Below are 144,179 nucleotides of genomic sequence, written 5' to 3'. Positions count from 1 at the left end.
ATGGAATGTGACACTACATGCCTGATTCCATTAAATGCAAGAACACCTGATAATTATCATTGTGGATTGGTGGTTGGGAGTTGTGTCCAAGAAATCTGAGCACATCAACCATTACTTGAATGTGTCTTGGGTCTATGCATTGTATGTCATTTCAATTTCTCCAATAGCCATTTGTTGATTCTTAAGAGGAACCCATTTACATGGTTTGAAAGGTACCTAAGATGTTCACATCCACCCCATCCCTCAATGACAATACGATTGGGAGCAATTCAGGCCTTTTTGAAAGGGATTAAAGTCACTTGATAAACCCTGGAGATTTTCTTCCAGATTGAGACAAAATTGTGAACCCATATTTGCTGTATAAAACGCCATTTCTGAAACAAGCTATGCGCAAACAAACACTTGATTGAAAATCAAGCAAGTTTTTGCAAGAATAAAGGTAAAGAAGCTCTCATCTGCAGCTTGATACAAAAATGCTCTCCCCTGTAGGCTGGCGACCCAGCCTCACACCTTGCTCAGTTTGATGCCATGGAAACCAAGACCTTCAAAAGCATTGGAATCTCCCGTGATGAAGCTAAGTCTATGGGTCTATCACTTTGCCATTGCAGACAGGTCAGTGGTCTCTGTCTTCTTCCACTTCCTTTTCTAGTCTTGTACCCTTTGCTCTCTCCATGCTGCACCCCATGCTTCTGCAGGGTGCACGTGGTCCACCAGTCCAACCCCCTTCTCGTGAAACACCAAAACTTCAGAATCGCTGCTCACCTCCACTCATTTGTTCCTATTTTTTTCCCGCCTGTGGAACCAACTTCCCCATCGTCTTCAATATCTTTCTTCCCTGCAGGTCTTCAAGACAGCTGTTCACCACTGCCTGAGGTCACCCCCAATCCAAAACCATGATATTTTCTACACCTGCTAAACTACTTCCCCCCCACTTTCACAATTTTGCTTCTGTATAATATCCTAATTAACATGGGCCATCAACATTTAACATTAATTAATTAACAACAATTGATTAACAATTGATTAACATGGGACAAGGTCTTATCCACAACCAACATGAGGAAAAGATCAAGATCCCCCACTCCCAAATTTTGCTTCTGTTTCTATCTTATCGACTCCCTGCATTCTCCCCTGCCCCTCATTCTTGCCTGCACATCCCTTGTTTTCTGTCTGTTTATTTATTTTGTGGGCTGAGCCCCTGTTTTGTTTACTTTTGTGACCCACCTTGCATATCTACCTGCATTTATAAGATGTTTTGTAAAAATATTACAGAATTCATATCTGAAACTCGTCAAGCACAAAACTTGCACATATTTTCAAAATGTGGAAAAAACACCCAAAATGTTAACTATCTTTTAAAATAAATATTGTCCAATCACAGCACTTGTAACATAGGCCACGCACAGCCATGAGCGCTAATCAGCCAATCGCGCACTTTGTTTCAGACTGTGCAGTGTACATAAGGTACTGGCGCAGCTGTCATGGCGACTTACATGTCGTCAGATGCAGCTACGGAAGGCGACTTTAAATGACAATAAAAACTTTTCATGCCAAAGTATCTGCCTTTGAATTACTTTTTTTTTTTGTGTGTGTACAAGATCGAGGCTCGTGTAAAACATCAATCACAAAAAAGAAAGAAAACGGACACACAAAACGTACAATAAAGGGAGCAGGAGACAAGATGGGGAGAGAGGGAAGCACACAAGTACAACAGCAGAGAACAGTGACAACGGAAGATTCGTGGGAGGGAGAGGGCTTGGGGGGAGGAGGCATGGGAAGGTGGGGGGAGGGAGGGTGGGAAGGATAAAAAGACACATGGACACTGCTAGAACTTCCAGGAAAGAAAGAAAGAAGTCGGGATTTAAAAAAAAAGTGGATCTGGGGTGAATTAACGGGAGTAGAAGAGATCAAGGTTTTGGATGGGGAAAGACAAGAGATGGTGGTGAACAGCTGTTTTAAAGACCTGGAGGGGGGTGTGGGATTGAAGAGAGTGAGGGAATTTGTTCCCGAGGCGGGAGAAAAGAGGAATGAAAGAGTGAAGGTGAATAGAGAGTTGATTATTGGCAATTTCACCAGAAGAGGGTTACTGGCAGATCTTGTGTGACCTGTAGGAATATTTGGGGGACAGAGCACAGATAGAGCTGGGGGAGTTAGGCCAGATAGGAGTCTGTAGAAGACAGAAAGACCACCAACCTGCCTGCGGTGAGTGAGTGAAAGGCCCTCGGAGTGGTGTGTGTGTGTCCTCAATCACCCACACTCCTGGGCAGTTTCCCCATCTCCACATAGACTACATACTTTATATTTAGAATTCCCATTCACTTATACACAGCTATATAGTAAAGGACACAAGATGGCGCTATATTTATTTTAATTTGCATAACTAATTAATGTGAAACTTTTTGCCCTGACGAGTTATGAATTCTTTGTAAGTGATTTTTAAACTAAATATATGCAAAATTTCAGCTCGCTAATATACCAGAGGTGAGTCATGAAAGTATAAAACAATTCGACACATTTTGCTTGTTCGGCCCACGGTCTACGTCCCTCAGCCCTGCTGTTGGCATTTCTCCATTCTCCTTCTGCTGTTCCTGTTATGTTGCATCCTGATTTGTTCTGTATTCCAGCTCTTCCACAAGCCTTGACCTGACAAAAAAGGCTCTCCATAAATCTCAAGATGCCGATTCATATGTTCAATTTTGTGGAATGGTGCTTGGCAGTTCAAACGGAAGACCCTCCAGACCCAATTCTCATGATCGAGTTATCATTGTGATGCTGATGGAACCAAATCCTCTTTCCTCCATCTAGGTTGTACGGATAAAGCGACGGCACATTGCTCCTGAGCCTGAGGCACCAAATCCTAACAAGCATCGTCGGGCATGGAATGAAAATCGGCATGAAAGTGACATGGAGATCGATTCAGGTGAGAAGTCTTGAGATGCTGAATGGTTGTTTATTTTCATTTTTATTACTGTTATTATTATTAACATTATTATTATTATTATATTATCAAGTTGGTATTTTGTGTCTGTGTGGGCGAGCACGCTAATATTTTAACACTGGTGAGGTTCCCGTGCTATGCATGGGTGGGAAGCCAAAAGCAAACGACCAATGCGGAAATGATGAATGCTAAACTATGGAACGAATAAATTCCACATTCTTGACACCTTGAGTCGAACGTCAGACATGGCCAGCCGGTTCGTGAATGACTTGGGTTAAAAAAAAATGGCGAGTGGTAAACTATGAAGTAATAAATTCCACATACCTGTACCAGTACCACCTCCAGTCGAACGTCAGACATGGACAGCTGGTTTGTGATGAACCACAGCCATGCAGGGTGCTTTCGCAACAAGTAATACAAACAAACAACAGGCATTTTAAGGCCATTTTCCCTGCTAGAGCGGGGGTTAACCTTGCGGGCCCCATGACAATCTTCTCCATTTTGCCCTATTTTCTACATCTCCCCTTGTTAACCCCCTTCTCCGAGTCTGATCCACCTTCTCCATTCAGCATGTCTCCTAGGTAGCAAAAGGTGTTCACACCTTCCAGCTTCACGCTGTCTCCAAGATATTTTGTATACTGAATCGAGGCTCGTGAAAGAGCTGACAACCGCGAGGGAAAGACAGCACAGGGGGACCACGAGGGAAAGACAGCACAGGGGAACCACGAGGGAAAGACAGCACAGGGGGACCGCGAGGGAAAGACAGCACAGGGGGACCGCGAGGGAAAGACAGCACAGGGGGACCGCGAGGGAAAGACAGCACAGGGGGACCGCGAGGGAAAGACAGCACAGGGGGACCGCGAGGGAAAGCCGGCACAGGGGGACCGCGAGAGAAAGACAGCACAGGGGGACCGCGAGGGAAAGACAGCACAGGGGGACCGCGAGGGAAAGACAGCACAGGGGGACCGCGAGGGAAAGCAGGCACAGGGGGACCGCGAGAGAAAGACAGCACAGGGGGACCGCGAGGGAAAGACAGCACAGGGGGACCGCGAGGGAAAGACAGCACAGGGGGACCGCGAGGGAAAGCAGGCACAGGGGGACCGCGAGGGAAAGACAGCACAGGGGGACCGCGAGGGAAAGACAGCACAGGGGGACCGGACCGCGAGGGAAAACAGCACAGGGGGGCCGCGAGGGAAAGACAGCACAGGGGGACCGCGAGGGAAAGACAGCACAGGGGGACCGCGAGGGAAAGACAGCACAGGGGGACCGCGAGGGAAAGACAGCACAGGGGGACCGCGAGGGAAAGACAGCACAGGGGGACCTTGAGGGAAAGACAGCACAGGGGGACCACGAGGGAAAGACAGTACAGGGGGGGACCACGAGGGAAAGACAGCACAGGGGGACCGCGAGGGAAAGACAGCACAGGGGGACCTCCATCTGCAGCTCCCTCTGTGCACACCTTACACTTGAATGTAGCTGCCACACTGGTTAATGACCCTCTCAGACTACTACATTTTTGATGAACCCACTCAGTGCACATTGTACATTGAATGGAGTTCACTCCAACACCCTTCCTGCACACAGCACACGGCCACTTCACAGTTCTTTCCACCTCACCCACATGCTTTACCACTTGCCATCACCTTCGTCTTTCACAAGTAATGCTGAACAGCTTTAATTGGCTAAATTTGATTTGGCTTGTGAACGGCTACATGACGCCTTCGTGCCTTGCCAATGAATCTTACCAATGCAGGTGGGATCTTTCCTGCCAAGACAGAGCAAGAAGGCATGTCAAGACAGAGTCACAAACTGGCAAGACAAATTAATAACAACCACAATAATAATCCTGTGATGAGGCAGTTGCTCTGAAACAACTTGCCTCTCTTCCCGGAAAACAAACCCGACCTAAGACAATCTCAGCTCATTCCACAAAGCACTCAACAAGTGTGTCCGCTCTCAGGAGAGCCAGAAAACAAACCTCAAGATTGAACTTTCAAAGTTGTATTCCTTCTCTAAAACCTGATGGCATCTTGTTAAGTCTCTCTCCGAAGTATACTACACCTCCATTCCTTCCCTCTCTTCAAAAGGCACCACAGCCAACTCAAGTGTGAATGCCTCAATTCTGTGATTGCTTCCAAATCTTGTCTCCATCGAACCCCTCACTCTCTGCACCCTGCCCTATCTCTGATCTACTGATCTCAAAAGAATGACAGGCTGAATCAACCCACCTGGTGTTAATTCAATAGCATGACAGGGGCTCGAACGCTGGACCCTTGGATCTCAAGCCAGCCACCTTAACTGTTAAGCCAACATCAGGCTTTTTCAATCGCCTAAAACCATCCCATGTAAACCCCAAGTACAACCACCAGTTTTCAACTCATTCGATCCAGCAATTCAGGAGTGCATAAAAGTCGCACAGAGATGTCTTGAATTATAGTATGATCACTCTAGAATTTATTGAAACATATTATCCATTTACGTTTATGTCTGACGTGTTGTTTTTGAGGTAGCACACTTATCTTTGGGCAGTCTTTTCTTGGTTTGTCTTTTCCCATTTATTAAACTGTGATGGATATTCCACAGGTTTGGTGTTGCGTCAATGAATGTGCCATCCATTGGATGAGACTGTGATTGCAATCCATCTGCTAGCATTGATTTTTCTGGTGATCATCAAGGATCACACGATACCTTTCATAAAGAGAAGGCGATTGTCACAGACACGCTGGCCAAATTCCACATTCCTTCTGATGTGCAGAGACATTGCGTCGGCAACATAGTTGCACCTCAGTAATTATGCAATCGGTGGGCCAAATTCTTAATGAATCCCAGTCCAATATGCATTCACTGACGACTAATTGATCGTTTTTGTCTGATCACAGGCACAGACACTTCTGACCAAACGCCACAGCATTTGCCAGAATATGATTTGCACTGGAAGCCACCTCTTCCACCACCTACCCAGAACCAAACCCCTCCACCTCTGCCCAGTGATACTCCTCCATCTAACTCCCCAGTTACTTCTAGGCCTGCCTACCTATTCAATCCCCCACTTCCTCCCACATCCACACCGCCACCATTGCCAAAGGAGACGCCGCCTCCTAGTCCTTTCAATTGTTCCCAAGGTAAGTGCAGTGCTGGACTGCAAGGATTTCTTATTGGGGGCATTCTACACATCTTTTTTTAAAAAATGAAAACTGCCTATTGGTATATTTATTGGTTTGCATCCCCTCACCACATTGTGATCTAATCGGTGCAGGGTCTTCTCCAGTTCAACCTCCAGACGTGCCAGTTGTGGATGAGCAGATGGACACTGAGAGTCTCACCCTGGAAGACCTGGAGGAGCATGAACGCATTATTCGTGCCGCATTGCTCCAGTCTGAAGGCAGTGATGGTTCGTCTAGTCCTGCACCATTGTCTGTGTCCTCACAGCTTGAGAGTGGCAGCAACAGTGTAAGCCTAATGGGTGCATCTGAAACATGCGAAAACTTCCCATGTGAGGACGACAAAATACGTGGAGGAGATTTGGAGCCTCTCACAGCAACAAATGAGGATGTTGATGAAAAGAGCCAGGAAACTGGTTTGGATGAAAAGAGCCAAGAAACTGGTTTGGATGAAAAGAGCCAGGAAACTGGTTTGGATGAAAAGAGCCAGGAAACTGGTTTGGATGAAAAGAGCCAGGAAACTGGTTTGGATGAAAAGAGCCAGGAAACTGGTTTGGATGAAAAGAGCCAGGAAACTGGTTTGGATGAAAAGAGCCAGGAAACTGGTTTGGATGAAAAGAGCCAGGAAACTGGTTTGGATGAAAAGAGCCAGGAAACTGGTTTGGATGAAAAGAGCCAGGAAACTGGTTTGGATGAAAAGAGCCAGGAAACTGGTTTGGATGAAAAGAGCCAGGAAACTGGTTTGGATGAAAAGAGCCAGGAAACTGGTTTGAATGAAAATAGCCAGGAAACTGGTTTGGTTGAAGTCAAAGTGATGGATGAAAACAGCTTGCTGGAAAACGTTGGACACAGTGAGCAAGGTGAATTGGAGAAGCATCGTCCCGAGAATGAACAGAGCTGTCGGTCTGTTGCGAATCACACCTCCGAGGACCAATTACCTCAATCAAAACTCTCGGGTGAATTGGAATCTCCAGCTTCACCGACAAACCCGTACGACCGTGGTCTTGCTTTTACAACAAAATCTGGGAGTGGACCTCAAATTGAAGCCGTCGACCAAACCCCCGAGAATGCAGATTCCCCAGCTGCTTCAAGTCCATCATCTGCCTCGAGGCTGCCACATTGGAGCCGGTTTGCAGAGGGCGTTATGCCCTTTCAGTCGACACCCACGGCAGCACCGACCGGTGTATATCAGCGCTTGCGCAGTGTCCTTCTTCGCTCATCTCGACATCGTGGAAAGCGGCTTTAACACCTCTGCCCAACCTTTTCTTGTCGTTACTTGTTTTCGTTGTCTGCCTCAAGTTCGAACAACTTGTCCGCATTTCTCGAGAACATTTCGGATCAATTTCGTTTGTTCCTCATGTACTGCATGTGCTCCATTTATTCCCCTCATTCTTCAATATCATCTTATATTTTTCTTCTCTTTCTGCCCTCGCACACTTGATTTACACAAGTGAGTGCACTGTATAGAATGTCAGGATTCATAAGCAGGTGAACTATGACACTGTGAGTATCACAAATTGACCAAGCACCATGACATCACCAAAACTGATTATTTGATCTTTCTTCACCAAGCTGGCTGTAGTTCTCGTGCTTGACCATCGCTGGCTGCCCCCTTCATGTCCAGCAGTCTGTGGCTGCTTTGCAAATTCCATGTTTCTGAAAACAAGATTTGTGTGTCTATTTTAACTCTATTCCATCGGAATATGTTGTGGTGATTCCTCCTCATCTTGCTTTTTTGGGGAGTTTCTCCCGCCTCCCTCTTTTTTTTGGATTCTCAGCCTGTTCTGCTTTTACGTTTTCTTCCACATTCATCAAGAAGTCAGTGTTTTATACAACCGTTCATCTGATTTCCATATCGTTTTAATGATTGAGACGTTTTATAAATATATATTTGCCACCATGGCAATACGTACCAGCAATAAAGCATGGTCAATTTTGGCCATTGTGCTTCCAGGTGTGTGCACAGCTTTAATAAAGGCTTGGCTAAGGTGTGTGTGTGTGTGTGTGTGTGTGTGTGTGTGTGTGTGTGTGTGTGTGTGTGTGTGTGTGTGTGTGTGTGTGTGTGTGTGTGTGTGTGTGTGTGTGTGTGTGTGTGTGTGTGTGTGTGTGCACACTCTGTTTTAATTAAGGTGTGTGTGCCGCTTTTATTCGAGATCTCGCTAAAATGTGTACCAATTTAATGGACATCCAGGTATCGGTGTGGTCCAACATGATCGTGCAGAGGTAGCACACATACTTTTGATCTGTTTTTTTGGCCTGACTATCAACTGTTGGAATGATGCTTCGCATACAGGAAGTTAAAACACAGTGTGCCGTCCCCTCGAACGGAAGTTAGTCTATCAAGCTTAATCTTTTGCAATAAATCATTTTGCAATAAATGTTCGTTTCCCATGAATCGTAAACTTTCTAAAATCCAAACTCACCCCTCCCCTCCAAATCTTCCCCATCACCCCTCCCCTCCAAAACTTCCGCATCACTCATCTCTTTGAAATCTTCCCCCTTGCCCCTCCCCTCCAAATCTTCCCCATCACCCATCCCTTTCAAATCTTCCCCCTTGCCCCTCCCCTCCAAATCCTTCCCATCACCCATCCCTTTCAAATCTCCCCCTTTCCCCTTCCCTCCTAAACTCCCCCCACACCCATCCCCTCCTAGACTCTCCCTCGCCCCTCCCCTCCTATACTCCCCCCTCACCCCTCCCCTCCAAATCTCCCCCATCTCCCATCCCTTTCAAATCCCCCCCCCTTGTCCCTTCCCTCCTAAACTCGCCCCTAACCCCTCCCCTCATAAACCTCCCCCTCGCCCCTCCCCTTCAAATCTCCCCACCCTCATTTCTTCTCCATTTCCCCCCTCTCACCCCTCCTCTTCAAAGCGTCCTCCCCGCTTCTTCCCCCTTCCAACTCTCACCTCCATCTCCCCCAACCTTCTGCCTCGCTCTTCCCCCTCCTCAAATAACAACTCACTGTGCCTCACCCAATCACCATCAAACCTTTTGTCCGCCCCATACTTTCACACACACACCCTTTCTCCAAGCTATTCTGAAATCTCTGATACACCTTCAACAGCTCTCCCTACCTCTTCCTCCTCTTCCACATCTTACCCTACCCCCCCCCCCCCCCTGTTCTGTATCCGATGCTCCCTTTTCCTTTTCATTAACGGAATGGACCTCAAACATCCGGGGCCTTCGCTCAAACTTGACTGATCTCTCCATACAGGTTGCTTCTGACAAACCAGACGTGATCTGCTCAACAGAAACTTTCCTCCTTCATGATGTCTCTGAATCCTTAGTATCTCTCCCGGGTTACTCCCTCCTCCGGTATGATAGACCTGAGCCTCGTCCTGGAGGTGGGGTTGCTATCTTTATCAAAAACTCCCTTCCTCACTCGCCCTGCACTGCCCTCTCTCCACCTCACCCCCAGGAATACCTCTGGCTACGGCTCCCCCTTCGCTCCCACCTTTTGTTCATATGTGTGTTGTACCATCCACCAAACAGTGATGACTCCATCTACATCTCGCTGTCTGAAAATATGGACCAACTTCTATCTACTCATCCCAACTCTCTCTTCCTCATATGTGGTGATTTAAATTGTCACCATGCCAGTTGGCTGGGTGTGGGTACCTCTCTCACCAGCCATGGCTCCTCAGCAAAGGACTTCTGCGACTCACTGGGACTGACACAATCTGTCAATTTCCCGACCTGGATCTCAGTCAACGGAGCATCTTCTCTTCTGGACTTGGTTATGACTAACTTCCCTGAAAATGTCTGCTGCTCTTCTGCTCCAATCGGCTCATCTGATCATGTGCTTGTTAAAGTGGACATCTCTCTGACCATTCTCAGAGAGCCTCCTCAGCGTCGGCGAGTCTGGAATTTCACTCAGGCCAACTGGCACGGTCTTCAAGCAGCCATCAATCATCTGGACTGGTCTCCCATCTCTACCACCTCTGACGTCAACTCATCTTGGGAATTCTTCCAAAGTAAATTGCTCTCTCTCATGCACACATTTATCCCATCTCGTCTTCAGTTGTCATACCCTTCCTCCCGTCCATGGTACACGGAATCTTGTGGTGAGGCTGTTGCCCAGAAACAACTTGCCTTCGTCTCCTGGAAAGCAAATCCAACGGAAGGAAATCTCATTTCCTTTCACAAAGCCCGAAACAAGTGTGTGTCCACCCTCAGGAGAGCCAAGAAACAATATCTCTCGGTTCTCAAGACAGAACTCTCGTATCTGTCTCCCTCTTCCAAATCCTGGTGGCGTCTGGTCAAATCTGTTTCTGGTGTTTGTTCCCCCTCCATCCCCCCCCTTACCTCAGACCAATCAGCCTTCTCCCAATTATCAGCAAAGTCATGGAATCCATCATTGCTTCGGACATGAAATCTTTCCTCTTATCCAATGGCTTGATCTCTGATCATCAATTTGGTTTCAGACCAGGTCACTCTACTCTGGACATGCTGCTTCTGCTGTCTCAACAATAAATGGAGGTCCTCAATGCCAAACAGGAAATTAGAGCTGTTTCCCTTGACATATCACGTGCCTTCGATGTGGTCTGGCACCCCGCTCTGCTCACCAAACTCTCCTCCTTTGGTATCCATGGAAATCTCCGCGCATGGCTGGCAGACTTCCTCTCTGGTCGTAGTCAACGTGTGGTCCTGAATGGGTTTCTCTCATCTCCTCTTCCTGTTCAGGCTGGAGTTCCCCAAGGCAGTGTTCTGGGCCCTGTGCTTTTTCTGGTCTTCATCAATGATCTCTCTGACTCTCTTGAAAATCCTCTCTATCTCTTTGCTGATGACTCCACTCTCTGCCGCTCCATTCCTCATCCCTCACATCGGCAGTCTGCAGCCTCCTCACTCTCTGCAGACCTGGACAAAATCACAGACTGGGCAAACAAGTGGAACATGCCTTTCAATCCTGACAAATCTCACACTCTTACGATGTCTCTCCGAAAAGACCGACTGGACAACCCTCCCATCCACTTTCTGTTTAATCCTCTCCAAGAAGTTCTGTCACTCAAGCTTTTGGGTCTCACTATCTGCCATGATCTTTCCTGGGAAAACCACATTTCAAATCTGGCCTCCAAAGCCAGTTGCCGACTGGGCATCCTCCGTCATGCGAAGTCCTTCCTTGGCACACCTGAGCTCCTCAGCACATACAAGGCTTTCATCTGCAGCTCAATGGAATACTGCTCTCCCCTCTGGGCTGGTGCTCCTGCCTCACACCTCGCTCGTCTTCACGCTGTTGAAACCAAAGCGTTCAGAATCATTGGAATCTTCCGCGATACAGCTATCTCCGAGGGCCTTTCACTTACCCACCGCAGACAGGTTGGTGGTCTTTCCGTCTTCTATCGACTCCTCTCCGGCCTTGCTCCCCAAACTCTCTGGGCTCTGTCCCCAAAATATTCCTACAGATCGCACAAGATCTGCCTGCAACCCTCTTATGGTTAAACTGCCAAAATCAAGACTCTCTGCTCACCTTCACTCCTTCATTCCTCTTTTCTCCTGCCTCTGGAACAAACTCCCTCACTCTCTTCAATCCTACTCCTCCCTCCAGGTCTTTAAAACAGCTGTTCACCACCATCTCTTATCTTCCCCCATCCAAAACCTTGATCTTTTCTACCCCCGCTAATTTCACCCCAAATCCACTTTTTTGAAATACCAACTTCTTTCCTTGACATATCACGTGTTTTTTTTTTTGTTTGTTTTTGTTTTTTTTGTATACATGATCGAGGCTCGTGAAAGAGCGAACATTAATCACACAGAAAGACAAACAGACACATAAAACAAATAACATCGGGAGCGGTAGACAAGATGGGGAGAGAGGGGGAAGGACACAAACACAACATTTGAGAGCAGGGACCGGGAGACATCGAGAGATCTGTGGGAGGGAGAGGGCTTTGAGGGGGAGGCATGTGAAGGGGGGTGGGAGTGGGAGAGGTATAAACATATGGACACTGCCAGGACTTCCAGGAAAGAAGTTGGAATTTCAAACAAGGTGGATCTGGGGTGAATTAGTGGGGGTAGAAAAGATCAAGGCTTTGGATGGGGGAAGATAAGAGATGGTGGTGAACAGCTGTTTTAAAGACCTGGAGGGAGGAGTGGGATTGAAGGGAGTGTGGGAGTTTGTTCCAGAGGCGGGAGAAAAGAGGAATGAAGGAGTGAAGGTGAGCAGAGAGTCTTGATTTTGACAGTTTACTTCTCCCACCCCCCCCCCCCTTCCGGCAGTGGTAGTCCTTGGTGTCCTTGTGTTTTATATTTCTCCCCCCCCCCCTTCCCACGCCTCCTCCCCCCAAGCCCTCCCCTCCCACACATCTCTCGATGTCCCTGCTCTCAAATGTTGTGTTTGTGTGCTTCCCCTTCTCTCCCCATCTTGTCTACCGCTCCCTCTTTTTATATATTTTGTTTGTCTGTTTGATTTGTTTGTGTGATAAATGTTAGCTCTTTCACGAGCCTCGATTCTGTATACAAAAAAAATAAAAAAAAAAATCTTGTGAACCTTGAACATCCCTCGGTGTCATTCACAAACAGTAGGCATGTTATTGTGATTAACCTCAACAAATCCCAAATTATTCCCCAAATGGGGCCTGGCGAGCCGCTTCGTGAAAGCCTGGGAAATTTTTGGGGGTGCTAAGAAGTTGTAAGGTGCATGTGGTGCTTTTATTAATGATTTGTATGAAGTGCAAGATGGTTTAATACCTGTTGTAAAAACCAGAGTTACAACATTGTCTCAGATTGTGAGTTTAATTCTGAATCGATCTCTCGCAATACCTGTAAGAAAACCGACAAGCAACCTATCGATATTCAGCATTCATCGGAATCAGTAATGGATTCGCAAACTAGAACAAGCAAGCCTGGAACAAAGGCAATACGCACCATCTAAGTATGCACAACATTACACACGATAAATGTCACAGGAATGATCGTAGCGCTGTCTGTCTGAGTTATTATAACTGCCGCGCAGTGGACAGAAGCCGCATAACACCTGGGTTCAAACCGGCACAATTTCACTACAATACCTATGTTGGTGTGTGGAGTTTTGAAAGGCAGTGCACACCTTGGTAATGTTGCTGAAGTCACTTTTTTCAGTACATTGTGTGAATTGCGACACTTTATTGAAGAAGTAGTATGATGTAGGAGTTTGGAAGAAGACCAGCTGTTTTTCATCGACATATGGGTTGTGGAGTTGGTGGGAGGGAGTGAGGTGTCATGGGAACGTTGAAAAGGAATCATATTTGCAGTTGGAGCCATGAAAGTGAATTAACCCTCATTGAATGTGAAGGTGCCATTTATCACTCCAAATACTTTGTTCAAAGTATTCTGATTTTGTAACGCTATTTGCTGAAGGGTGCACCACACACCACCTTAAAATCTTCTCCATAGAATAATCCATGGTTAAAAAAAATAAAATAATGACAAGTCAGGAGACTACGATGGTTCACGAGCGAGCGGTATTCAATGACAAAGGTCAAAACCGACATTGAAAATGTATAAATAGGAATGTATCATCTGTTATGAGACTAGTTGGCTGCACAATACCGAACATTCGGTTTGATTCCTACAACTTTGAAAATTTGACCTTTGTGACCTTGAAATGTCAAAACGAAGGTTACTGACCTTGAAATGATAGAAAATTATGTATAATCAGTTATGAGGTTAGTTAGCTACACAATACCGAAAATTCGGTTCGATTCCAACAACTTTGAAAATTTGACCTTTGTGACCTTCAAAGGTCAAAGATTCTGAAATTTGTTGGAAAACTTGTATTTCATGATGTATGTGATAATATAAGATCATTTACGACATTTCACCCTATCAGGAAGCAAACAATGTAATAAAACCATCAAAAAATGACTTCCAAATTTCGTGACCTTGTGACCTTGACCTTGGGGCGAAAATGAAAAATCGAGCTCCGTGGGGCTAGATACATGACATTGGCCTAACCAAATACCGAAACCTCGGTCAGATTCCACCAAACCCCTCGGAGAAGATGTAGCTTGAAATCGATTACCCCCGAAAAAGACATTTTTCGGGCGTGGCTGCGCCCACAATGGGCGCAATACGCCCACTCTCGGCAGGACACAACGAGATCATGATATCAACCTCCCACCCAAGTTTCATCAAGATCGGATGATATCATCGGGTAGTGATGCTGCCGACACACACACACACACACACACACACACACACACATGACGAATATAGTGGTCACTCTGTTTGATAACTCGTGAACCAATACCCCATTCTTGGGATTTGTATTTTTGCCAATCACAAAGTGCCCAAAAAAACAAAGTTTCGATTTTGCCAGTGATGTTACACTCAGGACCCACCTTGATCCTAATGGCGGTTTACATAGAGAAACAGTGTATGTCGAGCTCGGATTCCGATATTGATTCCACCGTCATTAGCAACTCTGAAGGTCTGTGAGCAGGATATCCCAAAAAGTTAAGGACGGGTTTGGATGAAATTTGGTGGACAGGTTGGGTGTGTGACAAGGTCGAACTGATTAGATTTTGGTAAATATCCGGTTTGGTTTCCAATTAAAATTTTAAACTGATTCTTCAGCATTTAATGAGAGATAGAGCCAAAAACAATATAGCATGATATTTCAAAAAGTTGTGGACGGATTATGACAAAACTTGGTAGATGGAGTTAGGCGACAACAAGCCAATTAGATTTTGGAGGTCTGGATCCAGTTCCGGTCTATCAGTGGTAATCTGTTCAGCCTGGCAGAGGTATGCGCTCGACCGAGTGCCATTCCAGTTTCACCTTTATTACAAGTCAGAACAAAAGCCAGTTTCTGGTTCATACATGTGAGAAACGTCATGATGTTTGGTATATTATTTTATACGTGGAATATTTAATGTGCCACCTCTGCCATACAAAAACATTTACTGGGAAAAACCTGACTGCATCAGTGCTGTAAAATAGGACCTCAAAACGGCTAAGAATGCACTATAAGGTATCTAAAACCAAGGGCTTTCAGGGCCAACCTTAGGGTCCTGAACCTCGTTTGTTAAAAGCTGCAGCGCTTGTGTGTTTGCCCATCTCTTCTGTATAGCACAAACAAATGTCATGATGTTTTCCCTTGACATGTTGGCAAGTCTGATTCCCTCCTGCTTGTATAAATACTGTTACGGCCCGGGGTTTGGGGTCTACTACGAGGGGGTTAGTTTCCGTTCCCTCCCGAACTTACCAGACCTGAGGCTGCCGTGCACGAATAGCTTCGTACTTCGGCAGGTTGCGAACCAGCAATTACGAACGCCAATTGGTCCAATTGGACCATCGTGTGATAGCAGGGTCCAATCGTCTGACCCGTTATCTGTACCACTTGACGGTTTCAATCGGGGAATGTACCCTCTGGCAGTGTACCACTTTATTTTGTTCCTGGATGGAAATTTAGACAGCTGAGCAACCGTTGGTACACGCCGGACTGATGCTAATTTTGTTGTGGCTGATTGCTCCTCTGGGTGCGAGAAATGGCGGACCAATGGAAGAAAGATAAAGAAAGACAACCCCTCACTGTGCCTCATCCCATCACCATCAAACCTTTCCTCCTCCTCATCCTTCCCTTTCTTGTAACTCTTCTGTAATCTCTGACACACTATCAACTGCTCTTCCTACCTCCCCTTCTCACCATTCATCTGACCCTACCCCTCCCCTCCTCTGTCCTGCACCCGATGCTCCCCCTCTCTCCTCATTAACGGTATGGACCTCAATCATCCGGGGCCTTCGCTCAAACCTGATTGATCTCTCCATTCAGGTTGCTTCTGACAATCCAGACTTGATCTGCTTAACAGAAACTTTCCTCCTTCAAGATGTCTCTGATTCCTTAATATCTCTTCCTGGCTACTCCCTCCTCCGGTACGATAGACCTGAGCCTCGTCCTGGTGGTGGGGTGGCTATCTTTATCAAAAACTCTCTTCCTCACTCTCCCTGCACTGCCCTCTCTCCACCCCACCCCCAGGAGTACCTCTGGCTACGGCTTCCTCTCCGTTCCCACCTTTTGTTCATATGTGTTCTGTACCGTCCTCCAAACAGTGATGACTCCATTTACATTTCGCTGTCGGACAACATGGACCAACTTCTATCAACTCTTCCAAACTCTCTCTTCCTCATATGTGGCGACTTCAACTGCCATCATGCCAGCCAGCTGGCTGGGTGTGGGTTCATCTCTCACCAGCCATGGCACCTCAGCAAAGGACTTCTGCGACTCATTGGGACTGACACAATGTCAATTTCCGGACCCGGATCTCAGTCAATGGAGTATCTTCTCTTCTGGACTTGGTTATGACTAACTTTTTTTTTTTTTTTTTTTTGTATACAAGATCGAGGCTCGTGAAAGAGCGAACATTAATCACACAGAAAGACAAACCGACACATAAAACATATAACATCGGGAGTGGTAGACAAGATGGGGAGAGAGGGGGAAGGACACAAACACAACATTTGAGAGCAGGGACCGAGAGACATGGAGACATCGAGAGATCTGAGAGAGGGCGAGGGCTTTGGGGGGGGGGGCATGGGAAGGGGGCGGTGGGAGAGGTATAAAACATATGGACACTGCCAGGACTTCCAGGAAAGAAGTTGGAATTTCAAACAAGGTGGATCTGGGGTGAATTAGCGGGGGTAGAAAAGATCAAGGTTTTGGATGGGGGAAGATAAGAGATGGTGGTGAACAGCTGTTTTAAAGACCTGGAGGGAGGAGTGGGATTGAAGGGAGTGAGGGAGTTTGTTCCAGAGGCGGGAGAAAAGAGGAATGAAAGAGTGAAGGTGAGCAGAGAGCCGAGATTTCGGCAGTTTAACCATCAGAGGGTTGCTGGCAGATCTTGTGCGACCTGTAGGAATATTTGGGGGACAGAGCACAGAGAGAGCTGGGGGTGCAAGGCCGGAGAGGAGTCGGTAGAAGACAGAAAGACCACCTACCTGCCTGCGGTGAGTGAGTGAAAGGCCCTCAGAGATAGCTTCATCGCGGGAGATTCCAATAATTCTGAAAGCTTTGGTTTCAACAGCGTGAAGCCGAGCTAGGTGTGAGGCAGGAGCACCGGCCCATAGGGGAGAACAGTGCCCATAGGGGAGCACCGGCCCATAGGGGAGAACTTCCCTGCAAATGTCTGCTGCTCTTCTTCTGCTCCAATCGGTTCTTCTGATCATGTGCTTGTTAAAGTGGACATCTCTCTGGCCATTCTCAGAGAGCCTCCTCAGCGCCAACGAGTCTGGCATTTCACTCAGGCTGACTGGCATGGTCTGCAAGCAGGCATCAATCATCTGGACTGGTCTCCCATCTCTACTGCCTCTGACATCAATTCTTCCTGGGAATTCTTCCAAAGCAAACTGCTCTCTCTCATGCACAGATTTATCCCATCTCGTCTTCAGTTGTCTTACCCTTCCTCCCGTGCATGGTACACTGAATCTTGTGGTGAGGCAGTTGCCCTGAAACAACTTGCCTTTGCCTCTTGGAAGGCAAATCCAACTGAAGGCAATCATTCCTTCCACCAAGCTCGAAACAAGTGTGTGTCTACCCTCAGGAGTGCCAGGAAGCACTATCTCTCCACACTCAAGATTGAACTCTCAAACCTGTCTCCTTCCTCCAAATCCTGGTGGCGTCTGGTCAAATCCGTTTCTGGTGTTTGTTCCCCCTCCATCCCCTCCCTTACCTCAAATGGCTACACAGTTGACACCGCACGTGACAAAGCCGAATGCCTCAACTCTGTGTTTGCCTCAAAATCTAGTGTCCCAAACCCATCTCTCTCTGTTCCCACCTTTCCCAGTCAAACCCAACTGCTCCTGGACTCTGTGTCCTTCTCTCCTGACAAGGGGGAGAAGTTTTTATCAAACCTCGACTCTGATTCTGCAACTGGACCAGACGGCATCAGCCCACGGGTCCTAAAATCCTGCTCCGCCGCTCTATCTCACCCTCTCTCTGTTCTTTTCACCCTCTCTTTTGCTCAAGGTCATCTGCCAGCATCTTGGAAATCAGCAAACATTACCGCTTTACACAAAAAGGTGCAAAAACAGATCCTTGTAACTACAGACCAATCAGCCTGCTTCCAATTTATCAGCAAAGTCATGGAATCCATCATTGCTTTGGATATCAAATCCTTCCTCTTCTCCAATGGCTTGATCTCTGATCATCAATTTGGATTCAGACCAGGTCATTCTACTCTGGACATGTTGCTTCTGCTGTCTCAACAATGGATGGAGGTCCTCAATGCCAAACAGGAAATCAGAGCTGTCTCCCTTGACATATCACGTGCCTTCGATACGGTCTGGCACCCAGCTCTGCTCACCAAACTCTCCTCCTATGGTATCCATGGAAATCTCCACTCATGGCTTGCGGACTTCCTCTCTGGTCGTAGGCAACGTGTGGCCCTGAATGGATTTCTCTCATCTCCCCTTCCTGTTCTGGCTGGAGTTCCCCAAGGTAGTGTTCTGGGCCCTGTGCTATTTCTGGTCTTCATCAATGATCTCTCTGACTCTCTGGAAAATCCTCTCTATCTCTTTGCTGATGACTCCACTATCTGCTGCTCCATTCCTCATCCCTCAGATCGGCAGTCTGCAGCCTCCTCACTCTCTGCAGAACTGGACAAAATCACAGACTAGTCAAACAAGTGGAACATGTCTTTCAATCCTGACAAATCTCACACTCTTACAATGTCTCTCCGAAAGGACCGACTGGAAAACCCTCCCATCTACTTTCTCAACAATCCTCTCCAAGAAGTTCTGTCACTCAAGCTTTTGGGTCTCACTATCTGCCATGACCTTTCTTGGGAAAACCACATTTCCAAGCTGGCCTCCAAAGCCAGTCGCCAACTGGGCATCCTCCGTCGTGTGAAGTCCTTCCTTGGCACACCTGAGCTCCTCACCACATACAAGGCTTTCATCCGTAGCTCAATGGAATACTGTTCCCCCCTCTGGGCTGGTGCTCCTGCCTCACACCTAGCTCGGCTTCACGCTGTTGAGGCCAAAGCTTTCAGAATCATTGGAATCTCCTGCGATGAAATTAACTCCGAGGGCCTTTCACTCACTCACCGCAGGCAGGTTGGTGGTCTTTCTGTCTTCTACCGACTCCTCTCTGGCCTTGCTCCCCCAGCTGTGCAGGTCTGTGCTCTCCTCCCAATATTCCTTAAGGTCGCACAAGATCTGCCTGCAACCCTCTTATGGTTAAACTGCCGAAATCAAGACTCTCTGCTCACCTTCACTCTTTCATTCCTTTTAAACCTTTCATTTCCGAGGGGTTTGTGTCACTGGATGGGGACTTAACTAACCAGAGACTTGTTAGGGTATTGAGGGACACGGGAGCATATCAATCTTTGATCCATGAGGGCATTTTGACATTGTCTGAAAAAACTGCAACTGGGGTTAGTGTCCTCTTTCAGGAGGTTGGTGGCTTTGTTGAAGCTCCTCTTCATGTGATGCATTTAAAGTCTGAGTTGGTGTCAGAACCAGTCACCGTAGGTTTACAAGCTACTCTTCCTGTGGAGGGAATTAATTTTCTTATTGGGAACGATTTTGCTGGTGGTCGAGTTTCAGGTAATTCAATGTTGGTTGAAAAGCCCAGTATGGAAAATAACAGCACAGTTAGAGCAGGAGATGACGGGAATCTTTCCATCATGTGCAGTGACTCGTGCTATGGGTAGGAAGCGCTGTCAAGAGAATGAGAAGGAAGGTGATGTGGATTTGGGTTCCATAGAGATTTTGGAGGAAAGGTCTGGGAGACACGGTAGTAAAGGGAGTTACACCAAGGAACCTAATGATAAGGTTTCATCTGGACCAAAAGATAAAATGGAGTGTCCATCGGAGACATCAGGGAACGAGGCTGAACAAACGGTGCTTGCACGAAAGAGATTTGTTGAAGAGTGTTACGTGCTCGTCCCCGCCCCGACCCCCTGGTCACGGTGTACCTCCGAGCCCCGAGAGGAGTCATGGCAGAAAAGTGTTATCCTGTGTCAAAAATCAATGGTGAAACCACAGCAATTGTTATCAACAAACAAATATTGTATTAAAAAGCACACAAGAATAACATTACAACAATAATAGCAATCAAAAGTACAATCAATGTATATCTTATGATGGTATCCTCAGCTAGTATAAGGTAACTCACTGTGCTCCAAGTGAGTGAAAAAATAACATTCCCCAATGTCTCTATATTCCCGTCTTCAAGCTCAAAGTTGATCCCCTCCAGCGATCGTCAGAGCAATGTCGAATCGAAACCAGAATCCCGTTCAGATGACGGGCCCAGTCACGCCGCCAAAACTGCACAAAGGCGTACGCGGCCAAAGCAGCGCAAAGAGTCACGCGGCCCAAAGCTGCGTAAAAGCGGTCAAGGCGACTGGGAAATCACTCCCTCTGGTATGGATGTTTTACAGCTCCAAATCGGCGAACCTCAGGTTTGCTTTCAAAATCCGCGTTGCACACACACATCCCAGATAGACGTCTGAATGGTGAAAACGGCTGACGCGAAGCAAAGACCTTTCGCGATGAGCAAAGCGCGTGAGTCAAAATGGCCGACGGCTCGTTCTCGAGACGCAACGACCCGAGGATGATTCCTCGGAATCCAACGCCAAACCTGACACACAGGTTGATCAGTCACAGCGATAACAACTCAATCGCAGGAATCCCTTTTCCCAGGAAACGCAAAGTTCACTCGTGACTCTAGCTCGACAACGTTCGATCCAGACCGCAAAGCAACCAGCTTCTTGTCCGACTTTTCTTTGCTCCGCCCTCTTTTCTCTCCTCTTCTTCTTCGTCTTCCGGTTCCCGATCCGGTTTCCTGTTTCTTTTAACATTAACATTTTTTACCTTTTAAAAGCAGTTCATGGACAATAAACCTTTTGAAAACAATAATAGTACATGGAATCAGAAATATTTACAGTGGATGCAAAACCACAACAACGGAAGTGACGAATCCGTAACATTTCCCCCCCCTGAAGAAAGAAAGTTTGAACATAGTGAAAACTTTCTTTGTTGGCAAAACTCTTCCAACAAACAAAAGTAAACTCACACCCAAATCATCAATTCCCGTGAGCAACGATAATCAATATTTCCCAAAAATAAAGCAACAAACCTTCAAACAACCTACAGATATTTCCAAAGTTAGTTCACTCTGGACAAAGCATCCGCAACGACATTGTCCCTGCCCTTTACACGGTCAATTTCCAAGTTGAACTCCTGTAAAGCCAAACTCCATCTCATCATCCTCTGATTTTTATTTTTCAGTTTTTTTTAATGAAGGTTAAGGGGTTGTGATCAGTCAAGACTTTTATAGGAAAGGTAGTAGTTCCTAAATACACCTCATAATGCTGAAGCGCTAGCAGGAGAGCAAGGGTCTTTTTTCACGGTGGCATAATTTGCCTGGTGTTTGTTGAACTTTTTGGAATAGTAGCACACCGGGTGATCCACTCCATCCTCATCTTCCTGTAATAAAACTGCCCCAGCCCCCACATCACTTGCATCAATGGCCAACTTGAAAGGTGCTTGAAAATCCGGGGTGGCTAGGACAGGAGAGCTCATTAATATTGCTTTGACGTGGGCAATGGCAGCCTGACATTTGTCATCCCAAACAAATTTGGTCTCTTTCCTCAGCAAATTCGTTAAAGGGGCTACCACATCAGAAAAATTCCTGCAGAACCGCCGGTACCAACCAGCCATACCCAAGAATCTCATAAGCTCCTTCTTCCCTTTTGGAACTTGGAAGCGATCAATGGCTTCTATCTTGGCTGTCACCGGTTGCACCTGACCCTGACCTACTATATGGCCTAGGAACACTACCTGTGCCTTTACAAACTCACTCTTAGATAAGTTGATGGTCAACCCTGCCTCGGTCAGTTTCTTGAAAAATGCATGGATTTGTTTAATGTGGTCTTCCATCGTCATGGTGTGGATGATGACATAATAATAATAATAATAATTCATTTATTTTGTATAGCGCTTTTCCAGAAGCCCAAAGGCGCTTTGACAGAGTGGCAAACATAATGCATAACAATACATGAAAACAACAATTGCAAAAAGACAAGAATCAATAGGGAAATATTTAAAGCAAAAGGAGGGAGAAGGAGAAGAGATAGTCAGGGGTTAAATGCTGTGGGTTGAATGTTGAATGCAGTGTTGAACAGGTGGGTCTTTAGTGATGTTTTGAATGTGGTGAGTGAGGAGGAGTCTCTGATGGTGTGAGGTAGTGAGTTCCAGAGGGTGGGAGCAGCGATGGAGAAGGCCCTGTCCCCCCAGGATCTGAATTTGGTCCGGATGGAGGGGGTCAGGAGGTTGGTACCAGCAGAGCGGAGGTTGCGGGTGGGAGTGTGTCTGGAGAGGAGGTCAGCCAGGTAGGATGGGGCCAGGTTATGGAGGGCTTTGTATGTCAAGAGGAGGATTTTGTACTGGATTCTCTGGGGGATGGGGAGCCAGTGAAGCTTGTAAAGGACGGGGGTGATGTGGTCACGGGTCCGGGAATGGGTGAGTAGACGGGCAGCGGAGTTCTGAATGTATTGGAGTTTATTGGTGATTTTTGAGGGTGAACCATAGAGGAGGCTATTGCAGTAGTCCAGACGGGAGGTGATGAAGGCGTGGATGAGGGTTTCTGCAGCCGTGGAGGAGAGGGATGAGCGGAGACGGGCAATGTTTTTCAGGTGAAAGAAGGCTGACTTTGTGATCTGTTTAGTGTATTTGTCGAAGGAAAGGGTTTGGTCAAAGATGACGCCAAGATTCCGGATGTGAGGGGAGGTGGATACTGGGATACCGTCGATGTTGAGGGCAAAGTTATGGGTGGATTTTGTGAGCGTTTTTGGGCCAATGATGATTATTTCAGATTTATCACAGTTAAGCTTGAGGAAGTTGATTTGAAGCCAGGATTTTATTTCAGTGATGCAGTTTGTCAGGATAGAGTGGGTGTCGGTGGAGACGGACTTGGTGGAGATGAAAAGCTGGATGTCATCGGCGAAGCAGTGGAATTGGAGACCATGACGGCGGATTAAGTGACCGAGCGGGGACAGGTAAAGGATGAAGAGGAGGGGGCCAAGAACTGAACCTTGGGGGACACCTTGGGGGAGGGGAGCAGTGGGGGATTTGCAGTTATTGATGGAGATGAACTGGCATCTGTCAGAGAGGTATGATTTAATCCAAGAGAGGGCAGTGCCGGTAACGTTAAAGGTGGATTCAAGTCGGGTGAGGAGGATAGTGTGATCGATGGTGTCAAAGGCAGCGCTGAGGTCGAGGAGGACGAGAATGTTGAGGTTGCCAGCGTCAGAGGAGAGGAGAAGGTCGTTGGTGATTTTGAGGAGAGCAGTTTCAGTACTGTGGTTGGAGCGGAATCCGGATTGGAATGTTTCATACAGGTTATTGGCAGAGAGATGATGTTTGAGTTGAGTGGCTACAGCGCGTTCCAAAACTTTTGACAGAAAGGGTAGGTTGGAGATGGGTCTGAAGTTGTTTAGGGTGTCAGGGTTTAGACCAGGTTTTTTTAGAATGGGGGTAACAGCAGCAATTTTGAGGGAAGGTGGGACGATGCCTGTAGACAGGGAGGAGTTTATTGTTGCGATGATAAGTGGAGAGAGAGCAGGGAGGGAGGCTTTGACAAAGCTGGAGGGGATGGGGTCAAGAGTGCAGGTGGCAGTTTTCATTCCTATGAGGAGTTCAGAGAGGTCAGTAGGGGAGATTGGGGAGAACCGAGACAGGGGATGGCAGGACAAGGGGGGGGCAGGTGGTTGGAGGGGGAGCGGGTGCGGCGGTGGTCAAGCTGTTGTAGATGTTGTCAATTTTGCGTTGGAAGAAAGAGAGGAAGGAGATGCAGTTGTCTACTGTGAATGACTGGGTGGTGGTGTTCAGGGGGCGGAGGAGTTTGTTTATTGTCGAGAAGAGTGCTTTTGGGTTTCCGGAGCCAGAGTGGATAATTTGAGAGTAGTAGGCAGAGCGGGCGCGGGAGAGGGCATCTTTGTAGTGTTGTATGTGGTCCTTGTAGGCTTGGGAGTGAACTGTGAGACCCGTTTTATTGCGGAGTCTTTCAAGTTGGCGAGCACGAGTTTTCATCAGGTGGAGTTCAGGGGTAAACCAGGGAGCAGAATGGGTGAAAGAAACTGTTTTGGTTTTTACAGGTGCAAGCTGGTCAAGGCAGGAGGAGAGAGTGTGGTTGTAGTAGTCAGTGAGGTCGGAAGGGGTGTGGAGGTCAATGAAGGGAGAAGTGGACATTTTTTCAGAGAGGGTGGATGAGAATGAGGTAGGTGAAAGAGCGTTTAGCTTACGGAAGTTGATTGTGCGATAATGCCTTGGTGTTGGGGCGGGGATGTTGATGGTCAGAGTGATGGCTAAGTGGTCAGAGAGGGTGAGGTCGGAGCCATAGAGATGGTGCAAACTTAATCCAGTGGAGCAGACAAGGTCCAAAATGTGACCACGGATATGGGTAGGAAAGTCGACATGTTGAGTGAGGTTAAAGCAGGTGAGTAAATCAGTGAAGTCAGTGGTTATTGTGGAGTCAGTGGAGTCCATGTGGATATTGAAATCACCAAGGAGGAGGATTGAGGGGGAGAGGGAACATAGCTGGGTCAGAAAGTAGGAGAAGTCAGACAGGAATGATGGGTGTGGTTTGGGAGGGCGGTAGACGACAGCCATGACTGACTGCGTGTGACCAGAGAGTTTTAAAGCCAGGTGTTCAAATGATGGAGCAGATGAGATGGAGATGAGGTTGGTCTTGATGTCTTGACGGTGGATAACGGCAATTCCACCACCTCGGCCCTCCGAGCGTGGTTTATTGACGTAGGAATATCCATTGGGTGTGGTGAGGTTAAGTGTGTAGTAGTCCAGAGGTTGTTGCCAGGTTTCGGTGAGACAGAGAAAGTCCAGTTTGTTATCCAGGATGTATTCGTTCAGGATGAGGCATTTGTTGTTGAGGGACCGGGTGTTGAACAGGGTGAGCTTGATGTTGTTTTGAACAGCAGGGATGAATTCAGGTGATTTAGCCAGGGTTCGTAGGCAGGAGGTGCGATCGTGTGGGTTGCTGTGACCAGGTGCGCTGGGACGAAGAGTGAGAGTGCGCAGAGCCGACCAGAGGACGGGGATGGAGTGACCTGATTGCAAATAAACAAACTTACGACCGGAGCCACGGTGAATGTACCTGGGTCGTCGGAGGAGTCCATTTGATTTGATGGCAGAGATGCATGATGGGGTGGAGCGGGTATTGAGCAGAAGAAGCCTTGCGGCGGAGTACCTCAGAGCCATGCCAGGCAGGAGCGAAGGGACGAGTACGAGGCCAAGGTCGAGGAGGCAAAGCGGCAAACGCAGCGGCAAACGACTGCAGCCGCTAATCAAGACCACAGCGGCAAACAGCCACCGCCGCAAACAACGGCCACAAACAAAGGGAGCGGGCCTGAGGAAACAGTGGAGGAGCCGGGCAGGCGAAGCCAGGAGCAGAGCCGGGACCGAGCAGAGGGCAGACCCAACGGTCAAAAATCCGCCACGACCACCAGAAAAACAAACTATGTACAATGGCCCAGTCGGAGAAGCGGCGAACAAGTAACGCCAGCGTCCTCTCCAGACCGGACCGGAAGCCCGTCCTCTCCAGACATCATCCAGATAAGCCTCCACCCCCTCAAGGTCTGCAATAAGCTTATTAATCAGCCATTGAAATGTAGCAGGCCCGTTTTTCAATCCAAAGGGAAGAAACTTGTACTGATACAACCAATTTGGTGTGACTAAAGCCGAGATTTCCTTGGCTCTATCAGTAAGAGGAATCTGCCAATACCCTTTCAGCAAGTCAAACTTAGTTACAAATGTAGCTGGGCCTATTCTATCAATACAGTCATCAATCCTCGGGAGGGGATATGAGTCGGTCTTGGTCACTGCATTAACCCGTTTTAAATCCGTACAACAACGAAAACTGCCATCGGGTTTTGGAACCAACACACATGGTGAGCTCCATTCGCTGCTGCTTGGTTCGATGATGTCATTCTCCAACATACACTGAACTCCCTTCCGAAGATACTCCATCTTCACAGGGTTCATCCGATAGGGGTGTTGCTTCACCGGAGTGGCTTCCCCCACCTCGATATCATGATATACCAGGTCAGTACGACCAAGTACATCTGTGAACAAATGTGCAAGTTCAAAAATTAAGCTGGACAGTTGTCCTTGTTGTTCACTCGTCAAATGACCTAATTTCTCATCTAAATGACTCAACACTTCTGTGTTCGTCAATCTGGGACAAGCCTGGTCATCAAAGTTATCAAACTTCACACCGGCGTCAACCTCTGTATTCTCTTGCACCCCGGCTACAGGCACGACAGGTGAGACAGGAACCATTTCTTCCACAGGCTTCCTCTCCTGATATTTTTTCAGTCGGTTGACATGACACAGCTGCCGCTTTTTCTGTCGGTCGGGAGTTGTCACCACGTAATTTGTTTCATTAACCCTCCTTTCGATTGCATAGGGACCAAAATACCTAGCCTGTAGTGGCTGACCTGGAACAGGAAGCAACACTAACACCCGGTCCTCAGGACTGAAATTTCTTATCTGAGATTTCTTGTCATGTCTCACTTTCATTTTTTCCTGGGTCACTTTCAAGTTTTTCTCGCAACGTCACAAGCCTTTGCTAATCTGTGCCTAACCATTAACACATACTCCACCACTGTTGACTGTGACCCCTCCTGTAGCCACCGCTCTTTTACCAATTTCAATGGTCCTCGCACCGTGTGTCCAAACACAAGGAATGGATGAATCAAATGAATGGATGATGGATGAATGGATGATGAATCAAAAGGAATGAATCCCAATGATTCCTGAACAGATTCCCTTGTAGCAAACAACAATAAGGGTATTCCTTCATCCCAATCCTTGTCACATTCAAAACAATATGTTCTGATCATGTTCTTCAATGTCTGGTGAAACCTTTCCAAGGCCCCTTGGCTCTCGGGATGGTAAGTGCTTGATCTTACTTGTTCCACTCCCAACAGGTGTACCACTTGTTGAAAAAGCGTTGACATGAAATTGGAACCCTGATCAGATTGGATGACCTGAGGTAGGCCAACCAAAGTGAAAAATTTAATCAAGGCCTTTGCAATAACTGCCGCAGTAATTTTCCTAAGAGGCACTGCCTCTGGGAACCTTGTGGAAGTGCACATGATGGTCAGCAAATACTGATGTCCAGCCTTAGTTTTAGGTAAAGGGCCTACACAGTCAATAATGACTTGGCTGAATGGCTCTTCAAAAGCTGGAACTGGTTTTAAAGGTGCGGATGGGATTTTCTGATTAGGTTTTCCCACCAGCTGCCAAGAATGGAAAGATTTACAGAACTCCGCCACATCACGTCGTAATCCTGGCCAGAAAAAATGTACCAATATTCTGTCACAGGTCTTGTTCACTCCAAGGTGCCCGGCCAAAGGTGTCTCATGTGCCAAACTCAATATCTCCTTCCGGTACGGCGGCGGCACCACAATTTGGTAATGAACTTTCCACTCATCGTTTGCTGGCACCTCCGGTGGTCTCCATTTTCTCATGAGTATTTCGCCTTTCATGAAGTAACCAACAGGTATCTTCCTAGCCTCTTCCTCTGTAACGGCTTTACCCATTAAGCTCCGGATCTCCGAGTCTCCGTGTTGTTCTTCAACCAGTCTCTTTTGGACCAGCACTGTTTGCTCAACCTCGTTCCCAGATGTCTCCGACGGACACTCCATTTCCTCTTTGGTTCCAGATGCCACCTCTTCCTTAAGTTCCTTAATGTCACTCCCTTTCTTATTACCTCTTTCAGAAGTTTCCTCCAATATCTCTAAGGGACCCAAATCCCCCTCGCTTTCCTTCTCCTTCTCTTCAGAGCGCTTTCTACCCATAGCACGAGTCACTGCAGAGGATGGAAAGATACCCGGAATCTCCTGCTCTAACCGTGCGGTGTTATTTTCCATACTGGGCTTTTCAACCAACATTGAATTACCAGAAACTCGACCACCGGCCCAATCATTCCCGATAAAAGAGATTCCCTCTACAGGAAGAGTGGCTTGTAAACCTATGGTGACCGGTCCTGACACCAAATCAGACTTCAAATGGATGACATGAAGTGGAGCTTTAACATAGCCACCAACCCCCTGTAAAAGAACACACACCAGTTGCCGTCTTCTCTGACAATGGCAAAATGCCTTCAAGCATTAAAGATTGATGTGCTCCTGTGTCCGTCAATACCCTAACAGGTTTCTGATTAGTCAAGTCTCCATTCAGTGACACAAACCCCTCTGAAATAAAAGGTTTGTAACCCTCTTGAACAAGTTCATTCTGTGATGCCGTAACTTTGGTATGGGAACCTTCACCAGGCACTGTCCTCCAAGGACGATTTCTCGCATTTGCCAATGCATTCGGAGTTGTACTAGCCTGACTCCGCTCCTGATTTTTCCTTTTCAGGGCGTAACATTGGGACATCAAATGCCCAGGTTTCTTGCAAAAAGCGCAAGTAGGCCCGGAGGAAAATCTTGTGGTCTGCCTCAAGCCCCCCGGAAGATAAGTCTGTCTTGGAACTGTAGTCTTCTGATCCCTAAAAGTCGTGGTATCAGATTTGTACTCATAGTCATCTCTAGGTCGCCTCCATGAATTTTTGTTCTCCGCACCTGATTTACCATAACTCCCCTGGCTAACTCTAGGCGGGAAGTTAGGTTTGTGGAACCCCATCCTGTGTGTCAAAGCATAGTCATCTGCCACAGTTGCTGCCTCATACAACTTTGGTACTTTTCTCTCATCCAGATGCACTTTAATGTCCGCGTGGACACTGTTTGAATTCCTCCACCAAGATCAATTGTCGTAACAGGTTGAAGTCTTTCCCAACCTCCTTCAAGTCACACCACCGATCAAACATGGTTTCCTTCATTCGGGCAAACTCCACATGGGTCTCACTCTCCCTCTTCCTGGCATTCCGGAATTTTTGCCGGCAGGCTTCAGGGACCAATTCATAGGCTTTGAGAATTGTTTTCTTCACTATCTCATAATCTACACATTGGTCAATCGGTAAAGCCGAAAATATATCTTGAGCTTTACCCACCAGAACACTTTGCACGAACATAGTCCAGGACTCCACAGGCCATTTTAGCATTTGAGCCACTTTCTCAAAGTGTAAAAAAAACTTGGCTACCTCCTTTTCATTGAAGGGACCGGACCAGCCTTGACCATTGACCAGACCGGACCACCGGACCAGCCTCACATGCCTACCAACATCCCAAGTGTTCTGACTAGTTGTCGAACTAGCCGGCATGGATGCTACCTCTCCCCGTTCTCTAATTAATTCCAGTTCCTTGAGTTTAATTTCCCTCTGACACTCCATGTCACGTTCCTTTAACTCCCTTTCGGCTCTTTTTTCCTCTGCTCGTTTCTCCTCGAGTTCTCGTTCCTTTTCTACTCTTTTTTGGCGAGTTCTCTTTCAGCTCTCCTTTCCTCTGTTCTTCTCTCCTCGAGTTCACTTGCAGCTCTCCTTTCCTCTGCTCTTTCCCCTGCTCTTTTTTCTTCTGCTTTCCTTTCCTCTGCTTTTAACCTTTCCTGGCTCTGCAGTTGCATCTCCATTTTCCGGAGCCCCACATTTTCTTCTTCCTCTGGTAACCAATCCAAGGCTACCTCTGTCCATGTGCCCTGTCCCACCAGAGATTCTATCACCAATGTCTGCATCTCTGCTTTCTTCATATTAACTCGGACCTCCAAGTTAAAATGTCTGGCCAATATCAAGATTTCCGATTTTTTTCACGCTTGGAACTGTGCCTCACTAGGGGACGCCGCAAACTGTTCTGCGTCAAACACCATGGTGACTATTAGTTAACACCTGTTAACCTTCACACAAAAATTTTCCAAATTTTTTTTTTTTTGAAAAATTTGGGAATGTTTGAAAAATTCCAATTTTGGGAATGTTAGGGAATTCTATCTCGGACGAATGTTATCAGGGAATTTGCTCCCGGACGAGTGTTATTAGGGAATTTAATCCCAGACGAAGACCCAATTTCGAGCCCCCGAGTCAATTGGATGAGCCCCCAATTTCTGTGACGCGCTCCTCCCCGACCCCCTGGTCACGGTGTACCTCCGAGCCCCGAGAGGAGTCACGGCAGAAAAGTGTGTTATCCTGTGTCAAAAATCAATGGTGAAACCACACCAATTGTTACCCACAAACAAATATTGTATTAAAAATCACACAAGAATAACATTACAACAATAATAGCAATCAAAAGTACAACCAATGTATATCTTATGATGGTATCATCAGCTAGTATAAGGTAACTCACTGTGCTCCAAGTGAGTGAAAAAAGAACATTCCCCAATGTCTCTATATTCCCGTCTTCAAACTCAAAGTTGATCCCCTCCAGCGATCGTCAGAGCAATGTCGAATCGAAACCAGAATCCCGTTCAGATGACGGGCCCAGTCACGCCGCCAAAACTGCACAAAGGCGTACGCGGCCAAAGCAGCGCAAAGAGTCACGCGGCCCAAAGCTGCGTAAAAGCGCACTCAAGGCGACTGGGAAATCACACCCTCTGGTATGGATGTTTTACAGCTCCAAATCGGCGAACCTCAGGTTTGCCTTCAAAATCCGCGTTGCACACACACATCCCAGATAGACGTCTGAATGGTGAAAACAGCTGACGCGAAGCAAAGACCTTTCGCGATGAGCAAAGCGCGCGAGTCAAAATGGCCGACGGCTCGTTCTCGAGACGCAACGACCCGACGATGATTCCTCGGAATCCAACGCCAAACCTGACACACAGGTTGATCAGCCACAGTGATAACAACTCAATCGCAGGAATCCCTTTTCCCAGGAAACCCAAAGTTCACTCGTGACTCTTGCTCAACAACGTTCGATCCAGACCGCAAAGCAACCAGCTACTTGTCTGACTTTTCTTCGCTCCGCCCTCTTTTCTCTCCTCTTCTTCTTTGTCTTCCGGTTCCCGATCCGGTTTCCTTTTTCTTTTAACATTAACTTTTTTTTTACTTTTTAAAAGTAGTTCATGGACAATAAACCTTTTGAAAACAATAATAGTACATGGAATCGGAAATATTTACAGTGGATGCAAAACCACAACAACGGAAGTGACGAATCCGTAACAAAGAGCAACACAGAGATTCTGAACTCCGGAGACTGATTGGTAAAGCCATTACAGAGGAAGAGGCTATGAAGGTACCTCTTGGTTACTTCATGAAAGGGGAAATACTTCTGAGAAAATGGAGACCGCCGGAGGTACCCCCAAATGACGATTGGAAAGTCCATTACCAAATTGTGGTGCTACAACCGTACCAGAAGGAGATATTGAATTTGGCACATGAGACACCTTTGGCCAGGCACCTTGGAGTGAACAAGACGTGTGAAATAATTCTGGCACATTTTCTCTGGCCAGGATTGCGACGTGATGTGGTGGAATTCTGTAAATCTTGTCATTCTTTTCAGCTGGTGGGAAAACCTAATCGGAAAACTCCTTCAGTGCTTTTAAAACTGATTCCAGCTTTTGAAGAACCATTCAGCCGGGTCATTATTGACTGTGTAGGTCCTTTACCTAAAGCTAAGGCTGGACATCAGTATATGCTGACCATCATGTATGCTTCCACTAGGTTCCCAGAAGCGGTGCCTCTTAGGAAAATTACTGCGGCAGTTATTGCGAAAGCCTTGATTAAAATTTTCACACTGGTTGGCCTACCTAAGGTCATCCAGTCTGAGCAGGGTTCCAACTTCATGTCAAAGCTTTTTCAGCAAGTGGTACACCTGTTGGGAGTGGAGCAAGTAAGGTCAAGTACTTACCATCCCGAGAGCCAAGGGGTCTTGGAAAGGTTTCACCAGACATTAAAGAATATGATCAGAACTTACTGCTTTGAATGTGACAAGGATTGGGACGAGGGAATACCCTTATTGTTGTTTGCTACGAGGCAGTCTGTTCAGGAGTCAATGGGATTCAGTCCTTTTGAACTCGTATTTGGACACACAGTTCTAGGACCTTTGAAACTGGTGAAGGAACAGTGGCTACAGGAGGAGTCGCAGTCAACTGTGTCAGAGTATGTGACAACTGTTAGGCACAGATTGGCTAAGGCATATGAAGTAGCGAGAGGAAACTTGAAAGCAGCACAGGACAAAATGAAAGTGAGACATGACAAGACTTTTCAGATAAGAAATTTCAGTCCTGAGGACCGAGTGCTCGTGTTGCTTCCAGTTCCAGGTCAGCCGCTACAGGCTAGGTATTTTGTCCCTACGCCATCGAAAGGAGGGTCAATGAAAGGACGTATGTGGTGACAACTCCAGACCGACGAAAAAAGCGGGAGCTGTGTCACGTGAACCGACTGAAGAAATATTATGAGAGGAAGCCTGAGGAAAAAATGGCTCCTGTCTCACCTATCGTACCTGTAGTCGGTGTGCAAGAGAATTCCGAGTTTGAGGCCAGTGTGAAGTTCGATAGCATTGATGACCAGGCTTGCCCCAGATTGACGAACACTGAAGTGTTAAGGAACCTAGACCCGAAATTAGGTCATTTGACGAGGGAACAACAAGGACAACTATCCAACCTAATTTCTGAGTTTGCACATTTGTTCACAGATGTTCCTGGTCGTACCGATCTGGTATGTCATGATATTGATGTGGGGAAGGCCATTCCCTTTGAAACAACACCCCTCCCGGATGAACCCTGTTAAGATTAAATATCTCCAGCAGGAGGTTTATTCAGAGTGAATTAACCTTGAGGATTCCTGTGAGTTGTTTGGAATTTTTGTTGCTTATGGGATTTGATCAGCCCTAGTTTTGATTTGTAGTGTTGGGTGTGAGTATTACTTTTGGTTGTGAAAGATACTTTTTGTATGGAAAGAAAGCTTTCGCCGTGTTCAAACCTTCCTTGAAGGCGGGGAGTGTTATGGATCCGTCACTTCCGCCTTTGTTGTTTTTATATACTTGTAGAATATTTTTATTTTCAGGTAATATTGTTATTAAGATTTTTGTGTGAAATGGAGATGGCTTTTGTAAAAGGTAAAAAGAAATGTTTGTGAAGGAAAAAGGAAAATGCGGCAAACAAACCAGAAGAGAAGGAGATAGGAGGAGACGGCCTGAGAGGGATACAGCCATAAGAGGTACAGTCGAGGCTGCGAGCGGACCTTGTTTGATATTGGTCGCGAATGAGTCGAGGCTTCCCGTGAAAGGGATTGTCCGCAACATCGTCCTCTATTGCGATTGCAATTAAACCTGCGTCTCAGGTTTTAATTACCAAGCATGAGTTCTTGTTGGAGATAAAAACAAGAGCCTCCATTACAGGCCGATGCGCCATTTTGTCCTTGAAGAGGCTGTCCACTTGGTGCATCTTGTTTTGTCGTTGGGATTTCCATATCGATCTCATTGTGTTGATTGCCGTTGATTTATATATCGGCTCAATTCCCATATCGACCTCTCACCTCGTAACTCCTCGTTCGCCGCCGTGCCGATACCTGCCTGTTCACGTCGTTCTGCACGACTTCACCCTTCAACCAGCATGGGGATCCATGCACGGACTTTGGGGAATGTTACATTCAACTCACTTTTGTCATATCGTGAGTTTATTGCTTTGAGAGCATTGGCGGAATGATGGTACCATCATATGTCTTGTTCATTTGGTACAAGTGATATTTTCATGGTACTTTCTTTAATAATGTTATTATTGTGTATGTGAGAGTTCTTAATACAATTACTTGTTTTGTTCTAAATTGCATTGGTGTGGTTTTTCCATGGTTTATTAGAACACTCAAAATAACAAATCTTTCTGCTGCGTTCCCTCTCTAGACTCTGAGGGGCACCGTAACCGGAGTTTGGGGGAGGTAACACGTAACAGTATGTACAGAGTTTATCATGAACAAACAAACATGTTTGGAGGTGTCATTTAAAAATACATTCAACATTTTGCAAATTAGTTTTACCTCGTCATAAAAAAATTAAAAATCATAAAGTTAGGTACTGGATCTCATTATTAATAGTTCAGGACATTTAATACACTGAAAAGATGAACTGTGCCAAATTTGAAGTACACTTCTCTTCTACTTCAAAATTTATGATGAAAAATTCCATAACAATATATCGATTCTGAGATAAATGTGTTTAATGTTTCACTCATGATTTATAAGTGCGGAGTCATATGCACTTCAAAAGAAACATATTGTTGCGGTTGTTAGAACCCTCACTTTTGTAAATAAATAATAACTCTTGTAAATATCCCATCATTTAATAAGGTCAAAGGTCGCCCCCATAGTTAGGCCACAGCAACATGTAGGACACCATAGGACTTTCAGTTATTTCCTTAAAATGTGTTTCAGATAAGGCTGTGTTCCCAATAGTTGAATCTGCTTTGCATTAATTAAATAAGATAGGCCCCATTCCGTCCATTTTGCCAGTCTCTCTCTCCAAATTGTGTTACGTGCCTCTGCTTGCCCAGCAGCGTTGGCTGCCTCGCTCCAAATGCCATTACGCATGCGGTCAAGCTTGGAGAAGAAGGGGGCGGAGCGCCAAGAACGAGGCGTTGCCCTGTCAATGAGCCGTCAAGGGCGGAGCCGGTGAGCCCTCGCTAACCAACCAGGGCAGAGGTGAGCTCGCTGGTGGGCGTGGCGCGGATTGATCTATAAGCGCACTATATAAGCGCACGCGCCAAGCCCTATCACGGACTGCGCGAGGAGAGCTCGAATATCACGAACTGCGCAGGGGACCGTTGCTATTGAAGGAACTGCGCGGATATGTCTGATTGTAACGTTATCCAGAGGACAGCGCGGAGGCGCGCTTGTTTCAACGAACTGCGCAGGGAACCATCGTTTGATACGAACTGCCGTTTGATACAGACCTTGATTGATCGGGAGAGAGAGAGAGCGTTTGGCATGCTATACGTACGCGGCATTCCAGCCCCTCGCATATGTAAGGTCCGGTCACACGCCAATGACACGCGAAGCTGCCTGCCGTTCTTCGCCCGCGGACCCGGAGCCTGGACGGATCCCATCGCCTGGAACCATCTGCCTGGACCTTCCCCCCCCTACCAGCTGCCATCCCGTGTGAGTCTGTCTGTTTGTCCGGGGTTATAAGTAAGACTGTTTAGATAACATTGCCCTGTGTCCTTTTGTTTCCTCTCTCTTCTCGTACATGCTTTCGTTTCCTCTTCTTTTGGTTTTGTACATAATTAATAAATCCACTCTTTGTTCTTCCCTTACTCTGGTTTCCTCTTATTCGATTGCCTCCGTCCTTTCTTTCAATTGAGTACCTGTGGCACGATTTGGAAACCACTCAGGATCGGGTTTAGTCATTTGTTAACGGCTCGGATCGCGGATTGCTAACCGCTCGGCAATATTCCATCTTATCCGTGGTTCGAGCAGGAGTTATTTCCCTGCTCGCGGTCGGGGTTAGTACGTACGTATTTGGGACTTCATTTGACCAATCATCCTAGCTGATTCCGACCGGGAGGAGCGTCATAATTTCCAGTATTGGGGGACGGCCAGCTTAAAAGACAAGGGGATTAACCCCCCCCCCCCCTTGATAAGGGGAGAGCCGACCCCCGAATCCGCAACAATATTAATCATGATTTTGTTTGTACACAATTTGGTGATGCACTGCACATAATGTGCTGATGCACTACACAATTTCGAGATGCACTGTTCACAATTTATTGATGCACTGTATACAACGTGTTGATGCACTGTATACAACTTGTTGATGCACTGTACACAATTTGGTGATTCACTGTAAACAGTTTGGTGATGCACTGCACACAGTTCGGAGATGCACTGTACACTGTTTGGTGATGCACTGCACACAATGTGGTGATGCACTGTACACCGTTTGGTGATGCACTGTACACAATTTCCCCATTGACATAGCACATATACCGTACTGTATGCATTGTTTTGTGACCTGTCCACATGATACAAATAGCCCACAGGTCGGTGTTGGACTGCTCCAATTGCAGGTAGGGGTATCAGCTACGGATTGGGAGGGGTGGAGAGGCGGGGGGGGGGGGGGGGGGTGAATTAAACTTTTTGCTCAGAATTGTGCTTAAATGGCAATGTTTTGAAGCATTGCACACTGTTGCCATGGTAAGCAAATTCATCCAAATGTACATACAGTCAAGTGAAAAAGTAAGTACACCCCATGTAAAGTTTTGACTTTTTCAACATATTTCAACGTACAGCTATTTGATCTTCATTTCAACAATATTGATAGATAAAGGTGATATAATATAACAAATATCATGAAACATTTACATTTTTTAGTCCATTGTATAATTTAAATAAACATAAATGCAAATTTCGCATGTGGAAAAAGTAAGTACACCCCTACATTTATCACCACTTCAAATACCTAAAATTAGAATCAGGAGCACCAGCTCAGGTGCAAATGATTAGAACATCATTAGAGAGGATCTTGGAGGAACCTGTCTTGTTTAAACCTTAGACATTTAGTTTGGTTTGCTCTTTGTTGTTGAAGTGTGCGGCATCAACATGTCTAGATCAAAAGAGCTCTCTGAGGCCTTCAGAAAGAAGGTTATAGATGCCTACGAGTCTGGGAAAGGATTTAAAAAGATCTCCAAACAATTTGAAATCAATCATTCGACTGTCCGGAAGATCATCTACAAGTGGAGAAGATTCCAAACAACTGCCAACTTGTTCAGGCCAGGCCGCCCCAGCAAGTTACCGCACGATGCTGAAAGAAGTCTCTAAGAACCCCAGAATGTCATCACGGGACCCACAGGTAGCTCTTGCCACTGTTGATGTCAAAGTGCACGAGTCCACTATTAGAAAGAGGCTGCACAAATTTGATCTACATGTGAGGTGTGCCAGGAGGAAACCTTTTCTGTGCAGAAAGAACATCAGGGCAAGACTAAAGTTTGCCAATGAACATCTAGGCAAAGACCAGTACTTCTGGTACAATGTGCTCTGGCCAAATGAGTCAAACGTAGAGCTATTTGGCCACAGTACCAGAAGACATGTTTGGCGAAAACCAAAGACAGCATTTGACCACAAGAACCTGATACCAACTGTAAAGCATGGTGGTGGAAATATTATGGTTTGGGGCAGCTTTGCTGCATCAGGGCCTGGGCAGCTCACCATCATAGAATCCACTATGAATTCTTCATTGTACCAGAGGGTGCTTGAGGATAATGTGAGGCCATCTGTCGGAAAGTTGAAGCTCAACCGAAGGTGGACCTTGCAACATGAGAATGACCCTAAACATACCAATAAATCCATCAAGGAATGGCTGAAAAGAAAGAAATGGAGGGTTCTGGAATGGCCAAGTCAAAGCCCAGATCTAAATCCCATCGAGATGTTGTGGGGAGATTTGAAACGAGCTGTGCATGCAAGAAACCCCTCAAATATCGCACAGCTGAAAGAATTCTGCATGGAGGAGTGGGCAAAAATTTCTCCCAGTCGATGTCAGAGACTGGGAGACCGTTATAAGAAGTGCCTACTTGAGGTTGTTTCTGCCAAAGGGGGCAATACCACCTATTAGAGCCAGGGGTGTACTTACTTTTTCCACATGCGAAATTTGCATTTATGTTTATTTAAATTATACAATTGACTACAAAATGTAAATGTTTCATGATATTTGTTATATTATATCACCTTTATCTGTCAATATTGTTGAAATGAAGATCAAATAACTGTATGTTGAAATATGTTGAAAAAGTCAAAACTTTACATGGGGTGTACTTACTTTTTCACATGACTGTATATGCTGAATATTCAATTTTTATTGTACTTTTGACATATTTTGTTTATGTTTCTTTTGTGTTGAATTGTGATTCTACCGACTGAAGGGTAATTTAGTACTAAATTTGAAATTTTTATTTTTATTTATTTATTGCCAATAAGTCAATTGTACCCTCAATTTTTTTGTCTCTCTTTCACGGGATAGTTTCCTTAATCCCTGCCCATGTGTACATGACAAGATACGCCATAAGGGGGAAAAAACGAAGAAGGAGCTGGCAATCTAGGGGTCTCGACAGTAGGGTAAACGTGGTGAGAGGCCTCAGTGAGTGTGTTGTGCTGGCAGGATGGCCTCGGGGTGTGCACATTCGCCTGTCAGCAATCTAGCCCGGGTTCGAATCCCGACCCAGATATAAATTGTCATCCTGGTGTTTCACACACAAAGTGATTCATCAATGTGTGTTCTGTCCCTCGGATAGATGTTAAACTGGGTGTCTCATCTGCCGGCATTAGTTGGTGGGCGTTAAAGATCCCACTGTGTCCTTCAGGAACAGTAGGGGAGGTTAGCCCTTCTGGGGAAGCTTAGGGCTCTTTCACCTGGCCCCCTGATAGAAATTCCTGACTATGCCAGTGCCTGTGGGGCGCTCCGATTGACTTTTGCCCCTGGCGCCACAAACCTAACTGTACCACTGGATGGAAGTACTGACTCATAGAAGAGCAAGTGTAGTTCAGTCATTGGGTCTTCAATTGCAGCAAGGAGCCTAATGACTCTTGCTCAGATTTGAAATAACTTTGCAAATAACTGTTGAGTTTCGGTTTTCTAAGCACAGCTGGGTCGAAACTAAACCATCAAACACCAACATACCTGACAAAATCATTCAAGAATACCTTTACATTTTGTACTTTTATCACACAGGGAGGCTATGTAGATGATTAAAAAACAAATTCCCATGGAAAATGTTTGTGATTTTCAACTCTCTATTTCCTTCTGGAAAGCCGACAACCCCGTGAGGTTATCTTGTGTGGCCATGAGAGCTAAAATGGTGAGTTCTCTTCTCTGGGGAAATAAGAGGTATCTATGAAGGTTGGAGGTGTTCTGCGCATACATAACGATCATGAACGAGGGACAGCTTAAGGAGGGCGTCTGGTGGATTGCGGGGTGGGCGGGCTCGCTATTTATCTCGTGAGCCCGAGTCTCTGCCCGCACATCACTGTCATTGTCACGGAGATCTGTCGACCCTTTCGGTTATTACAATGGGCACCCGGGACAACGGTAGTTCAGCTGAACAGAACAGACACCTCGGGCAGGGTGCACGGATGCCCACAGGCACGTCTCATGGGTAAGTATATTGCAAGGTCTTTACCTCTGTGCACGGTCACTCACCTTTGGATAAGAATATGCACGTTACAAGATAGGTATAGCTTAATTGATTTTCAGGTAACTTAAAGCAGAAACTTTTTTTTCTTGAAATTAAAAAAGTTCAGAAAAGGCCACTTTGTCTCGTCTCGCAGGTGAACTTAAAAATGCATCACCTGGTCATGTGACGTGCGTGCGTACAACCTGTAACTGTTTCCTTATAAGCTATCTCTATTGATTGCACATCCAGATATTTTTAACAAGTCTGTAGTTTTAATTTTTTAACTTTGGATTTGATAAGCTCTCGATTGTCCTATTGAGGGATTCCCATCTGTTTCCCCGATTATAAACTCCCATCCTGGTGTTCTGCAGGCAGGGCCGTCCCTAGGATGGACCTTAAACAGGGTGTACGGTCTACAGTGTTCAAGTACTGTCTATAATTCAATCGAAATAAAATAAAGGTTTAAAAGGCTTTAGAAAACAAGACCAAAAGTCTAACAGTGGCGTAGCCGGGCTTCTAAAATATTATAAACCACAAACACGTATGATTAGCTTTTTAAACAGTCGCTAATGCTGCTTATCACATTAAACAAAGAAATTTGGAGGAATCCCGACATCCATGAGGTACGTTTTACTTACAGATCTGAGCGAAGATCTACTGTAATCTACACACCTCAAGGGTTGGAGGTGTGCTCATTTACCAAGCAGCTAGCTAGTGCTTGCCAAGCCAGCCGTTCCGTAACAGTTTTGAATGGAGTGCTTGCTCGAATGTTTAAACCACTTGACGATCTCTCCGCAAGAAACTTGGTAAATGAACACACACCCAATGTTATTGAGACCCACCATAGAGAGACTGTAATCTATATACCCCAAAGAGAAGTGACCTTTCCTGCCGCTCTCGAAGTGAGCGGGTGTTTATGCCGTAATGACATCATATACGTAATGACGTAGCATTACGGCCAGACACAAAACTTCCGCTACTTTAATATGTATGTATGTATGTATGTATGTATGTATGTATGTATGTATGTATGTATGTATGTATATATATATATATATATATATATATATATATATATATATATATATATATATATATATATATATATATATAACTGTAAGAAATAGTAGAAACTCCAAAGTACGAGCAGGGCGTCTCATTTGTATTGAATAAATAATCGTTAGATTAAATAAGACGCGGACGTAGCTTCAGGACGTCGATCTTTAATTGTCGACAAGCTTTCGACCAACAAAGGTCTTCTTCTGAGTCAGCCCCAAGTTCAACGGAAATATATATATATATATATTATATATATATATATATATATATATATTATATATATATATATATATATATTATATATATATACAAAAAATTATATATATATATATATATATATATATATATATATATATATATATATATATATATATATATATATATATATATATATATATATATATATATATATATATATATATATATATATATATAGATACTGTATATATATATATATATAAATGAGATATACATTTAACCTCCAGCAACGTTGCAGTCACTACAAAGGGATTAGTGTTATGATTAGATTTACTATAATAATAACGTTACGTTATTATAACAAAAATTATATTATTTTTTGAAAAACCGAGGTGAATTCCTTACTTCCGCAGTTATTGCTTCAATCCACCAACTTTCCATACACGACATGGGGATTAAAATGTTGTTGAAGAGCGGTGCTACGCGCGCTACTTGTATAGCAAGGAGGAAACGGACAACGCGGTAAGTTCAAAGCGTCTTTATTACAAGAGCTCCACTGTAGCACTGGAGCGCTCCGGGCTGCGCGCCCCGTGTATATCCCGCGGCCACGCCTACCCCTCGGGCGTGGCCGCCGCCCACTTGGTGCGCGGAATGATGCCATCACGCCAGTGAGCTTTCGTGTCCACCACACGTGCCCTCCCAGAATTCCCGCGCACCTGGAGGACCAGTTTGTGGGGCAAACGGATGACCCGGCCGAAGCCCCCTTTGGCGACTGGCGGCTTCTGGGGTGCAGGGATGCCAGCTGGGATGCCTCCGGCTGCACCCGGGATGGGTGCAGGACCGGGGGGCGGCGTGCCGGCGGGCCTGGGCGGTGCCGGGGGCCCGCCCGCAGGGGGGCGGCCCCGACGCGGGGGACGAGCCACCGGCGGTGGGTGGTCCACGTCGAGGTGGGCCGGCTTGAGGCGATCCACTGAGACGCAGTCGGGAGTACCGCCGATGTCCAAGGTGAAATGTTTCACCCCGGTCTCCAGCACGCGGAAAGGCCCGTCGTACGGGGGCCGCAGTGGTGTCCGGTGGGCGTCGTGCCGGACGAAGACGTACTCCGCGGTGCGAAGCTCCGGGGCGACGTGCATAGGCGGGTGCCCGTGGTGCGCTGTCGGCACCGGGGCGAACCTCCGGGCGGTCTCCTGCAGCACGGAGCGCTCCTGCGCTGCGGACCATGGTGCCGTGGGGTCGGGGAGGAACTCGCCCGGCACCCGCAGCGGTTGTCCGAACACCAACTCCGCCACGGCTGCGCGCAGGTCGTCCTTGGGCGCCGTCCTGAGGCCCAGCAGGACCCAGGGGAGCCTGTCGACCTAGCCGCCGTCGCGGAGGGTGGCCCGGAGCGGGCCTTCAACTAGCGGTGGAACCACTCGCACAGGCCGTTGTCCTGGGGGTGGTAGGCCGTGGTTCGGTGCAGCTGGACCCCGAGCCCCCGCGCGACCGCCCCCCAGAGCTCCGAGGTGAACTGGGGGCCGCGGTCGGACGAGATGTCCGAGGGGGCGCCGAACCGGGCGACCCAGGTGGCGATGAACGCCTGCGCGATGTCCGCCGCCATCGTCGACGCCATAGGCACGGCCTCCAGCCACCGGGTGGTGCGGTCCACCATTGTCAGGACATGGGTGAAACCCCGCGAGGGGGGCAGAGGTCCCACCAGGTCCACGTGCACGTGGTCGAACCTCCGTTCCGGCACCGTAAACGGGGCCAATGGGGCCTGGGTGTGCCGGTGCACCTTCGCGCGCTGGCACACGAGGCACGTCCTGGTCCAGCCGCGGACGGCCTTCCGGAGGCCATGCCAGACAAACTTGTCTGCGACCAACCTCTGGGAGGCCTTCGTGCCCGGGTGGGACAGGCCGTGGATGGCGTCAAAAACCTGGCGCTGTCAGCCCGCGGGCACGATGGGGCGAGGCCGCCCGAGGGAGACGTCGCACAAGAGGGCCGTGCCCGCACCGTCGAATGGCACCTCGGTGACGCGGAGGCCTGTGACGGCGGTCCGCAAGGCCTGGCCGCCGGGGTCGGCGGCCTGGTCCGCCGCCATCCGGGCATAGTCGATGCCAAGGTGGACTGCGTGGGCGACGGACCGGGAAAGGCAATCCGCCACCGGGTTGTCCTTCCCCGCGACGTGCCGGATGTCCGTTGTATATTCGGACACGGCCGAGAGGTGATGCTGCTGCCGGGCCGACCACGGCTCGGCGACCTTGCCCATCGCGAAGACCAGTGGCTTGTGGTCGACGAAGGCCGTGAACGCACGGCCCTCGAGCAGATGGCGGAAGTGCCTGACCGCCATGTGAAGCCCGAGCAACTCGCGGTCGAAGGTACTATAACGGCGTTCGGGCGGGCGGAGCTGCCGGCTGAAGAACGCCAGCGGTTTCCAGGCACCACGCACCCATTGCTCGTGCACCGCGCCCACCGCGTAGTCCGAGGCGTCGGTGGTGAGGGCGATCGGTGCATCGGGCGCCGGGTGCGCGAGCATGGTGGCGTTAGCCAAGGCGAGCTTCGCGCCCGCGAATGCCGCGTCCATCTGCTCGGTCCAGGTAACGTCACCTTGCCCGGCTTCCCTCGGAGGGCCTCGTGCAAGGGGCGCAGGAGCTGGGCGATGCGGGGCAGGAACTGATGGTAAAGGTTTACCATGCCCAGGAACTCCTGGAGCCCCTTGATCGTGCGGGGGCGCGGAAACCCCTTCACCGCCTCCACCTTGGCCGGTAGGGGGACGGCCACGTGCCTGGTGACGCGGTGCCCCAAAAAGTCGATGTCGGCGACGCCGAACCGGCACTTGGCGGGGTTCACGATGAGGCCATGCTGGCCCAGACGTTCGAAGAGCGTGCGGAGATGGTGTAGGTGCTCTTCGTGGGACGTGCTGGCGACGAGGATGTCGTCCAGGTAGACGTAGACGAAATCCAAGTCGCGCAAGACGCTGTCCATTAGTCGCTGGAACGCCTGAGCCGCATTTTTCAATCCGAAGGGCATCCGAAGAAATTCGAAAAGTCCGAATGGCGTGATGACCGCCGTCTTCGGGATGTCCTCCGGCCTGACGGGGACCTGATGGTAGTCGCGTATGAGGTCCACCTTTGAAAAGAAGGACGTGCCCACCAACCGGGCGGAGAAATCCTGAATGTGGGGGACGGGGTAGCGGCCGGGGGTGGTGGCATCGTTGAGGCGCCGGTCGTCCCCGCACAGTCGCCATCCCCCGCCGGGCTTTGGCACGATGTGGAGCGGCGACGCCAAAGCACTCTCAGAGCGCCACACGATGCCGAGCCGCTCCAGCGTAGCGAACTCCGCTTTAGCTACCGCGAGCTTCGTCGGCTCGAGGCGGCATGCCCGGGCGTAGACCGGTGGCCCGGCGGTGGGGATGTGGTGTTCCACCCCGTGCTTGACGGCCCCCGCCGAGAAGGTGGGCCGCGTGAGGGCCGGGAAGCCGGCGAGGAGGCGGGTGAATTCGTTCGCTGCCGGAAGCGTACAGATGAACCTGGCCGGAACCGAACCGCTCAGCAAGCCGCTCGATGAGCCGCTCCGGGAGCTGCTCAATGAGGCGGGCAGTGCGCAAGCGAGCGAGCTGAACGTCTCAGCCTGGACAAGCCTTCTGTGCTTTACGTCCACCAACAGGCCATTGGCACAGAGGAAGTCCGTGCCAAGCAGTGCCATAGGCATGTCGGCAGTGACGAACGACCACCGGAAAACCTGCCCTCCGAACCGCAGAGAAAGGCAGCGTTTTCCGTATGTGCGGATGGACGTACCGTTGGCGGCAAGCAGCGCGGGGCCCCGGCCCGCGGTCTGCTTGTCGGACGTACCGGCGGGAACGACACTCACCTGCGCTCCCGTATCGCACAGGTAACGGTGCCCGGCTAAGGTGCCCGTGATGAACAGTAGGCTGTTTGAACGGCCGGCGCTCAGTGCCACTACCGAGGGCCGGCCCGGGCGTTTCCCGACCTGCCGAATGAGCACGGCGGGCGACATTGCCGAGCCTCGTGGCCGAACTGGGCATGGAAAAAACACCAGGTTGGCGGCGGAGGCGGCGGAGGCCGCGGTTTTCTCCACGGCGGCGGTGGTGGGCGGGGCGTGGCGGCGGCCGCGAGGTGTGCATCAGCATCAGCCACGAGGTGTGCATCAGCCTCGGGATTTGCGACGGCCGCGCCAAAACTCGCCTGCGTGTCCAAAGCCGCGAAGAACCTGTCGGCCTCGGCAGCGAGAGCTCGGGGTTCCGTCATCACAGAACCGGCCAAGGCGAGGCGTACTCGTGCCGGCAGCTGGCGTCGAAATAACGCCCGGAATAGAGCGTTCGAGGTTTCGTCGCCCATCAACGACAGCATATGGTCCATGCGGACCGACAGTCGCGTGTCACCGAGCTCGGGGAGGTCCAGGAGGCGGGCGGCCCGTGCGACCACCGTGAGGCCGAACGTGGCGAGGAGGAGACGCTTGATCGCCTCGTACCTGCCGTCGGCCGGTGGGTTCCTCAGGACCGACACGACACGAGCGGCCGTGCCGGGCCCGAGGGAGGCGGCCACGTGGCAGTACATGGTCTCGCCCACCGTGATGCCTCGAAGACGGAACTGGGCTTCTGCCTGCAGGAACCAAACTTCGGCTTGAGCCTCCCAGAACTCGGGGAGTTTGATTTGGACCGCGTTGGTCGCCATTGCTGTGGCGGATTCGGGTGGTCAGCGACGGCTGACCAGAACGTCGGAGGGTCACCAATGAAGCACGGTGCTACGCGTGCTACTTGTATAGCAAGGAGGAAGCGGACAACGCGGTAAGTTCAAAGAGTCTTTATTACAAGAGCTCCACTGTAGCACTGGAGCGCTCCGGGCTGCGCGCCCGGTGTATATCCCGCGGCCACGCCTACCCCTCGGGCGTGGCCGCCGCCCACGCCTACCCCTCGGGCGTGGCCGCCGCCCACTTGGTGTGCGGAATGATGCCATCACGCCAGTGAGCTTTCGTGTCCGCCACATTATGATTATATTTACTATAATATTATTATTATTATGAAAATGATGCTACTGAAACGATACCATTGTATTAAGAAACCTGGGTTTAATTTGTCTGAAGCAGAAGATGAGTCATAACGCCTAAGGCCTATACATACCGTATTGTTGGAAGAGACGCAACGCTGATGCTTTCGATATTTGATGATCATTTTAACAATCGGTTTGTTTGTGTTTAACACTGAATGAAAAACGTAAAGTTAGAGCACGGCGATTGTGATATATGACAGGTTCGATGATATGTTTGGCATTAACGGCATATAAATCAAAATGGCGGTGTGTGGAGAATCAGCTGCCGCACTGCCATAATGACATCAGACGTAATCACATCACCCTGTCATGTGACCAGATTCTCAGCTCTGATTGGTATACATTTGAGGGGACATACATACATACATGCATGCATACATACGGATGGACAAACACTGTTCTAGACGGCTCTGCCCAATGGGCTACGCCATAAAAAAAACTTTAAACAAAATATTTTAAAAAGTTTTCGTAAGTTTACCGCCGTTGATGTCTTTTACACCACCTTATTTAACACTCTAAAGTAGTATTTCATGCCTGTTGTTTGTGTCATTGATGACATCCTTAAAACAGTACTGCCCTACTTTGACAAAAAGAAGCAACTGCCTGAAAGGAGTTTTCTTGTAAATGAGGAAAATGTGTTTTTCTTTCTGCTCTCTTTGGCAGAGTTTCTTACTTCCTGGGTATAAAGTTTTTCAAACTGTACTCAAAGAATACTTTTTAGGCAACCATGGTTGGAGATATGAATTCATATTTTTGTGTGAAGTATGTCACTTGCTTCCTTTTGTCAAAGTATTATGGGAATAGTTCCAGGCCTAATACTTTGACAAAAGGAAGCAACTTTTCAAATTTTCTGATCACTCTGGTATGAAACTGTGCTAGATATATATTTGTTGGTTTTGTGTGTATTTATTAATAATCGAAATTTGTTTACACATCAAGGAGTGACAGGGTGGGAAGGGTATGTGCAGGCACATGTACGTAATCAACGTCGTCCCCGTCCCCCTATAAAAAGGCAGAATACTACCAGAATAATACTCTACAATGCAACCAAAATACACCGTCATACAAAATCCAAGTTCTCGTGCACGTAACCCATGGATGTAGACTAGCCTAATTTTTTACACCGGCGATCATTAAATTTTAATCAAAACTGCCTCCAAATGATAATACAATCATACAACTGCAAGCACTGAAGGGGGAAATAATTTTAACACTACATTTAGTCATTGCTTTCAAAAACTTGCTTCAAGACTCTAACTCGAAACATTAGATACGTGTACTGCATTCTGTACACTGTACACAACAATGTGTATATGGGACTACACAGAAACTGCGCACAAACAAGACAGGATATAAACGTCTAGTAAATAGACAATAAACACTCGTTAACGTGAGTTTCACTCAAAAGAGTCTAAAAATTGAATGCCTAATAGCATATTGAACAGTCAGGTACTTACATATCTCTCAAATGGGCGAAAACATCAGAGAATTTCAGCATTTTTGGGCGGTTTCACAACCAGTTGCACAAGCACAACACAGAGCAAAAACCATGAGAAAGCCAAGCTGGATAATAGGAGCTCTCTGAGTGGTTAACTCCCTCAATCTGCCATTTCTATGCTGATATATGATTGGCTAACTAAGATCTGCTCAGTTGCTTCCTTTTGTCAAAGTTTTATGACAATATTTCTGTACTTGCTTCCTTTTGACATGTTAATATCTCAGAAATGGAGGGTCGTGTTACTTTATTTTGTGTACGAACGTGTAGAGCATACCTCAAATACCCGAGAACAAGTGAAACCTCAATTTCGACAAAAATGACAGTTGCTTCCTTGTGTCAAAGTAGGGCAGAGTACATTTCATGTTTGGAATGATTTCATTGTTGTTTGACTGCCAGATGGACAGACCGACTAAAAACAATTACCTTACTCTTGGCTGCGCATCGAGATGAGATTTCATACAATTTGCCAAAGTCAGAGCCAAAATACTGCTAAACTTCAGGTTCGTGTTCCAATTCGTGTTATATACAGTGTTCAAAATATACAAAAGCCCTCAAAATATAAGACCCTTAAATACCCTGAAGACACAAAATACCCTGAAGACTGAAAAGACCCCGAAGACCCAAAAGACCCAGAAGACTATTATAGATCTTGAGTACCCAGTGAACCCGAAAGATCAAAATTACCCCAAAGACCCAAAATACTCCAAAGACGCTTAAATACCACAAATACCCCAAGGAACCAGAAGACCCAAAAGACCCTGAAGACCCAAATTACCCAGATGATCCAAAAGACCCTGAGGACCCAAATGACCCAGAGGATCCAAAAGACCCCGATGACTCCAAAGACCCAAAAGAAGAGTAATTATGTCTTTTACATTGGAATTGTAGACGGTAGCTTGAAAACCAAGCCTCAAGGTCGGTGTACAGAAGCGTTTCTTTAAATAACAATAAATACAAGGCGCAGGGAGGTGACATTCGCTGTACGCGATGTGCAATTTAATATCTGAAATTCAAATTTACCATTTCAGTTTTGTCATCAAATTTTCAACAAAGCTTTATTATGAGAATATGTAGAAGGCAAATTAATGATTTGGTCAAAAGGTCAAAGGTCAGTATCACATAAAATCGTCAATTTTCATCCGATTTACTTCAATGAATTGGTTCGCTAATCGAAAGGTAGGCGACAATTTTTTTTCGATCAAAAGGTCAAGGTCAAGGTTGCATAAGTTCAATAATGTTCATCCAGTTGACCTGAAATTTTAAGAATTTGCATATTCGGTCACAGAATTGGTTCACCAATCAAAAGTTAGAAGTTGATTTTAAATTTTTTTTTTTTAGATCTTAAAGCTCAAAGGTCAAGGCTGGATAAAATCATTAATTTTCATTTTTTAAGAAAACTGTTTTCGTTATTTTGATCATACGGAAGAAGAAGAATATGTCTGAATACAAACGGATGCGGACGGGCTTCGCATTTTCCGATGTTTTCTAGTTTCTTTAATGTTTTTTTGTATTACCTGTATCTTATGGGTCAGTTTTTCTTCTTTTAACGGCCATTATTAACGCATGCCCTTTTCTTCAGGGGTCGGCCAGGGGAAAATTGACCCGAGTCTTGACGAACGGGCTGGCCCAGCACCCAAATTCCAAGATTCCACGATTTAGGGCAGGAATTTGGAATTTGGCCATACTACCGGTGATATACGAGTAGCTTGCCTACTCTTTGCAAAGGACACCATGGGACGGTATCTTATGTGTCTGTCAATGCCAAATTGTAAAATGTCAAATTTGAGCTCAGTTGACAATTTCACAGACTCTTCACCTTCAAAGTCAAAATCAGAGATGGGATCAACCCACATAATGTTAGGCATCAAATGCCCTATGGAACTACTCTGTGAAACATGCCGATTTACTTTTAACAGATAAGTGGTGTCATTGGACAAAATAAAGTTATTGGCGGGCCTACTATGACGTCAATTTTGCACTAACATTCTTCACTTGTTTTAACTAGAGATGTAACTTGCTTAATTTTCTTCATATTTACTTATAAGACCCTGGCCTGTTGTAAATGGTCATGTGCAAGTTATTTACCTTTTTTCACAAATACCCTGGAAAGTGTAGACCAGGTCTATATCTATCTCCCTCATATGCATATCACCATACAACAGGATGTTTTTGGTAAAGGTTGTCTCTGATACCCCTGATGTAGGCAGGATGGTGAAGAGGTGGCATACTACACACCTTTGAATTGTCCAGTCTGGGTTTTAATTCAGACCTGACTATAAAATGTTGGATCGGTGCCTCGCAGGCAGCGCGTTGCATCACAAGCCCAAGGTGCTCCGTCCCTTGGATGAGCCGAGTGGCCCATCTGGCAACAGTCGTTGGTGCAGGACGTTAAAGATTCCATGGTGTCCTTTACGAAAAGGAGGAGAGCTATCGCCAGCACCCTGGCCAAATTCCTGCTCTAAACTATAGGGGGCACTGCATTAGCCATGTGCTGTATAAGAAAGAAGAAGAAGAAGAATGATAAAAGCATCTCCATGATGACGGGGATTGAGTGTTGAATACCTTTTTATGTATTAATTGCTACATTTGTAGAAGGCTGTAATACGCTTGGGGTTGGGGGGTAATAACAGACCAATCGATAAATTTATCCTTTTGCCCCCAAGGGCTCTGGGTACCTCTTGCACAGGACGGGCTGCGATCTTGCACAACTGGCTCTCAGGGACCGAAAGCCGCGACTCGCTGCACCTCGAGGCCATTGTCGTGAGTGTTTAAATTTAATTAAGAAAATAATAAATAAATAAATTTCTGATGCTCTTCGCATAGAAAGTTTCATCCATGACACCTGTCATACCTGTACCCTCCAGGATGTCTCGTGTTCCAGAGCCTGCAGGGGGTCGCAAGTGATGCCCCCGGGCCCGGGACACGTGCGCTCTTCCCGCTCAAACCCTCGCCCAACCGAGGAGCTGCTGGCGCTCGCGCGTCGCTTCCTCGCGCTCTATTTCGAGAGCATCAATCGGTACCCAAAGCACCTCATGGACTGATGGACACTCTATTCATACGTCATAAACGTGCATTTCAGGTTCGGTGTTGGCGCTGGAAGCTAGAGCTGTCATTCAGTTTCATTCCATTGGATGGGTGCGACTTATCTTCGCTTGAATAAGTTTCAGAAACATATTCTCATCAATAAAAAAAAAGCTTGAATCATGAATATTGTCCAACACGAAGTAATTTCCGTTAATAATTATAATCAGCACTATTTTTTTATAGCGTAGCCGTCGCGGGTAGAGTGAGTTGCTCGCGTTGCGTAGTATTTACACAAAGCTAATCTACTAGCTGGATCCGGATCTTCACCAAAATTGAAATGATTCGTCCTTGTCACACACACAACCTGTCCAACAAGTTTCGTCCAGATCCATCCATAACTTTGAGATATCCTGCTATGTTTCATTTTTGGCCCTATCTCCCAATGGTGAAGAATCACTTTAAAAATTATAGTAGCCGGATCCGGATCCGGATCTTCACCAAAATCAAATAATTTTGTCGTTGTCACATACGCTACACCTTTGCCAAATTTCGTCCGAATCCGTCCACAACTTTTTGAGATATCTTGTTCACAAACAAACGGACAAACAGACAGGGGTGAAAACATAACCTCCATCCACCTTTGGTGGCGGAAGTAAAAAGCATGACACACACACACACACACACACACACACACACACACACACACACACACACACACACACACACACACACACACACACACACCACGTATACAATTGTGACCAAAAATATTGGCACCCTTGCACTTTTTTCAAATAATGCACCATTTCTTCCAGAAAATTGTTGAAATTAAAATATATTTTGGTATCAAAATATTAAAATATTTTAAAAATACATATGTATTTCTTTGCAGTGGAACAAAACAAAAAAAAAGCTGAAAAAAATTACGAAATCTTAGCTTATTCCACACAGACATCCTAAAATGGCCCCGACAATATCATTGGCACCTTTCAGAAGTTCTTAGAAATAATTAGGTTTCAAGCAGGTGATTCTCCTTTACTTTGGAATTAAACTCACCTCTGGTGAGTTGCAGGTGCCTGCAATATAAAAATCACTCATTCAACCAGTTTGAATAGAGAAAAGGAGTCTTAGTGCTGTTTTGTGTCACTGTGTGTACCGCAATGAGCATGGAGAAAAGAAAGAAAACCAGAGAATTGTCTGAGGAGGTCAGACACAAGATTGTAGCCAAGTATGGACAATCTCAAGGCTACAAGTCTGTCTCCAGAGACCTTGATGTTCCTGTGTCTACCGTACGCAATGTTATCAGGAAGTTTAAGGCCCATGGCACTGTAGCCAACCTCCCTGGACGTAGCCGCAAGAGAACGCTTGATTGAAGATTGCAGCGAAGCTGAACAACTCGAATGATGGAGAATATTCGAATGTTGGAGAAAGCACCTCGATGAACTGCCAAACAGATTAAAGCTGAACTTCAGACACAAGGTACGACAGTTTCAACTCGCACCATCTGTTGCCAACTCAGTGAAAGGGGGACAGGGGGTTATATGGTATGAGCCCCAGGACGACCCCACTTCTGAGAGAGAGACATAAGAAAGTCCGACTGGAGTTTGCCAAAACACACCGGAACAAGCCAAAATCCTTCTGTGAGAATGTCCTGTTGACAGATGAGACCAAATTAGAGCTTTTTTGGTGAAGCACATCATCTCTATGTTTACAGAAAACAAAATGAAGCCTCAAAGAAAAGAACATCTTCCCTACAGTCAAACATGGAGGAGGTTCAGTGATGTTTTGGGGTTGCTGTGCTGCCTCTGGCACTGGGTACCTTGAATGTGTGCATGGCATCATGAAATCAGGAGATTACAAAGGTATTTTGGAGCGCAATGTTCAACCGAGTGTCAGAAAGCTTGGCCTCCGTTGAAGGTCATGGGTCTTGCAGCAGGACAATGACCCCAAACACACTTCAAAAAGCACCCAGGAATGGTTAAAGACAAAACGCTGAACTGCTCTGAAGTGGCCAGCAACGAGTCCAGATCTAAATCCCATTTAACACATGTGGGGAGATCTGAAAACAGCAGTTGGGAGAAGGCACCCTTCAAATGTGGGAGAACTGGAACTGTTTGCACAATAAGAGTGGGACAAACTGCCAATGGAGAGGTGTCGGAAGCTCATTCATGGCTATAGGAAGCGCTTGACTGCAGTTATTTTGTCCAAAGGCTGTGCTACCAAATATTAAATCTATGGTGTCAATAATTTTGGGCACGACTATATATATACACACACACACACACACACACACACACACACACACACACACACACACACACACACACACACACACACACACACACACACACACACACACACACACACACACACACACACACACACACGTCATCCATCCGTTTATATTCGTGTTTCCATCCATCGTGTTTCTTAACAGATGATATGTGCATGACACACAGTTGGGGCGATTTTTTGACGTCTTTTCTATGAACATCGTAGCAATTCATCTCCCTGTCATGGAAGACGCCATTGATAAATATATCGCTTGTTATAACAATACTGGCTGATGATTGGCTGGGTGTAAATACTACTACGCAGCACGACCAACTCACTGCACCCGTGACGGCTACGCTATAAGAAAATAGTGCTGAATATTAACGGAAATTACTTAGTGTTGGACAAAATACATGATTTAAACTTTTTATATCCATGAGAAAATATGTTTCTGAAATATATTCAAGCAAAGATAAGTTGCACCTTTTTAATGGAATGAAAACCGATTTCGAGCTGCCTCTTCCACCTGCTGCACACGGCCTAAATGTTCTCACTGCAATGTCAACACTTGTGGGCGTGGTTTGGAGAGATATTGGATGGGCGTGGTCATCTGGAGTACATCCTGTGTAGGTATAGATCTGGAAGAAAAGGTTTTAATTGTGACGTTTATACGAGGGGTGTTTAGAAAGTACGAACAAGATTCTTACAATAATCGAAGACCCATCAAAGTTTTTCTTTCACCTTACAAGTACATATAAATCGTATCATAAAATGTATAAATGTCATAGGTGCATTCATTATGACGTCATAAAATGACAAGTAGAACGCTTGATCCAATCAGTATAAAATTTCTTGAGCGTGATCTAGGGATAATTTGGAGGAGAAAAAAAAAATGATGACGTCATCAGTCACGTGGTTCGACAGCCATATTTTTATGGGTAGCCCAGAGGGCAATGCCATCTAGAACAGCATTTGTCTGTCTGTCTGGTGTATGTATGTACGTATGTATGATGTCCCTTCCGCCGTCATTTTGCGGATTTATTCCCTTTAAAATTTGTTTTCTCTGCAACTGCCGGTCCAATTGACAAAATTTTCACCATAGGAGCGACTCCTCTTGTAGAATGTTTAATGACAATTATGATGACATAGGTCACGTGGTATGGGCGCCATCTTGGAAAAAACAAAAACTTTGCACCTCTATATCTCCAATCGCTCCAAGGAAAAAATAAAAAAGTAAAAGGTGGCTCATTGTAAAGTAGTCCCAATAGGGAAGAACATATGTTAATGATGATGTCATTGCTGCCTTCATTATGACGTCATAAATTGACAAGTAGAACGCTTGATCCAATCAGTATTTAATTTCTTGAGCGTGATCTGGGGATAATTTGGTCAAGAAAAAATAATGATGACGTCATCAGTCACGTGGTTCGATAGCCAGATTTTTATGGCGTAGCCTGTAGGGCAATGTCATCTGGAACAGCGTTTGTCATTCCGTCCGGTGTATGTATGTTCCTGACAAATGGGGAACAGCAGATCCTCCACTCGGGAGATCCAAGCCTGGCTACGCCATTGTTAGACTATCGGTCTTGTTTTCAAATGAGCCCCATTATATACTATTTATTGTTCATTTGTGGCACCTGTTTGACAATAATTATTGTATTCCGGTCGTAAAACGTTTAGAATGCCCTCGTCACCTCTGCCACCAAAGGTGGTCATAGGTTATGTTTTCACCCCTGTCTGTCCTTCTGTTTGTCTGTCTGTTTGTGAGCACGATATCTCAAAAAGCTGCGGACAGATTCGGAAGAAATTTGGTTGACAGGTCGGGTGTGTAACAAGGAGGAATTGATTCAATTTTGGTGAAGATCCGAATCCGAATACTAGAATTTTAAGTGATTCTTCGCCATTGAGAGATAGGGCCAAAAAAGATATACTGTATTTTACATTTGCACTACCCGTTTAAAAGTAACGAGAGCACCACCCCTAAACTTGACATGAACCCTTCCAATATGCTTGTCTGTTTTCCTCACAACGCAAAGCACTATTACTTTGTAATAGGTGTGCATGGTGTATACCGGTGGTGAAACTCAGTTGTAATCAAGATATCGTGAGCAAAACGACTGATGTTTGTGAGCACGGGGTGCTTGTGCCACATTTCCATCACGTTGGACCAAGTCAACTGTGGGCAATGTCCTCAGGACGGAGAACAAGTTGTGCCAATGTTGAAAAAATAGGACAGGTAGGCTGAAATTGACAGATCAGGTCAAATTAAAATGTGAAATAGTGCTAAAAGTTGAGAAATTCCAGGGTACCATTCCACGACTGTCAGTCCATCACATGGACCGAGCTGACCTGTTGACAAAGCGGAGAGACACCTCCTTATTATAGTCGTCGCAAATAAATGTTCCCAAGTCTGCAAATGTCTAAATGCTCAGAAATCTGCAAAGTTCCTCACTTTGCAAATACTTTTTGTGAACATTGTGCTTTCTCATTTGAGCATCACGTGACTCATAAAATGTTGATCGGCAGAAGGATCCTTTCCTCGTCAGTCCAAGGTTTTCTTTTGTCGTCTAACCAGACTTGCGTCGAAATACATCTCGTTTGCTCAGGCAGACAAAACTTTGGACACCACTTATTGCAAGTGCTGTATATACGTGAGGTGCATATTATATAAGTTTTGGACTTTCCTTGTCGGCCTATATCGTGAGTTCAAAAAGCACTGAATCCAGTGAACACGTTATAACTAAAATCATGGATGAAACCAACAGGACGTTGATCGAGGTTAAACTCGCCGCAGTGGAAAGCGAGGAGAAGCTCACGTTTCGGGCCTTTACCCTTCGTCGGAGCGTTAGATTCTCTTTGTTCCATACCCAAATCAATGGTCTGTCGATTTCATCGACTCGACCTTTCCACCGATACAATTTGACGCACAGATTCACAACAAGACTAGTTCTTCATTCCACATGCAAAAGTAACTAGAAGGGCACTCAGGAGAGAGCATACCTCCACCTGGTTGGCCATATCACTCAATGGTGAAGAATCACTTAAAAAAATTATACTAGCCGGATTCGGATCTTCACCAAAACTGAATCGATTCTTCCTCGTCACACACACAACCTGTTCGCCAAGTTTCGTCCAAATCCATCCACAACTTTTTGAGATATCCCGCTATGTATAGTTTTTGGCCCAATCTTCCAATGCTGAAGAATCACTTAAAAAATTAAATAATTCTCATATCCGAATCCATATTCAGATCTTCACCAAAATCGAATATATTTGTCCTTGTCAGACACCCAACCTGTCCACCAAGTTTCGTCCAGATCCGTGCACACCATTTTTGAGATATCCTGCTATGTATCGTTTTTGTCCCGATCTCCCAATGGTGAAGAATCACTTTAAAAATTCTACTAGCCGGATCCGAATCCGGATCTTCACCAAAATCTAATCATTTCGTCCTTCTCACATACGCTACATCTCTGCCAAATTTCGTCCGAATCCGTCCACAACCTTTTGAGATATTTTGTTCACAATCAAACAAACGGATAGACAAACAGACAGACAAAGGTGAAAACATGACCTCCATCCACCTTTGGTGGCGGAGGTGATCAACAGAACAAATTCCCACTGGGCTCCATTGACTGTGGCGTGTTTATTACATCAGAATAAGTTTTTCGTCCCAACTTTTCTGGACAGAGTGTCTAACTCTAACCCATACCCCCTACCCACTTCAATTGCTGCTCTTTATGCCGAGCGTGGAAGCCGTGCCGAGCCACCCTCGGGTCCCTCGGGTGCCTTTCAGCGCATCCTGATCTCCGGTCCGTGTTCCCAAGTTTGAACTACCCACGCTCACCTTGATTTTATTTGCAATTTCCGTTCCCAAACCGCACCCTCATTAGCGTTCACAGGCCGAGGCAATTATGTCCAGATGGATGAAGAGCTCTTGAACCGCGGGGTGTGACGGCGCAACCAGATTGGAAATGAAGGTCGTGAAAGGGAAGATGTAAAGTTAATTGCTTGCTCTGACGTAGACCTCTTTCCTCACAGCGAAGACCCCTCGCCCCCAGCTCGCGCGCGCTGAGACCCCTCGCCCCCAGCTCGCGCGCGCTGAGACCCCTCGCCCCCAGCTCGCACGCGCTGAGACCCCTCGCCCCCAGCTCGCGCGCGCTGAGATCCCTCGCCCCCAGCTCGCGCGCGCTGAGACCCCTCGCCCCCAGCTCGCACGCGCTGAGACCCCTCGCCCCCAGCTCGCGCGCGCTGAGATCCCTCGCCCCCAGCTCGCGCGCGCTGAGACCCCTCGCCCCCAGCTCGCGCGCGCTGAGACCCCTCGCCCCCAGCTCGCGCGCGCTGAGACCCCTCATCCTGCGGGAGCCTCGCTTGCTTCTCCCGCGACGCCAATTGTGATGGCGTCGGTCCCTCGGTGGTTCGGATCCTGAATCTGCAGAGCTCTGAGCAATTGCTACAGACAAATACAACAAGACGAGACGAGCACACGTATTGCTCGAGATAAAGGCAAACTGCGTGGAATTAACGCAAATTAAATGTAATCAGCAGGTGTAGCTAACAAATACATCTTCACCTTCGAAAAGAGCTCCAGGTATTTGTCGCATGGATGAAAAGCGAACACCGTCTTTGGTTCAAAGGCATGTGCTTTGCAGTTAAAAAAAAAAGAAAAGGCAAAGGTCAAAAGAACGTGGACATTAAAATTATTTTGTCACCTGGAATGTCATCTTTTTTGTTCTGTTTTATTACCCCGCACGCGCCAAGCGAAAACCGAGGTTAAGTATTTGGTCCACTTTATCTGTCTGATTGAGGAACTACTTAACTCCAATTGAATTTTACGTTTTGGAAAATGTAGAATATGAATCTCAACAGGAACATGTAGTTTAGCGGTACTTTGGCTCTGAAGCTGAATTTGACAAATTGTACAGAATGTCGTTCTGATTCACGCATGCGCACAGAGGAGTCAGGTAGACAAAATAAAAAAAATTGAAAATTAAAATAAATCAAATCAAAACAAAACAAAATCTTTCCAAACAGGAATCTTACTGCTTTTAAGGACATCATATAAGACTCAAACATCAGGCACGAATAACTAATGCAATAAATCTGAAATAATCATCATTGGCCCAAAAACGCTCACAAAATCCACCCATAACCTTGCCCTCAACATCGACGGTATCCCAGTATCCACCTCCCCTCACATCCGGAATCTTGGCGTCATCTTTGACCAAACCCTCTCCTTCGACAAATACACTAAACAGATCACAAAGACAGCCTTCTTTCACCTGAAAAACATCGCCCATCTCCGCTCATCCCTCTCCTCCATGGCTGCAGAAACCCTCATCCACGCCTTCATCACCTCCCGTCTGGACTACTGCAACAGCCTCCTCTTTGGTTCACCCTCAATAATCACCAATAAACTCCAATACATTCAGAACTCCGCTGCCCATCTACTCACCCATTCCCGGACCCGTGACCACATCACCCCCGTCCTTTACAAGCTTCACTGGCTCCCCATCCCTCAGAGAATCCAGTACAAAATCCTCCTCTTGACCTACAAAGCCCTCCATAACCTGGCCCCATCCTACCTGGCTGACCTCCTCTCCAGACACACTCCCACCCGCAACCTCCGCTCTGCTGGTACCAACCTCCTGACCCCCTCCATCCGGACCAAATTCAGATCCTGGGGGGACAGGGCCTTCTCCATCGCTGCTCCCACCCTCTGGAACTCACTACCTCACACCATCAGAGACTCCTCCTCACTCACCACATTCAAAACATCACTCAAGACCCACCCGTTCAACACTGCATTCAACATTCAACCCACAGCATTTAACCCCTGACTATCTCTTCTCCTTCTCCCTCCTTTTGCTTTAAATATTTCCCTATTGATTCTTGTCTTTTTGCAATTGTTGTTTTCATGTATTGTTATGCTTTATGTTTTCCACTCTGTCAAAGCGCCTTTGGGCTTCTTGAAAAGCGCTATACAAAATAAATGAATTATTATTATTATTAACGTGTCAAATAAGATGGTGTTGTAGTGGCTACCGCTGGGTATACACAATCGCCTTGCACTTACCTACCGAGTACGCGGAGCGATCACCATGCCGGGCTCGCCCAGGACGCCCGGGCACGCCCAGCCTCGCCTTTCCAGGGCTCGTCCAGGACGCCCGGGCATGCCCGCTCTCGACTTGCCAGGCCTCGTCCAGGACGCCTGGGCATGTCCAGACTCGCCTTTCCAGGGTTCGCCCAGGACGCCCGGGCACGCCCGGTCTCGCCTTTCCCGGGCAAACGCTCCGGGATAATGTGTATATATATTGCTGCCCGATAAACGGGCTTTTCAGAGTACCCGAGTTGATTTGACACAATAAAGAAACTCGGATGAATTCCAGCTTTTTGTCGCGTCCATTCTTCCGATTTACATTGGAGCCCAGCTCCTACATTGGTGACCCGACATGGACACGGCAGTTGCCCTCAAACTGCCTACCTTCTGGTAGGCTCACGCGGCGGTTTGGTTTGCCCAGGCGGACTCCCTGTTCGCACTGCGAGGCATCACGGCCGACGACACCCGCTTCCACCATGTGGTAGCAGCACTCGGCTCAGCCACCGCGGCCCGCGCCCTGAGCCTCCTCGAGAGCCCACCAGCCGCTGACAAATACGACGCAATTAAAAAGCTCCTCCTCGACGCTTTCGCCCTCTCATCGGCGGAACGCGCACGGCGCCTGCTCGACCTGCCCGAGCTCGGCGACACGCGCCCGTCCGAGCGAATGGACTACATGCTTTCGCTGCTCGGCGAGCACTCTCCGGCTTTCCTGTTCCGGGAGCTGTTCCTCCGTCAGCTGCCTAGCCAGCCTCGCCGCCTCGGCTCGATCGTACGCCTTGCCCTGGCAAGCACGACGATCACAGATCCCCGCGCCCTCGCCAGGGAAGCCGACAACATCTCCGCGGCAGGCCAACGCATTGGAGCAGCGACCTGGAGCCCACCGCCGTCCGAAGCAATGCCCATGGCGCCCGAGCACCCGGCACGGTCGACGACCGAACTGCCGACGCAATTGGCGGCCGCTACGCCACGCCGACCACCTCCAGCACGACGACCGGGGCCTCCACCTGACCAGGCGTGGTGTTATTATCATGCCAGGTTCGGACAGAAGGCCCGGACATGCCAACCCCCGTGCACCTTCGGCAAGCCGGGAAACGGCCGGGCCGGCGTTCATTACCAGCCATGAGCGCCGGCCACACGGGCAACTTACTTTTCATCAGGGACAAAGCGTCCGGACGGCGCTTCCTGTGTGACACCGGCGCCCAACTGAGCGTCATACCCGCCTCCGATCAGGACAGGCAGTCCGCGGTTTGCGGCCCCTCCTTGGTTGCGGCCAACGGATCGGCCATCCGCACCTTCGGCCCGCGCAATGTCACCCTCTGCTTCGGTGGCCAACGCTTTAATTGGACTTTTGTAACCGCAAGCGTGCCCATGGCTCTGCTAGGCACCGACTTCCTCTGCGCACACAGACTGCTGGTTGATGTCAAACGGCGTCGCCTCGTCAACGCCGAGACCTTCAGCTCCCTGGCATGCACATTGAGCAGCTCCGCTCCGACCGAGCTGGCATGCGCCCTCCCGGCGGCGAACGAGTTTGCTCGCCTGCTCGCGGAGTTCCCGGCCCTCATGCGGCCGACGTTTTTGGCCGTCGCAGTACGACATGGGATCGAGCACCACATACCAACCACGGGCCCGCCGGTCTACGCCAGAGCCCGCCGCCTCGACCCAGCCAAGCTCGCCGTGGCCAAAGCCGAGTTCGACGCTTTGGAACACCTCGGCATCGTGCGGCGCTCCGATAGCGCGTGGGCTTCGCCACTACACATCGTCCCAAAACCAGGGGGTGGCTGGCGCCCATGTGGCGACTACCGCCGCCTTAACGACGCTACCACCGCCGACAGGTATCCGATCCCGCACATCCAAGACTTCTCCGCCCGTTTGGCAGGACGGGTCATTTTTTCGAAGATCGATTTAATACGGGGATACCACCAGGTACCTGTCAGGGCGGCCGACGTCCCAAAAACGGCCGTCATCACGCCGTTCGGCTTATTCGAATTCCTGTGAATGCCGTTTGGCCTCAAGAACGCGGCTCAGGCGTTCCAGCGCTTGATGGACGGCGTGCTGCGCGACCTGCCGTTCCTCTTCGTTTACCTGGACGACATCCTCGTCGCCAGCACGTCCCGGGCTGAGCACCTCCTCCACCTCCGAACACTGTTCGGGCGCCTCAGCGAGCATGGCCTCATCGTCAACTCGGCCAAATGCCACTTCGGCACGACGGCCGTTGATTTTTTGGGCCACCACATCACCAAGAACGGGGCCATGCCGCTGCCAACCAAGGTCGAGGCCATCACCACGTTTCTGCGTCCCCGCTCCATAAAGGCCCTGCAGGAATTCCTGGGAATGGTGAATTTCTATCACCGCTTCGTGCCCCGCGCTGCTCAACTCATGCGGCCCCTCTACGAAGCCCTCCGGGGCAAGCCGGCCAAGCACGACGTCGTCTGGTCCGCAGCAATGGACGCGGCCTTTAAAAACTCAAAGCGGGCCCTCGCCGACGCAACACTGCTCGCTCACCCGGTGCTCAACGCTCCCATCGCCCTCACCACGGATGCCTCCGACTACGCGGTGGGCGCCGTACATGAGCAATGGGTGAATGGGGTTTGGCAGCCACTCGCTTTTTTCAGCCGGCAACTCCGGCCGAACGAGCTCAAATATAGCACGTTTGACCGTGAGGTCCTCGGTCTACACCTGGCCGTTCGCCATTTCCGCCACCTCCTGGAGGGCCGACCCTTCACGGCGTTCGTCGACCACAAGCCGTTGGATTACGCAATGGCCAAGGTCACGGAGCCGTGGTCGGCCCGCCAACAGCGCCACCTCTCCGCCGTGTCGGAGTTTACCACGGACATCCGGCACGTCGCCGGCAAAGACAACGCCGTGGCTGACTGTCTTTCTCGGGCCAGCTCGAACGCGGTCCACCTCGGCGTGAACTTCGCGCTTATGGCGGTGGACCAAACCACCGACACCACGGTGCAAGCCCTCCGGGCGGGGGACATGGGCCTCCGCCTGGCCGACATCCCCTTTGCGGACACTGTCCTGCTCTGCGACGTCTCCCAAGGCCAGCCTCGCCCCATCGTGCCCGTTACCTGGCAACGCCGCATCTTCGCCTCCCTCCACGGCCTTTCCCACCCGGGCCGGAAAGCTTCCCAGAAGCTGGTGTCGGCACGATTCGTCTGGCACGGCCTTCGACGGGACGTCCGCGATTGGACCAGCACCTGCACAGCCTGCCAACAGGCCAAGGTCCACCGACACACCCAGGCCCCGCTGGCACCTTTCACCGTGCCCGAACGACGTTTCGACCACGTCAACGTGGACCTGGTGGGCCCCCTCCCCCCATCACGGGGTTTCACGCACCTGCTCACCATGGTGGACAGGACCACCAGGTGGCCGGAGGCCGTTCCCCTTGTCTCCACCACCACCGCCGACATGGCGCAGGCTTTCATCGCCACCTGGGTCGCCCACTTCGGCGCACCGGCGGACATCTCGTCGGACCGCGGACCGCAGTTCACCTCCGAGCTGTGGGACGTGGTCGCCCGCAACCTGGGGGTCAAGCTCCACCGTACTACGGCCTACCACCCCCAAGCCAACGGGTTGTGCGAGCGGTTCCACCGCTCCATGAAGGCTGCACTCATGGCCGGCCTTCAGGACGGCGGTTGGGCCGACCGGCTGCCGTGGGTCCTTTTGGGCCTCTGCACGGCACCCAAGGAGGACCTCCGGGCATCCACCGCCGAGCTTGTCTACGGCCAGGCGCTACGCGTCCCGGGCGAATTTGTGCCCGACGCTACCAGTCCCTGGTCCGCAGCTCACCAGCGCTCGGACCTCCAGGAGACTGCCCGACGGTTTGCCCCCGTGCCAACGTCCCACCACGGTGACCCCCAGTCCTACGTCCCCCCAGCGCTTCGCACAGCAGAGTACGTTTTTGTTTTTGTGCGTCATGACGCACATTGGGGGCCACTCCGGCCGCCGTACGACGGGCCCTTCCGGGTCCTGCGACGGGACGACAAGTCGTTCGTCATCGACATCGGCGGCAGGTCGGACCGGATTGCGGTGGACCGCCTCAAGCCGGCGCATGTGGACATCGACCAACCGCCACGGTTGGCCCTTCCTCCGCGGCGATGCCGCCCCCCATCCACGGTGCCCCCCACTCGACCGCCCACCACCACACCGGAGCCCCCCCCCCCACGACCCGCTAGGGGTCGCTTCGGCCGGGTCATCAGGACCCCCCCTTAAATTGACCCTGCCGGTGCAAGTCGATTCTGGGGGGACGTGTGTAGCGGCTACCGCTGGGTATACACAATCGCCTTGCACCTACCGAGGACGCGGAGCGATCACCATGCCGGGCTCGCCCAGGACGCCCGGGCACGCCCAGCCTCGCCTTTCCAGGGCTCGTCCAGGACGCCCGGGCATGCCCGCTCTCGACTTGCCAGGCCTCGTCCAGGACGCCCGGGCACGCCCAGCCTCGCCTTTCCAGGGCTCGTCCAGGACGCCCGGGCATGCCCTCTCTCGACTTGCCAGGCCTCGTCCAGGACGCCCGGGCATGTCCAGACTCGCCTTTCCAGGGTTCGCCCAGGACGCCCGGGCACGCCCGGTCTCGCCTTTCCCGGGCAAACGCTCCGGGATAATGTGTATATATATTGCTGCCCGATAAACGGGCTTTTCAGAGTACCCGAGTTGATTTGACACAATAAAGAAACTCGGACGAATTCCAGCTTTTTGTCGCGTCCATTCTTCCGATTTACTTACTCCTACAGTGTAAAAGACAGTGCATCAATGGCGGTTAACTTCCAAAAAAAAAAGTTTTTTTTTTCTACAGCGTATAAATCTTTTTATTTTATTTCAATTTAATTACATATTTGAACACTGTAGAACACAAATCACCTTCTTGCCGATTTCAAAAATCCTTCCGTTTAGCAGTATTTGGACAAAATAGTTATGCCATCACATGCCCTGAGGGCAGAGTAACTGAGATTCGGCATTCAAAATGGCGGCACCTAGCGCTGTTTCTTTAGTGCAAAATACAAAGCATGAGATGAAAAGATCCTTCCAATGTCCTTTTTCTCAAGACTGCATGGGGTTAGGTGGTCTATCGAGTGCATGTAGGGTTCAAAGCACAGTTGATAACTTATAACTTGTGTTTGATCACTGACTGGAGCAAAGTATCAGAAAGGGATTTTTGTAAGAATTATGTTTTAAAAATAAAATGATGTATTACTAACAGGAGAAGTGTGTGTATGCATGTGTCGCTTCATTCCAAATGGGTCCTGCTGCCGTTGAATAATAAAAATTGCACCTTTTAAAATCTATTAATTGATGTACCTGGGACAAAAGTTAGTTGTCGCTTAATCAGAAAGGTGGCCGTTTTAAAAGCCCTTATATCCAGTATTGAGGAAGAAGAAGCGGGAACTCGATCTTTAATTTAGCAGTTTATAGAATAATGCAGCGGTTCAGAGATAAATCTGTCTTAAAATAATAGAAATGGGTACCGTTGGTAAGCTAATAATTGATTTACTTGGAACAAAAACGTGTCCGTTTAATCATAATAATGCCTGTAAAGCGCGGCATTACGCGCGCTGCTTGTGAGCAAGGAGGAAGCGGACAAGCGGTAACATATAAACGTCTTTATTGTAAGACTACACTGTAACACTCAACTCCTCCGGGCTGGTCGCCCGGTGTATATCATGAGGCCACGCCTACCCCTCGGGCGTGGCCACCGCCCACTTGGTGCGTGGAATGATGTCACCACGCCAGTGGGCTTTTGTGTCCGCCACACGCGCCCCCCCAGAATTCCCGCGCACCTGGAGGGCCAGTTTGTGGGGCAGTCGAATGACCCGGCCGAAGCGCCCCCTGGCGATCGGCGGCGTCCGGGGTGCAGGGATACCAGGTGGGATGCCCCTGGCTGCCCCTGGGATGGGTGCAGGACCGGGGGGCGCCGTGGCGGCGGGGCTGGGCGGTGCCGGGGGTCTGCCCGCAGGAGGGCGGCCCCGACGTGGGGGTCGGGCCACTGGCGGTGGATGGTCCACATCGAGGTGGGCCGGCTTGAGGCGGTCTACCGAAACGCGGTCAGGAGTACCGCCGATGTCCAGGGTGAAGTGCTTCGCCCCGGTCTCCAGCACGCGGAAAGGCCCGTCGTACGGGGGCCGCAGTGGTGTCCGATGGGCATCGTGGCGGACGAAGACGTACTCCGCCGTGCGAAGCTCCGGGGCGACGTGCGTCGGTGGGTGCCCGTGGCATGCCGTTGGCACCGGGGCGAACCTCTGGGCGGTCTCTTGCAGAGCGGAGCGCTGCTGTGCCGCGGACCATGGTGCCGTGGAGTCGGGGAGGAACTCGCCCGGCACCCGCAGCGGTTGCCCGAAGACCAACTCCGCCGCGGATGCGCGCAGGTCCTTCTTGGGCGCCGTCCGGAGGCCCAGCAGGACCCAGGGGAGCCTGTCGACCCAGCCGCCGTCGCGGAGGGTGGCCCGGAGCGCGGCCTTCAATGAGCGGTGAAATCGCTCACACAGGCCGTTAGCCTGGGGGTGGTAGGCCGTGGTTCGGTGCAGCCGGACCCCGAGCCCCTGCGCAACCGCCCCCCAGAGCTCCGAGGTGAACTGGGGGCCGCGGTCGGATGAGATGTCTGAGGGGGCGCCGAACGCCTGCGCGACATCGGCCGCCGTTGTCGACGCCAAGGGCACGGCCTCCGGCCACCGGGTGGTGCGGTCCACCATGGTGAGGACGTGGGTGAAACCTCGCGAGGGGGGCAGAGGTCCCACCAGGTCCACGTGGACGTGGTCAAACCGGCGTTCCGGCACCGTGAACGGGGCCAACGGGGCCTGGGTGTGCCGTAGCACCTTGGCGCGCTGGCACGCGAGGCATGTCCTGGCCCAGCCGCGGACGGCCTTCCGGAGGCCATGCCAGACGAACTTGTCGGCGATCAGCCTTTGGGAGGCCCTCGCGCCCGGGTGGGACAGGCCGTGGATGGCGTCAAACACCTGGCGCTGCCAGCCCGCGGGCACAATGGGGCGAGGACGCCCGAGGGAGACGTCGCACAAGAGGGCCGCGCCCGCGCCGTCGAACGGCACCTCGGTGACGCGGAGGCCCGTGACGGCGGTCCGCAAGGCCTGGACGTCGGGGTCAGCGGCCTGGTCCGCTGCCATCCGGGCATAGTCGATGCTGAGGTGGACTGCGTGGGCGACGGCCCGGGAAAGGCAATCCGCAACCGGGTTGTCCTTCCCCGCGACGTGCTGGATGTCCGTCGTGTACTCGGACATGGCCGAGAGGTGACGCTGCTGCCGGGCCGACCACGGCTCGGTGACCTTGCCCATCGCGAAGATCAGCGGCTTGTGGTCGACGAAGGCAGTGAACGCCCGGCCCTCGAGCAGATGGCGGAAGTGCCTGACCGCCAAGTGAAGTCCGAGCAACTCGCGGTCGAAGGTACTGTAACGGCGTTCGGGCGGGCGAAGCTGCCGGCTAAAGAACGCCAGCGGTTGCCAAGCTCCACGCACCCATTGCTCGTGCACCGCGCCCACCGCGTAGTCCGAGGCATCGGTGGTGAGGGCGATCGGTGCATCGGGCGCCGGGTGCGCGAGCATGGTGGCGTTAGCCAAAGCGAGCTTCGCGCCCGTGAACCCCGTGTCCATCTGCTCGGTCCAGGTAACGTCGCCTTTGCCCGGCTTACCTCGGAGAGCTTCGTGCAGGGGGTGCAGGAGCTGGGCGATACGGGGCAGGAACCGATGGTAAAAGTTCACCATGCCCAGGAACTCCTGCAGCCCTCTGATCGTGCGGGGGCGCGGAAACCCCTTCACCGCCTCCACCTTGGCCGGCAGGGGGACGGCTCCGTGCCTGGTGACACGGTGCCCCAGAAAATCGATTGTGGCGGCGCCGAACCGGCACTTTGCGGGGTTCACAATCAGGCCATGCTGGCCCAGGCGTTCGAAGAGCGTGCGGAGGTGGCGTAGGTGCTCTTCGCGGGACGCGCTGGCGACGAGGATATCGTCCAGGTAGACGTAGACAAAATCCAAGTCGCGCAGGACGCTGTCCATCAGTCGCTGGAACGCCTGAGCCGCATTCTTCAGACCGAAGGGCATGCGCAGGAACTCGAAGAGTCCGAATGGCGTGATGACCGCCGTCTTCGGGACGTCCTCCGGCCTGACGGGGACCTGATGGTAGCCGCGTATGAGGTCCACCTTCAAGAAGAAGGACCTGCCCGCCAAACGGGCGGAAAAGTCCTGAATGTGGGGGACGGGGTAGCGGTCGGGAGTCGTGGCGTCATTGAGACGGCGATAGTCCCCGCACGGTCGCCATCCCCCGCCGGGCTTCGGCACGATGTGCAGCGGCGACGCCCAAGCGCTCTCTGAGCGCCGAACGATGCCGAGTCGCTCCAGGGTAGCGAACTCCGCTTTTGCCACCGCCAGCTTCGTCGGCTCGAGGCGGCGTGCCCGGGCGTAGACCGGTGGCCCGACGGTGGGGATGTGATGGGCCACCCCGTGCTTGACGGCCCCCGCCGAGAAGGTGGGCCGCGTGAGGGCCGGGAAGCCGGCGAGGAGGCGGGTGAATGCGTCCGCTGCCGGAAGCGTACAGACCAACGTGGCCGGAACCGAATCGTTCGGCAAGCCGCTTGGCAAGCCGCTCGTTGAGCTTGGCAACGCACATGCGAGCGAGCTGAACGTCTCGGCCTGGACAAGCCGTCTGCGCTTGACGTCGACCAGGAGCCCATTAGCGCACAGGAAGTCCGCGCCAAGCAGTGCCATGGGCACGTCGGCGGTGACGAACGTCCATCGGAAAACCTGCCCTCCAAACCGCAGAGAGAGGCAGCGTTTTCCGTACGTACGGATGGGCGTCCCGTTCGCGGCAAGCAGCGCGGGGCCCCCACCCGCGGCGTGCTTGTCTGACGTGCCGGCGGGAATGACACTCACCTGTGCTCCCGTGTCGCACAGGTAACGGCGCCCGGAGAAGGTGTCCGTTATGAACAGCAGGCTGCTCGAACGGCCGGCGCTCATCGCCACAATTGAGCGCCGGCCCGGGCGTTTCCCGACCCGTTGAAGGAGCACGGCGGATGACACCGCCGAGCTTCGTGGCCGAACTTGGCGTGGAACCAGCACCAGGTGGTGGAGCTGGAGGAGCGCGGCTGGCTCCGCCAGGCCGGTGGAGTCGACGGGTTTCCCCGCGGTGGCGGTTTTCGCCGCGGCGGTGGGCGGGGCGTGGCGGCGTTCACGAGGTGCGTATCAGCATGCTGCTGAACCACAGCGTGCTGTAGAAGATGATGCTGTGGAACATCAGCGTGCTGTAGAAGATGATGCTGTGGAACATCAGCGTGCTGTAGAAGATGATGCTGTGGAACATCAGCGTGCTGTAGAAGATGATGCTGTGGAACATCAGCGTCGAAGGCCGTGACGGCCACGCCAACGCTCGCCCGCGTGTCCGAAGCGGCGAAGTACTTGTCCGCCTCGGCCGCCAATGCTCGGGGTTCCGTTAGCCCGGTCCCGGCCAACGCGAGGCGAACCTGCGCTGGAAGTTGGCGACGGAAAAGCGCCCGGAATAGCGAACCGGGGGCTTCGTCGCCCAACAGTGACAGCATATGGTCCATTCGGACCGACGGGCGCGTCTCACCGAGCTCGGGGAGATCCAGGAGGCGGTCGGCCCGTGCGTCGTCCGTGAGGCTGAACGTGGCTAGGAGTAGCCGCTTGAGTGCCTTGTACTTGTGGCCGTCCGGTGGGTGGCGAAGGACGGACACAACTCGAGCGGCCGTGCCGGGCCCGAGGGAGGCGACGACGTGGCAGTAGAGTGTCATCGCCGGTGAGGTGCCGAAGCTGAAATTGGGCTTCGGCCTGGACGAACCAGACTTCGGCCTGAGCCTCCCAAAATTCCGGAAGTTTGACGAAGGCGGCCATGGCGATGGCGTCGCGTGTGGAAGGATCGCTCCGGCAGATCCAACGTCGAGGGTCACCAGTAAAGCGCGGCGTTACGCGCGCTGCTTGTGAGCAAGGAGGAAGCGGACAAGCGGTAACATATAAACGTCTTTATTGTAAGACTACACTGTAACACTCAACTCCTCCGGGCTGGTCGCCCGGTGTATATCATGAGGCCACGCCTACCCCTCGGGCGTGGCCACCGCCCACTTGGTGCGTGGAATGATGTCACCACGCCAGTGGGCTTTTGTGTCCGCCACACCTGTTTTAAAAGCCCGTGTTTCCGGGATTGAGGAAGAAGACACGGGAATGGGAACTTAATGCAGTGGTTCCAAAGGGTTGAAGTGCGGTGCTATGCGCACGACTTGTTTGCCAAGAAGATAAGCAACAACGCGGGTAACCAAAAAGAGTCTTTATTCCAAAGCTCAACTATAGCACTGAGGTGCTCGGGGGCTGCGCGCCCCGTGTATATCCCGAGGCCACGCCTACCCCTCGGGCGTGGCCGACACCCTCTTGGTGCGCGGAATGATGTCACCGCGCCAGCGAGCCATCGTGTCGAATTCCCGTGCACCTGAAGGGTCAGTTTGCGGGGCAAACGGATGACCCGGCCGAAGTGCCCTCTGGCGGCTGGCGGCGTCTGGGATGCCGGGATGTCATCTGGGATGCCTCCGGCGGCACCTGGGATGGGTGCAGGACCGGGGGGGGGGGGGGGCGTGCCGGTGGTGCCGGAGGACCGCCCACCGAGGGGCGGCCCCGCCGCGGGGGCCGACCCACTGGCTTGAGGCGGTCCACGGAAACGCGGTCAGGAATACCGCCGATGTCGAGGGTGAAGTGTTTCGCCCCGGTCTCCAGCACGCAGAAGGGCCCGTCGTACGGGGGCTGCAGTGGTGTCCGGTGGGCGTCGTGGCGGACGAACACGTACTCCGCCGTGCGTTGGTGGGCACCCGTGGTGCGCCGTCGGCACCGGGGCGAACCTCCGGGCGGTCTCCTGCAGTGCGGAGCGCTGCTGCGCTGCGGACCATGGTGCCGTGGAGTCGGGGAGGAACTCGCCCGGCACCCGCAGCGGTTGTCCGAAGACCAACTCCGCCGCGGATGCGCGCAGGTCGTCCTTGGGCGCCGTCCGGAGGCCCAGCAGGACCCAGGGGAGCCTGTCGACCCAGCCGCCATCGCGGAGGGTGGCCCGGAGCGCGGCCTTCAAGGAGCGGTGGAAGCGCTCGCACAGGCCGTTGGCCTGGGGGTGGTAGGCCGTGGTGCGGTGCAGCTGGACACCGAGCCCCCGCGCGACCGCCCCCCAGAGCTCCGAGGTGAACTGGGGGCCGCGGTCGGACGAGATGTCCGAGGGGGCGCCGAACCGGGCAACCCAGGTGGCGATTACGCCTGCCCGACGTCCGCCGCCGTCGTCGCCGCCAAAGGCACGACCTCCGGCCACCGGGTGGTGCGGTCCACCATGGTGAGGACGTGGGTGAAACCCCGCGAGGGGGGCAGAGGTCCCACCAAGTCCACGTGAACGTGGTCGAACCGACGTTCGGGCACCGTGAAAGGGGCCAACGGGGACTGGGTGTGGCGGTGCACCTTCGCACGCTGGCACGCGAGGCACGTCCTGGTCCAATCGCGGATGGCCTTCTGGAGGCCATGCCAGACGAACTTGTCGGCGACCAACCTCTGGGAGTCCTTCGTGCCCGGGTGGGACAGGCCGTGGATGGCGTCAAAAACCCGGCACTGCCAGCCCGCGGGCACGATGGGGCGAGGCCGCCCGAGGGAGACGTCGCACAAGAGGGCCGTGCCCGCGCCGTCGAACGGCACCTCGGTGACGCGGAGGACCGTGACGGCGGTCCGCAAGGCCTGGACGTCGGGGTCGGCGGTCTGGTCCGCCGCCATCCGGGCATAGTCGATCCCGAGGTGGACCGCGTGGGCGACGGACCGGGAAAGGCAATCCGCCACCGGGTTGTCCTTTCCCGCGACGTGCTGGATGTCCGTCGTGTACTCGGACACGGCCGAGAGGTGACGCTGGTGCCGGGCCGACCATGGCTCGGCGACCTTGGCCATCGTGAAAACCAGGGGCTTGTGGTCGACGAAGGCCGTGAACGAACGGCCCTCGAGCAGATGGCGGAAGTGCTGGACCGCCAGGTGGAGCCCGAGCAACTCGCGGTCGAAGGTGCTGTACCGGCGTTCACGCGGTCAAAGCTGCCGGCTGAAAAACGCCAGCGGTTGCCAAGCACCATGCACCCATTGCTCGTGCACCGCGCCCACCGCGTAGTCTGATGCGTCGGTGGTAAGGGCGATCGGTGCATCGAGCGCCGGGTGCGCGAACATGGTGGCGTTAGCCAAGGCGAGCTTCGCGCCCGCGAACGCCGCGTCCATCTGCTCGGTCCAAACAACGTCACCTTTGCCCGGCTTCCCCCGGAGGGCCTTGTGCAGGGGGCGCAGGAGCTGGGCGACGCGGGGCAGGAAACGGTGGTAAAAGTTTACCATGCCCAGGAACTCCTGGAGCCCCCTGATCGTGCGGGGGCGCGGAAACCCCTTGACCGCCTCCACCTTTGCCGGTAAGGGGGTGGCCCTGTGCCTGGTGACGCGGTGCCCCAAAAAGTCGATTTCGGCGACGCCGAACCGGCACTTGGCGTGGTTTACGATCAGGCCATGCTGGCCCAGGCGTTCGAAGAGCATGCGGAGGTGGCTGAGGTGCTCTTTGCGGGACGCGCTGGTGACGAGGATGTCGTCCAGGTAGACGAAACGCAATCCAAGTCTCGCAAGACGCTGTCCATCAACCGTTGGAACGCCTGAGCCGCATTCTTCAACCCGAAGGGCATCCGAAGAAACTCGAAGAGGCCGAATGGTGTAATGACGGCCGTCTTCGGTATGTCCTCCGGCCTGACGGGGACCTGGTGGTATCCGTGGATGAGGTCCACCTTAGAAAAGAAGGACATTTTTGCCAAACGGGCGGAAAAGTCCTGAATGTGAGGGACCGGGTAGCGGTCGGGGGTGGTGGCAACGTTGAGGCGGCGGTAGTCTCCGCACAGCCGCCATCCCCCGCCGGGCTTCGGCACGATGTGCAGTGGCGATGCCCAAGCGCTCTTGGAGCGCCGTATGATGCCCAGCCGCTCCAGCGTAGCGAACTCCGCCTTTGCCACCGCGAGCTTCATCGGCTCGAGGCGGCGTGCCCGGGCGTATACCGTGGGCCGACGGTGGGGATGTGATGTTCCACCCCGTGCTTGACGGCCACCGCCGAGAAGGTGGGCCGCGTGAGGGCCGGGAAGCTGGCGAGGAGGCGGGTGAACTTGTCCGCTGCCGCAAGCGTTCAGACCAACCTCGCCGGGACCGAACCGCTCAGCAAGCCGCTTGGCGAGCCGCTCGGTGAGCCGCTCAGGGAGCTGCCCAACGAACTGTTCAGCGTGCAAGCAAGCGAGCTGAACGTTTCGGCCTGGACGAGGCGTCTGTTCTTCACGTCCACCAACAACCCATTTGCACATAGGAAGTCCGCACCGAGCAATGCCATGGGCACGCTGGCGGTTACGAACGTCCATTGAAAGCGTTGCCCTCCGAACCGCAGGGAGAGGCAGCGCTTCCCGAATGTGCGTATCGGTGTACCGTTGGCTGCAAGCAACGCGGGGCCCCGGCCCGCGGTTCGCTTGTCTGACGTGAAGGCGGGGATAACGCTCACCTGTGCGCCTGTGTCGCAGAGGAAGCGATGCCCGGACAAGGTGTCTGTGACAAAAATGAGGCTGCCGGAATGGCCGATGCTCAGGGCCGCTACCGAGCGCCGGCTTGGTAGTTTCCCGACTTGCCAAACGAGCACGGCGGGCAACAATTCCTAGCCTTGTGGCCAAACCTGGCGTGGAAACGGCACCAGGTTTGCGGCGGAGGCGGAGGCCGCGGTTTTCGCGGTGGTGGTGGGCGGGGCGTGGTGGCGGCCACGCGGTGTGCATCGGTATCAGCCTCAGGATCCGCGACGGCCGCACCGACTCTCGCCCGCGTGTCACAGGCCGCGAAAAACTTGTCGGCCTCGACGGCCAGAGCGCGGGGTTCCTTTATTTTGGAACCGGCCAACGCGAGGCGTACCTGTGCCGGTAGCTGGCGTAGAAAGAGCGCCCGGAATAAAAAATCCGGGGCTTTGTCACCCAGCAACGGCAGCATGTAATCCATCCGCACCAATGGTCGTGTGTCGCCGAGTTCGGGAAGGTCCAGGAGGCGGTCCGCCCGTTCGCACTCCGTGAGGCCGAACGTGGCGATGAGGAGAAGCTTGAGCGCCTCGTACCTGTGGTCAGCCGGTGGGTTCCGCAGGACGGACACGACTCTGGCGGCTGTGCCGGGCCCGAGGGCGGCGATGACGTGGTAATAACGCGTCTCATCCGCCGTTACGCCTCGAAGTTGGAACTGTGCCTCGGCCTGCACGAACCATACCTCTGCCTGAGCTTCCCAAAACTCAGGGAGCTTCACCGCGACCGCGTTGTTTGACATTGGCGCGTTCTGTTGGTCAGCGGTGGCTGAACCAGCGTCGAGGTCACCAGTGAAGTGCGGTGCTATGCGCACGACTTGTTTGGCAAGAAGATAAGCAACAACGCGGGTAACCAAAAAGAGTCTTTATTCCAAAGCTCAACTATAGCACTGAGGTGCTCGGGGCTGCGCGCCCCGTGTATATCCCGAGGCCACGCCTACCCCTCGGGCGTGGCCGACACCCTCTTGGTGCGCGGAATGATGTCACCGCGCCAGCGAGCCATCGTGTCCGCCACAGGGTAACATTTATTATTCTACGATAGCAGGTACACTTTAGAAGGACACAGGAGCACACAAAATTATGTCTACCTATATCTATCTATAATTCCACTAATCTCTGTGTGTATGTTTGTTTGTATGTTTGTATGTTTGTATGTTTGTATGTTTGTCTGTGACCGCTGTTTCTCGACAACTACCGGTCCGATATACTTGAAACTTGCCAGGTATATTGCTGGGGACCCGAGGATGTGCCTTTTCAAGGTTTTAAATTAATCGCAGAAGTAGTTACCGAGCTATGTCCAAAAAACGATTCAACCAATCAGAGAGCAGCGAGCTATCACGTGTGCCGAACGTGGCGAACAGACTCTGCCTCGGATGGCACATTTGAGAGCGTATTCATTTATTTCCCGTCGGCAAACGATGTTGCCGTTAAACTATGTTTTAAAACTAATTAAAACTAATTTGCGATTCATCGTATTCATCGCTTCACATTTGCGACAGTGAAGACTTCACTTCCGGCAGCCAATCACAGAACGCGTTGTTGCGAGCCCGAGAGCCTGCGCCATTACGGTTCGTAATTCGATTTCTTCCGGAGAAAATAATAATTTCTCGATTTCTTATGCGCATTATTTCTCCCAATTCAGTCAGAGCGAAGGGCGGAAGCGAAGAGCGTTGTTTTTTTTGTTTACGGGCGTACGGGCGGGGTAGAGCGTACGGGTAGCGTTTGTTTTTTTTTTGGGCAAGGAACGGGCACCCACGTACGGGCATGCCCTAGTAAAACACAATGTGTGGTTGTACATTTGTACAGATGTCTGTCTCTGTCCCCCTTCATAAGAGTAGGTTTTAAAGGCCAATCTTTTACCACAAATGTGTGTTCACTACGATCTCTTTTTGAGGATAAAACAAACTCGAAAAACATTTTTCATAAAAGATTATGTCTCTTCTATTGGGATTGTAGACGGTGGCTTGAAAACCGAGCCTCAAGGGTGGTGTAGAGAAGCGTTTTTAAAATAACAATAAATACAGGAAGCAGGGAAGTGAAATTCACTGCACGTGATGTGCAAACTCACACAAAGTAAAGTGTTCATTTATGTCCATAGGGTGTCTAATGAATAAATAAAGAAGATATAAACTAGGCCGAGGCTTCAGACTTTGGCACGCTCATGAGGCTGCACGTCAAAGAAACTGTTCCAACCCGTCATTTTGACAGGCTTTTATACTTGTACGGTATAGCAATATTTCTCGATGAAATAAAGAAAAATACCAGGATATAAAAGTACACGGAAGGAGCACAGAAACAATAGCAACAACCATGGCAACAACAACTACGTGTTATAAAAGATACTTTTTACACGTTCTACGTCATTTTCCATCCTCAATGACACTCACAGATAGACATGCAATACTTTTGTGAAGTACAACGTGCTGTCTTTTGATTAAACCCAGGGTCGTTGTATCACGAAGTGTGCCGCCCCTTGGATGGGCGCGAGGCCGGGTGTCCCATCTGCGAGTATTAGTTGGTAGGCGTTAAAGATCCAATGGTATCGTTCACGAAGAATTGGTGAGGAATCGATGGAACTCTCAACAATTTACAAATCACTGCCACAATCACCTTTAGTCGAATGGCTAATGGCCTGCTGGTTCTTGCCGGACTTGAACCAAAAAACGTTCCGTGATCAACCCCACAGGATGGTGAGAAGACTTGAGATCGTAAAAATAGTATAGTAGTAGTAATTCACAAATAGCGAAGAGTTCATAGAACACGATACCCTGCGGAGTGTTGAAGTCTATGCAGGAGGACCTTGCCGTTCGTGGGGGATACATTCTTTAAAATCCCCATGAACTGCAAAATCTGCAAACTTAGGTGGTAATGGGGAAAATCGGGTTAGGGACTTCAACTTTGAGATTTGTCCAAACTGTACCTTTAACTAACATGTTTGTGCATTGTTTTGTGCTATTTATTTTCATGAATAAAAGAGTTATTAAGAATATAAAATAAAGTATTATTTTCCTGTATTTATAACGTGAATAAAGTTAATTACCTCCGCCACGAGAGGTGGATGGAGGTTATGTTTTAACCTCTGCCTGTATGTTTGTTTGTGATGACGAAAATTTTCAATTTGATTCTGCAGGAGCCTCGCTGTTTACGTCACATGTTGGTCTTTAAAAAAAAAAATGTAATTTTTAAATTTTCATCATATGTCGGTCTGTCTTGTTTGTTTGTTTGGCTTTGAGTGCAGTAACTCGCGAACACTTTCAGCTATCTTCGTCAAACCTTACTAGAGGATTCTGAAGGACAAAAGTGAGAAAGTGTCTGCTGTCTGTTTGAAAATGTCTGCTGCTCTTCTTCTGCTCCAATCGGCTCTTCTGATCATGTGCTTGTTAAAGTGGACATCTCTCTGACCATTCTCAGAGAGCCTCCTCAGCGTCGACGAGTATGGCATTTCACTCAGGCCAACTGGCACGGTCTTCAAGCAGCCATCAATCATCTGGACTGGTCTCCCATCTCTACTGCCTCTGACATAAATTCTTCCTGGGAATTCTTCCAAAGCAAACTGCTCTCTCTCATGCACAGATTTATCCCATCTCGTCTTCTGTTGTCATACCCTTCCTCCCGTCCATGGTACACGGAATCTTGTGGTGAGGCTATTGCCCAGAAACAACTTGCTTTCGTCTCCTAGAAAGCAAATCCAACGGAAGGAAATCTCATTTCCTTTCACAAAGCCCGAAACAAGTGTGTGTCCACCCTCAGGAGAGCCAGGAAACAATATCTCTCCGTTCTCAGGACCGAACTCTCTTATCTGTCTCCCTCTTCCAAATCCTGGTGGCGCCTGGTCAAATCTGTTTCTGGTGTTTGTTCCCCCTCCATCCCCTCCCTCACCTCAAATGGCCACACGGCTGACTCCGCACGTGAAAAAGCTGAATGCCTCAACTCTGTGTTTGCCTCTAAATCTTGTGTCCCAAACCCATCCCTCTCTGTACCCACCGTACCCAGTCGTACCCAGCTGCTCCTGGACTCTGTGTCCTTTCCTCCTGACAAGGTGGAAAAGTTTCTGTCAACCCTCGACTCGGATTCTGCAACTGGACCTGACGGCATCAGCCCACGGGTCCTAAAATCCTGTTCTTACGCTCTTTCACTCCCTCTCTCTGTTCTCTTCACCCTCTCTTTTGCTCAAGGTCATCTTCCATCTGCTTGGAAATCTGCCAACATCACCGCTTTGCACAAAAAAGGTGCAAAAACAGATCCCAGCAACTACAGACCAATCAGCTTTCTCCCAATTAATCAGCAAAGTCATGGAATCCATCATTGCTTCAGATATGAAATCTTTCCTCTTCTCCAATGGCTTGATCTCTGATCATCAATTTGGTTTCAGACCTGGACACTCTACTCTGGACATGCTGCTTCTGCTTTCTCAACAATGGATGGAGGTCCTCAATGCCAAACAGGAAATTAGAGCAGTCTCCCTTGACAGATCACGTGCCTTCGATACGGTCTGGCACCCCGCTCTGCTCACCAAACTCTCCTCTTTTGGTATCCATGGAAATCTCCACGCATGGCTGGCGGACTTCCTCTCTAGTCGTAGTCAACGTGTGGCCCTGAATGGGTTTCTCTCATCTCCTCTTCCTGTTCAGGCTGGAGTTCCACAAGGCAGTGTTCTGGGCCCTGTGCTTTTTCTGGTCTTCATCAATGATCTCTCTGACTCTCTTGAAAATCCTCTGTATCTCTTTGCTGATGACTCTACTCTCTGTCGCTCCATTCTTCATCTCTCAGATCGGCAGTCTGCAGCCTCCTCACTCTCTGCAGACCTGGACAAAATCACAGACTGGGCAAACAAGTGGAACATGTCTTTCAATCCTGACAAATCTCACACTCTTACGATGTCTCTCCGAAAAGACCGACTGGACAACCCTCCCATCCACTTTCTGAATAATCCTCTCCAAGAAGTTCTGTCACTCAAGCTTTTGGGTCTCACTATCTGCCATGATCTTTCCTGGGAAAACCACATTTCAAATCTGGCCTCCAAAGCCAGTCGCCGACTGGGCATCCTCCGTCGTGTGAAGTCCTTCCTTGGCACACCTGAGCTCCTCACCACATACAAGGCTTTCATCCGCAGCTCAATGGAATACTGCTCTCCCCTCTGGGCTGGTGCTCCTGCCTCACACCTAGCTCGTCTTCACGCTGTTGAAACCAAAGCATTCAGAATCATTGGAATCTCCCGCGATGAAGCTAACTCCAAGGGCCTCTCACTCACTCACCACAGGCAGGTTGGTGGTCTTTCCGTCTTCTACCGACTCCTCTCTGGCCTTGCCCCCCCAGCTCTCTCTGGGCTCTGTCCCGCAAATATTCCTCCAGGTCGCACAAGATCTGCCTGCAACCCTCTTATGGTCAAACTGCCAAAATCAAGACTCTCTGCTCACCTTCACTCCTTCATTCCTCTTTTCTCCCGCCTCTGGAACAAACTCCCTCACTCTCTTGAATCCCACTCTACCCTCCAGGTCTTTAAAACAGCTGTTCACCACCATCTCTTATCTTCCCCCATCCAAAACCTTGATCTTTTCTACCCCCGCTAATTTCACCCCAATTCCACTTTTTTGAAATACCAACTTCTGTCCTGGAAGTTCTTGGTGTCCTTGTGTTTTATACTTCTCCCTCCCCCCCCCCTTCCCACGCCTCCTCCCCCCAAGCCCTCTCCCTTCCACACATCTCCCTGCTCTCAAATGTTGTGTTTGTGTGCTTCCCCTTCTCTCCCCATCTTGTTTTCCGCTCCCTCTTTTTATATATTTTGTTTGTCTGGTTGATTTGTTTGTGAAGTAAATGTTAGCTCTTTCACGAGCCTCGATTCAGTATACCAAAAAAAAAAGTGAGGCCGTCAATGTTTTTTGACTATATAGGTCAAAGGTCAAGGTTCTCTCGTTTGTCCGGGCGATATCTCAGCCTTCCTTTGAGCATAGAAGCTTAATTTGGGCACCATTGTGAACAAGTTCTTTGGCCAAAAAGTTTTTTTTAATTTTATTAATCAATCAATTATGATTATGAAAATCATGAAGACATGAGTCTTCAGAGGGTTACTTGGGCTTTCTCTGTCACGTTATCTGCCAGGCCGAAGTATTCCCGAAGCTATACTTTTTTATCGGAAACATGCGAGAAGCCTCATGGATGAGATGCCAGGAACAATTTGTGGTCGACCCAATTATTTCCAACATCAAAATGAGTAAATAAAACGATTTATAACTTTTACTCTGAATTAAGCATTAAAAAAGGCCACAAACACCTGGTTTGCAACATAACCTTACATGATAGCCAGGCCTATAACACTGGGGTCTTCACCTCATTATCGATCTTGCACATACTCCGCAGGCTCGATTCTGATGCCCATCGAGCACGAGAAAGGGAAGTCGAACTTGAGGTGGAGGAGACCGAGTCGTACCAGCTACATGACACGGAGCTAAGCTTTGGAGCAAAGACGGCATGGCGTAATGCGGCACGTTGTGTGGGCCGCATTCAGTGGACAAAATTACAGGTTATTTTATTTATGTTTGTACAGATGAGCTTAGGTTTTAAAACATTGGGTCATCCTATTTTTGCATTTTCACCATCAATAACAATGGGTTTGCCTAAGAACATTTGATTTATCCAGCATTTTTTCCATAGGCATTTGCAAACGACATCTTTACCTTCGCAAAAGCGGAAGGTTATGTTTTGATCGCTGTGTATTTATTTGTATGTCTGTGTGTGTGTATGTTAATCGCATAACTCAAAAAGTATTCAACCGAATTGCATGAAATTTGGTGGGATGATTGGTTATTATACGGGACACATTTGATTAGATTTTGGGAAACAGATTTGCTCAAATTCTGACTATTTTTAACTCGATCGTATTTCACTCAAAGTTATGAGCGACTGAAGAAGAAGATGTCCATCCAGGACGTCATCACTATAACGCGATCTCCCGCGATCATTTCAACCTCAAAAAAAATTATAATTGCAGATTTGACAATAGATGAGGCATATTAACAAACGAATGAAACAGATTTGCTCAAATTCTGACTATTTTTAACTCGATCGTATTTCACTCAAAGTTATGCGCGACTGAAGAAGAGGATGTCCATCCAGGACGTCATCACTATAACGCAATCTCCCGCGATCATTTCAACCTCAAAAAAAATTATAATTGCAGATTTGTCAAGAGATGAGGCATATTAACAAACGAATGAAACAGATTTGCTCAAATTCTGACTATTTTTAACTCGATCGTATTTCACTCAAAGTTATGAGCGACTGAAGAAGAGGATGTCCATCCAAGACGTCATCACTATAACGCGATCTCCCGCAATCATTTCAACCTCAAATGAAATTCAAATTGCAGATTTGTCAATCGGGGAGGCATATTAACAGACGAATGAAACAGATTTGCTCAAATTCTGATTTTTAAAAATCGATCGCATTTCACATAAAGTTTCACATCGCATACACTCCCATGCCAAGTACAGAACAGTAGCTGCGGCGAAGGTATGCGCTCTACCGAGTGCCCGGATTCTAGTTTGGCATTATTGTCCTCAAAACGCTGTGCTGCAGGTATTTGATGCCAGGGACTGCATCACTGCCCAGGACATGTACAACTGCATCTGCAACCACATAAAATATGCAACTAATCGTGGGAACATCAGGTACGACCGTGGGCTGGCGAGATATCTTTGAGGTATATGCCCACTCGCCCCTGAGCTGTCTCGCCTGGGTTCGTATCTAGGCCCAGCTATAAACTGTCATCCTGGTGTTTTGTTGGCAGGGTGAGGCATCAATGTGTGTGCGGTCCCTTTGTAGATGTTAAGCTGGGCGTCCCATCTGCCAGAATTAGTTTGTACACATTTCAAATCCCACGGTGTCCTTCGCGAAGAGTAGGTGAGCTACCGCCCGCACCCTGGCCCAATTCTAAATTCCTGCTCTATCCTCTAGGAGCATTACATCAGTGGCACAGCCCCATCCCAAACAAATGAAGCCACCCACAACCTTGTGCTGCATACAAAAGAAGAAGAAGATATACTACTGTATTGAACTAAAGCTATGAAGTGGTGTTTTCTTCCCATGATAACCTTGCCCGCGTTGTTTCTTGCATTCAGGTCGGCGATTACCATCTTTCCTCAGCGCACACACGGACGTCAAGATTTTCGCATTTGGAATTCTCAGCTCATCCGATATGCCGGTTACAGGCAACCAGACAACTCCATCCTGGGGGACCCCGCGGGTCTGGAACTTGCTGAGGTGGGGTATTGACCACAAAACACCCTTTATAATGAGTTGCTGTAAAGTACATTTTGGCTTAGTGTTGTGAAAGACTATATGGAATGTTTTAAGTTCACATGATTGAGGTGGGATGCCTAGTCCTTTTTTCTCCTTCTCTGTACTTCTTCTTTCTCCTTCTTCTCTTTCTCCTTCTTTTCTCTTTCTCCTTCTTTGAGTACCAGTTCACTGGTAATTCCCTGTGTGTTGCAAGAGGCGACTAACAGGGTTGGCGGCAGGAAGGGCATCCGGCCATAAAACATTGCTTCAAAAAGGGGACCACGGTGCCCAAAAAAGGCCAACCTCCGCTCTGCAGGGAAAAATGGCCTCTAAAGGTGGTTCTTCTTCTTCTCTGTACCTTAATCCTAGTTGGGGTTGGTTAGGGGTTGGCAACTGGCATTCCGCAGTTAGGGATTGGCAACTCAGATCCACATTGTCCATTCTCCTCTGTCCTCTCTCAATCCCACACTCCAAATATCTTTCCACTACACACTCCACCTTCATTTCCATCCTCCTCTTAATCTTTTCCCACTAATTGTCTTCTTACAATTAGCTCTCTTGATTGGTACGTCATCTTTTTTCCTCATCACACGTCCAAACGAATCTAGTCTAGTCTCTAATCCTTTCTGTGATACTTAAAACTCCAGCTCTGTTGCGTATCTCCTCATTCCTCAACTGCTCCCTTTGTGATACTCTTAAAATCCACCTAACAACTTGCATTCTCCTCCTGGAAAGCAAATCCAGCCGAAGGCAACCTCAGATCATTCCATAAAGTCCGCAACAAGTGTGTATCTAATCTCAGGAGAGGTGGAAAACAGTCAAAAAAGTCTGTCTGTGGTGTATGCTCCTCTTCCATCCATTCCCTCGCTGCAAAATGCACGACAGTTGACTCCACCCATGACAAAATGTTGTGTCCCTAACCCCTCCATCTCTGTACTCACACTTCCCAGTCATATCCAACTGCTCCTGGATTATGTGTCTTTTGGCAGCTGGGAAGGTGGAAAAGGTTCTGGAAACCCTCGACTCTGACTCTGCAACTGTACCAGACGGCATCAGCTCACTTGTCCTAAAATCCTGCTCTGCTGCTCTTGTGCTTCCTCTCTCTGGCCTTTTCACCCTATCATTTACCAGAGATCATGTTCCATCTGCTTGGAAATCAGTGAACATCACAGATTACATAAAAAGTTGCAAAAACCAATCCCCTCAACTACAGACCAATTAGCTCACTGCCAATCATCAGCAAGGTCATGGAATCTATCATCCCAGTTGACATGAAATCATTCCTTCTCTTCAACAGTCTCATCTCAGATCATCGATTCTGATTCAGATGTGGTCACACTACCTCGGACATGCTGCTTTTACTCTCTCAAGCATGGATGGAGGCTCTCAATGTCAGAAATGAGATCAGAGGCATCTCCCATGACATATCTCGAGCTTTCAATCCAGTCTGGCATCCTGCCTTGCTCTCAAAACTGTCTACCTATGGAATCCAAGGCCAACTCCACTCTTGGATTACTGACTTCCTCCACTCGCGTAGCCAACGTGTGGCTTTCAACGGTAACCTTTCTTCTCCTCTCCATGTCAAGGCAGCGGTGCCCCAAGACAGTGTTCTATGCCCCCATCTTATTCCTAATCTTCATCAGTGATATCACTGACTCTCTGGAAAATCCTCTATATCTCTTTGCTGATGACTCTACTCTCTGCCGTGACATCCCTCAGCCTTCTGACAGACAGGCAGCAGCATCTTCCCTCCTCAGACCTTGACAAAATCACAAACAGGTCAAACACTTGAAATATGTCTTTCAATCCTGAGAAATCCCACACATTCTCTCCTTATCTCCAAAATGGCTGCACTGCAAACCCTCCCATCTACTTTCTCAACAACCATCTCAGAGGTTCAGTCACTCTTGGGTCTCACTCTCAGCCATGATCTCTCTTTAGTAAGCCACATTTCAATGTTGGTCTCCAAAGCCAGATGCCCACTAGGCATCCTGTCGTGCAAGGTCCACCCTCTGCACACCTGAGCTCCTATCCACCTATAAGGCTGTCATCCGCAGCTTGATGGAGTACTGCTCTCCACCCTGGGCTGCTCCTCTGCCTCACATCTTGCTCAGCTTGACACAGTGGAAATTATGTATATCTAATATATAAGAGAGCAGTTGGTCTGTCTGTCTGTGTGTCTCTGTGTCGCCATTTTCCCCAGAGATGGCTGAACGGATCTTCGTAAGACGTTCAGAGGTTCATCAGTGAGTGCCTGGGAGTGTTTTAGCCAAAAAAACCAAAAAGCCTTTAGTAGGCTATGTGGCCGCAACCTCATGCGGGGGTGTGGGGGACTGGGAGAGGAGCATAAGTTCTCTATGTAATTGTGTACCGTGTAGCGTAGCGCCACCTGGTGATGGTGGCAAAAAGTATTACAATTTCCTCTTTTACCTGGGCAACACTGAGGTTATGAAGCACTCTTTGCATGGGTAAATATTTCCTCCTTCCCTTCCCCGCTCCCCCAAAACGGAGGAGCCTGTCAAAGACCCCCCTACCCCAAATATGTATATGTAGTATATCTTTTCCCTCCCTCTCCCACCCCCCCCTCACCCCCTTCCATTCACCCCACTCCCTTCCTCAACCCTCCTTCTCCAGCCTCCCCTCCCCCCCTACTCATCCAGCAACGCCGGGTACTCCTGCTAGTGTATTATATATACCATATACAGTATATATAGCATGTTTTATGTTCAGTCCCCCCATTCTAGGTTAGCATACGTATTGGAATAAATGACTGACAGGTGTTTTTTGGTTGCCCAAAACACACAAAAGTTGCCCAAAAGAGTTCTACTACAGGAACTTCAATACAGGAGGAGGCAATTAGGCCCATCAAGCCTGTGCAATCATTACCCAATCTATGGTTCTTTGTCCATGTTCTGTCCTTGTAAATGCTGAGTATCAAGCAAGGAAGCAGCACATACCATTTTGGAAGAAAATAATTTCTGGTGTGATGTACTGTCTGATATGCCATTGAAATCGGGCTGTAAAATTTAAACTTTCAAGGACACGACGATTGCTGATTCTGGGGAACGATTAATTAAGTTGGTCCTGAGCCCATACAATATGTTAGCTGTCGTAACATCATGTTTATTGTGTGCACACGTGTGTTATATGCACAAGATTATATGGTCATGTGCTTGTGTGTGTGCAGGTATGTATGGAATTGGGCTGGCATCCCTCACGTGGTCATTTTGATGTGCTGCCCCTCATACTACAGGCAGCAGATGGTGAACCCCAACTCTTCAATATACCACCAGAGATAATCTTGGAAGTTCCTCTACGACATCCAAAGTAAGAAAAGTATTTTAAAAAATAAGGGGGTTGGGGGGTACAAGTATACTTTAAACGTTATCAATTTAACGTCCAGATATGCATGGGTTTGTTAACCCAACTGGACTATGTCCAGCTGAGTTTTTGTCGACACCCAGTGTCTGTCGTCCGTCTGTCGTCTGTCTGTCTGTCTGTCTGTCTGTCGTCTGTAAACAATTTGACGTCTGCGCTCCAAAAGTCACAAATATTGATTAAATTTGATGAAATGAAACTTGTTATGCAGCATCTTTAAGACATAAACTAGTTTGGGATTGCATTTGGCCGTTGCACGCCCAAAAATTGGCGCGGCAGGGCGGCCATATTGAAAAATCAATTTTTGTCAATCTGGTACTTCCTAATGTAGCTAGAAGGCTGAAACTTGGTGTGTAGACAGTATGTAACAAACCTCAACACATATATTACGGGTTTTGACGATGTCCGAAAAATGACCTTGTCATGACCTATGACATGACTTGACCCTTAACATCAGTTTGGACGACGTCCAAGCTCTAAAAGTCACAAATACTGATCAAATTTGATGAAACTTGTGCCTTTTGCCACTTAAAGATATTTGAAAACACACATATAAACGCACATATAAACATATAAACACACATATAAACATATAAACGCACATATAAACTATATAGTTTGTGGTTCTATTATGCATATTCTAACCATATTGATATAGACCAGTTGAGTTCAGATTCCCTGGAACCTCTAGTTCCTTTGAAGAATAAACCAGGTGTCAGCTTTTGTGGATTCGTTCAAACAAAGATTTAAGAAAAGCAAAAGGAAGCCGAAGAAATTATGGACTGATAAATTTAAAAAGCTTTAGAACAGGAGAGTTTATAATTATTTTAAAGATGAAGGTATTGCATTATACAGTACTTATAATGAATGAAGGAAAAGCCGGTGTAATTGAACATTTAAATTGTACTTTGAAGGAACGCCTGTACTGGGTGGCCAGAAAATCTATTTACCCCTCCCCAGTAAACAATTTCTCCAAAACAATAAGAATCCACATTTACGATGGTCATGATTTTCAGTCGTTAAATCATGATTCTGAATAATACCACTGAAAGATAGTCAGTCATTTCTTGTGGAGCTTGTTGTATTCCTTTGTGGTGCTCTTTGCTTTGGTCAACAGATCCTTGAGGGGTTCCCACTTGTAACAAGGATTCACCGACTCCGGGTCAGACATTTTTATTGTCAGCAATGAGTTAAGGGTACCATCCAAAGACAGACAATTTCTGAAGTCAGTTTTTTTTTTCTGACCATGCTGAACACTTTCTTCCCCAGCAAGAATGCAGCAAATGGTGAATGAAATGATGAATGATGATTAATGCAAATGAAGAAGCAGCAATGGGGGATACAGATAAGAAGAACTAGTTTTACCACCTGCTCAAGTTCTGCAAATCTTTGTTTGCCACCAGCAAGCTTACAGTTGGCAAGATGTCCCCAAATATTTCCATCCTGTGTCATCATCATCCAGTTTATTGTGTCATCATCATCCAGTTTATTGTGTCATCATCCATCCATCATCATTGCCATCATCCAGTTCAATGACTGCATCATTCCATACCTCCCGAGGAATAACCATCTCATCCAAGAGCTCGTGTTCAGTGAACTGCTCTTGTAGAAGGGTAGATGGTAGGGTAGGACGTGGGAATATCTCTTCACAAAAATAGGACATCCTCAAATGTAGATGACTCTCTTGTCACAAAACTGACAAACCTTGCATGTTTCAGCATGTCGTGGTCATCATTCAATGGAAGCTTTTAATTGCTTCTGTGGCAGCTTTGGTGACGCAAAACTTTCGCACACCTTTTGAAGAATGTTTTCCACTGCTGTGGAGATATGTGCCCCTCTTCTTCAAGGTTGGCGAATTTTTCTCTTGTCGCTTGATCTTGAAGATGTCGTCATCAGGCTTGATTATTGGCTCGTCTGGTGTAAAGTCCATATCTTTCACAACCAAAAACCCATTTCTTATTGTCTCAACAGTAACAAACCTTCCATATAGCTTCCTCATGAAGGACACCATTTCTGGGTACACAGCAAAGATACAAGGGTCCTCTCTTTTTATTTATTTAAAATGTGAGATTTCAGTAGTTGGGCGTGAGAACGTGACCTGAGTTGAAAAAGCGTCTCACGCCAAATGCATCAGAGTTGAAAGGTAAGCTATCCCCGATATTATATCCCTATTGACTCACTTTCTATTAACTCGTTTCCCAACCATCTTCTCACTATTTTTATTTCTCAGAGAAAAAGAATACCACTTGATGAGCTGCTGAAATAAGTTGCCAGTGAAATACGTGCTTCAAAATAGAACAATAGGATTACCCACTAATCCATTACGAACACTACTGCAGCCTTAAGCGATATCAAATATACCACACTTTACACAAAATCGTGATAGGAAATATGAAAAACAACAAAAACAATAAAGAGCAATCAGAGATTGCAGACCCTCGCCAGGACGTGCTTTTATTGTTTTTTAAGGCTTTTGTGCTAAAACAAATATGGCGGCCGAACCACGTGACCGATGACGTCATCGTAATTTTTTTTTCTCCACCAATTTATACCTAAATGACGCTCAACAAATTTAATCTTGATCGGATGAAGTTTTGTACTTGTCGAATTATGACGTCATAATGGAGGCACCTATGACATCACCATTAACATGTGTTATTCCTCATGGAGAGTTATTTATAACTAGCCGAAACCCGTGGAACATCCACGGAAGGGAGGATGTGGTGTATGGATAGAGTGTACCATTATGGATGGCATAGGGGATTTGCTTGTCCGAGTAAGAGTTAGGAAGAAAGATGAGAATGAAGAGTGCGTATATGAATAACGATCGCCGACAACCGGCACAAATGCATGCTCTGGATTGTCCACTCAGTGGACGGCTTGCTTTCGCCTTCGCCTGTCCAATCAGCGGACGGCTTGCTTCGCCTTCGCCCAGCAGACGCCAATACGATGGCGTCGTAAGATGGCGTCGTATCGGCAGTTAATCGGATGCTTTTGGGCCCCAACGTCGGCTAATTCAGATTTTTCGAGTATGGCTGTACGTGATAAACAAAGAGCGCGGTTCGTAGATCGTAAATCCATTAGTGCCGTGGGCATCGGGTCACTGGGTGCGGCGTAAAAGGGATAACAAAGTCGAGTCCTTACGCTATTATTATATAGACTAGCCGAAACCCGTGGAACATCCACGGAAGGGAGGATGTGGTGTATGGATAGAGTGTACCATTATGGATGGCATAGGGAATTTGCTTGTCCGAGTAAGAGTTAGGAAGAAAGATGAGAATGAAGAGTGCATATATGAACAACGATCACCGACACCGGCACAAATGCATGCTCTGGATTGCCCACTCAGTGACGGCTTGCTTTCGCATTTGCCTGTCCAATCAGCGGACGGCTTGCTTCGCCTTCGCCCAGCAGACGCCAATACGATGGCGTCGTAAGATGGCGTCGTATCGGCAGTTAATCGGATGCTTTTGGGCCCCAACGTCGGCTAATTCAGATTTTTCGAGTATGGCTGCACATGATAAACAAAGAGCGCGGTTCGTAGATCGTAAATCCATTAGTGCCGTGGGCATCGGGTCACTGGGTGCGGCGTAAAAGGGATAACAAAGTCGAGTCCTTACGCTATTATTATATAGATGAGCCATGTCTCAATTTTTTCTATGCAGCGCTTTCAGAGATATGGACGTGCAATTTTTTTTGGTTTTTACAATATGGCTCCCACACCACGTGACTTATGACGTCATAATTATCATGAATAATTCTACAAGAGGAGTTGCACCTATGGTGAAAATTTCCTGTCAATCAGACCATCGGTTGCAGAGAAAAATCATATTTATTCTGTGTGGACTAGCAGACAGACAAACAAACATTTAAAAATTACATATAGAGCGACACTTGTTGACCTTTGGCCTATGTTGACCTTTTGACCTCAAAAATATATAGGATTTTGTCGGACCACGAACTCTACCATTTGGTGAAGGTTCGTGAAGATCAGTTTAAAATTGTGACCTGTAGGCAAGTATAAGTCAGTGGACAGACAAACAAACAAACACACAAACAAACAAACACACACACAAACAAACACACACACAAACCGGAGTGATCAACATACTTGTCAAAATTTCCTTTTTTTTTGCTAAGTAACAAATGGACTCAAATTCAATACCCTCTCCCCTGGCGAGGATAATAAGTACATATTGCATTCTGCAATGAGAAACGCTGGCCAAATCCATCGACCAGAAGCTCAACACTGTAAACCGGAAGTGAGTTGGATGTACTAATTCTGCTGCTTTTTCATGATTGTGCAGAAATTACGCAACGTATTGTGCTTATGGTGTGATGTGAAGACGTGTGCAAATGTAATGTGACTACGTGTCACAGGCTAACGTGGTTTTCTGAGCTGGGCTTGCGTTGGTATGCACTCCCGGCCGTCGCCAACATGCTGCTGGAAATTGGTGGCCTGGAGTTTCCTGCTGTACCATTCAACGGATGGTACATGGGCTCCGAGATTGGACGGAACCTGTGTGATGCGGGACGCTACAACATCCTGCAGGTTTGAAACGTTCAGCTTTGCTGGAAAAGCCTGGACGGGAGAAATTGATCCCATCCTGTTTGGCATGTCCATCTCCAGCTTCATATGTGCGCCTCATTTCATCATATTCTCTTATTTCAGTTGCTGGTGTATTTCTGAGGAATGTTCATTTTTCCATAAGTAGAGGGTCTTGAGAAAGATAAAACTATCATTGCAGAGGAACTCTGACACTGCCCAAAGTTGTTGAGGACTTCACTGCGTTTGCAGCCGATTGTTTTTTTTGTTTTTTTGTTTTTTTTTGTATACAACATCAAGGCTCGTATAAGAGCTAACATTGATCACAAAAAGACAAACTGACACATAAAACATATGATAAAGGGAACGGGAGAACAAGATGGAGAGCAGGGACATCGGGAGATCTGTGGGAGGGAGAGGGCTTGGGGCGAGGAGGCATGGGAAGTGGGGGTGGGGGGGGGGGTGGGGGGGGGGGGGAGTTTGTTGTCTTGTCATGGTGGTAATACCGGCTGTGCTTGCTGATTAACAGGATGTGGCCACCAGGATGAGACTCGATACCAACAACATTTCCTTGCTGTGGAAGGACCTGGCCTTGGTGGAAGTCAATGTCGCCATTCTTCACAGCTTTCAGGTCACTCCCAGCACAAAAAGTTTTAAAACATCCATTGTTAATTTGCAAGGCAATTTGAAATTATTACGTCTCAAGAAGATTATGCTTCGTGATAAATTGCAAATTTATTACCTCCGTCACCGAAGGTAGACAGAGGTTATGTGTTCACCCGTCTGTGTGTTTGTTTGTCTGTCTGTCTCTCTTCGAACGGGATATCTCAAAAAGTTGTGGACGGATTTGGATGAAATTTGGTGGAGAGGTTGAATGTGTGACAAGGATGAAATGATGAGATTTTGTTGAAGATCTGGATCTGGATCCGAGACTTCACCATTGAGTGATTGGGCTAAAGCCTTGGCCTCGTGCTTCATGCTTTAGGGGCCCCACACCTAAGGCTTCACCAATCTTTACCTAACTGATTTTAAATACACAAATAGATCATTGGATATGGCCTTGAACATTTAAAATGACCTCGCGCCCCACAAACTCCTCACCCGGTCCTGGATGTCATGGTCGTAGAACATTCTTCATGACGGTAAGCCATTTCCCAAACAATTGCTTTATCCATTGTGGATCGTTGTGTTATATTGTCGTGCAGTAATCTGTAATGATGGTGAGGGGGTGGGAAGAGCTTTTTTTCAAGTTTCCAACTGATAAAAATATCAGCAATTGTGGATTTCCAATGTAAAAATGGAGGCATCAGAGCCCATTAAGACAACAGTTTTGGAATTTGGGGTCCAATTGTTTCCGGTGCTGGACTAAATTGTAACAACCCTAAACTACTGAAAGGTCTCAGGCTGAAACTGCAACTAAGGATCAAGAAAGATACAGTCCCAAAAGCGTTTTCCTCTCCATATACAAATATATATAAACGAAAAACACGGTGAAGCCATTTGTCCATCCGTCCATCCTTCCATCTGTCTGCGAAGTCATGTGACTATATGTCTCTTAGTTACATACTGTTTGAATGTCAGTTGCATCGTGACTACACGTACGTCTATTAATTACGTACGGTACGATTGGAATGAAACTTTTAAACCTTTCGACCCTCTAGACTGCTGTCACCCCTTAGACCTTTGAAGACCCTTTAAGACCCTTTGGACACCATTAGACATTTACATCCGTTAGACACCTTAGACCACTCTATACCTTTAGGCCCCTTGAGACCCTATAGACACTAAAGACTCCTAAAACCTGCAAGATACTAAGACACTTAAGACCCTCTAAGACTCCTTGAACCCCTTTTACCTTTTAAGACCCTCTTGACACTTTAGACACATTTAGACCCTTTCACCTCTTAAACCTTTTATACTCTTTAGATGCCTAGAAACTTTAGACCGCACAGACCCTTTAGATATTTACACCCCTTAAGTCCCTTAACTCCCTTTAGATCCATTAGACCTTAACATCAATTAGACCCCTTACACCCATCAGACATGTTCGACAGCTTGGACCCTTGACCAATTAGAGCTTTAGACTATTTTAGACCCGTTTTACATGCTTGAGAGATTAGACCGTTTCGACCCCTTAGCTTATACCCTATAGCTACTATTGGAATGTACCTTTTAGACCTTTAGACCATTGAGAACCTTTTAGGTGTACACCCTGCAAACATCTACAATCTTCTTGCAAAACACAGACTCTACTTTTCAGCAGGTAATGCACAAACTCAACCCACCCAGAGAGAATAAAATAAAGATAAAAATAATTGTAGTTTAAAAAGTTGAAGGATCCAGGTAAAGTTTACTTCTGTTGTAACAGTAGTACAACATGCTACACACATCATCACCCTGCGCTCGCGAAGCGAAAAGCGGGGTTAAGCATTCACGTGCGTACGTGTGCCGTGTGCCGCACGTGTGCCGTGTGCCGCACGTGTGCCGTGTTGTGCCGTGTTGTGCCGTACATGTGCCGTGTGCCGTGTCTGCATTTAAAAAATTCGTTTTCTCTGCAACTGTTGTTCCGATTGACATAAAATTTTCACCGTAGGAGGGCCTCCTCCTGTAGAATATTTTAATGATTATTATGACGTCATAGGTCATGTGGTACAGGCGCCATCTTGGAATTCGGCCTACGACCCTACCCAACGCTGACCAGAAGGAACGTCATAGCCCCGGATCGCGTCGGCTAGTAAAAGGACAAGGGGCTAACCCCCCCCCTTGGTAAGGGGAAAGGCCGACGTTGAGATCAGCAACAATATTAATGTTATTACAAAACAATATTAATACTAGCAATATCCCTCATCCCCAAGGGTTTTTTTCCTCTTTGGATAAACACCATGTTAACGTGGATAAATAGCTTATCACGCCGTTTTGTGGGAGCACCCCTACCGGAAGTGAGAATATTATAAACCACAAACACATGTGCTTACCTTTTGAAACAGTTGCTACTGCTGTTTAACATTAAACTGAAAGGCAGGAAACCAGACGTTCTTGAGGCATTATATGCTTATCAGGTACGCCACAGACTAATGGACCCGAGCCTAGATCTACGATAATCTATATATCCCAGATAGAAAAACCATGACCCATCCTGCCCTCGGTGCAATAAATAAACATTACCTTGGTGGAGTCAGAGCGCTCCCAGTCACTAATTGATGTGATCCACCAATTTGCTGGATTTATGAGTTCTGAGTGGTTCAAATTGACATCCCTGTCCGACATATACATGCACAAGTGCATTTTCTTTAATGGGCATTCAAAGTCCTCTTTGCACGATAACGTGGTCTTTATCTTAAACAAATGTTGAGCAACTGCTTGTACACCTACCTATATGACCTCACACGGGCCTCCACCCAGCTTAAAGGAATACCGGTTTGTTCTATATGATGGTAAGCTGACGTTTCACATTGGTTTAGTGCTCCAAGGCATCGTGAATTATATAGTACAGTATTAAAACGCATGTAGATCGACAAAGGACGTATGATTTGATTGATAGTTAATGCAATTCTGTGAAAATGTTGGTAACTATTAAGCACCCAGACACACCCTCTTGGAGACTATATACTTCCACATTGTCTAAACGCCTCCAACACTTGAATGTCTCTTCAATAGGTCGACAAGGTAACTATTGTAGATCACCACACAGCCTCCGATTCATTCTTGAGCCACCTACAGACAGAGGAGAGGCTCAGAGGTGGTTGCCCGGCCGACTGGGTCTGGCTGGTCCCGCCATTGTCCGGTAGCCTCACAGGTGTATTCCACCAGGAAATGCTCAACTACCATCTATCTCCAGCTTTTCTGTATCAGGTATGGTGTTGCAGTATATTGTATGGAGGTATAGTCACGTGAAAAAGTAAGTACACCCCATGTAAAGTTTTGACTTTTTCAACATATTTCAACATACAGCTATTTGATCTTCATTTCAACAATATTGATAGATAAAGGTTATATAATATAACAAATATTATGAAACATTTACATTTTGTAGTCCATTGTATAATTTAAATAAACATAAATGTAAATTTCGCATGTGGAAAAAGTAAGTACACCCCTACATTTATCACCACTTCAAATACCTAAAATTAGAATCAGGGGCACCAGCTCAGGTGCAAATGATTAGAACATCGTTAGAGAGGATCTTGGCGGAACCTGTCTTATTTAAACCTCAGACATTTAGTTTGGTTTGCTCTTTGTTGTTGAAGTGTGCGGCTTCACCATGCCTAGATCAAAAGAGCTCTCTGAGGCCTTCAGAAAGAAGGTTATAGATGCCTACGAGTCTGGGAAGGGATTTAAAAAGATCTCCAAACAATTTGAAATCAATCATTCGACTGTCCGGAAGATCATCTACAAGTGGAGAAGATTCCAAACAACTGCCAACTTGTTCAGGTCAGGCTGCCCCAGCAAGTTCAGCCCGAGAGCAGACCGCAAGATGCTGAAAGAAGTCTCGAAGAACCCCAGAATGTCATTAGGGGACCTACAGGTAGCTCTTGCCACTGTTGATGTCAAAGTGCATGAGTCTACCATTAGAAAGAGGCTGCACGAATTTGATATACATGGGAGGTGTGCCAGGAGGAAACCTTTGCTGTCCAGAAAGAACATCAGGGCAAGACTAAAGTTTGCCAATGAACACCTAGGCAAAGACCAGCACTTCTGGAACAATGTGCTCTGGACAGATGAGTTAAAGGTAGAGCTATTTGGCCACAGTACCAGAAGACATGTTTGGCGAAAACCAAAGGACAGCATTTGACCACAAGAACCTGATACCAACTGTAAAGCATGATGGTGGAAATATTATGGTTTGGGGAAGCTTTGCTGCATCAGGGCCTGGGCAGCTCATCATCATAGAATCCACTATGAATTCTTCATTGTACCAGAGGGTGCTTGAGGATAATGTCAGGCCATCTGTCGGAAAGTTGAAGCTCAACCGAAGGTGGACCTTGCAACATGACAATGACCCTAAACATACCAGTAAATCCACCAAGGAATGGCTGAAAAGAAAGAAATGGAGGGTTCTGGAATGGCCAAATCAAAGCCCGGATTTAAATCCCATCGAGATGTTGTGGGGGGGTTTGAAACGAGCTGTGCATGCAAGAAACCCCTCAAACATCGCACAGCTTTTTTTTTTCTTTTTTTTTGTATACAGAGTCGAGGCTCATGAAAGAGCTAATATTTATCAAACAAACAAATCAAACAAACAAGCACACAAAGTATATAAAAAGGGGAGCGTTCGACAAGATGGGGAGAGAAGGGGAGGAAGCACACAAACACAACATTTGAGAGCAGGGACATCGGGAGATGTGTGGGAGGGAGAGGGCCTGGGGGGAGGCAGGATAGGTATAAAACGCAAGGACACCAAGGACTTCCAGGAAAGAAGACAAAAGTCACCTCAAAAAAGTGGATTTGGGGTGAAATTAGCGGGGGTAGAAAAGATCAAGGTTTTGGATTGGGGAAGATAAGAGATGGTGGTGAACAGCCGTTTTAAAGACCTGGAGGGAGGAGTGGGATTGAAGAGAGTGAGGGAGTTTGTTCCAGAGGCGGGAGAAAAGAGGAATGAAGGAGTGAAGGTGAGCAGAGAGTCTAGATTTTGGCAGTTTAACCATAAGAGGGTTGCAGGCAGATCTTGTGCGACCTGTAGGAATATTTGCGGGACAGAGCCCAGAGAGAGCTGGGGGGGGGCAAGGCCAGAGAGGAGTCGGTAGAAGACGGAAAGACCACCAACCTGCCTGCGGTGAGTAAGTGAAAGGCTCTCAGAGATAGCGTCATCGCGGGAGATTCCAATGATTCTGAAAGAATTCTGCATGGAGGAGTGGGCAAAAATTTCTCCCAGTCAATGTCAGAGACTGGTGTGACAGTTATAAGAAACGCCTACTTGAGGTTGTTTCTGCCAAAGGGAGCAATACCATCTATTAGAGCCAAGGGTGTACTTACTTTTTCCATATGCGAAATTTGCATTTATGTTTATTTAAATTATACAATGGTCTACAAAATGTAAATGTTTCATGATATTTGTTATATTATATCACCTTTATCTATCAATATTGTTGAAATGAAGATCAAATAGCTGTATGTTGAAATATGTTGAAAAAGTCAAAACTTTACATGGGGTGTACTTACTTTTTCACGTGACTGTCAATGAAGTATAAAGAATGAAGCCTTTCTTTTTCAGAATTGCGAATCATATTTGAAAAAACACCATTATGGAATCATAGAGGAACCTCCTTGGTATATAATAGCATAATTCTGACCCCCCCCCCCCCCCATCTATCCCTATTAAGCCTGATCCATGGCACATCAAGCGGGTGGGTGACGGAGCAGTCTCACGGAAAAAGGTCATCGGTTTCAGAAAGCTCGCAAAGTGAGTTTTGATAATAATAATTATAACAAATCACCATTACCATCCAATGAAATCCAAGAATTCCTAAAGTCCATAAGTACAAGGAAAGTTTGGTTCTATTGATCCTGTGGGGATTCATAAGCTGCACCGGTGGCAAGTTTGTGGGATCTCTATTTTATACACGCTTGCATCTGGCATTACTGCTTTTGCCCTCTCCTACCTCTGCCATCGACAAACCACCACAAGTCGTGCGGGTTCCTCAAGAAACTCTCACTTAGCTCACCTACACTTCATGAACGACATCGTGCGATCTTTAACGTCCATAAACTAATGTTGGCCGCCATGAGCTGAGCATCCAAGGGATGGCACACACATTGATCCTCACCCTGCTTACAAATGACAATTAATAACACCACCTTTAGAGGCCATTTTTCCCTGCAGAGCAGGGGTTGGCCTTTTTTGGGCACCTTAATCCCCTTTTTTGAAGCAATGTTTTATGGCCGGATGCCCTTCCTGCCGCCAACCCTGTTAGTCGCCTCTTGCGACACACAGGGAATTACCAGTGAACTGGTACTCAATTTGCCTACCTTGGAAGGATGACAGGCTGAGTCAACCCCCCTCGTGTTAATTCAACGATCGACCGGGATTTGAACCCAGGATCCCAAGCCAGCACCCTAACCACTTAGCCAGTGGTTCCAAACCTTTTTTCTGTCGTTTCCCCCTTCAACCAGTTCAACCGTCCGGATTTCCCCCAACCCCTCCCCCCCCCCCCATTATATATATATATATATATATATATATATATATATTGTTACGGACGCGGTTTAGATGTTATTATGGGCCGAGCGGATGGTCCACCGCGACCGTTACAGGATCCCCGATTGGCCCGACTCCCCCAACGTTGACCAGATCGCACCACAGATATTCAATTTGGAAACCTCTAAAGCGACCGAAAGAGAAGGAAGAGAGAAGAAGACAGAGTACGGAGGAATAACAGGATTTATTATACACACAAGCAAAAAGAAGGAGCGATCAAAGTTATTTACAAGCAATGGATGGAAGAAGCAGTCACACAGTGAATCGTTAGCTTATACTAGTCAATTTACTTAACCCCAGGACAACGATTAGGACAGACGTCGTTCACACTTACACGGGGGATATTGCAGGCAGGTATGGCTTGAGGATGGATGATTGTTTTGGGAGGCAATGGAGGGTCCAGCGTGGATTGCTGCCTGGCGCGTCCTTTTCGTGGCCTGCGGCCCCTTAGCTGCCCCCTTAGCTGCAGCGCAGCTGGTCGCACGATGGCTCGCACACACCTGCTCGTTCAGGCGTCTTCCTTCTCCCCAGCAACAACGAGCGACAGCAAGCAAGAGGACGGGGTCAGAGCAAGAGGACGGGGTCAGAGCAAGAGGACGCAAGAGGAGCAAGAGGAGCAAGAGCAAGCCAGTGGAGTGCGTCCCGCGGCGACTTATATTGGTTTTCTCACCGAACCTTCGCGCACTTTCTCGGGGGTTCCCGCTCCGCCCTCTCTTAGCCAAACCCCTTGTTCTGGGTTGGATGAGCGGGGCCGACTTACTCCTCCCCCCTATGACGAGGGGGGCGACCTGTCTTCTCTAGCCACTCCCCTTGTTCGTAATGGCCGCAAATGGCGAAAACCGGTCAGCAGCTGCAGGTACTGCGCCGTCACGTTGCACAGCAGTTCAGTACTGCAATAAACGTTTGCTGTGAAAGCTCAAGTGGGGGAATCCCTGGCACTTGAGCTGCCATGGATCATCGGAGGGGCCTACGCTTTATTTTGTTTGATGCAATGCAGAGTCAATCTAGTGGGAAACACATATTTAGCCTACATAGAATAAGGAAATAAACTATTTAAAAAGATATATCGTGGCCTGTGTGTAAGTTTCATGGAATTAACTAGGAGGACGGCTGCGACCATTATTTACATTACGAGGGTGTTACACACAACAAAACCATACTTTTCACATTCGTTACACTTTCTCCAAAATTGTTACACTTCTCAAAACCGTTACTTCTCAAATTCGTTACAATATATATATATATATGAACAAGGAAAAAAGTAGCCAGAACACAAAATTTATTCGCTTAATAACATAAATAACATAATAAATAACATACAAATATAGCAACACACACACACACACACTCCTACACATACATACAAACCTACACACACACACACACACACACACACACACACACAGACACATACACACTCACACATATAAATTTTGTCCAAAAAATTTATTGTGTATAAATTTTTATTTCCCGACGATGCTATAAATGTTTATGTTGAGTAAAAAGTCGAAGAACAAAATAATTAAAGATTTGAGATTTATTCACTAAAGCACAATATTACACGAATGCTAATATTGTATTTCCCTTGGAATAAGTTTCCCCACTGGAATCCTAAAAATTTTCCCCCAGGGGGAAATTTCCCCCAGGTTGGGAAATGCTGCGCTAAGCCAACACCAGGCACAAATAACAATTAATAGCTGGGTCGAAATTCGAACCCAGGCTAAACAACTCAAAGGTGAGTGCGCGTACCTCTAAGAGTCAAAGCCATCCTGCCAGCTCAAAAAGAAATAGTGAACGTAACACTGTTTGTCTTTTTAGTCAGGCAGCTTAGCAGCTTATTTATCGAAAATGGGGAACGGCTTGACAAAAGCGCCATTTTTATTTTCGTGGTCCATTAGACCATATACAATAGATTTAGGACCGGAGGCAAGAAATATACAGTGTTCTTCACCTTTTTATTGGACAAAAACCAAGGACAAAAACCAATTATGTATATATTTTCAACAAGGAGGCTAACTTTTATTTCATTACGCAGTGTTATTTGTAAAACGTATGCATGCCTGCATAATAAATCTTACGCTTCCATGTAATAATAATTAGTAATATAATACCGAGTGTTTATACAAATGTGTTATACTTGTGACTCGCGCACCTCTCATATATCTAACATGTACACAACTATAAGGATGTAATGACAATATAGCTTTAGAACAGACATGTTGTTCAAGGTAAGGCCAAGTAAAAAAAAAAAGAAGTTTATCGTCCGGACTTTTTTGAAAAAAGGAGGAGGGAGGCCCTTACTATTTACTATTTTCATTTTTTTTGCTATTTTTTTCCAAGATGGCTGCCATGAATTGAAAGACCACTGTGGCTGACTTAAAGACTCTATAGTTTGTCCAATGTAATGTGAAACATGCCAGTGTTGATTGTTACCGAAAGGCCTTCAATTTCATTTCCAAATTAGCAAATAAATATATGTTTTAACTGAAATGGCATATGAATAGAATCAATCAATGGAACATGTCATGTGTTACACCGGACAAACTATATTTGAATAAAACAAAAAAGAAACAATGACAATGTTTAAATTTGGTATGTGTCCTTGTTTAATATAAATACACAATAATACACTAATAGTACAAGAATTGTTAATATTGGGGACTACTCAGAGAACAGACCAAAAGATTGATGAAATCCTAAAAAACAACTACTGTAGTTTCATTGGAAGGCTGATCCTTCCCTCTTACAAAACCAGAAGTGGGACTAAATAATACTGCAGAAATCTAGGCCTACTTTATTAACTACAACAGGGCCTAGATACCTAGCTTATCACTCAGAGACCCGCGTTGTACTCCCACCTCCCACCATTAAACCTACATCATAGGGTAGGACTATGGCCTGACTGTATTCACACTTCAGAATACACGAAACTACAACTAGTACTAGGCCATCCAAGTATAGCGTTACAGCTACATATGGATTTTTTAATGCACCAAGTATTTAAAAACAAGTACACTAGAAAATGTATGTCTTGATATGGCTTAAATATTTACGCTATATCACGACGTCAACTTACTTTCGTTGTTTGGTATCCATCACCAATGTCATCTCCATCGTAAAATTCTCCACTGGCAAATTTAGCGAAGAGATCGTTCAACGTTCGCTTCTCATCTACAACTGATCTCGCGAACCAAGACTTCAAAACTTTTGTCGACGAACGTATGCTTACACACACGAATATCGTCATATTCCCTACTCAAATTTGTACCATTAAAAGTATGAAATGCAAGATTTTTACACGTAAATTGCACTTGCCCAGTGCACAACCGCTGCGAGAATTGACCGTCTTTAGCACAAAGTGTCTGCGTTAAGCCGAGCATGTATTAACCAGGAAGTTCCGTTAGAGGGCGGGATCCATAATAGTTCAGATCATCAATGCACAAGATACGATCAGCAAACGCCCGGAAACGGCAAGTTTTAGACCGAGTTTCTTCGCAAAACGATTTAAAAACAAGTATATATTTTTAAAAAATAGTATTAAATAGTAAATAAAAGTAGGCGGCGACCAAAAAGGAAGCGGGCGGGGACGAGAAACTCTTCTTTTTTTTTTTTACTTGGCCTAATTTGTCCAGCAATTTATGTATTTACGATTTTAGTCTAACTCCAATAGCTGATGATTTATTTGCATAAATGTATTGCTCGATATTATGCTGTGCGAGTCGTATTTGCGCAAAAGTCAAACACTGTATAATGTATATGTCTTGCCTCCGGTCCTAATTCTATTGCATATGGTCCAATGAACCACTAAAATAAAAATGGTACCTTTGTAAAGTCGTTCCCCCAAAAATTGCTAAGCTGCCTAACTATTTTATATGTATGTTTGGTAGCAGATGTTAGGATCTAATGCAATTTCCTTGAATTTCGACAAGAATTTGATTAGTCTCACATGAGATTTATTGAGAAATGCATCTATCGGAGCGCTCTCTGCTCTATTTAAAGGCACACTGGCAGAAATGTTTGTTTGACGATGATTGATAATTACTGATATGATTACATTTTCAGTCTTAACCTGTATTTGCATGAAAATATTTGAATTTTTTGGTTCATTTTTCTGCCAAACAACCACACTATCACAGGGCTGTGAAATTCTCTGCCAAGTTGATGACCAAGGCCATGGCACGGAGGGTGAAGGCAATTATTCTTTATGCCAGCGAAACTGGCCGAGCCCGGGCATTTGCGGAGACCTTGCAGACTGTGTTCCATCATGCCTTCAATGCCAGGGTGAGTTTGTGGTTCATGTCAGGAGGAATCGATATCTGTTTAGATTATGTGGTGATTCTGCAGGTACATTCAGTCACAAAAATGTCAGAGCTTAGCCTTGTCCTTAGAGTATCCTGGTTGGTTGCACCTGCAGTTGTTAACATGTGTCTTTCCAACTACACTAACTACACTATTTTCCCTGTAATTCAGCCAATGAGGTTGTACTTTTTCGCTCCATGTGGTGGCACCCCGTACCCACAGGTGTGGTGCATGAATGAGTACGATGCTATTCTTTTGGAGCATGCAGAACTTGTCCTGGTCATCACCAGCACCTTTGGGAGTGGTGATGCTCCAGAAAATGGAGAGGTGAAGGTCAACGTGCAACCGGCCAACAGACCCTGCACCCAACCATGGAAGCCTGTGGCAATTATGAAAACCTAACATGAACTAAGCAGAACTAAATTTCCACCATTCATCATCAACTTCATACTTTGCTTCACTATATGGTGAAATATTAGAATTTGAGACAATATCTCTCCCTGAGATCCTTTTTACAGTTGTTACTGCCTGGTTCTACACTACCTTTACCCTACCAGGCATTTTACGAAGCACTGGTGCAAATGAAGCGACAAGTGTTGAATTTAGATGGGAAAAGGTACGTAAGGTGATCGTACCTCCACAATCCGGACAACATATCCAGCAACACAACAGATACACTGCAAATTGTCCCACAACCCACAACAGTGAGGTTCCCACTGGAAGCCTATTGTTCTTGTAAGGATTATTGTCTCACTAAATTTGTGGAGACAATTCCGAGAATACAGTTATACTCATTTACGAAAAACGTTATATTCATTTACGAGAAAACCGATCTACGTAATTTAAACTCATTAATAGATACCTATGTAAATTTGTGCATCACTAATTTTGTTTTTGCAAATTTGACTTACATTGGCTGCCATTGCCTATGACGTCATAAATTTTAAACATCTTCTCCAGAACCGCCAAATAGATCAATGCAAAATTTTACAAATATGATCGACTAGCAATGGGGATAAAACTTTGTAAAAAACCGTCATTGGTCACGTGGTTTTAACCAATTCTCCGAAATATTGAAACTTTTTTAAAAAACCTTTAAAAGAAATAAAACTTTAAAACCAATTCTCCGAAACCACTTGTCCAATCGATATGAAACTTGAAACATATCTTTACATACAAATGGGGGGATAACATTTGCAAACAATTACATCATCAGTCATGTGGTTTGGCCACCATCTTGAATTTAAGCTAAAAACTAAATAATCTTTTCCGGAGTACCGCATAACTGATCAATGTGAAATGTCATACATATGATCAACTACTGATGTGGGAAAAATATATGTAAACTATGACGTCATCAGTCACGTGATATTACGGCCATCTTGTATCTAATGAAAATCTTTAAACATCTCTTTCTCCAGAACTACTAAACGGATCAATACTAAATTTGATATATAATCAATTCCCCATGATAATTTTTTTTTCTCTGAAATATGACATCATCAGGCACGTGGTATGGTGGCCATCTTGAATTTAAGGAAAAATATTTGAAAAACGATATCTCCAGAACCACTCATCGGATCAATCGGAAACATCATATGTATGATTGACTACACATGAGGATTTTTTTGCCACCTATGACACCATCAGTCACATGGTGTCGGTTATCTTGGATTTAATGGGAAAAAATGAAAATCAATATCTCCAGAACCACTTAACTGATACAAACCAAACTTACAGATATGACCGACTACCCATGAGGAAATGTTTTGGAAAATGATGATGATGATGTCAGTCACGTGGTATGGCAGCCATTTTGCCTGGAAGGCTATCATCATTGCTCACAGTTCTTGTTATCTTAATTATTGTTGGAAACTTTTAACCTTTGTGGACTATAACATAACCTCTGATGATCATCAAAGTCATAACCACATATCCATAAGCATACCAATTGTAATGGTCTTCATAATGATTATTATCATTGTAATTATCATCACACTCATCTTTTGGTTTTCATCATTCTTACAGTCATTCGTATGTGTGGATTCTTACTGTAGAACTTATGGTGGTTACAATCCAAGTCAGATGAGCGCTGAAGGATGTGCAGCATCTTTGAGCATTCAGCAGCCAAATCGACAGGACAGTCTTCAAAGCGCAGGACGACTGGCCAATACAAGGTCTTGCTCAGGATTTTACTCTCTAGCCACAAACACAGGTCACGGCACTGACATCATAACCTATCATGCTATGTCACTATAGCTTGTAAAACAAATAAATACCAATGAAGTAAATAAAATACTTATCAAGCTTGCACAGCATTCCCATGCAATCATGATCTAGATATCTCACCAGCATCTGTCACTGCAGTTGACAATATACAGTGCACTCCATAAGTATTGGAACAGTGAAGTCAAATTTGTTATTATTGCTATATACAGGGTGTTTCAAAAAAGTGGACTATTTGAACGTTTTCTTGGAGACAAATTACAAAAGGTAGCAAGTTCAGTGATACATTGATGGAAAGCACGCACCTTGCCATTTTCAAATCACTCATTATACCACTTAGAATTGACATTTTAAATGTGTGCTCTCCCTCTGTTCAAACAGGCTTTGATCCTGACTCCAAAATTCTGCACAACTCGCCTGCAAGTGGCTGGAGTGGTAGCCTGACGGTAGTCCTCCACTTCCTGCTCCAGGACAGCCAGGGTTCAAGGTTTGTTGGTGTAAATTTGACCTTTGGCAGCACCCAAAAAGAAAAAAATCCAATGGATTCAAATCCGGGCTGTGTGGCCCCACTCATGCGCTGTGCCCAGGCTGATGATTTCCAAACACCTGGTGGAGCAAGTCGATGGTTTCACCTGCAGTGTGTGGTCCTGCATGAACCATGCAAGTTTGAGTTGGTCTGGAGACAGTAGTTGAGTGAGATCAGTGTGGAATCGGCGTAAGACTTCGCTGTACCACTAGCCGTTGACTGTCACCATCTTACCATTGGCATCCTTGAACCAATACGGTCCCAGTATACCCTATCTGGCAGTCAATGCACAGAAGCAAGTGGACTTGGGGCCTTTGGGAGACATCTCAGACACCTCCTCAGGAGGCTCAGCACCCCCAGAAGATGTTGTGATTGTTGATAGCCCCATTCCAATGGAAGTTTGCTTCATCACTGAACCACAAGGAGTTGATCCAATTTGGGTACCTTTTCATTCGGTCCCTGACTGAACCAATCACACATTGTTACTCTTCTTGCCATGTCATTCAGAGTTAGTTTATGACTAACAGATATGATGTCGGGGTAGAGCTTGAGTTCAGAAGTGAGAATGCGCCACATAAATCTGGCTGAGATCCAAAGGTGGGCGGTCCGCTTCGAAAGTCCGCTTATCCGCTTATCCGCTGCAGCGGACTAACGTTTTCGAAGCGGATAAGCGAATCAGAACAACCCCCGGAAACCGAAGCGGATAAGCGTAAGCGGTCTACCGAAAAATTAAAGCGCATCGCGATTCGCCAAATCAGCTGTTAGCCTGAGCCGTTACTCTAGAATTGTGAATATTTATTTAAGTGAATAATAAGTGAAAACTGAATATTTTATTGGACGCTAGAGCGGCAATAACGTCAAGATGGAGAGATTTCTGACTCTCCAGCCCAGCGGCAGTGCCAGGGACAGGCACACGAGCGACGCAAACCAGCAGTCCCAGCACAACGACCTCAAGGCGGCCCTCGACGGCGGCAGCAGACGCGGCCGCCACAAGTCCTTCCAGGACATGGCCGGCGCCAGGTCTGTTGACTAGTAGACTCTTGTCAAAGAAAGGACGGGCAAATTGATTTTTCTTTAATGTAACTTGCATATATTAAAATTATATTTAAATTAACTGTAGAGTAGAGTAGAGTCGAGTGGAAAACTTTATTTCAATAAATTTTGAATAAATTTTATTTAAATAAAAATGTATATTTTTGATCTTAAAAGCTTTGTTTGTCTTTGTAGTAGTTAGAAATGGCTATTTAGGCTTAAAAAGCATTAAATTCCCTTTGGAAACGTCAAAAATCGCTTTAAAAACGTCGAAGCGCTTTTAAAAAATCGAATCGAAGCGGATAAGCGGATAACCGGTAAGCGGACTAAGATTTTCGGCCGCTGAAGCGGATAAGCGAATCGGACTACACGGGCTGGCGGAGCGGATAAGCGGTAAGCGGACTTAACATTTTCCGAATCGCGCCCACCTTTACTGAGATCACCAGTTCTCAGGAACGCCGATGGTGGGATTTCTTAGGAATTTCGATAGCAGAATCTTTCACAAGATCAATGTTCCCTTGGTCCTTGGTAACACTTGGTGCACAGCCACTGTTGCCTTTATTTAGATTTTTTCACGCTTCCATGTGCTTGGACACAAACCGCTGAATGCTTCCACTGAAGGTCCATTACAGGTGTGAACATTGTAATACTGACAGTATCGTCGGCGCACCTGCACGTAGGATTTTGTCTCAAACCCCAAAGTCACGATTTTCACTTTTTGTTCCACTGTGAACGCCACAGTTGACGTAGGGTCCTACTGACTACTTGTTAGAAAGAGCATACCACCACAGTCTTCAAGAGAGAAGGATATAGCATTAGAAACGACAGAATATCAGGCTGCTCAAATATTCCACTTTTTTTTAAACACTGAGTACTCAAGAAATTTGGATTTGAGATCAAAAGATGAATATGAAAGAAGAGTACAGAAGGTCAGCTTTTATACTTTTTAGAAGGTGAAATATTTATTGGTATTTATATTTACTAGGGCATGCCCGTACTATATATATATCTAAAATTATATCCCCCCCCTCTATTTACATGAAATGGTTTGGTCCATTCGCAAAGCCAAAGCGAACGGCTTGCGAGTACGGTGACAATCCCCCCCTCTATTTACATGAAATGGTTTGGTCCATTCGCAACGACCACAGAACCCCCCCCCCCCCCCCCTCTATTTACATGAAATGGTTTGGTCCATTCGCAAAGCCAAAGCGAACGGCGAACGGCTAAATCGCCATAGCTCGGTAACTACTTCTCCGATTAATATGAAACCTTGAAAAGGCACATCCTCAGGTCCCCAGCAATATACCTGGCAAGTTTCAAGTATATCGGACCGGTAGTTGTCGAGAAACAGCGGTCACAGACAAACACACACACACACACACAGACACACAGAGATTACTGGAATTATAGATAGATACATGTTTTACCTTTGTAGAACAATAGCACTTTTTATGTTGAGTCCCCCCCATTTTAGTAAGCATAGGTATTGGAACAGATGACTGACAGGTGTTTCTTGTTGCTCAGGTGTTTCTTAGTGCATTGATTGTTCACACATAAAGGAGCTGTGAATGTCAAATCTTAGTTTTAGCCTTTGCGTTTGCCTTGGGAGTCTGCCATTGGTGGCACTAGGCATAAACTAGCATGAAGACCAGTGAACTGTCTATGAAAGAAATGCAAGCAATTTGGAAGCTGGAAAAAACGGAAGAATTCAATTAGAACCAAAGCACAAAAATTGGGCATCGCAAATATAACTAGAAGAGCACTCGGTGGAGCGCATACCTCCGCCAGGCTGAACAGTTTATGTTTTGTATCCCAATGATAGGCCAGATCTGAATTCGGACCTGAACCAAAATCGAACTGGCCTGTTCTTGTCACCTAACCAACTTGTCCACCAAGTTTCATCAAAATCTGTCCACAACCTTTTGAGATATCGTGCTCGGTATCGGTTTTATCCGTATAACTCAATGGTGAAGAATCACTTAGAAATTAAATAATTATCATATCCGAATCCATATTCAGATCTTCACCAAAATTGAATTGATTCGTCCTTGTCACACTCCCAACCTGTCCACCAAGTTTCATCAAAATCCGTCCACAACGTTTTGAGATATCGTGCTAGGTATCGGTTTTATCCGTATAACTCAATGGTGAAGAATCACTTAGAAATTAAATAATTATCATATCCGAATCCACATTCAAATCTTCACCAAAATTGAATTGATTCGTCCTTGTCACACTCCCAACCTGTCCACCAAGTTTCATCCAAATCTGTCCACAACGTTTTGAGATATCCTGCTATGTATCGTTTTTGGCCCCATCTCCCAATGGTGAAGAATCACTAAAAAAATTCTACTAGCCGGATCCGAATCCGGATCCTCACCAACATCTAATAATTTCGTCCTTGCCACATACAAAATCTCTTCACCAAATTTCATCCGGATCCGTCCACAACTTTTTGAGATATCTTGTTCACAGACAGACAAACAGACAGGGGTGAAAACATAACCTCCATCCACCTTCGGTGGCAGAGGTAACAATTTGGAATATATTGAAAAAGAAAGAAACCACTAGTGTATTTACAATAGACAACAGCCAGGTCACCAAGGAAAACAACTGCAGATGATCAGAGCTGTGAAGAAAAACCCAAAAACAACGATCATGACATCACCAGCATCCTCCAGAGTACAGGGATGAATGGATCACAATATGCCATTCACAGAACACTTCAACAGCAGAATTACAAAGGCTACATCGCAAGATGCAAACCACTCATCAGCACCAAGCATAGAAAGGCCAGATTAGAATTTGACAAGATGTACAGAGGTGAGTCAGAAGAGTTCTGGAACAAAGTTTTATGGACAGATGAGACCAAGATAAAGCTTTACCAAAGCAATAGAAATGTGTAAATGTTGAGAAAGGAAAGAACTGGATTTGATCTAAAGCATACTATCTCATCTGTGAAGCATGGTGGAGGTAGTGTCATGGCTTGGGTTTGCATGGCTGCCTTTGGAACTGGCTCACGCATCTTTATTGATGATGTAATAATGATGGCAGCAGCAGAATGGACTCAGAAGTGTACAGAAACATTTTGTCTGCCTAATGGCAAAAGGTTTTACAGAGAGGGTGGTTCATCAATGTGTGCCGTCCACCGATGGACATGAAACTGGGCGTCTCATCGTCGACATGAGTCAGTGTACGTTAAAGATCCCACTGTGTCCTTCGTGAAGAGCTGGCAAGTTAATGCCGGAACCCTGGTAAATTACAAATTCCCTGCTATAACCTTAGTCGAACGTCAAGCCTGACCAGCCAGTTCGTGAAAGACTTGAGACAAACTTCCCCCGGCCAACCCCACAACAATGTGGGACTTGAAACAAAGCATAACGTGATCTTTCACCAGCCATGACTCTTCAATCATGAAACGATGAGGAAGTGAGGACAAGGAGTTTCGCTGTACTGTTTAAAATAAAATACGGGAGAAGTTCGGGCCCCTCAACATCGACCCATCCTGACCCCCTCCCCTTCTCATCGGCCCTGATCAGTCCCAATCAATCAAATGCAATCAGTAGCGTTGACAATATTAGCCGCTAGGCCTACCTAGTACCTAGTTGTATGCAACCGATGTAGCAAGGCTGATTTACCTCACTGAATAAATTATGCAAATCAAGCTCATTACCTCCAAATATGAATCATCATATAAATAATGAATAATCACAACTCACTTTTGGAAGTTTAGACCACATTATTTGCGCTGGTTTGATCGTTTGTGCAGTTAATTGCAAAACATTCCCCCCCACTGCTGCTACGTGACTTCCTTGAAGGCGCTGTTGTCATACATATTCCAAGATGGCTGCCATGGCCTCTGGTCAAACGGCTTGTGTAATATCCTCTTTATAAGTGTGTCACACTTTCCAAGTTCCTTTGCGCCTTTGATATTAAATGCCACAAATCCTCCGCCTGGCCTCACCTGGTACAGGAGGTTTTACACAACAATTGTACCGTATTCTGTCTTATAAAAGACGCTCACTGCCTCCTCAGTGCACGTTTGACAAGACTAGTTGTGGTTCCTATATGCCCCCTTCAGCATAACAATATCATGATGTAAGTTAAAGAGATGTTTGGAGTCTAAAAAGCCTGTGGACTTTGTCTGTAGGATTCAGCCTGACAATTATGATTAGGACTTCTTTGAAGAGGTTTACATTAACAGGCTGATAAAGGATAGGCTCTCTAAGAACATCGATCATGGTACGTTTGGTGACTCTGATTTGATGGATCAGACAATTAACGTCTTGCTTTTATTGTATGTCCTTTTCAATAACGAGGTTAAAACACGTGCCTTGCGGCAGGTTTTCCGTGTTTGGCCTGGGCTCACAGGCGTACCCACGTTTCTGCGCATTCGCACATGCGGTGGATTGCATGCTCGAGGAGCTCGGTGGAGAGCGAATCCTCACTATCTCAGAAGGAGATGAGCTGTGTGGGCAGCAACTGGCTTTCTGCTGCTGGGCCCAAAAGGCCTTCCAGGTTAGCGGCTGCGTCTCAGATGGTCACCCGTACTCAATTGCACTTCTCTCTTATCTCAACAGCGTCCCTGCATAGGCAACATGTTGTGGCACATTATTGTACCGTGTGTGTGTGTGTGTGTGTGTGTGTGTGTGTGTGTGTGTGTGCCGTATGCAGGCTGCATGTGATGTGTTTTACGTTGGAGATGAGATGAATATGGAAACTGCGACAGGCCCACTGACTCCAGCTGGTCAAGTATGGAGTAAACACCATTTCCAGCTGGTGCCGCGGACCACCGCGATAGAACTAGTTTCTGGTATTTGAAGTTTGACAAGATACTTAAGGCACTACCATTGGCCTAAGTTAAAATACAATGTTTTTTACCTTTCAAAAAAAAAAACACCTCTCTATTCTGATAATTATAAATAAATATGACACATTTTCATAGCACAAGCTGGCTCACTGACCAGGCATGCTTAAAGTTGTCATCCAATCACCTACCAGAATGCTTAAAGTTATCATCCAATCACCTACCAGAATGCTTAAAATTATCATCCAATCAACTAGAGGCAGAAATTTCCTTCCATATATATATATATATATATATATATATATATATATATAGATATATATATATATATATATATATATATATATATATATATATATATATATATATACTGTATATATATATCTATATATCTATATATATATATATATATATATATATATTGTTACGGATCTCAGTCGTCGGCCTTTTCCCCTTACCAAGGGGGGGGTTAGCCCCTTGTCTGTTACTGACCGACGTGAGTCCTGGAAATCCCAACGCTCTTTCCGGTCGGGAGCAGCCAGGGTAATTGGTCAATGAAAGGTCCCAAGGACCTGGGTGCCACTCCTGACCGTGAAGCAGGGAAGAGACTCCCGCTCGAACCACGGTTTTAGATAGACTAGTTGCCGAGCGGTTTTTAGCAACCCGGAGTTCGAGCCATTTAACAAAGACTAACCCGATTGCGGAGCTTTGGCCGAAATCGCACCACAGGGACTCAATTGGGAAATCACTAAAGCGATCGGGTGTGAATGAAAACCAAAGCGAAGGAGGAACAGGTATTTATTATTATTATTTACACAACCAAAGAAACCAAAGGAGAAGGAAAGAAACGAAAGTAATTTACAGAAGAAGAAGAAGAAGAAGACACAGTGCAATCCTTATAACAAGCTAATTACTTATACCCCAGACAACACAGAGGACAGACGACGGGCAGACTCACACGAATGGGGAACTTGAAGGCAGGAATGACGGGGAGAAGGTTCAGGTTCGTTGGTTTCACCAAGTGGACGCACGACGTCAAGGTTTGCGTGCACGCCCTTGTTCGTTGGAGGTTGGTTCTGGCAATTGCCGTCGGTGTTGGTTGGTACGGCGAGCATGCTCCGGATCCTCTGCGCGTCTCCGCCTCCTGCGTCTTCGAAGCTCCTTCAAACACACGGAACACTTGTGCGGCTTCTCTCCCTCGGGACTCTCCTCACTCGTCTTGTCCAGCGCACCTCCCTCAGAACTCAGGTGGGGGCTCCTCGCAACGGGTTATATAGGCCACACCCTCGAATCTTCGCGAACCTCTTGATCATTCTCTCTCCGCCCTCTCAAGCCAAACCCACTCATTCTTGGTTGGTTGATCGGGGCTGGCTGACTCCTCCTGATGACAATGGGCGGGCCACGCCCTTCTTCCCCGAGTTAGAGCACATGGCAATGGCGGCGAATGCAGTTGGTAATGGAGGTAATGCAGTTGGAAATGGAGGCTTTGGGGAATTTGAAAAGGGGATCTATCTTATTTGATTTTGGTGCAACGTAAGATCGACTATTGGACACACAGCCTTATACTGATACACATAATAATGAAATAACTATTGAGGGAAGCCTATGATTTGCTACATGATGTGATGGACTAACTAAGGTGCGATCAATTAACAGCCAATTAAGGGGAAATGTACACAGGAAATTTACTACTAAATTTACAAAGTGAAGGTTCTAAAAACCGTAACAATATATAACTGTGAGAAATAGTAAAAACTCCACAGTACGAGCAGGGCGTCTCATTGCATTAAATAAATAATCGGGAGATAAAATCAGACACGGACGTAGCTTCAGGACGTCGATCTTTAATTGTCGACAAGCTTTCGACCAACAAAGGTCTTCTTCTTAGTCTACAGAAACAACAGGCATGTATGTCAGACAAGTATGTATAGTGATGTGTGTAAGATGTGTGATATGTGTAGAAAATGCATACAAAAGGAAGAGCCATGCTGAAGCTCACTCACCGTCCCCAAGTTCAACGGAAGTGAAGCGCAGCTTACAGTTACCGGTCGCGTTACAGTTCGGTGCACGTGCATATACAAATATAGAGATACATACATCCATAAACACACAAGCATATATTCATATACCATTTATATTCATATAATATATTCATATATTTATTTATATATTTATATAAATGACACATGAAGGTAGAATGAAAGAATGAGTGAATGAATGAGTGAGTGAATGAATGAATGAATTGGTGAATGAATGGGTTACGGTTAATGATTTGATTGGGTTGATACTTTACTTGGCATATGGTTTGAAAGCAATTTTATTCACCACCACCCTAGCCCTGACACGTGTGCATAAGCGGGACGTTTTCCCAGCTCGATTCATCTCCCACGACAATCTACAAAGCAGAGAATCCAGGCAAGTGAATCCCTTCTCATTCTTGTTATTCTTTAATTTAAAAAACGAAGCAAAGCAAAATCAATAGCAGTCCCATTTGATTACACATTACCAATGTCATCTTATTTGTTGGAAGCCTACCCTGGACACCCTGCAAGTGGTTTTCATACAAATACTCAGGTTCAACATTGATCAACCAGCTATTGCTGTATGTTTTCCAACTGACTGTGAACGCCACAGTGAACAATTGTCGTTTCTAATTGAAAGAGATTTTGCAGATGATGGGGAAAATCTTCATAACAAATAACCATTAAAATTTGAGAAAAATTCCACCAATGTGGAAGAGTTTTACACTTTGAGTTGACTCTGCCACAAATCAAACTTAAAATCAGATTGCTACTGTGGTGTCTCCTGCTCTCTTAATCACAAATAACCTTGTAAAGTATTATTAACAACTCACTGAAGTACCCGGCATTGCACGGGGAAATTCAATGAAATACGAGTATGTATTAAAATATTTCCTGCATGACAATCACAAAACGTATTACTCGATCAATATTGCGGGAAAACCCAGGCAGTGCACAAGAAAACATACGCACTCGAGGATTGAACATGGAAGTGTTAGAATAAAGTGTAAAGCAATCTTTTTAATAACAAGCGCACGTGTAAACACTATGATGATTCAATTTGTGTTGTTGATAACAAATCACAACAACCTCAACATACGATCTTCACAATACATATTACTTCATCGATCCTGGGAAAAAAACCCAGGCAGTGTATAAGCACAAGACCCAATCGAGGCCTAAAGGCCAGATATCTAGTTTATCTGGGGTCAATTTTGTATCCAATCATAACTCTCTACCATCCTCTGAATGAAAGAAGAGGCCATGCAATGTTTGGTCACACTGGTTACTGCAGTGTCCGAATGCATAAACGAACAAACAATTAAACCAAAAGGTGTCAGGTGGTAGCATGGCAGGCATGATGAAAATTGAGAGAACCTTGACCTTTGAACATGGTCATTTGACGATATATTTCCCATCAGTGGCTGAGGAACGATTGCTGTAACAGTCAGAACCCATACCATATTGCAATACATAACTCCTCCGTCCTAATTATAGCTCTTTGATTTCTTCATGGCAACTTGATAAATGTATCTTGAAGCGTTTTCGAGTTATCGTCTTTTTTGTCCCTAAAAAAACTCATATACAAGAATGAGAAGGGGTTCACATCAAAAAAACCCCTATCATTGCCGACTTCATTGCCATGGAAACGATGTTATATGTCAACGGATTGTTGCCATTTTGGAAATGCATCATCTGGTCCCCAGTCCCTACAGAAATCTTGCTTTTTAATAACGATCGGATTATCAAGTCTTCTGGGAATTGGCTTTTTCAACTCATTTGTGTCAGGTTTGTTGTCACGTAGCACAAACACTTTTGGTCGTAACTGTTTTAAGGAAATGATGTTACTGTCACCTTAACCTTTGACATACTGTGTATAGTCAAATAACATTGACAGCCTCACTTTTTGTTCTTCGGAATCCTCTGGTAAAGTTTCACGAAGATAGCTGAAAGCTTTCGTGAGTTATCTCACTCATAGACAAACAAATCCTATTCAAATTTCAAATCGATCGGATAAAAAATGAGGATTTTAGAAATTTGAAAAGGTTGTTGACCATTTAGCCTATGTTGATTTCGAAAATAGTTGGTGGCTTCAAATTTAGCAAGCTGAAATATAAATCCTATTCAAATTTCAAGTCAATCAGATGAAAATTGAGAATTTTAGAAATTTGGAAAAGGTGGTTGACCTTTGGCCTATGTTGATCTTTTGACCTCAAAAATAATTAGGATTCTGTCGGACCACCAACTCTACTATTTGGTGAAGTTTCGTGAAGATCAGTTTAACATTGTGACCTGTAGGCAAGTATAAGTGAGCGGACAAACACACAAACACACACACACACACACACACACACACACACACACACACACACACACACACACACACACACACACACACAAACCGCAGTGAACATACTTGTCAAAAAACAAGACCAAAAGTCTAACAGCCGCGCTTGTAAAATATTATAAACCACAAACACACATATTAGCTTTTTAAACAGTCGCTAATGTTGCTTAACACATTAAACAAATAAATTGTAAGAATCTTGACGTCCGTGAGGTAAGTTTTACTTACAGAACTGAGAGAAGATCTACTGTAATCTATATACCCCACAAGGTTGGAGGTGTGCCCATTTACCAAGCAGCTAGCTAGCGCTTGCCAAGCCAGCCATTCCTTAACGGTTTTGAATGGAGTGCTTGCTTGAATATTTATACCACTAGACGATCTCTCCACAAGAACCTTGGTAAATGAACACACACCTAATGTTCTTCAGACCCGACCATAGAGAGACTGTAATCTATATACCCCAAATGGGAATGACCCTTCCTGCAGCTCTCCAAGTGAGCGGGTGTTTACGCCGTAATGACATCCATCATGTAGGGGAAGGTGGGGCAAAATGGCACACTTAAGCTTTCTTTGAAATTTTATCCAAAATGATGCAGTATATCTGAAATCAGACAGTGTCTTTACAATCATTATTCCATTATAAATACACAAATTACTTGGTATTAGAATCAAATCAACCATTCACTGGTGAGAACCAAAGACCAAAAATGTGCTAAGTGGGCCATTTTGTACACCACGTTGGGCAAAATGGCCCCCACATATGGGGCAATATGGTCACCCCGTGGGGTAATATGGTCACCCCGTGGGGTAATATGGTCACCCCATTGAAAAACATAATAATTACCCTCAGAGTCACCAATCAAAACACTTTGAACCTGAAATAATATTTATTGTGAAAAATTACAGACTACAAGGTGAGATTATGCACATAATTAGGCACAAAAGTCACAGATGAAATTCACATCTTCTTCATCCACACCTGCACAACCATCATGGGCCCAAAGACGACAGACTGTGCACTTTATCCATCCTTCTCCTATCACACTATAACTTTCCCGGCAGAATAAGCACATTGTTCCATCATCATCCTCAGACTCGCTAGATTCTTCTGGTGCCGTAAATATAGCCCGTTTACCCTTCACTATCTTCTTTTTTGGCTTTTCTGCAACTTTCTTTTGCTTCTGAGGTTTTTTTTCAGCTCTCTGCTTTGCCTTCTCTGCCTTCTGTGCTTCCTGTCTTTTCTTTTCTTCAGCTGCATCAGCAAGTCGTTTCTTGTATGGGCTTGATGTTAAATACTCTGACATTGACCTTTTTGATTGACGTGTTGTAGGCCTACCCTTAGCAGGAGTAGCCTTAGGTGGGGGACTGATTTGAAAGGGTGAAATGAACTCCCTACTGGTGCTTGCAACAGCAGGTCTTGGAACAGCAGCATGTCTTTGAGTGTTACCAATGGGTCTCACAGCATTTTCGGGGCCTCTTGCAGCATTACCATTAGGTGCAGGACCATCAACAGGTCTCACAGCATTTCCAGGGCCTCTCGCAGCGAGTGTGAGAGTAAGGTCCAATGTTTCTATCTTACTTCCACAGAAAATCAAAATTCAAACAGTGACCATTTTGATGACCCATAATCCCTTATTCCTAACCCTCATTACCCGACTTGGTGAGAACAGCACTAACTAAAGCAGACAACAATCATGAAGCACCCTGCCCAATAGATGAACTTATATTTCAGTGCATAAAATGACATGGTATAAGTAGATATGTATAAGTTACATGCATGCATGCAGCCAGCCAGCCAGCCAGCCAGCATGCAAGCATGCATACATACAGACATACATACATACATACATATAGGGTAGGCCTACATGTATACATAGGCCTACATATTTGTAACAAAAATAAGAAACATGTATGGGGTAAAATGGCCCACTAAAGGGTAAAATGGTACCCCACGGGCCATTTTACCCCAGGGAAATGGACCGTTTTGCCCCATGAACGACCTCCATGAAAACCTGACATCATTGGAAACCACATGTACTGGGCAGAATGTTTCAAAGGTCAATTTTAGTGACTGACTTATACTCTAAAAGCATGCAGTAACACTAGGAAATATGAGTCACTCTGTCACCACAAACACAATTTTCTCACATACCTACCGATAGATCCTAGTAGGTGTCAAAATGTTGGATGGTTCAGCTCGAGTTCAAGACTGGATAGGGATGGCCACCATGTTGTTACTTTCTGCTAATCCACAAAGGAATGTTTTAACATGAACAGCCACAAGATGGCAGCAGCTGCTGGTGTAATATACCAAGGGGTCCATATGACCCAAGGGGTCCATTTTGTACCACTTTCCCCTACGTATTGACGTAGCATGATGGCCGGACACAAAACTTCCGCTACTTTAATACATATAAGATATATATTTAACCTCCAGTAACGTTGCAGTCACTACAAAGGGATTAGTGTTACGATTAGATTTACTATAATAATAACGTTACGTTATTATTACGAAAATTATATTATTATTTTTAAAAAACGGAGGTGAATTCCTTAGATCCGCAGTTACACCGCTTCAATCCATCAACTTTCCATTCACGACATTGGGATTAAAGTATTATGGTTATATTTACGATAATATTATTATTATTATTACGAAAACGATATCACTGTATTATTTTATTAAGAAACCTGGGTTTAATTTGTCCGAAGTGGAAGGGGAGCCATAACGCCTAAGGCCTATACATACCATGTTGTTGGAAGAGACGTAACGCCGATGCTTTCGATATTTGATGGTCATTTTATCAATCTGGTTGTTTGTGTTTTACACTGAATGAAAAACGTAAAGGTGGAGCATGGCGATTGTGATATATGACAGGTTCGACGATATGTTCAGTATGAACGGCATATAAATCAAAATGGCGGCGTGTGGAGAGTCAGATGCAGCACGGCCGTAATGACATCAGATGTAATCACATCACCCTGTCATGTGACCAGATTCTCAGCTCTGATTGGTATACATTTGAGGGGACATACATACATACAGACGGACAAACACTGTTCTAGACGGCTCTGCCCGATGGGCTACGCCGGGAAAATTTTTTTTGCCAAATAACAAGACTGACATATGACGATTTTTTTTTAAAGGTTTCGTCATAATAAACAAACTTTCTTTTTCATTTACTAGATAACTAAGCAATTACATTTTCCCCTTAAACCCACCTTCTTGAACTGCTCTCATGGCTGTCTTTCCCTCCCCCACCATGTAGTCGATCAACTCTGCGAGTGCGACTAGACACTGGGAACGAGAGGGCACTTTCATATCTACCTGGGGATCACATTGGAATATTTCCCACCAACCACCCTGGCATGGTGTCTGCATTGCTTGAACGTCTTTGCGATGCGCCACCTGGAGTGATCCAGCTGGAGATGCTGGAGGAACAAGGTGGGATAAAGAGAATTGAGCATATAGGTTTCATAGTTGTAGCTTGGAGAGCTATCAGTGTAATCATGGAGGCCATGGAGAGGGGTACAATAGGTATAAAAAAGAGGTTGTCTTCATGTCTTTGAGCCTTTGTACCCAACAGGAATACTTTGCCTCTTGTAGGCGTAGGAGGCTGGTTCGCTTCTCTAACGTGGAGGCTGGCCTTCTTTTTTAGATCTACTAGCCGTGCATACCTATCACTTTGTTGACGGTTTTATTCGAAAGATAGCATGTTGTACTTCACAAACATATTGCATGTCTATCTGTGAGTCTCAATGAAGATGTAAAATGAAGTTTAAAAAAAAAAGGTGACAAGGGATCTTTTATAACACGTTGTTGCTGTATAGTCATGGACAGTTTTCTTGAACAAGCCCGTGTCACTGAGTCAGCCGATCGATCTCCCAGGAAGGACCTGGAGATCCCCCACATCTAGGATGGTGTCGCCCTACCTTCACAAAGTCAGAGCCACGACAGAGTTAGAGAGAGAGAGAGACAAGAGGGAAAGGACTGGTCCATGGGGACCGATTGCCACTCTGACCGTGGCTGGGCTGCCCTGACGAATCCGGACAGCAGGGAAGAATGGGGAAGATTTGGCCCAGGACTTGCGTTGGGGGATACAACCACTGCGAAAGGCGTCCCTGATAATTGTTAACATGTAGTTGTTGTTGCTGTCGCCATGGCTGTGGTTGTTAGCTTGTATGTGTGCATGTTTATGTGTGTGTGCATGTTTGTGTACACGTGTGTGTGCATGTTTGTGTACACGTGTGTGTGTGTGCATGTTTGTGTACACGTGTGTGTGCATGTTTGTGTGTGTACATGTGTGTGCGCATGTTTGTGTGTGTGTGTGTGTGTGTGTGTGTGTGTGTGTGTGTACACATGTGTGCGCATGTTTGTGTGTGTATGTTTGTGTGTGTCTGTGTGGTGTGTGTGTGTGTGTGTGGGTGTGGGTGCATGCGCACCTCTCCTTCTGTCCAGGCCATCACTTTTTTTTTACCATTTGAGGCTTTTCATCAAGTTTTCAACAAACCTTTATTATGATAACTCACGTGACTCGGAGCGCTCCGCGCGCCTTGCCACACGTCGTTTCAGAGGGGTAGGCATCTTTGACCATTTTCGGTGTCTTGGGTCTTCGTGGTGTTTTGGGTCTTCAGGGCCATTTGGGTCTTCAGGATCTTTTGGATCCTCTGCGTCTTTGAGGTGTTTTGGGTCTTTAGGGTCTTTTGGGTGTTTGGTGTCTTCAGAGGCTTTTGGGTCTTAAGGGTCTTTTGTTTCCTCTGGGTCTTTAAGAGTCTTTGGGATGTTTTGGTTTTTTGGGGGATTTAAGGGTCTTTTGGGTCTAAATGGTCTTTAAGGGTATTTTGGGTCTTCAGGGTGTTTTGGGTCTTCAGGTTGTTTTGGGTTTTCGGGGTGTTTTGGGTCTTCTGGGTGTTTTGCGTCTTAGGGGTGTTTTGGATCTTCTGGGTGTTTTGCGTCTTCGGGGTGTTTTGGATCTTCTGGGTGTTTTAGGTCTTTTGGGTGTTTTGGGTCTTCGAGGTGTTTTGGGTCTTCGGGGTGTTTTGGGTCTTCGGGGTGTTTTGGGTCTTCGGGGTGTTTTGGGTCTCCGGGGTGTTTTGGGTCTCCGGGGTGTTTTGGGTCTCCGGGGTGTTTTGGGTCTCCGGGGTGTTTTGGGTCTTCTGGGTATTTTGGGTTTTTGGGTATTCAGGGTCTTTTTGAGCCAGGGCCTTGAAGGGTATTTTGGGTCTTTGGGGTGTTTTGGGTCTTCAGGGGTCTTGGTGGTCTGAAGGGTCTTGGGGGAATTGAAGGGTCGTCAAAGTTCTGAGGGGTCTCAGCAGTCTTAACGCAATTAAGAGGGTTAATTAAGAGGGTGTTAATTTATTTGAAGAAAAAGAAGACGTTTTCGTCGCATATAAACACAACGTCATGACGTCATAACGACATACATAACCATATACGTTTGCTCTATTATAATAAAGATATGGAGAAAATAATTAAAATTTGGGTCAATTGTGAAAGGGCAAAGTCATCGTGACTATAAATAGCCCTTATTAGCCCCACTACAGCACGTCCAGCACAAGACAGTCCGTTTTCACCCCTCAGCCCAATGGGCGAAGCGTTAAGGCGTATTGTCGTCCGGGCATCCGTCAACTTTTGGTTTCTGTCAATTTCAAGGAGAACGGCTTGTCTGATTAAATCAATTTTTGCAATGTGTGTTGGGGTTTAGTTGAGGAAGGTTCCTTTCGAAAATGGGCGCGCTGCGATTTTCAATATGGCCGCCACGGTAGCCATCTTGAAATTGGTTTCCGTCAATTTTGAGCAGAACGGCTTGTCCGATTAAATCCATGTTTGCAGTGTGTGTTGGGGTTGAGTAGAGGAAGGTGCCTTTCGAAAATGAGCGCGCTGCGATTTTCAATATGGCCGCCACGGCTTCCTTTCACCATGCATGGGCTGAGGGGTTACGCCCGCTTTGCGGTGCTATTTATTTAAATTGCTTCCATGGTGCCATGGTGTCTCGCAAAGAGTCGGCAAGTTATAACCAGTACCGTATCCTGAACAAATTACAAGTTGCTGCCACCTTCAGTCGAATGTCAAATCTGGGCAGCCGGTTCGTGAAAGACTTGAGCCAAAAATGGTTCCCCGGTCGACCTAGCAAGAAGGTTGGATTAATCGGGGTCGTTAAATAAGTGGTGGTTGTAGAAGTAGACCCATTTTGTCCCCTTGTTCATAATATATGGAGGTGACCTTTAAAAATGACGTCACAGTGCTCTGATTGTGTATAAACTGTAGAACGAGAATGTATTTTGGGGACAGAAGTGAACAAAAGGGAGAACCATTTTGTATGCATGGATTTTTTAAATTGTTGTTGTTAAGCCTGGTGTTGGCTTAATGGTTAAGGGCGCTTGCTTAAGATCTTAAGGGTCTTGGGTTTGAGCCCCTGTTGTGCCGTTAAATAACACCAGGTTGGTTGACTCAGCCTGCCATCCTTCAGAGGTCGGCAAAATGAGTACCAGCTTACTGGTAATATGGGGCACTGCATTAGTGGCACAACCACATGGTGCCACTGATGCAATGATGATGCAGCCAGCATCATCCCAGCAATGATGTAACCAGCAGGCACAGTCTGCAAATGAAATATTAATAATTGTTGTTGCTTTTGCTACATGTGGTTGAACATGATGTGTGTTGTTAAGGGAACTGGATACCGGGAATGCTGCCACCATGCACGGTTGAACAGGCCTTAAGTCACTACCTGGACATCACCTCACCACCTGGGCCACAGCTTTTGGGACACCTGTCAAAATTTGCTTCATGTGAGGCTGAGCGAGAGCATCTTCTGATTCTCTCCAAGGTACTGTACATTGGAGTTGTGGAATTAGAGTGTATTAGCATCTAAGAACATGCTTGCTTCTGACTCAACTCTTTTTTCTTAAACTGTTTGTGGTCAATTTTTTTTTTCAAAAGTGCAGCTGCTTTGCAATTTTGAGCTGAGGAGTGTGATGATAGATTCTGAAGCGCAAGTCCAACAATGTCTGCCAGGTAGCATTTGCGAACGCAACAACAGCGCTGGCAGGTTGTGCCCTGAAGTTGTGTCAACTTGCTATCAGGAAGCTTAATGATACTTAAGTCTTCTTTTTTAATATCATTTGATTTATTCAAGCAGCAAAACATTCAAGATTTATTCAATATTTGATTATTCATAATCGTCCGATTTCTTGATTTGTTCCACCAATCTTAAAATGGTTACATTAAGCCTCATTTGCATTGTTGTGTTGGTCACACAGGGCCAGCATGAATACGAGGAGTGGCGCTGGTGGAAAAGCCCCACTCTTTTGGAGATCTTTGAAATGTATCCATCTTTGTGCATCCCTGCGACACTGCTGTTATCTCAGCTTCCAACACTTGCTCCAAGATATTACTCCATTAGCTCATCACCTGCACGCTACCCCAATGAAGCACACCTAACTGTCTCCGTGGTCACTTACAGCACCCAAGGTGCAGATCAGCCATTCCCACAAACTTACATTCTCTACTTCAACTCTCTGGTCAAATGTTTAAACCTTTACCTTATTACCTGCACCACCAAAGGTGGATGGAGGTTATGTTTTCAACCCAGTCTGTCTGTCCATTTGTCTGTCTGTCTGTCTGTCTGTTTGTTTGTCCGTTTGTGAACAAGATATCTCAAAAAGTTGTGGACGGATTCGGAAGAAATTTGGCAAAGATGTAGCGTACAGTATGTGACAAGGACGTAATGATTAGATTTTGATGAAGATCCGGATTCGGATCCGGCTACTAGAATTTTTAAAGTGATTTTTCACCATTGGGAGATAGGGCCAAAAACGATACATAGCTGGATATCTCAAAATGTTATGGATGGATTTGGACGAAAGTTGTTAATGTATTGATATTGAGAAGCTTGATCGATATTGAGAAGCCTGATTGATATTGAGAAGCCTGATTGATATTGAGAAGCCAGATTGATATTGAGAAGCCTGATTGATATTGAGAAGCCAGATTGATATTGAGAAGCCAGATTGATATTGAGAAGCCTGATTGATATTGAGAAGCCAGATTGATATTGAGAAGCCTGATTGATATTGAGAAGCCTGATTGATATTGAGAAGCCTGATTGATATTGAGAAGCCTGATTGATATTGAGAAGCCAGATTGATATTGAGAAGCCTGATTGATATTGAGAAGCCTGATTGATATTGAGAAGCCAGATTGATATTGAGAAGCCAGATTGATATTGAGAAGCCAGATTGATATTGAGAAGCCTGATTGATATTGAGAATCCTGATTGATATTGAGAAGCCTGATTGATATTGAGAAGCCAGATTGATATTGAGAAGCCAGAATGATATTGAGAAGCCAGATTGATATTGAGAAGCCAGATTGATATTGGGAAGCCTGATTGATATTGAGAAGCCTGATTGATATTGAAAAGCCAGATTGATATTGAGAAGCCAGATTGATATTGAGAAGCCAGATTGATATTGAGAAGCCCGAGTGCTATTGAGAAGCCTGATTGATATTGAGAAGCCAGATTGATATTGGGAATCCTGATTGATATTGAGAAGCCAGATTGATATTGAGAAGCCAGATTGATATTGAGAAGCCTGATTGATATTGAGAATCCTGATTGATATTGAGAAGCCTGATTGATATTGAGAAGCCTGATTGATATTGAGAAGCCTGATTGATATTGAGAAGCCAGATTGATATTGAGAAGCCAGATTGATATTGAGAAGCCTGATTGATATTGAGAAGCCTGATTGATATTGAGAAGCCTGATTGATATTGAGAAGCCTGATTGATATTGAGAAGCCTGATTGATATTGAGAAGCCTGATTGATATTGAAAAGCCAGAATGATATTGAGAAGCCAGATTGATATTGAGAAGCCAGATTGATATTGAGAAGCCTGATTGATATTGAGAAGCCTGATTGATATTGAGAAGCCAGATTGATATTGAGAAGCCAGATTGATATTGAGAAGCCTGATTGATATTGAGAAGCCAGATTGATATTGAGAAGCCAGATTGATATTGAGAAGCCTGATTGATATTGAGAAGCCTGATTGATATTGAGAAGCCTGATTGATATTGAGAAGCCAGATTGATATTGAGAAGCCAGATTGATATTGAGAAGCCAGATTGATATTGAGAAGCCAGATTGATATTGAGAAGCCAGATTGATATTGAGAAGCCAGATTGATATTGAGAAGCCAGAGTGCTATTGAGAAGCCTGATTGATATTGAGAAGCCAGATTGATATTGAGAAGCCAGATTGATATTGAGAAGCCAGATTGATATTGAGAAGCCTGATTGATATTGAGAAGCCAGATTGATATTGAGAAGCCAGATTGATATTGAGAAGCCTGATTGATATTGAGAAGCCTGATTGATATTGAGAAGCCTGATTGATATTGAGAAGCCAGATTGATATTGAGAAGCCAGATTGATATTGAGAAGCCAGATTGATATTGAGAAGCCTGATTGATATTGAGAAGCCTGATTGATATTGAGAAGCCTGATTGATATTGAGAAGCCTGATTGATATTGAGAAGCCTGATTGATATTGAGAAGCCAGATTGATATTGAGAAGCCTGATTGATATTGAGAAGCCAGATTGATATTGAGAAGCCAGATTGATATTGAGAAGCCTGATTGATATTGAGAAGCCTGATTGATATTGAGAAGCCTGATTGATATTGAGAATCCTGATTGATATTGAGAAGCCTGATTGATATTGAGAAGCCTGATTGATATTGAAAAGCCAGAATGATATTGAGAAGCCAGATTGATATTGAGAAGCCAGATTGATATTGGGAAGCCTGATTGATATTGAGAAGCCTGATTGATATTGAAAAGCCAGATTGATATTGAGAAGCCAGATTGATATTGAGAAGCCAGATTGATATTGAGAAGCCCGAGTGCTATTGAGAAGCCTGATTGATATTGAGAAGCCAGATTGATATTGAGAAGCCTGATTGATATTGAGAAGCCAGATTGATATTGAGAAGCCAGATTGATATTGAGAAGCCTGATTGATATTGAGAAGCCAGATTGATATTGAGAAGCCAGATTGATATTGAGAAGCCTGATTGATATTGAGAAGCCTGATTGATATTGAGAAGCCAGATTGATATTGAGAAGCCAGATTGATATTGAGAAGCCAGATTGATATTGAGAAGCCAGATTGATATTGAGAAGCCAGATTGATATTGAGAAGCCAGATTGATATTGAGAAGCCAGAGTGCTATTGAGAAGCCTGATTGATATTGAGAAGCCAGATTGATATTGAGAAGTTAGATTGATATTGAGAAGCCTGATTGATATTGAGAAGCCTGATTGATATTGAGAAGCCAGATTGATATTGAGAAGCCAGATTGATATTGAGAAGCCAGATTGATATTGAGAAGCCTGATTGATATTGAGAAGCCTGATTGATATTGAGAAGCCTGATTGATATTGAGAAGCCAGATTGATATTGAGAAGCCAGATTGATATTGAGAAGCCTGATTGATATTGAGAAGCCAGATTGATATTGAGAAGCCAGATTGATATTGAGAAGCCAGATTGATATTGAGAAGCCAGAGTGCTATTGAGAAGCCTGATTGATATTGAGAAGCCTGATTGATATTGAGAAGCCAGGTTGATATTGAGAAGCCAGATTGATATTGAGAAGCCTGATTGATATTGAGAAGCCTGATTGATATTGAGAAGCCAGATTGATATTGAGAAGCCAGATTGATATTGAGAAGCCAGATTGATATTGAGAAGCCAGATTGATATTGAGAAGCCAGATTGATATTGAGAAGCCAGAGTGCTATTGAGAAGCCTGATTGATATTGAGAAGCCAGATTGATATTGAGAAGCCAGATTGATATTGAGAAGCCAGATTGATATTGAGAAGCCTGATTGATATTGAGAAGCCAGATTGATATTGAGAAGCCAGATTGATATTGAGAAGCCAGATTGATATTGAGAAGCCAGATTGATATTGAGAAGCCAGATTGATATTGAGAAGCCAGATTGATATTGAGAAGCCTGATTGATATTGAGAAGCCAGATTGATATTGAGAAGCCAGATTGATATTGAGAAGCCTGATTGATATTGAGAAGCCAGATTGATATTGAGAAGCCAGATTGATATTGAGAAGCCAGATTGATATTGAGAAGCCTGATTGATATTGAGAAGCCTGATTGATATTGAGAAGCCTGATTGATATTGAGAAGCCAGATTGATATTGAGAAGCCAGATTGATATTGAGAAGCCAGATTGATATTGAGAAGCCAGATTGATATTGAGAAGCCAGATTGATATTGAGAAGCCAGATTGATATTGAGAAGCCAGAGTGCTATTGAGAAGCCTGATTGATATTGAGAAGCCAGATTGATATTGAGAATTCAGATTGATATTGAGAAGCCTGATTGATATTGAGAAGCCGGATTGATATTGAGAAGCCAGATTGATATTGAGAAGCCAGATTGATATTGAGAAGCCAGATTGATATTGGGAATCCTGATTGATATTGAGAAGCCAGATTGATATTGAGAAGCCAGATTGATATTGAGAAGCCTGATTGATATTGAGAAGCCAGATTGATATTGAGAAGCCAGATTGATATTGAGAAGCCAGATTGATATTGAGAAGCCTGATTGATATTGATAAGCCTGATTGATTCCTGCCCCAAGGTCAGACCTGACCAGCCGGTTTGTGAAAGACTTGGGCCAAAACCTCACCCGGCCAACCCCACAATAACGTCGGAATAATTGTGGCTGTTAAAGGAGAAGAAGAAGAAGAAAAGGGATGATGCTTGATCAATACCCAAGCAATAAAAAGCATTTGTTGTTGCCATGCCAGTAAATGAGTGCACCTGATTTTGGTACAATCTGCTTCTTTTTTTTGGAGGTACCAAGTGTATGCACATGTTGCCACTCTGTTGTTTGTACCATCAAGGTGGAGAGGGACCAATGCATCACGGCGTGTGCTCATCGTGGTTGAATCAGCTCTACGAGGGAGCGCTTGTGCCCTGCTTTGTGCGAGCGTAAGGCATAACTGCACGCTGACCGCCACATGCACTTATCACCTTCAAAAGTGCATGTCGTACATGTTGGCATGTTATTTAGCTGAGATTAAACCACCCTGCCACCCCAGGGCTCCTGGATTCCACCTGCCAGCAGATCCAGACCTTCCATGCGTCTTGGTTGGTCCAGGCACAGGCATTGCACCCTTCCGTAGCTTTTGGGAGCAGCGACTGTATGACGTTGAGCATAACGGTAAAACCTGCTGACGTTATCGTGTTTGAGGACAGATACATATTGCATTTGCAACAAGGACAAAAAGACATAAAATGTCATAGCCCCTGTGATTTTAGTAATTTTTGCTGTACAGAATTAAAGGCCGCCAGGTGAACATCTTTGGTCGAATTACAAAACAAAATCTTCTGCATATGTATACACTCAGGTATTGTTTTTGTGCCAAGTGTGGACAAAATCGGTCCATGCATGTCGAGAAATGGTTGGGGACACATTTAAGTTGGAACAAGTGTGTGTCTACCCTCAGGAGACAAACAACAACAGGCATTTTAAGGCCATTTTCTCTGCTAGAGTGGGGGTTAGCCTATCAGGAGAGCCAGGAAACAATATCTCTCTACTCTCAAGACTGAACTCTCAAACCTGTCTCGCTCTTCCAAATTCTGGTGGCGTCTGGTCAAATCTGTTTCTGGTGTTTGTTCCCCCTCCATCCCCTCCCTTACCTCAAACGGCTACACAGCTGGCACCGCACATGAAAAAGCTGAATGCCTCAACTCTGTGTTTGCCTCAAAATCTTGTGTCCCAAACCCATCCCTCTCTGTACGCACCTTACCCAGTCGTACGCAGCTGCTCCTGGACTCTGTGTCCTTCTCTCCTGACAAGGTGGAGAAGTTTCTGTCAAACCTCGACTCTGATTCTGCAACTGGACCTGACGGCATCAGCCCACGGGTCCTAAAATCCTGCTCTGCCACTCCATCTCACCCTCTCTCTGTTCTCTTCACCCTTTCTTTTTCTCAGGGTCATCTGCCATCTGCTTGGAAATCAGCAAACACCACCGCTTTACACAAAAAGGTGCAAAAAAAGATCCTTGCAACTAAAGACAAATCAGCATGCTCCCAATAATCAGCAAGGTCATGGAATCTATCATTGCTTCCGAAATGAAATCCTTCCTCTTCTCCAATGGCTTGATCTCGGATTATCAATTTGGATTCAGACCAGGTCACTCTACTCTGGACATGCTGCTTCTGCTGTCTCAACAATGGATGGAGATCCTCAATGCCAAACAGGAAATCAGAGCTGTCTCCCTTGACATATCACGTGCCTTCGATACGGTCTGGCAGCCCGCTCTGCTCACCAAACTCTCATCCTATGGTATCCATGGAAATCTCCACGCATGGCTTGCAGACTTCCTCTCTGGTCGCAGTCAACGTGTGGCCCTGAATTGAATTCTCTCATCTCCCCTTCCTGTTCAGGCTGGAGTTCCTCAAGGCAGTGTTCTGGGCCCTGTGCTATTTCTGGTCTTCATCACTGATCTCTCCGACTCTCTGGAAAATCCTCTCTATCTCTTTGCTGATGATTCCACTCTCTGCCGCACCATATATGAACCCTCAGATCGTCAGGCAGTAGCCTCCTCACTCTCTGCCGACCTGGACACAATCACAAACTGGTCAAACAAGTGGAACATGTCTTTCAATCCTGACAAATCTCACACTCTCACTACGTCTCTCCGAAAAGACCTTCTGGAAAACCCTCCCATCCACTTTCTCAACAATCCTCTCAGAAGTTCTTTCACTCAAGCTTTTGGGTCTCACTATCTGCCATGATCTTTCCTGGGAAAACCACATTTCCAAGCTGGCCTCCAAAGCCAGTCACCAACTGGGCATCCTCCATCATGCAAAGTTCTTCCTTGGCACCTCTGAGGTCCTCACCACATACAAAGCTTTCTTCCGCAGCTTGATGGAGTACTGCTCTCCCATCTGGGCTGGTGCTCCTGCCTCACACCTAGCTCGGCTTCACGCTGTAGAAACCAAAGCTTTCAGAATCATTGGAATCTCCCGTGAAGAAGTGTCTTTCACTCGCCCACTGTAGGCAGGTTGGTGGACTTTCTGTCTTCTACCGCCTCCTCTCCAGCCTAGTTCCCCCAGCTCTGTCTGTGCCCCAAATATTCCTTCAGGACGCACAAGATCTGTCAGCAACCCTCTTCTGGTGAAACTGCCAAAATCAAGACTCTCTGCTCACTTTCACTCTTTCATTCCTCTTTTCTCATGCCTCTGGAACAAACTCCCACACTCTCTTCCATCCCTCTCCTCCCTCCAGGTTCACTACCATCTCATATCTTCCCCCATCCAAAACGTTGATCTTTTCTACCCCCGGCAATACACCCCAAATCCACCTTTTTCAATCTCCGACTTCATTCCTGAAATTCCTAGTAGTGTCCACTTGTTTTATACCGTGTACCTTTCTCCACCCACTCCCCGCCCCAGCCCTCTTCCTTCCACAGATCTCTTGATATCCTTGTTTTCTGCTGCTGTGCTTGTGTGCTTCCTTCTCTCTCCCCCTCTTGTCAACCACTTCCTTTATTATATGTTTTATGTGTCCGTTTTTTTTTTTTTTGTGTGTTTAATGTGTTAGCTAATACACGAGCATCGACTTTGTATACAAAAAATAAAAAAGGAACAAAATGGCCGCCAGTCGGCCATCTTGGATCTGATCTCGAATAAAGATGATGTTCGTATGTAAGTCATAATTCGTTATCGGTGTGCCAAGTTTGAACAACTTCGGTTAATGCATGTCCTAGAGATGGTTGAGGACGTGTTCAATATCAGGTTTTTTACAACTAAAATGGCCGCCAGTCTACCAGTCAGCCATCTTTGATCAGATTGTAAAATTAGGTGAGGTGCACGTGTATGCCATTAGGTGCTGTGCTTGTGCCAAGTTTGAACATAACTGGACCATGCATGTCTGAGAAATGGTTGGGGAAAGTTTAAGTAACAAAATGGCCCCCAGTCGGCCATCTTTGATCTGATCTGGAAAGAAAATGACGTGTATATATATATATATAATGGTTGCAGGGGCTAATAATGGGGCTAATAATCCAACAGGGGCTAATAATGGTGGCGTTTAACCCCTCTCTCACAACCTTTTCCTCTACTTTACATCATTCCAAAGCACCAGACCTAATTTCTCACCCCTCTTCCCCCGCTCGATCACCACCACCAACCCAGAGGCTGCACAATCAATCGTACTTTCTGGGGTGGTTTTCAATGTCAGGCGTTCATGGGTAAGGATCAAACTATGATAGTGAATTGCTCCATTTTATTTAAAGCACTCATGAACTCAGGCTGGTGTGTGTGTGTGTGTGTGTGTGTGTGTGTGTGTGTGTGTGTGTGTGTGTGTGTGTGTGTGTGTGTGTGTGTGTGTGTGTGTGTGTGTGTGTGTGTGTGTGTGTGTGTGTGTGTGTGAAATATGTACTGGCAGGATAGTCTGCAGGTATGCACACTCCCCTCTTGAATCCTGACACAGCTATTAATTGTCATCCTGTTGTCTCACAAGCAGGGCTAGGCATCAATATGTGCCGCCGCTCGGGACCACCTTTAGAGGCCATTTTTCCCCGCAGAGCAGGGGTTGGCCTTTTTGGGCACCATGTCCTCTTTTTGAAGCAATGTTTTATGGCCGGATGCCCTTCCTGCCGCCAACCTTGTTAGTCGCCTCTTGCAACACACAGGGAATTACCAGTGAACTGGTACTCAATTGGCCGACCTCGGAAGGATGACAGGCTGAGTCAACCCCCCTGGTGTTAATTCAGCGATCAACCGGGATTTCAACCCAGCATTCTTGGATCCCAAGCCGGTACCCTAACCGCTAAGCCAACACCAGGCTTTCCAGCTTTCAAGGAATGCCCCGGATATACAATAATCTTGGTGTCCCATCTACCAGCATTAGTTGATGGACATTAAGTAAGTGTTATCACCGGCATCCTGAATAAATTCCAAATACCTGTCACCCGCAGTTGCACGTCATGTTTAGCCAGGCAGTTCATTAAAGACTGGACAAAAACGTTCCTTAGCTGACCACACAAGACGGGAATAATTGGGGCCATTAAAGCGGTACTAGTAGTAATAGTAGTGTGTTATGTGTTTATATTATATTATTATTTTGTTCAGCAACTACCAAGGTTCAGCACATGGAATAATGAGGTACGAATTGGACATAAAAGTGGCTATGGTTGGCTAAGTGGAAGTTTGTGAACCATGAACAAAATGTAGACTGTGGCTAAGTTTACTCTTTCTCAGTTGTTGCAAATTGGTGGGCTAGAGTTTAGTTCCATTTGTTGTTTGCCTGTGACTTTTCTACCCGACTCCCCTTTTACATAAAACCTTTAGAAATGCATAACTCACCTCCCAAAGCATTACACAATCATATAATAAAACAAATACATTTTGCATTACCAGGTAACCTTAAGGCTACCAGCTTTACCCTTCCACTGTATCGATACAACACCCAACCCACATGCCAATTATTTATGACAAATTACAAGTTCCTGCCCAAATCAGCATCAATGTCAAGGCATAACCATTTATTTGTCCATTGTTTAGGGTCTCGTGACCCGCAGTGAGCAGACCGAGGCTACACTGGCCGACTTTTATTCGCGGATATTTTCCTTTACGGGAAAATTTCGACTGTTTTGTGATTTTTTTTCTCCTGGGATAATGGCTTCGAGTTGCAGCAGGATGCAAAATATCAGCTTTCTATCAGTGAGTGGTTAGAATGAGCTCAATACATTAGATAAAACACTTTTTAGTTGTTAGGGGACCACAAATCTGCACCCAATCATGGTCATTGCCACGCAAAATTTATTTGACATGGTCTGACATGCAAGGACTATTGGGGAAGAGGAATTGGGGAACAGTTGAACACTTTAATGAATCACAAGGACATACGTAGACAATGCATGAATCAACATAGTCTGTGATTTGAAGCTGGTATAAAGTACCTCAAGCTGTGCTCAGATCTGAGCACCAAACAGGCCAACATAGCATTTGACAACTGTTGGGGATGCCGCTTCGTGGTGGTTGTACCCCCCAAAAGAAGTCGGGGGCCAAATCATCCCCATTCTTCCCTGCTGCCCGGATTTGTCAGGGCAACGCAGTCACAGTCAGAATGCCGACCGGTGCCGCTGGACCAGCCCTTTACCTCTTGCCTCTCTCTTTATCTCACTCTTTCTCTCTCTTTATCTCACTCTTTCTCTCTTTTTCTCTCTTTTTCTCTCTTTATCTCACTCTTTCTCTCTCTTTTTCTCTCTTTATCTCACTTTTTCTCTCTTTATCTCACTATTTTTCTCTCTTTCTCACTTTTTCTGTCTCTTTTTCTCTCTTTCTGTCTCTTTTTCTCTCTTTATCTCACTCTTTTTCTCTCTTTATCTCACTCTTTTTCTCTCTTTATCTCACTCTTTCTCTCTCTTTTTCTCTCTCTATCTCACTCTTTCTCTCTTTTTCTCTTTATCAAACTCTTTCTCTCTCTTTCTCTCTTTATCTCACTCTTTCTCTCTTTATCTCACTCTTTCTCTCTCTTTTTCTCTCTTTATCTCACTCTTTCTCTCTTTTTCTCTTTATCTCACTCTTTCTCTCTTTTTCTCTCTTTATCTCACTCTTTCTCTCTTTTTCTCTTTATCTCACTCTTTCTCTCTCTTTTTCTCTCTTTATCTCACTCTTTCTCTCTTTTTCTCTCTTTATCTCACTATTTCTCTCTTTTTCTCTCTTTATCTCACTCTTTCTCTCTTTTTCTCTCTTTATCTCACTTTTTCTCTCTTTATCTCACTCTTTCTCTCTTTTTCTCTCTTTATCTCTCTTTATCTCACTCTTTTTCTCTTTCTCTCTCTTTTTCTCTCTTTCTCTGACTCTTTTTCTCTCTTTTTCTCTCTTTATCTCACTCTTTCTCTCTTTTTCTCTCTTTATCTCACTATTTCTCTCTTTATCTCACTCTTTCTCTCTTTATCTCACTCTTTCTCTCTTTCTCTCTCTTTTTCTCTCTTTATCTCTCTTTATCTCACTCTTTTTCTCTTTCTCTCTCTTTTTCTCTCTTTCTCTGACTCTTTTTCTCTCTTTATCTCACTCTTTCTCTCTTTTTCTCTTTATCTCACTCTTTCTCTCTTTTTCTCTCTTTATCTCACTATTTCTCTCTTTTTCTCTCTTTATCTCACTCTTTCTCTCTTTTTCTCTCTTTAGCTCACTTTTTCTCTCTTTATCTCACTCTTTCTCTCTTTTTCTCTCTTTATCTCACTATTTCTCTCTTTTTCTCTCTTTATCTCACTCTTTCTCTCTTTTTCTCTCTTTAGCTCACTTTTTCTCTCTTTATCTCACTCTTTCTCTCTTTTTCTCTCTTTATCTCACTATTTCTCTCTTTTTCTCTCTTTATCTCACTCTTTCTCTCTTTTTCTCTCTTTATCTCACTATTTCTCTCTTTATCTCACTATTTCTCTCTTTTTCTCTCTTTATCTCACTTTTTCTCTCTTTATCTCACTCTTTCTCTCTTTTTCTCTCTTTATCTCACTTTTTCTCTCTTTATCTCTCTCTTTCTCTCTTTTTCTCTCTTTATCTCACTCTTTCTCTCTTTTTCTCTCTTTATCTCACTTTTTCTCTCTTTATCTCACTCTTTTTCTCTCTGTCTGTCTGTTTTTCTCTCTTTATCTCACTCTTTTTCTCTCTTTCTCTCTCTTTTTCTCTCTTTATCTCTCTTTATCTCACTATTTCTCTCTTTATCTCACTCTTTTTCTCTCTTTCTCTCTCTTTTTCTCTCTTTATCTCTCTTTATCTCACTATTTCTCTCTTTATCTCACTTTTTCTCTCTTTATCTCACTCTTTTTCTCTCTGTCTGTCTGTTTTTCTCTCTTTATCTCACTCTTTTTCTCTCTTTCTCTCTCTTTTTCTCTCTTTATCTCTCTTTATCTCACTATTTCTCTCTTTATCTCACTCTTTTTCTCTCTTTCTCTCTCTTTTTCTCTCTTTATCTCTCTTTATCTCACTATTTCTCTCTTTATCTCACTCTTTTTCTCTCTTTCTCTCTCTTTTTCTCTCTTTATCTCTCTTTATCTCACTATTTCTCTCTTTATCTCACTCTTTTTCTCTCTTTCTCTCTCTTTTTCTCTCTTTATCTCTCTTTATCTCACTATTTCTCTCTTTATCTCACTTTTTCTCTCTTTATCTCACTCTTTTTCTCTCTGTCTGTCTGTTTTTCTCTCTTTATCTCACTCTTTATCTCTCTTTATCTCACTATTTCTCTCTTTATCTCACCTTTTCTCTCTTTATCTCACTCTACCTCTCTTTTTCTCTCTTTCTCTCTCTTTTTCTCTCTTTATCTCACTATTTCTCTCTTTATCTTTCTTTTTCTCTCTTTTTCTCTCTTTATCTCACTATTTCTCTCTTTATCTCACTCTTTTTCTCTCTTTCTCTCTCTTTTTCTCTCTTTATCTCTCTTTATCTCACTATTTCTCTCTTTATCTCACTCTTTTTCTCTCTTTCTCTCTCTTTTTCTCTCTTTATCTCTCTTTATCTCACTATTTCTCTCTTTATCTCACTTTTTCTCTCTTTATCTCACTCTTTTTCTCTCTGTCTGTCTGTTTTTCTCTCTTTATCTCACTCTTTATCTCTCTTTATCTCACTATTTCTCTCTTTATCTCACCTTTTCTCTCTTTATCTCACTCTACCTCTCTTTTTCTCTCTTTCTCTCTCTTTTTCTCTCTTTATCTCACTCTTTCTCTCTTTTTCTCTCTTTATCTCACTATTTCTCTCTTTATCTCACTCTTTCTCTCTTTTTCTCTCTTTATCTCACTTTTTCTCTCTTTATCTCACTCTTTTTCTCTCTGTGTGTCTCTTTTTCTCTCTTTATCTCACTCTTTTTCTCTCTTTCTCACTCTTTCTCTCTCTTTTTCTCTCTTTATCTCACTCTTTCTCTCTCTCTCTCTCTTTCTCTCTTTCTCTCTATTTTCTCTCTTTTTCTCTCTGTCTCTCTCTTTTTCTCTTTTTATCTCACTCTTTTTCTCTCTTTATCTCACTTTTTCTCTCTCTTTTTCTCTCTTTATCTCACTCTCTCTCTTTTTCTCTCTTTATCTCACTCTTTTTCTCTCTTTCTGTCTCTTTTTCTCTCTTTCTGTCTCTTTTTCTCTCTTTATCTTACTCTTTTTCTCTCTTTATCTCACTCTTTCTCTCTCTTTTTCTCTCTTTATCTCACTCTTTCTCTCTTTTTCTCTTTATCTCACTCTTTCTCTCTTTTTCTCTCTTTATCTCACTCTTTCTCTCTTTTTCTCTCTTTATCTCACTCTTTCTCTCTTTGTCTCTCTTTTTCTCTCTTTATCTCTCTTTATCTCACTCTTTTTCTCTTTCTCTCTCTTTTTCTCTCTTTCTCTGACTCTTTTTCTCTCTTTTTCTCTCTTTATCTCACTCTTTCTCTCTTTTTCTCTCTTTATCTCACTATTTCTCTCTTTATCTCACTCTTTCTCTCTTTATCTCACTCTTTCTCTCTTTCTCTCTCTTTTTCTCTCTTTATCTCTCTTTATCTCACTCTTTTTCTCTTTCTCTCTCTTTTTCTCTCTTTCTCTGACTCTTTTTCTCTCTTTATCTCACTCTTTCTCTCTTTTTCTCTTTATCTCACTCTTTCTCTCTTTTTCTCTCTTTATCTCACTATTTCTCTCTTTTTCTCTCTTTATCTCACTTTTTCTCTCTTTATCTCACTCTTTCTCTCTTTTTCTCTCTTTATCTCACTTTTTCTCTCTTTATCTCACTCTTTTTCTCTCTTTATCTCACTTTTTCTCTCTTTATCTCACTCTTTTTCTCTCTTTATCTCACTTTTTCTCTCTTTATCTCACTCTTTTTCTCTCTGTCTGTCTGTTTTTCTCTCTTTATCTCACTCTTTTTCTCTCTTTCTCTCTCTTTTTCTCTCTTTATCTCTCTTTATCTCACTATTTCTCTCTTTATCTCACTCTTTTTCTCTCTTTCTCTCTCTTTTTCTCTCTTTATCTCTCTTTATCTCACTATTTCTCTCTTTATCTCACTTTTTCTCTCTTTATCTCACTCTTTTTCTCTCTGTCTGTCTGTTTTTCTCTCTTTATCTCACTCTTTTTCTCTCTTTCTCTCTTTTTTTCTCTCTTTATCTCACTCTTTTTCTCTCTGTCTGTCTGTTTTTCTCTCTTTATCTCACTCTTTTTCTCTCTTTCTCTCTCTTTTTCTCTCTGTCTGTCTGTTTTTCTCTCTTTATCTCACTCTTTTTCTCTCTTTCTCTCTCTTTTTCTCTCTTTCTCTCTCTTTTTCTCTCTTTATCTCACTCTTTTTCTCTCTTTCTCTCTCTTTTTCTCTCTTTCTCTCTCTTTTTCTCTCTTTATCTCACTCTTTTTCTCTCTGTCTGTCTGTTTTTCTCTCTTTATCTCACTATTTCTCTCTTTATCTCACTTTTTCTCTCTTTATCTCACTCTTTTTCTCTCTGTCTGTCTGTTTTTCTCTCTTTATCTCACTCTTTTTCTCTCTTTCTCTCTCTTTTTCTCTCTTTATCTCTCTTTATCTCACTATTTCTCTCTTTATCTCACTCTTTTTCTCTCTTTATCTCACTCTTTTTCTCTCTTTCTCTCTCTTTTTCTCTCTTTATCTCTCTTTATCTCACTATTTCTCTCTTTATCTCACTCTTTTTCTCTCTTTCTCTCTCTTTTTCTCTCTTTATCTCTCTTTATCTCACTATTTCTCTCTTTATCTCACTTTTTCTCTCTTTATCTCACTCTTTTTCTCTCTGTCTGTCTGTTTTTCTCTCTTTATCTCACTCTTTTTCTCTCTTTCTCTCTCTTTTTCTCTCTTTATCTCTCTTTATCTCTCTTTATCTCACTTTTTCTCTCTTTATCTCACTCTTTTTCTCTCTTTCTCTCTCTTTTTCTCTCTTTATCTCTCTTTATCTCACTATTTCTCTCTTTATCTCACTATTTCTCTCTTTATCTCACTCTTTTTCTCTCTTTCTCTCTCTTTTTCTCTCTTTATCTCTCTTTATCTCACTATTTCTCTCTTTATCTCACTATTTCTCTCTTTATCTCACTATTTCTCTCTTTTTCTCTCTTTATCTCACTTTTTCTCTCTTTATCTCACTCTTTTTCTCTCTTTCTCTCTCTTTTTCTCTCTTTATCTCACTATTTCTGTCTTTATCTTTCTTTATCTCACTATTTCTCTCTTTATCTCACTATTTCTCTCTTTATCTCACTCTTTCTCTCTTTTTCTCTCTTTATCTCACTATTTCTCTCTCTTTATCTCACTCTTTCTCTCTTTTTCTCTCTTTATCTCACTATTTCTCTCTCTTTATCTCACTCTTTCTCTCTTTTTCTCTCTTTATCTCACTATTTCTCTCTCTTTATCTCACTATTTCTCTCTTTATCTCACTCTTTCTCTCTTTTTCTCTCTTTATCTCACTATTTCTCTCTCTTTATCTCACTCTTTCTCTCTTTTTCTCTCTTTATCTCACTTTTTCTCTCTTTATCTCACTCTTTTTCTCTCTGTGTGTCTCTTTTTCTCTCTTTATCTCACTCTTTTTCTCTCTTTCTCACTCTTTCTCTCTCTTTTTCTCTCTTTATCTCACTCTTTCTCTCTCTCTCTTTTTTTCTCTCTTTCTCTCTATTTTCTCTCTTTTTCTCTCTGTCTCTCTCTTTTTCTCTCTTTCTCTCTCTTTCTCTCTCTTTTTCTCTCTTTATCTCACTCTTTCTCTCTCTCTCTCTCTTTTTCTCTCTTTCACTCTATTTTCTCTCTTTTTCTCTCTGTCTCACTCTTTTTCTCTCTTTCTCACTCTTTCTCTCTCTTTTTCTCTCTTTATCTCACTCTTTCTCTCTCTCTCTTTTTCTCTCTTTCTCTCTATTTTCTCTCTTTTTCTCTCTGTCTCTCTCTTTTTCTCTCTTTCTCACTCTTTCTCTCTCTTTTTCTCTCTTTATCTCTCTTTATCTCACTATTTCTCTCTTTATCTCACTCTTTCTCTCTTTTTCTCTCTTTATCTCACTTTTTCTCTCTTTATCTCACTCTTTTTCTCTCTGTCTCTCTCTTTTTCTCTTTTTATCTCACTCTTTCTCTCTCTTTTTCTCTCTTTATCTCACTTTTTCTCTCTCTTTTTCTCTCTTTATCTCACTCTCTCTCTTTTTCTCTCTTTATCTCACTCTTTTTCTCTCTTTCTGTCTCTTTTTCTCTCTTTCTGTCTCTTTTTCTCTCTTTATCTTACTCTTTTTCTCTCTTTATCTCACTCTTTCTCTCTCTTTTTCTCTCTTTATCTCACTCTTTCTCTCTTTTTCTCTTTATCTCACTCTTTCTCTCTTTTTCTCTCTTTATCTCACTCTTTCTCTCTTTTTCTCTCTTTATCTCACTATTTCTCTCTTTTTCTCTCTTTATCTCACTCTTTCTCTCTTTGTCTCTCTTTTTCTCTCTTTATCTCTCTTTATCTCACTCTTTTTCTCTTTCTCTCTCTTTTTCTCTCTTTCTCTGACTCTTTTTCTCTCTTTTTCTCTCTTTATCTCACTCTTTCTCTCTTTTTCTCTCTTTAGCTCACTCTTTCTCTCTTTATCTCACTCTTTCTCTCTTTCTCTCTCTTTTTCTCTCTTTATCTCTCTTTATCTCACTCTTTTTCTCTTTCTCTCTCTTTTTCTCTCTTTCTCTGACTCTTTTTCTCTCTTTATCTCACTCTTTCTCTCTTTTTCTCTTTATCTCACTCTTTCTCTCTTTTTCTCTCTTTATCTCACTATTTCTCTCTTTTTCTCTCTTTATCTCACTTTTTCTCTCTTTATCTCACTCTTTCTCTCTTTTTCTCTCTTTATCTCACTTTTCTCTCTTTATCTCACTCTTTTTCTCTCTGTCTGTCTGTTTTTCTCTCTTTATCTCACTCTTTTTCTCTCTTTCTCTCTCTTTTTCTCTCTTTATCTCTCTTTATCTCACTATTTCTCTCTTTATCTCACTCTTTTTCTCTCTTTCTCTCTCTTTTTCTCTCTTTATCTCTCTTTATCTCACTATTTCTCTCTTTATCTCACTTTTTCTCTCTTTATCTCACTCTACCTCTCTTTTTCTCTCTTTATCTCACTTTTTCTCTCTTTATCTCACTCTTTTTCTCTCTTTCTCTCTCCTTTTCTCTCTTTATCTCACTCTTTTTCTCTCTTTCTCTCTCTTTTTCTCTCTTTATCTCACTCTTTTTCTCTCTGTGTGTCTCTTTTTCTCTCTTTATCTCACTCTTTCTCTCTCTTTTTCTCTCTTTATCTCACTTTTTCTCTCTCTTTTTCTCTCTTTATCTCACTCTCTCTCTTTTTCTCTCTTTATCTCACTCTTTTTCTCTCTTTCTGTCTCTTTTTCTCTCTTTCTGTCTCTTTTTCTCTCTTTATCTTACTCTTTTTCTCTCTTTATCTCACTCTTTCTCTCTCTTTTTCTCTCTTTATCTCACTCTTTCTCTCTTTTTCTCTTTATCTCACTCTTTCTCTCTTTTTCTCTCTTTATCTCACTCTTTTTCTCTTTTTCTCTCTTTATCTCACTATTTCTCTCTTTTTCTCTCTTTATCTCACTCTTTCTCTCTTTTTCTCTCTTTATCTCACTTTTTCTCTCTTTATCTCACTCTTTCTCTCTTTCTCTCTCTTTTTCTCTCTTTATCTCTCTTTATCTCACTCTTTTTCTCTTTCTCTCTCTTTCTCTCTCTTTCTCTGACTCTTTTTCTCTCTTTTTCTCTCTTTATCTCACTATTTCTCTCTTTATCTCACTCTTTCTCTCTTTCTCTCTCTTTTTCTCTCTTTATCTCTCTTTATCTCACTCTTTTTCTCTTTCTCTCTCTTTTTCTCTCTTTCTCTGACTCTTTTTCTCTCTTTATCTCACTCTTTCTCTCTTTTTCTCTCTTTATCTCACTCTTTCTCTCTTTATCTCACTCTTTTTCTCTTTCTCTCTCTTTTTCTCTCTTTCTCTGACTCTTTTTCTCTCTTTATCTCACTCTTTCTCTCTTTTTCTCTCTTTATCTCACTATTTCTCTCTTTATCTCACTCTTTCTCTCTTTATCTCTCTTTCTCTCTTTCTCTCTCTTTTTCTCTCTTTATCTCTCTTTATCTCACTCTTTTTCTCTTTCTCTCTCTTTTTCTCTCTTTCTCTGACTCTTTTTCTCTCTTTATCTCACTCTTTCTCTCTTTTTCTCTTTATCTCACTCTTTCTCTCTTTTTCTCTCTTTATCTCACTATTTCTCTCTTTTTCTCTCTTTATCTCACTCTTTCTCTCTTTTTCTCTCTTTAGCTCACTTTTTCTCTCTTTATCTCACTCTTTCTCTCTCTTTCTCTCTCTTTCTCTCTCTTTATCTCACTCTTTCTCTCTCTTTGTCTCTCCCTAACTCTGTCATGGCCTGACTTTGTGAAGGTGGGGGTACACCATCCTTGATGTGGAGGATCTCTGGGTCTCTCCTGCGAGACTAATCGGCTGTCTTCGTGCCGCGGTCTTGTTCAAGAGAACTGTCCGGGGCTATACAACAACCACATCATGGCATTTGCAGTTTTCACATTTTTAGTTGCTACCTAATACCAAACCCCCATTTCTGAAAGCTTCTTGATTAGAACATTGAGCTGGTACAAAAATAGGGGATTTCAGCAACATGTGCACATTTTTCAGAGAGAAAAAACATTTTTGTTCATGTTTTATCTGCATGACTGTCTAGACGTCAAACCCTGTGGCATGACCTTGGTGTTTGGCTGCCGATGCAGGCGGTTGGACCATTTATACCATGAAGAGACACAGCTAGCGCTTCGTGCGGGTGTTTTCTCCAAGGTTCTCACGGCCTACTCTCGAGAGACTGACATTCCGAAGGTGAGACTTCCATCTTTCTCCTAAACTTTTACCAATTCCCAATTGGATTAGTTAATTCTACACAATGGCAACCCTCAGCCAATTTTACCTCAAGTTTAACCCCAGGCCCAAACTAATCTAGATTCTTAACCTTTTACATTATCCAGACTCTTGGTGTGTCAGACTTATGTGCAGGATTTGCTTCAAACAGAGCTCTCAAAAGAGCTCCACTCAGTGCTGTTGGAGCGTAGTGGGCACATATATGTGTGTGGGGATGTGACTATGGCGAGTGAGGTGCTTGGGGTGGTGCAGGCCATTCTGGCCGAGCAAGGAAGCCTCAGTGTTGATGAGGCCGCTCAGCTGGTCAAACGTCTAAGGGTGAGGGAAGAGTTTTAAATGTCTTGGTATCTCAGACATTCTCCCACATTGACCAAATATTTTTCCCCCTTTTGAAAATGTAATCATATATTTTTGTGCTGCCCTCGACATGGTGGTATCAGGAAGAAGGCCGATACCATGAGGACATATTTGGTGTAACTCTTCGGACGTATGAGATCACCAGCCGCATCCGTTCTCGCTCCATCACTGCCAACGAGGGGTAAGGATTTGCATGGATTGGGTGAACATCCCCTAATTCTACTTGATTTACTTCAATGTTCCCTTGTAAGTTGGCCCTCAAGACTAATTATTTTGAAGATGCCAAATAAATGTGGTGGGTGAGATCTGGAGTGATTTTCTTTGTCCGCGTGTTCAATGACATCACAGAGTGAAATAATCACCACTTTCTTTAATTTCTTCTTATTTCTTCCTCTTCTTCAACTTGTTCTACCTCTTAACTTCTACTTCTGAATTTCTTCCTCTTCTTTTACTTCTTCTACCTCTTAACTTCTACTTCTGAATTTCTTCCTCTTCTTCTACTTCTTCTACCTCTTAACTCCTACTTCTGAATTTCTTCCTCTTCTTTTACTTCTTCTACCTCTTAACTTTTACTTCTGAATTTCTTCCTCTTCTTTTACTTCTTCTACCTCTTAACTTCTACTTCTGAATTTCTTCCTCTTCTTTTACTTCTTCTACCTCTTAACTTCTACTTCTGAATTTCTTCCTCTTCTTCTACCTCTTCTACCTCTTAACTCCTACTTCTGAATTTCTTCCTCTTCTTCTACTTCTTCTACCTCTTAACTCCTACTTCTGAATTTCTTCCTCTTCTTTTACTTCTTCTACCTCTTAACTTCTACTTCTGAATTTCTTCCTCTTCTTTTACTTCTTCTACCTCTTAACTTCTACTTCTGAATTTCTTCCTCTTCTTCTACTTCTTCTACCTCTTAACTCTTACTTCTGAATTTCTTCCTCTTCTTCTACTTCTTCTACCTCTTAACTTTTACTTCTAAATTTCTTCCTCTTCTTCTACTTCTTCTACCTCTTAACTCCTACTTCTGAATTTCTTCCTCTTCTTCTACTTCTTCTACCTCTTAACTTTTCCTTCTGAATTTCTTCCTCTTCTTCAACTTGGTCTACCTCTTAACTCCTACTTCTGAATTTCTTCCTCTTCTTCTACTTCTTCTACCTCTTAACTTCTACTTCTGAATTTCTTCTTCTTCTTCTACTTCTTCTACCTCTTAACTCCTACTTCTGAATTTCTTCCTCTTCTTCTACTTCTTCTACCTCTTAACTCCTACTTCTGAATTTCTTCCTCTTCTTTTACTTCTTCTACCTCTTAACTTCTACTTCTGAATTTCTTCCTCTTCTTCTACTTCTTCTACCTCTTAACTCCTACTTCTGAATTTCCTCCTCTTCTTTTACTTCTTCTACCTCTTAACTTCTACTTCTGAATTTCTTCCTCTTCTTCTACTTCTTCTACCTCTTAACTTCTACTTCTGAATTTCTTCCTCTTCTTCTACTTCTTCTACCTCTTAACTCCTACTTCTGAATTTCTTCCTCTTCTTCTACTTCTTCTACCTCTTAACTCCTACTTCTGAATTTCCTCCTCTTCTTTTACTTCTTCTACCTCTTAACTTCTACTTCTGAATTTCTTCCTCTTCTTCAACTTCTTCTACCTCTTAACTCCTACTTCTGAATTTCTTCCTCTTCTTCTACTTCTTCTACCTCTTAACTTCTACTTCTGAATTTCTTCCTCTTCTTCTACTTTTTCTTCCTCTTCTTTTACTTCTTCTACCTCTTAACTCCTACTTCTGAATTTCTTCCTCTTCTTCTACTTCTTCTACCTCTTAACTTCTACTTCTGAATTTCTTCCTCTTCTTCTACTTCTTAAACTTGTGCACAAGGATCCTGAATCCATAAACCTGAATACCTGAATACAGAGACCATTTACCTACTTGCCAGCCTCTTCCACCCCACCTCCACCTCACCATCTTGGTTTTCCATTGCTACACCTTTAGACTTTCAAAGTACCTGTTATTTGTGGCTGTCTGTTCTATTTCTAATGTTACTTCTTTGATCTTCAGTTTGTTGGGATCAGATTCTTGAGGTTGCATTGTCGAGAATGTTACGAAACGCTTGCACTTGCGGTGTTTGAGTTGATAAAACGGTTTATTTGATTGTTATTATGCTCTGTTAGACTTATGATTAGTATATGCTGCATCTTGAAGCAACTCAGTAAAATTTTACTTAAACGGCATGACTATGTCTTGTTTGTTTATTTATTTATTTATTTTCATATTGATCTCAAACTCATGGTGGAGCTTTTTAGTAGACCTCTGTGTGCATAACTTCGTGAATTACAATGACGTCGGTAGACAATGCACAACCACTGCCAGGGGTTCGGATGGATATGCTTTCAGGCCAACCCATTGCTTCCATGTAATTGCTATTTTTTTGAGATAACTGGGAAGTACTGTATAACTACTTCTTCCGTATACAGCAAGCACATGGCTACAAATAGCATCATTGGCTAAGGACGTGACTTGGAGAGGGGCGGGGGCGTGGTTGTGCCGCTGATGCAACGCCCCTTTGTGGGATAGGGCAGGAATTTGTCATTGTTCATGGTGCCGGCGATAACTCGCTTATTCTTCGTGAAAGACACCATGTGATCTTTAACGTCCATCAATTAATGCTGGCACATGGGACACCCAGTTTGGTTAGCATCCATCCAAGGGTCGGCGCATACATTGATGCCTCAACCTGCCCGTGAAACACCAGGATGACAGTTTATAGCTGGGCTGAGATTCAAAACCACGCTAGACAGCTCAGAGGTGAGCATGTTTACCTCTAGGTCCGAGAGGTATACACGTCTAGGCCATCCTGTCAGCCTGGAGAGTAATCATTATAGTTTGGCAAAAATATAGTACTTCTGTACGCACTTTTCTGGTTCCAAATTAACGATGGACAGAGGTTATGTTTTCACCCATGTCTGTTTGTTTGTCTGTCTGCTTGTTTGTTACTTGGCAAAAAAAAAAAAAATTTTTTTTGCAAGTATGTTGATCACTCCGGTTTGTGTGTTTGTGTGTTTGTCTGTCCGCTCACTTATTCTTGCCTAAAGGTCACAATTTGAAACCGATCTTCACAAAACTTCACTAAAGGAGAGAGTTCGTGGCCAACAAAATCCTATATATTTTTGAGGTAAAAAGGTCAAAAGGTCAACATAGGCCAAAGGTCAACCACTTTTTTCAAATTTCTAAAATGCTCAATTTTCATCCGATTGACTTGAAATTTGAACAAGATTTACATATCAGTTTACTGAATTCAACCACCAATTACTTTTGAGATCAGCATAGATCAAAAGGTCAACATAGGTCAAAGGTCAACCACTTTTTTCAAATTTCTAAAATGCTCAATTTTAATCCGATTGACTTGAAATTTGAATGGGATTTTCATATCAGCTAACTGAATTCAACCATAAACTATTTTTGAGATCAGCATAGGCCAAAAGGTCAACATAGGCCAACAGTCAACAACCATTTCAAATTTCTATATCCTCAATTTTCATCACATTGACTTGAAAATTGAATGGGATTTACAAATCAGGCAACTGAATTCAACCAACAACTATTTTTGAGGTCAACATAAGTCACAAGGTCAACAGAGACCAAAAGTCGACTACTTTTTTCAAATTTCTAAAATCCTCAATTTTCATCAAATTGACTTGAAATTTGAATAGGATTTTCATATCAGCTAACTGAATTCAACCACAAATTATTTTAAGGTAAAATTTGTTTTAGAGATTTCGTAAGTATCGTGCTCTGCACGACATTTTTCTTGTTTGTTTGTCTTGGAGCAGGATTAGGTGGAGGAGCAGGTCAAAAAGTTATGGACGGATTCGGATGACATTTGGTGGACAGGTTGGGTGTGTGACGAAGATTAATTGTTTACATTTTGGTGAAGATCCAGATCCAGATTTGGATACTGTAAAGTTATTTTTCACCATTGAGTGCTCGGGCCAAAAATGATATATAGCACAGTACAGTATCTCAAAAAGTTATGGACAGATTCGGCCAAAACGTAATGGACAATTTGGGTGTCTGCCAAGATTTTTGTGAGACCCAGATGCGATAATTTTTTGATATTTTCCAAAAAAATAATTATAGCATGATATTTCAAAAAGTTGCTGACAGATAATGACAAAACCTGGTGGAAGAGTTTTGGTAGGTTCCAATAACAAGACAATTTTGTTATGGGTCTGGACCCAGATCCGGCCTATCAATGGGCTATAAAACGTGAACTGTTCAGCCTTGCGGAGGTATACGCCCTCGCGAGTGGTGGTCTAGTTGATTCTGTGTTCCTTCTGTAATCCAAATCGATCACCTTGAGAGTAGTTTCATGAAATATGTCATGGTAAGGCATGTTCACAATACCATAAACCATGGCCTGAAGGACTCGGTGTTCACTCATCATGTATGGAAGTCAGTTTGAAATCAGGGACATCAGGTCCAGGCTAAAGTTGTTGGTTTTTTGTTGTTTATTTGTTTGTTTTTTTGCTTGTAACTAAACAAAGTTTTGATGTGTTACTTCGCCACTAATAGATTTACTTATTTAGCAATAGTGATTTGCTTTGAAGAAGATCTTGCTTGTGCTACTCCAACACCTTTTCCCTTCTCTAGAATAACAGCAGAGATGGGAGCCTTCTCTTCTTCTTCAAGTGCTGGAATCAACGTTATGCAGGAAACAAACTCTTCCGGCTATTCCATATCTGCGAAGATCATGGAGCAGCCGAGGGATGCCGAGTTGTGAAGGATCATGCTTTTCTAGGCCGAAGTGCCATTAATCATTTAATTCATGTCCTATTTATTTCATTAATTGTTCTACTGTAATCATGCTTTTGATTTTTCAAATTCCTCAATGTTTCGTTAACACGTGATCAGTGGTTTTAGCAACAGCAGAATTGAGGCTTAGCCTTGCATGACCCTTAAACGAAATGTGGGAAAGTGTGAAAGGAGTGTATTTATTACATGTGTATGTGGAGCAGGGATATTTTAAAAATCCCACATTTGCGTATGTAATAAATAGATAACACAACGTTCTAAATAGTGAAGCAGCTGTTCTTTAAGCCAAGTGTGAACATTGTGTCCCTCTGAGTCATTTCAGCATATACAGTACTCACAATAAGTTAGGGATATTGAGGGAGTGAGTTTATTTTTTTTTATAGGGGTTTGGGTTAGGGTATTGAAATCAAGAATTCTGTGTTTTTCCACAATCATCAATAACCATAGAATTAGGACCAACAACTTTTTTCAACATAATTAATATACAAAATCAACCACACCGAAGAACCTGCCAATATCCCTAACTTATTGTGAGTAGTGTAGTGGGCATACCCCATGATTTTGGTGCTACATTGATTCATAAATGAATTGCTCCAATAACTTTATCGCTCGATATGAGCCACAGTCCAGAGGGTCACCTTTCCCCTTGT

General features: G+C 45.8%; 2 protein-coding genes across 7 annotated transcripts in view; both read left to right on the top strand.

Annotated features, from left to right (window-relative positions):
* The window catches only part of ZCCHC8 (zinc finger CCHC-type containing 8), a 38,819-nt gene extending 30,767 nt beyond the window's left edge, over positions 1 to 8,052 (top strand). For 4 of the 6 annotated variants that reach the window (XM_078780527.1, XM_078780526.1, XM_078780528.1 and 1 more), the window contains exons 13-15: positions 2,806 to 2,920; positions 5,818 to 6,060; positions 6,195 to 8,052. In XM_078780527.1, the coding sequence (XP_078636653.1) occupies positions 2,806 to 2,920; positions 5,818 to 6,060; positions 6,195 to 7,345 (1,509 nt within the window). In that variant the 3' untranslated portion in view covers positions 7,346 to 8,052. The remainder of the gene's footprint in view (positions 1 to 2,805; positions 2,921 to 5,817; positions 6,061 to 6,194) is intronic. The other 2 variants (XM_078780529.1, XM_068121052.2) reach the window with 1 other exon arrangement.
* A 24,329-nt stretch (positions 8,053 to 32,381) lies between these two features.
* On the top strand, positions 32,382 to 143,497 carry NOS1 (nitric oxide synthase 1). Its single transcript, XM_078781070.1, has 26 exons — positions 32,382 to 32,621; positions 78,142 to 78,327; positions 79,323 to 79,504; positions 79,955 to 80,096; positions 83,302 to 83,441; positions 87,873 to 88,044; positions 88,568 to 88,669; positions 91,696 to 91,890; positions 94,359 to 94,438; positions 99,370 to 99,514; positions 99,755 to 99,859; positions 100,090 to 100,148; positions 101,590 to 101,709; positions 107,660 to 107,834; positions 107,991 to 108,129; positions 110,460 to 110,538; positions 115,761 to 115,936; positions 117,690 to 117,713; positions 119,164 to 119,321; positions 119,755 to 119,965; positions 124,435 to 124,522; positions 124,633 to 124,754; positions 138,186 to 138,334; positions 138,497 to 138,691; positions 138,814 to 138,911; positions 143,368 to 143,497. The coding sequence occupies exons 1-26, from the start codon at positions 32,382 to 32,384 to the stop codon at positions 143,495 to 143,497; spliced, it is 3,612 nt and encodes a 1,203-aa protein (XP_078637196.1).
* The last annotated feature ends 682 nt before the right edge of the window (positions 143,498 to 144,179 follow it).

This window comes from Myxine glutinosa, chromosome 6 (genome assembly GCF_964187855.1).
Source record: "Myxine glutinosa chromosome 6, kmMyxGlut1.1, whole genome shotgun sequence".
Taxonomy (NCBI): Eukaryota; Metazoa; Chordata; class Myxini; order Myxiniformes; family Myxinidae; genus Myxine; species Myxine glutinosa.
The sequence above is the reverse complement of the archived record's forward strand: the minus strand, read 5'-3'. Positions and strand labels throughout refer to the sequence as shown.

Bases quoted from the DNA above. Each gene is read 5' to 3' on its own strand.
- NOS1 (XM_078781070.1), top strand. From the start codon at position 32,382: ATGGCTCCTGTCTCACCTATCGTACCTGTAGTCGGTGTGCAAGAGAAT. The intron at 115,937-117,689 runs GTGGGATAAAGA...GGTCTTTTTGAG, and splicing joins GGAGATGCTGGAGGAACAAG to CCAGGGCCTTGAAGGGTATT. The intron at 138,912-143,367 runs GTAAGGATTTGC...TCCCTTCTCTAG, and splicing joins TCCATCACTGCCAACGAGGG to AATAACAGCAGAGATGGGAG.